The sequence below is a fragment of the Ptychodera flava genome, chromosome 5 (assembly GCF_041260155.1).
Source record: "Ptychodera flava strain L36383 chromosome 5, AS_Pfla_20210202, whole genome shotgun sequence".
In the NCBI taxonomy this organism is placed as follows: Eukaryota; Metazoa; Hemichordata; class Enteropneusta; family Ptychoderidae; genus Ptychodera; species Ptychodera flava.
The window spans coordinates 41884945-42029123 of NC_091932.1; the positions used below are offsets into that span (position 1 = coordinate 41884945).

The 144179-nt window shown below is 37.8% G+C and overlaps 6 protein-coding genes and 1 long non-coding RNA gene across 10 annotated transcripts; 6 read left to right on the forward strand and 1 right to left on the reverse strand.

The window, feature by feature from the left end:
- The first annotated feature begins 931 nt into the window (after positions 1 to 931).
- On the forward strand, positions 932 to 6274 carry LOC139134002 (zinc finger protein OZF-like). Its single transcript, XM_070700835.1, has 3 exons — positions 932 to 1211; positions 2855 to 2977; positions 4140 to 6274. Exons 1-3 carry the CDS (start codon positions 1076 to 1078, stop codon positions 5171 to 5173), a joined length of 1293 nt encoding a protein of 430 aa, XP_070556936.1. The 5' UTR covers positions 932 to 1075; the 3' UTR covers positions 5174 to 6274.
- A 16078-nt stretch (positions 6275 to 22352) lies between these two features.
- On the forward strand, positions 22353 to 26928 carry LOC139133738 (zinc finger and SCAN domain-containing protein 16-like). The gene is made up of 4 exons (XM_070700505.1): positions 22353 to 22413; positions 25483 to 25827; positions 26472 to 26605; positions 26896 to 26928. The coding sequence occupies exons 1-4, from the start codon at positions 22353 to 22355 to the stop codon at positions 26926 to 26928; spliced, it is 573 nt and encodes a 190-aa protein (XP_070556606.1).
- A 7391-nt stretch (positions 26929 to 34319) lies between these two features.
- On the forward strand, positions 34320 to 63845 carry LOC139134003 (zinc finger protein 493-like). The gene is made up of 4 exons (XM_070700836.1): positions 34320 to 34350; positions 34445 to 34575; positions 43162 to 43284; positions 58383 to 63845. Exons 2-4 carry the CDS (start codon positions 34464 to 34466, stop codon positions 60476 to 60478), a joined length of 2331 nt encoding a protein of 776 aa, XP_070556937.1. The 5' UTR covers positions 34320 to 34350; positions 34445 to 34463; the 3' UTR covers positions 60479 to 63845.
- Positions 63846 to 68599: 4754 nt separating this feature from the next.
- LOC139134006 (zinc finger protein 154-like) lies at positions 68600 to 84617 on the forward strand. 2 transcript variants are annotated; one of them, XM_070700838.1, is made up of 4 exons: positions 68601 to 68653; positions 68749 to 68900; positions 72607 to 72729; positions 81475 to 84617. In XM_070700838.1, exons 2-4 carry the CDS (start codon positions 68768 to 68770, stop codon positions 82551 to 82553), a joined length of 1335 nt encoding a protein of 444 aa, XP_070556939.1. In that variant the 5' UTR covers positions 68601 to 68653; positions 68749 to 68767; the 3' UTR covers positions 82554 to 84617. The 2 variants fall into 2 exon arrangements, with proteins under 2 accessions (XP_070556940.1, XP_070556939.1); XM_070700839.1 differs by lacking the exon at positions 72607 to 72729 and having other exon boundaries at positions 68600 to 68653.
- Positions 84618 to 84629: 12 nt separating this feature from the next.
- Positions 84630 to 88846, forward strand: LOC139134004 (uncharacterized). Its single transcript, XM_070700837.1, has 11 exons — positions 84630 to 85485; positions 85592 to 85695; positions 85986 to 86053; positions 86167 to 86279; positions 86443 to 86552; positions 86693 to 86794; positions 87161 to 87253; positions 87535 to 87677; positions 87847 to 88002; positions 88112 to 88231; positions 88576 to 88846. Exons 1-11 carry the CDS (start codon positions 84950 to 84952, stop codon positions 88630 to 88632), a joined length of 1602 nt encoding a protein of 533 aa, XP_070556938.1. The 5' UTR covers positions 84630 to 84949; the 3' UTR covers positions 88633 to 88846.
- A 7224-nt stretch (positions 88847 to 96070) lies between these two features.
- LOC139133983 (uncharacterized) lies at positions 96071 to 96690 on the reverse strand. Its single transcript, XR_011552689.1, has 2 exons — positions 96405 to 96690; positions 96071 to 96307 (listed from the first exon to the last, which is right to left on the reverse strand). It is a non-coding gene; the product is annotated as an uncharacterized lncRNA (long non-coding RNA).
- Positions 96691 to 113688: 16998 nt separating this feature from the next.
- LOC139133984 (tyrosine-protein kinase yes-like) lies at positions 113689 to 136078 on the forward strand. Of its 3 annotated transcripts, none has more exons than XM_070700812.1 (12): positions 113689 to 113855; positions 126865 to 127084; positions 127723 to 127816; positions 128145 to 128243; positions 129235 to 129338; positions 130332 to 130481; positions 130958 to 131113; positions 131582 to 131727; positions 132185 to 132298; positions 133069 to 133219; positions 133531 to 133662; positions 134044 to 136078. In XM_070700812.1, the coding sequence occupies exons 2-12, from the start codon at positions 126901 to 126903 to the stop codon at positions 134253 to 134255; spliced, it is 1542 nt and encodes a 513-aa protein (XP_070556913.1). In that variant the 5' UTR covers positions 113689 to 113855; positions 126865 to 126900; the 3' UTR covers positions 134256 to 136078. The 3 variants fall into 3 exon arrangements, with proteins under 3 accessions (XP_070556913.1, XP_070556914.1, XP_070556915.1); XM_070700813.1 differs by having other exon boundaries at positions 113707 to 113843; positions 134044 to 135347; XM_070700814.1 differs by lacking the exon at positions 113689 to 113855 and adding an exon at positions 123622 to 123736 and having other exon boundaries at positions 134044 to 135347.
- Positions 136079 to 144179: the final 8101 nt, after the last annotated feature.

Consider the following 144179-nt stretch of genomic DNA (forward strand, 5'->3'; position numbering starts at 1 on the left):
CATCATTAGCAAAATAAATACCATGGAGGAGACAACAGAATTGTCTTGAAAAGAGGAATGAGAACCATACTTTTTTAGTTATGGATGGCTGATAAACAATTTTTGATACCAATGGCAGATTGTAAATGTTTAGAAAACCAATCCAACAAATAAATTTGAATACTGCCTGAGTATTGCCTGGTAACTACCTGACAACAATTAAACATCTGTCAGATGAATGAATGTTAAAAAAATAATGTTAAAATGCCTTCAACTTATAAACACTGCCTGGGGATGATTATGCAGAAGTGTATTGACTGCGGTAGTCAATTTAAGTGTACATAACAAGTATGCAGGTTGCACTGGTAAGCTTAATGCTATATGCTTCAACGTGATAGGGGTGTGAAACAAGATTCGGGTAGATACATTACGACTCAAAAAATACTGAAAAAATCTCAAAATTTAATAGAGTTTTGTTAATTGTTTTTACACGCTTAGCCAAATGATGGCGGGTACTTGAACAATCTTGATCATAAAGAGGGGGATTTGAAATGTGTGAGGGTTGAGGTAGGGTTAAAAATTAAGATTTCAATCGCGATTGTTCAAGCCCCATGTCAAGTATTTGTTAGTAGGCCTACAGCCTTACAGCATACGCGGTATACGGTAATGTGAAGTAATCTGTTTTCCTGCCCCATTTTTATCGCTGGCTGCGCCTATTTCCGTGAGAATACAAGAGATAGAGGCAGTTCGCAACTTTTTTTTGAAAAATATAAATTTATTTCTATGGAAGACCGGTCACGACATGCGACATGCTCCATATATTTCAACAAAGTCGCAAATAAAACAAATCCACACTTCGCAAATTTAGAAGCAGTACTTCTGTGCAAAGCGCCTCCAACGGATGTTTTGAAAAAGTTGACAGGTCAAAGTTCATGATAATCACTTAGGCCAAAGGTGAATCAATATTCACGTCGTTGACGACAGACCCCTTTTTAACACAGCCGGGTTAAGCCGCTGTTTCGGTCGGACGTAATCTCTCAGAAGAGGATGCAATGGCCCTCTGAAATATTTGCACAGCGAATTTCTTTCTCTAAAGATGGAAACGGCGGAATTCATGAACAAGGACCGTCTTTCGGATTTGGAGGCCTGTGGGACAACAACCACAACAACCTGCAATGGCGGCTGTGTCAGTGCACTCAACATCAGCTGCGGTGTTCTATTAAGCCTACAAGGTATGATTCATGTGAAGCAGAGGTGAAACACCTGTAAGGTAAAACTTCGGGCTGTGAAAAATACGCTCGGGATTAGCCCTAGTCCCTACGAGTATGGCAACAGTGTCCGGCTTTGGCTACGCCGCCTCCCCCTGGGAGGCGGCGTAGCCAAAGCCGGACACTCTCGCCATACTCGTAGGGCTAGCTCGGGATACGACATTAGGGTGACCGGACGATTTTTAAAACTGAAATTTTTTGCCAAATCTTGATGGCACCTGTTGAAAGTGTTGGTACAAAGTCCAAATCTGAAAAAATAATTTGGCTAATTAGCATGATCATAATTTGGCAGCCTCTGGAAAATCAAAGTTTCCAAATTCTTTCCCTGAGAATATTGTAATGAGGAATAATGAGACAATATGACCAAAAATCGGATCAAATATTGTTGAAATGGCTCAAAGATGACTAACTGTACAATAATGAGTCTGGTGAAAGGTGCATTGATAGTTTCCAAATTATTTCTGTGAGAATATTGTATGGGTTGATGAGTCCCAGTGAAGGAAAATGGAAGATTGTCCTCACGCTGACCTTTGTGTTTACAGTATCATGGATACAAGCCATTGTTTCTAGTCAGAGACAGGTGCGCACCGGTGAAAAAGCACATTGTTCAAGTACGAGACTATTGCGAACTTTACTTCCTGCTTTGGAAAAACCGTGGGCGCTAATTTGCGCTGCATAGCTGAGCTGTTTTAGAGCACAAAACAAGTAGAAAAATATCTAAGGTACAATTTGCCCGCATGGCCATTCCTTCCCTCCTGGAAAATGATGCCAAAAGTCATAGCCGTTTCAAAGTAAAAATTTCGTCAGCAGTTTCTCGGAAGAAAAAAGACCTTTTTAGGAAATTTTTGCACTCATCTTGACTTCCTAGTCTTCACAACCTTCACTGTGAAATGCAAGTGTTTCCGTTCGCGCGATCTCTCATAGTGACCATTTGCGTGCGAGTAGACGACTTCCAAGATGGCGTCCCGTCTGACATTTGTTGACAAAATGTGTTCATAAACTTCAAGATTTTCACGTCATTACCTTGTTCATAGACATAAATGTGCAAAACTGTTGCATACTTAAGGTGAATTTGTACAATTTATCACTACCTGGGTCCCCCTTTATGCCTTCGATTTCGAGCATTCACTCTCAGAAAACTTGTGTCAGCCCCATTGTAGGGAATAGGAGGGCCTCTCGTCCGGTCACCCTACATATGGACGACATGCATTTATCGATATCTCGCGATCCACGCGCAGTCGCAACGTCAAATATCGACCGTTGGCATTAAAAAATGTGTTTTGAAAATGTTACCAAGTGGGAGTGCCTCTTTAAACTGTTGTATGTACAGTCACTCTGGTATGCAACATCGGACAAAATGTGAGCCAAGTGTTATTGACAATGTGTTTGTCATCTTTGGTCAAAATGTTTTTAACTTCTTCAAAACTGCTGGTCAGACTGCTTTGATATTTTGGCTTTAGGTCCTTAGCGATGACATATTTCAGATTTGTTTAAATTGTGCAGCAATATGCAAATTTGATGATAAGTTTCTTGTTTCAGGGATCTCATTGATTGGCTGTTAATGTTTACTGTATGGCTTCTTAACATTAAAATGTCTTTTCTTTCAGAGTGTTGTTCAATTTGCAAAGCTCTTAAAAATTTTGACAAAATGCATGACTTAGTGAAGCCGTTTCAGACACTGACTGAAATGTTGTGTCAACAATATCGAGACAATGCATTATCACTGCAAGGTAAGGTTTTGTGTGTACAGGGTTGATGTTGAGTTTTGTTAGGTATGGCACCAGTATGTACATACTGGTATGTCTGTGTTTGTTTGTGTGTATAGGGATCTAACACAAGAAAGTGCTACATAGCGCACATGTCTACATCATTTTGTTTTTCAATGCAATTTTATAATATGGCAGCCATTTTGTCATGCTCAGATCTGTTGCATAACTCGTTAGATTTCATTCCAACTTGACTATATGAGTCTGACGATATTTTGCCATAAGTGTCAATAATTCTGATGTCAAATGAATGGCCTTAGAAAGGATTCAATACCTTCTTCCAAAGTACAGCTGAACTAGTTGCATATACCAAAATTTTCACAGGTTGAAACTTGGAAGTTACAGGCTTACTGTGTGAGCTTTACTGGGGGTGTAACTATTCTTTTTAAGGATGGGCTTTGCTAGAGTGGTCTTGACTGTGATGCCTTAGCTAATTGACTGGGTGCTGTATGTTGTGAGTTTGAATCCCATCGAGAATTCATTGAATTGTTGTGTACTTGAAGTGGCCATTCTAAATCCCTGGTTTTTGGATTAGTTCTTGTTGACATTGACTGCTTACTTGGTGTTTGCCCTATGTTTTTTTATCAAGTTAGGTAATAGTTCTTTTCCAGAATAACAGGATGCGATGTGTTCCACTGCTTACAATGCCAAAAAGATGATGGAGTACAAACTAACCCATGAGTTCATTACCATGGAAATACATGTATTCTATGTGCATCTGCACACGTGGGTTTGTTTATACCATGGTCCGTTTAAATTCCAGGTCTAACCTATTTGCTCAATATAAAGCTGATCAATGTGAAGAATCAGCTTTTGGTTGTCAGTCAGCTTCATGTACATGTGCAATGATAAACTTATTATCAGACATGTTCATGTCATCTGCAAAGGTTTTGATCTCTGTGATCACCCATGGTTTTATAGCCATGCTAAGATGGTTCTTATTGCTGGTAATATTCTCTGAACTTATCTAATAAAATTCATTGCAAATGTCTAAGTTATGTCCGATGTAAAGTAAAGTCATTAGTAACATCAAAAGCTTACATCTCTCAATCCCAAGTGTGCTTTATGGAATCTTGTTACTACCATACTCTACTGAACTGTTTTGTACTAATCTCTCTACGAACAGATTCATCAGTAATTGTACGGAGCCTTGTGCAATGTGGGCTGATTACATTGGAATATGATGTGTCCGACCGAGAAATCAGCAATGAAGACGTGACTCAACAGCATGAGGGCGATCATATTGAATGCCGAACTACATCACACAAAGATTCCATGAGTTTGATGGAGTGTCATTCTTATGACGGGGAAAACAATGATGGCAAAATCAGCAATGACTGTGGTAAAATTTTTATGAACAACAGCAATGATGGAGCACATAGCTTAAACTATGCAGGTGCACAACAAAGAGAATGTGGAGAATGTGTTGAGACCTTCAAACACAGCAGGTATCTCAAGGGACTTGCATTGATTCATTCTTATCTCACACCATTCCAAGGCAGTGAGTGTGGTATAAGATTAAATAAGAATCATGAGACACCTTTGTTGACCAACTCAAATATCAAGCCATGTGAAAGCAAAGAGCATGGCCAAACATGTATACAGGAATGCGACCTTATCAATGCAAATGTTAGGCAACATTTATACAAAGATTTTAGTGGGAAATTTGCATATAAGGGCACTCTCAAAACACACATGTCAAACCACTTCAACAGCAGACCATATGAATGCAAGGAGTGTGGTAAAACATTTCCTTACAAATATAATCTTAAGAGACATATATTGATACATTCTGATATCAGACAACATGAATGTGGAGTGTGTGGAAGAAAATTTTCTAGAAAGAGTCCCTTAATTAGACATTTGCAAATTCATTCTGGTGACAGACCACATGAATGCAAAGTGTGTGGCAAAAGATTCATACAGAAGTATGATCTTAAAAACCATATGCTGTTACATCTTGGTATCAGACCATATGAATGTGAAGAATGTGGCAAAACATTCACACAGAAGTCGGGTCTTAAAAGCCACATGTTGACCCACTCAAATATCAGACCTCACGAATGCAAAGAGTGCGGTAAAGGATACAAACAGAAGCGTGATCTTTTCAGACATATGATGATCCATTCTGGTGTCAGACAGCATGAATGTAATAATTAGTGTAGTAAAACATTCATACAGAAGTACAATCTTAAAAAGCACATGCTGACCCATTCAGAGATCAGACCATATAAATGTTAAGATGCAGTAAAACGTTCACACAGAAGGGCGGTCTTTAAGGCACATATTGATCTGCTTAGAGATCAGACCACATAAATACAGAGTGTGGTATAACATTTAAAAGGAAGGATATGCTTATCAACCATATGTTGATCCATTCTGGTGTCAGACAGCATGAATGCGAAGAGTGTGGTGAAACATTCACACACAAGTGCAGTCTTAAAAGGCACATGTTGTCCCACTAAAAGATCAGACCACATAATAATAATAATAATAATAATAATAAATAAACATAAATGCAAAGAGTGTATACCAGTACATGTACAACCTCTGTGTATTGAACAAATCATCAATAGGTCTCAAAACTTTTGAGTGTCACTGTTGTCCATTATACCAGTTACATTCGGTAAAGCCTGCAAGTATTCATGTGAAATGATGAGAGACTTACTTTCAGGGCAGAATCTTGATAAATTGGTCTTTCATTGTCTGGTTAGTGAAAAAAATATCCCTGAACAAAAATCCATGAACTATCAGCCATTTTCACATTGGGATACCAACTTCACAAAATGGTAGCCCAAGTGGACTACCAGGAAGAAGTTATTTTAAGCCCTGCTTATGTTAAGTCTATGGTGGAATTCAGACAACAAAACCATCATGATATGCCTAGGTGTTTACACTCGAATATCTGACCTCATGGAATACAAATAGAACAAATGAACAATATCATACTTTTTTACAATATGTTCCTGACTTAATCTTCAGATTATTGTCATCTTTATGAGAGATGTGTCATGTTGGTGTTATACTCATAAAAATAATGGGAAATTGTGATGTAAAAATGCTGTCATTAGTTGATCTTAGAATATGGCTGACAATATCTGAATATCTACCCCAGCTTCATTTTGGTGAAATTAAAATTTGTGTGATAAATTTGCTCTATTGTATTCTTTTACAACATTGCAATGAAGGATGTGTGTTTTATGCTGCTGGTAGTATTACCAATAAATCACAGCACCTCATACGAGGGCGCTGTTAAAATTATTTTGCCTTGTGTTTCCATGTCACATGTGACAGGTGGTCACTATGGTTGATATGTCAGCACTAAGAGAGGTTGTTTTGCTGACTATAACCATGCTATGAATATGATATATTCCAACTGTTAAATTACAGTTTCAGATTATTTTGTGAAACTGAGTCAGAGGTCATCCGGGTGATGCAACATTTTGTCAAAAACTTTGGCTCCCATACTGATCCACGTCCACAAAAAATCGGACGTTTTTTCTGTGGTGTATACATATTACGAAGTTGTATTGGATTTCTTGGCATTTACAAATGGGTGCTGACCTTTTTAACTTCTAATTTATGCTGCAGCTTCTGCTGCCATGTTTTTCTTCAATTGTAATATTCACTTGTCTCTACTAACAAGACATTATGCTTAGAAATCACATTGTGTCTAATATAATTTCGAGTTTTTATGAAAACTGCACGGTTAAAACACTCCAAAATGGCCAAGAAATCACTTCCTTGTACCTCAAAATCAGTGGTACAATTTACCATATCAAAGTGAAGATATCCTCTTGTAATATTGTACTGCATGGAATTCATGTATTGACTTAGTATTATTGGATGATTCTGGATGGGTTATATTTATGATTGTGATTATTGTACACATCAAATACAAAAACATGAAATATGCCTCGGCACAAGGTTTTTGCAATTTGAGCTGGAATTCTTGAAGAAGATATGTGGCATTTTGTTTTGAGATCAAACACTCAAAAATCGTCCTTAAAATATTGCAAGTTTTTTAGTTCCCATATGGCCATGCACAGCGGTATATGTGCCAATGGGAGCTATTCTCATAGATTTGAAAAATTGCGTCTGTGAGTGTGTGTGCACATGTGCGTGTACTCTTCTGTTGACAGAAATTGGACTGGGTTACCATCAAGCAGTCAAGTGACTCGTCGGGAATACTCATAAAAAAGGCACTTGTCCCAAAAGTCTTCTGGATGTTTAAATGTATGGAATTAAAAAGTTCAAAAAGCTTTGCAAACACTTCATATAACACCATATTTTCAAAAATTGGAGCTAGTTTTCCCATTGTTATAAAAGTTATATCGTGAACATTGCCGTGACACTTATTTCTCTTGTTCAACTTGAAAACATTATTTTGTGCACAAAAGTGCTCTTTTATGCTGCCTGTTCAGACAGAGTAAAACCATGTTCGCATTCTGTTTTATATCCTTTGGGTCAACTCTGTTTTCTTGTCATAACTCAGTTTTTGCCTTAAAACATTTTCATGAAAGTCAACCCTCCTGATTTTCACCAACCTCCCGTAAAAAACCGACGTTCCCTTTGCTACTCGAAACATCCTTGTTCATCAGAGCCGTTCAAATTTTCATGTCAGCCACATCGTATCGTAGGCGAGAGAGGCAGCCATCGTTTACTCTGTTTACTATCAAATATTTGCAAATGTAGTTCGGGAACACACAAAAAAACTCATTATGCTTAGGCCAAAAAAAGAAAAAGAATGTTTCTGGTCAACGCGCGCGCCACTTGAACAACAGCGCGTCACCCTTTTTTTCTGTTTGTGGCCGGCGGCCGTGGCTGATACCTTAAACCAAAATGGCTGAAGAAAAAAGAAAAATTCTTTTGGGGGCATGATCAGTGACTGCATGAACAGTATATATGTGACTATATTGATAAAACTATAAAACTGACCCTCCTCCCTCCCTTGAGGGAAAAAAAAAATAAAAATAAAAAATAAATGCTCGTCGCCGCACCATTTTTTAAAGAGAGACCTGACCAGAAACATTTCTTTTTTTTTTGGCCTTATCGTACACATATCGACGTTTACTTTACAACATCATGGGTGATATTCTACGGTCAACGTCACCAAGATTGAGCGATATGGGTGGGTATATTATAAAAGATGATATAATACATATTGATTATGGTTCTCGGATTTCATTCAGAACAGTCAACAAAAAATTGTCATGACTGTGTGCATGATATCGCGCACGTTTATTTCATCAGTCGTCCGGTAAAGTCACCTGAGTAATATACACACCTGACACTGGAACAACAAAGTTGTAAGAATGAAAATTCACACAATATTTTTAAATATATTTTAAACCATATATTATTTTGAACAGCGAAATGGGAAAGTTATGAAGCAAGCATATTTGACTGAATCGATAAGTCAATCGACAGAAGTCAGCTGTAACTTTTGATACTATGATGATGTTCACTCACCGAGTGTGGTTCCTTCTTTTTTTTCTGAGGTTTATCAAAGTAAAAAAGCATCGGCTTTATCAATGTAAGTACAATAGACCACGTTATTATTGACAAATATATCATACCAGAATATTGATGATGTAATCAATACTGCGATCTGATGGTCGAGACGTGAAAATAACCGTGATATATCAGCAATTATAACGCGGTTGGCATATGCGCGAGCTCTCGGCAAGAGCAAAACAATCCTTTTGTGACATTAGACGCCAGAATTTCAATATACATACTGTTTATGATATAATAACAATAAACCACACCCTGTAACGGTATACCACTCGGTTTTGACCAGTCCACTTCATATGCAGTCGCTATCGCTCGTGCTCATATGTCGTGAACTGGTCAAAATCCCGTAGTATACCTTCGCTGTGTGGTTTATGCTTAGACGAAAATAGTGTTTGATGTTAAATGCTAACAAAATCTATTGACGTATCGGGATCAGAATTCTGCAAGCACAATATCTGGGAAAACATATCGAAAATTGCAGCTGATGAAACCTTTAATATTTTAAGTGTTTATCGGCATTTTTCAACCATTCACGCTTTTATCCGCTTTCATCTGCCGTAGACATTCTGTTAAATGATTTATAAAAGGAGCTAATTAAATTTGACTCGCAAAAACCCCAAAACATAACGAATAAAAGCTGTATCGGCTGCAGTGCATTTCATTTGCAACGTTTCAATTCAGCATATACCGGTACATGTTAAGTGTTCATTATTTTTTGTTGACAACTGATTTCTAGTTTGGATTAGAATTAATTCAATTCTCAAAAGTCGATGGCGTTGTATTTTGTTCACAATGTGTAGATCGACGTACTTTCTATTTCAAAATCTTGAGGTCTTGCGAAGTGAATCTCAGTAAAACAAAGCTAATAAGAACGTTTCTGAAACTTAAACCTTTTGGCCCTTGCATGGCAATTTTGGGAGGGTTGCTTATTTTATGGCAAACACTTTTAAATTTTTACCATTTTTCGCGCAGCATTATTTTGAAAAACAAAATCCATCCCCAGTAGTGAGTAATTTCTATCCAGTCCCTAAATAAAGCCATGCCTGTAGTGAAAATGGCGGAGAAGCAGTGTCTCCGGCAAAGCGCCCCCAACGGATGTTTCAATATTGCAGTTACTAGTATTTGTGGCATGCTTGAAGCCGGTAGACAACAATACTATACTATAGACAATGCCTGTTATGCAGAAAGTAATTCTATTTTGTTGAGATTAAAATGTGCAAACATGTCCTCCATACTAGAGTTTCTTTTTCTACATTGTAAAGGGAATACCAAGTATTCATTTCCAATATCAATACAAACTGTATTGATAAATTAACACCTGAATTGGATATAGACTAGTGTATATAGACTGTATATAATACAGGAAAAGAAAGAATACGCGAAAAGAAAGGTGTCAGAATATTATCATCAAAATTGTAGCTCCTGTCCCATTTGTTTGTCACCGATGCAAATAAACATATTGTACAGATTGTATTTGACATGGAGGGTACATTGAATTTCAGCATATTTGTTTGTTAAGTGCTTTTAAAGAACATGTTATTGTTAGGGCTACACAGACAAAACGTACATCCCCACTATTCGTCATCATCATCAGCAAAACAACAGAGAAAGCTACCATGGAGACGACAAAATATCTTGAAAAGAGATGAGAATCATACTTTCTGACTGATAAACAATTTTAGATACTGATTGTAGATTGACATTGTTATTGATTGGATAACCTAACAATCTGATAAAATCTGATAGAGAGATTTTAATGACCTGTGATTAGTAGAATTGGACACTGTTGGATACTTTTGAAAATTGTGCAATGAATAGTCGCACACAACCCGACAGCCCGAAGGATGATTATGAGGGGTTTCTTGAACAGTTTATATCAAGTAGAGGGTGATTTAAAAGGTTTTTGAGGTTTTGAGGATGGATTGAAAAAATTAAAATTTCAATCGGGATTACTCCAACCCATTTTCCAGTATTTTTTAATGCAGCCCGTGTCTTTGTGCAAAACGCCCCCAACGGCCCGGATGTTTCTAAGTTCAGTTGAGAGGTCACAAGTTCACCAAAGCTTGGCACATGGATCCCCGGTAGGTACCACAGGCGCTCCTTAGTTGGGTAGTCTGCTAAGTGGATCGATTTTCGGATCGATCTATTGATCCCGTAGTCGATATGCCGCCACTGCAACCTAAATACTCACAAGGTGTGCAACACAGTCACTCAAAAACACACCATCCGATTTGTAAACTGGCCGTGCGCTCGCAAAAAACATTCAGAACTACACTCCCATATACCTAGTTGGATCACAAATTTAACCATCTCCTCAAAAATCACGCCGATGAATGTGTCACTCGCATCATCTTGAAGAAATCGGCCGTGTTTTGTGACCAAGCGCGGTGAAATGCGGCCTGCAGAACGATTCTAACCATATGACGTCATTTTTCCACTGCTGATTGGTTCAGCTATACTACACCAGTGACGTTTTGCCATGACCTTTGTTTTGGCCGTTGATTAGCCAATCAAAAGTGTCATTCGACGTTACAAACTACTGCTCCACACGCACGCAACGTCTGGTTATCACATGACAACAGCGTGCGGAATTCACGCTAACCGATGGTCGGAGACCAGCAGTTTCCATGCCGGACGTACCAGTAACTCTTGAAATATGTCCTGCTGTTCCTAAAGACGGGCCAGTAGCTTTTCCTATTGTACAGAAGTTTACCACGATGTTTTGCTAAGCTAAATACCTGACAAAATTATTCAAAGATACGGTACTGCATCAAAGCGAAAGACGTTACATGTGTTAGGGTGGAGATCTCGTCTTGATCATAACAGAATAATTAGCGTATCGATCGAGTTGCATGTGTCGAGGTAAACTGGATTTCGATGACACTTCAACATTATATGATATCGGATATTTGCAGCTACTGGGCATCACAATATCGAAATTAGAATTGTTTGGTCAGATCATAGACCCTTGACTAAAACTAAGGTCAGATTTATAAGATGGTGAAACCTCCATATATATTGGATATTTACCCACCTTTTAGACAAGTCTAATAATCGTATAATTAAAGTCGGACTATCGAAGTCGGGCCTGGCTAGACCGCTGGGCCAAATCTGTAAGGTTTTGATCTCCCAGATATACATCGATTATTTACCCCGATTTGACAAGTATAGTATCGAAGTTGATGCCGCAATGATGAAGTCGGGCTTGGCAAGATCTGTGAGGTGGCAATGCAAATCTCCAACATATATATCGGACGTTTGTCCCGAAATCGCCGATAAACATCGGTGATTTTAAATAGACCACACGTGCCCGAGACACGAGATGAGTCATTCTGGTGACGATATTGGGGTCCCAATCGCCGATAAATATCGAGTAAACATCTTTGATTTCACAGTCATTCCAGAATTGCCTAGCTATAAAGAGTCCTAAAATCGCCGATATGTATCAGCCTGGGGTAAAATATAGGCAATTTCTCAAACCCGTCGTGCAGCGACAAGAGGCAAGTCATTCTTGTATTGTCTAGTATCGATTTTAGACCAGATATATAGATCGTTACGATGACGGATACATGTCGGACGTCAAACGCCGATAGTAAAAAGTAAATGTCCGATATTTAAACATTGTGCATGGTACCGTCTTCATTGACCTTGATGGCCATTTGCCTCAAGTTGGTCACTGTAAAGATTACGCTTACATTTTAAATTTGTGATTTGTCTTTTAACGTGGGTTTGGACATTTCAGTATTATTTCTCTTTATCAGTTGACCTAATTTTTTGTATTCCCTTCATTGACTTTAATGATGAGTCCCTCAAAAGGGAGAAGTCAGAATCGTGAGTCAAGTGTTGTATTGACTCCATTTGTGTGTGATCCGGCGTTTGTGCTGCCAAAACTTACCCATCCCTGATCGGAGTTCTGGATGCTTAACATTTCTGTGTTGGGACGTGTTTCAAGCCCACGCTTGTGCTCTTTTCTCAATGTTAGAAATATTTGTTGTGAAAGGCTATTTTAGGAAATGAAAACGTTTATGTGTAGTGCTTAACCTTTTACTGATTTCATGTTTTTCAACACTGAGATCAGTTGCCCCAACTTTCGGTTTTGATAGTCATCTTCATTTGAAGAATTAAAAAAGAATAAAGAATTAAAAGGCATAAAAAAACAGTTTGATGTTAGAATTTGAAGTGGTGTCTTTATTTATTTTTCAATCCCATCATATTCTTGGCCCCTAGACTGAGCGCAGGTATATATCTCCACTATATTTGGATTTGACCTGATGATCGGACCAGTTGATTTCCTTCAGGGCCAGTGATTTTTTAAAGTTACTGGCCGGCTGGGCCAGTAGAGATTTTGCATGAGTTTCGCACACTGCATGACAAAGACGTTACGGATACTGATCGAACGTAATTACGTGTAACTAAATCTCTCGAGTGTAGCACCCCCTGAAACGGATGACGTATCCCTTAAAAGTAACAACCAATCAGAACATTTCGTGATAGGTCAATGTGGGTCATGTATGATAACAGCGTTTCCTAGCTGACACTGCTCCGAAAACACAGCTTTTTCATGGACTTAACAGAGAGATTTTGGATATTGGTGTGATTTTTCATGAAGTTGATGAACTGGAGCATCGATCGACCCCAATAAGCAAGTTGTATTTGAGATAAAGAGGGCGAAACCGTCTGTTGAAATTTACTCGGGCTCCGTGCATGGCTGCCGCTGTTACACACCTTTTGATTTTTATTGTATCAGTGGCGGCTAGCGGTTCGCCTGCATTGACTCTATCAGTGGCGGCTAGCGGTTCGCCTGCATTGACTCTAGAGCCTGTGCCCTCCAGGCTCCGTATACATAGTCGTCGCCGTGCGGTTAGGCGCAAATTCAGTGAATTTTACGTCTTTCTGATATATTTTTCAGCAAAATTTGCATTACAAAGATGGAATCGGTGGAACTAATGAACAAGGATCATCTTCTTTCGGATGTGGAACCCTGTGAGAGAACAAACTTTAATGGCGGTGGTGCCAGGTCATTCAAGTTCAACAACAACTGCGGTGTTTTAAGTCAACAAGGTACGTATGGTCAAGTTGAACTGAAGCGGAGGTGAAACTAGCAGTAGGTCCGCAGCTGTGGTGTTTTCGGGCGGGACTTCTGCCTTTTATGGGCTGGTTTTGACCTCACGTTTTTAACCCCGCCATTCATTGCCCACGGGTTACCGGTAAAAACGTGAACGTCAAAACCAGCCAACAAACGGAAGAAATCCTGCCCGAAAACATCATGCACCACAGCAGCTGTGGTTCCACTTCTAAGGTGAAACACCCGTATATAAGTACTTGTGATCTGGTACACTCTGACGGCCTATGTGACCAAGAAAAAGATAATTTTTCAGGGTCAAAGGTGTAGGTTTTCCGGTGTGTATCTCAAAACACTGCAAATAACGCACAAAATACAATGTACCATAGAGATAGACACAAGGAACCTTATCAAATGCTGCGACAGAAATACCCAGCCGGCTGTATCATTATTTTGTAGGGGTAGCCGACAGTGTGAAGTAGTAAACTACCAAAAATGCGTATAGGTTTGCTCGCAGTGGTACTGTAGCGAGACCCTTGACCTGAGCGCCAGATGCCACTAGAACCACTGAAACATCACAGTTAACAGAAAATATGACTTACTGAACTAGGCAAATTGTCTTATGGCTATATTCAGTCCCTCATACCTTTTGGGCACCCCTAAAAATAATGGTTCACTGGTACTCCTGTGTCAGCATATTTGACAAGGTCCGACACAATTATTAAGTCCTGCGTATGGATCATGGTGTGTGTTCACGGCGTTGCACGGCCTCCACAACACTGGGAACACACAATCGTATGCAGGGCCAAGGGAGACACTAGGGAGCCATTGTTATTTACGGCTGGGGGATTGGAGGAATCTAAAGGGGGCACTCAAAAAATTGAAAACTACAACGTGGGTTGTTCCAAATGTGGAGATAAGGGGGTTACTCAGTTTGGGGTGCAATATGAATTGAAACGCCTCTCAGATTGCACCATTTCACAATTCAAATTCTCAAAATTTTCCATGCGAGAGGGCAGTACCCCCATCTCGTGCACTCCCGTGTGGGTGTTCTGACAGGTTTACTTTGTAAAATCACAGATTGAAAACGCCTCTATGATTGCACCAGGCTGCACAATTGCAGGAATCAATTACAACATTTTCCACGCAAGAGAGGATGCAACCCCCTCTGACACTTTCCCCCCTAAGCCTGCTGTGTGTTCTCCCCCCCCCCACTTTGAAATTCTGCCCTGTCAGATATCTTAGTGAAAACCCTGTCATGATCAGTGTTCCCTCTAAGGTTTTGAAATGGTGCGCAACTTGAGATACGCCTGATTGCCTCAGAGCTGGGTCCGTTCATGTATATGCTAATTTACAGAGGTACGTCACAACATACAATGAACTTGGTGGCAACTGCGCCACCAACGGGCGCTAAACCGAAACTTGGAATTTAAATCTACGCTGAGATCGCACAGTTTGCCCTGAGTTATCGTTTCCAAAACTACGATCGAAATGACTGAGACTAAAGTTGCGCAAAACATGAAATTTCACTGCGAGAGCAGTCGGAGACACTGCGCAATTAGTGCGCAAATAAGCCTTAGTGGGAACACTGGTCACGATACAAAGTAAACAATACTATATGATTGGATACTGGCTGTACCATGAGCTTTTATATCTACATTTTGTTGTGACTTAGACATTGATTTTGTTGATTTCACCTTTTTCAACCGTCATGAGATAACCAATGATAATCTAGCAGGGTATACCAGAATTTGAAAGGTCTTTACTATTGCTGTATTTTTGTAAATTTACTATTATATGTATTGTATTTAACTTTAATAGTGATGGGGGTTTCAGTCAAAATTTCTGACTTAGAGAAAGGGGTTACTCAAATTCATCATGGTTGCTGGGGGTTATTCAAAACTTAGGAGCTTCTGATGAAATTCCTCTGACCCCATCACACCCCCAGTCATAAATAACGATGGCTCCCAAAGCTCTGCGTGGCAGGGCTGTGTTGTTCCTGGGTTTAGGACTCTCACCAAATAAGGCCATAGCTACAGTTCTGTGGATCGAGGTTTGCCTTGGTACATGTATTTTGGTTAGATGGCGGTGCAGGTCAACCCAAATACCAAGGCAAACCTCGAGCTACATTACAGCAGCCAGTGAGGCAATTCAGAGCTCTGTCAGATACAAGTAAGGAATAAACAGGAATTTCTTAGGGGCTCTAAAGTGATCAGATGAGTGGACTTCCTAGGTCACTAACAATACTCAAACACAGTGATCAGATGAGTGGACTTCCTAGGTCACTAACAATACTCAAACACAGTGATCAGATGAGTGGACTTCCTAGGTCACTAACAATACTCAAACACAGTGATCAGATGAGTGGACTTCCTAGGTCACTAACAATACTCAAACACAGTGATCAGATGAGTGGACTTCCTAGGTCACTAACAATACTCAAACACAGTGATCAGATGAGTGGACTTCCTAGGTCACTAACAATACTCAAACACAGTGATCAGATGAGTGGACTTCCTAGGTCACTAACAATACTCAAACACAGTGATCAGATGAGTGGACTTCCTAGGTCACTAACAATACTCAAACACAGTGATCAGATGAGTGGACTTCCTAGGTCACTAACAATACTCAAACACAGTGATCAGATGATTGGACTTCCTAGGTCACTAACAATACTCAAACACAGTGATCAGATGAGTGGACTTCCTAGGTCACTAACAATACTCAAACACAGTGATCAGATGAGTGGACTTCCTAGGTCACTAACAATACTCAAACACAGTGATCAGATGAGTGGACTTCCTAGGTCACTAACAATACTCAAACACAGTGATCAGATGAGTGGACTTCCTAGGTCACTAACAATACTCAAACACAGTGATCAGATGAGTGGACTTCCTAGGTCACTAACAATACTCAAACACAGTGATCAGATGAGTGGACTTCCTAGGTCACTAACAATACTCAAACACAGTGATCAGATGAGTGGACTTCCTAGGTCACTAACAATACTCAAACACAGTGAGTCCACTTTTCTTCAGTCTTTCCTATACATTTATTTCCTGTATACATAAGTTTATGTGCCCGAGAACAGGTGACACTTTGCCAGACACCAGGAGGGCAAATTGTCTCCTGCTGCGAGGGCACAAAACCCACGTATTCAGGCAATAATATTTTTATTACATGCCTCTTCACTGTTAGTGCATATTGCATTTAATAGTTACATGCACGGCATTCTCAAACAATTTTACCGTTATTGAACAGCATTAAACAGATTGTAACGAAAGTCAAAATAGCAGTGCACACATGGATATTTTAAATCTAGCATTATATGTCAGTGTCTCCATTACTTGTTGTTGCAAAAGTGGAACGGCTTCACTAGACAGAGTAACTATAGAAACCAGTATGTCGTTCACACAGCCCGCTGACTCCCTGGATGTTCCTATTCAAATCAATGCACTGATTTGCACTCATATCGAGGCATGTAATAAGAATTAAGATATCACTTTTATCAACAATAGGGCAACATGACTTCCAGAGTTTTATCAGATGTTTAGAGCAGTATTTGTGTATTGGTTAAAGTCATAGAACCATGTCAAAAGTTTAAGGTTTACAATGAAGTGATGAAAGAGCTGTTCCCACAGTGTGGTGAAATTATGAATGTCCAGGTTGCTTAAGATTCCAGCAGTTTTTTGAAACTTAGTTGTGCTGGAGCACATTGTTATGGTGTTTATATTTCCAGTGAATATATCTGACCATTTTTCTTTTTTCAGTTAGGGAATATCATAGATTTGCTGTTAATGTTAGGCCAAAGAAAATAACGTGCCGTTCCTATAACTTGACTTACCCTATTTTTACCTGCCAACCCTAAACTTTTCAGAGTTTCGTAAACAACGGAAGTAAAAACAAGAAGAAAGAAAAAACCCATAAACATCACACATTTGTTACTTGGCATTTGATTTTTGCTTGAACGAGGAAGTCTTTTGTTTTTTTTCCTTTTATCTGTATGATACATTTTTCTGGAAATGTTGTGGCCTGTGTTGACTGCCCTGACCCCCTAAAAATGCATATTTAAAAATAAAAATACTTTGGGAAAAAATTCCTGCCGACCTACCTACCCGATTTTGAAAACCATGTTATGGGAACAGCACAATTTATTACCTTCTCGTGTCTATTTATAGACAGAGAAGGTATTAGAGTTGAAAACCAGTATGCTGCTGTCAAGTACTTCCGTCTGTCAAGACTTCCGTCTGTCAAGATCCGTTGACGTCATGCCATTGTGATGGGTCATATCATAAACTGGTGGGGGTGTTCATGGCTCAGGTTGAGGTGTGGGAGAACGATTTTGAGCTATGACAAAAATCAAAAGGGACTTAGCGGCATAGCCACAGTGTTAAGCCTTTCTCCAAGGTTTCTTAGTTGACTACAATCTATTACAGACTACTGAGCTGACGTTAGGGGTACTCACTTTGTGTTTGCTCACTCTGTGAGCGCTTGTGTTTGGTACTGAGTTGCGTGGATATCCCCTCATGGCCTCACGTGATCTTGGCCTGTTGCATAATCTGCAGATGATCATATGCCTCCGAGTCTGAAAACTGTCATTGTGTAAGCCTGTCGGCATTTTCCTTGCATTTTTTCTCGTTTAATTTTGCAAAATATCGGCGAGTACCTCAATATTTCAAGATAACCCTTTCTTCCCAATCGTTTCCTGGAGTTTCAGAGTCATATGAACGAAAATGAGTGAAAGTTTTAGACAGGAAAATCGGACGTCGGCCATGTTCAATGTTTACAGTACAATCAGAAGTTTAGGTGGAGGAATTAACCAACAAACACTATTCATGATGCCCGCCCTCTAGAGGCAGACCCTCCTATATGAAGTACCACATTTGATGCTTGTGGAAAGCTTGACCACACAATGGAGCATTTAAACTTTTAGAAAATGACAAACTGATTAAGAAGGTATTCAGAAAATGTCAAATACTGCGGAAAAATGCGCAAATATTCAATATAAACAGGTTAACTGACTGGTCAGCTATAAAAAACAATGAAAATGTTTATGATCAAAAGTTTTTGAGATGCGCACATTTTAACAAATACAGAAATTATTAACATTATAAATATAAGACCAAACTATTTTTTCAGGGATGGGACAGGTTGGAAATGAGGGGTGAGAGACAAAGGCACTCCTATTGCTGCATGTGGATGCAGCCACACCATTTCATTTACAGCATACTTATTCACTGTGTTGTGTTCAAGTTCCATATTGTACTGACTGTCATACAAGGATAACATAGCAAATCAAATCAAATTAGAAAAGGATCAATGCTGTTGTGTGGATTTTGCTGAACATAGCTGATTTTAATATTTCGCCCTATATATTTGGTATCCAGCAAAGGCATATTTTGATGTACGGTAAAGTCAAAATTAACACTACATTGCTGACAATATATATTTTACCGTTTCTGCATGAACTTTTCTTTTTTAAATTATAGTATATTAGTACTTCAAACAGATTAACAGTTATCGTGATGTCAACCCATAATTTTACATCACAAAGACTGTAATTCTGCCAATTTTTTTTGTTTTTCAGTCATTTTATAAATTTTGCACTGCACAAGATGATTGAACAAATTGCAATGTTTGAATTTGTAAACTCAAAGAATAAAAATCCTTTGGTCACAGATTAACTTATTTTTTAAAAAGAAATTTACTCTTAAACACTTTTAGCATATATTCTTTACACGGTCATGTATTTCAAGGAAAATATGCCTATTTAAAACAGTAATTTCTTCACTTTCAATTTTTTTTCAATACTATGACAATTATCAGCCATGAGGTTATACAAACACAAGACCAGATAAGCGTTTTCATCATTTTCACAGGACTCTTTGGAAAATCCATTAAAAACAGTTAAAGTGACTTAAAATGATCACTTGGTATACATTTAATTTACAGATGCCAGGTTGTGTATTTCACATGCACTCAGGTCAGTAAGGAAGTGCGTCATTACTATTTTGGACTGTGAATTCTTATTTCTGATTATTTAACTTTTTCCCACATTGAACTATCTTTAGGCAGTTTATACTGTAGCTTAGAATTTTTTTGATTGATGTATTTAATCATCTTTGGGTTCTTTGGGTCCATATCCCGCCTCATGCCCCTACATCATCAACTATTTACCAACAACTCCATGCCAACAACCAATTACCTGACCTGGCCACACATTAGAGAAGGTACAGCGTCATTGACGGTATTTTTATTTTTTGGCTAACTGTATAGCTTCTTGATATTGAAACATTTTTTATTTCTTTCAGAGTGTTGTGCAATTTTCAAAGGTCTAAAACATGTTTACAAAATGCATGAGCTAGTGAAACCATTAGAGACACTGACTGAAAAGATGTGTCAACAATATCAAGACAATACATATCAATGAAAGGTAAGGGTATACAGGGCAGATGGTGAGTGTTGTTTGGTATGGTGTGTTTATATGTGTCTGCTTGTGGATCTAACACAAGAATATGCTACATACATGTAGTGCACATGTCTACATCATTTTGCTTTTCAATGCAACATTGTAATATGGCAGCCATTTTGTCATGCTCAGGTCTGTTGCATGTACATACTGTAACTCAATAGATTTTCATTCCAACTTGACAATGAGTGTGACCATGTTTTGCGGTAAGTGTCAGTAAGTTTGATGTCAAATGAATGGCCTAAGAAAGGATTCACTACCTCCTAACACAGTACAGCTGAACTAGTCTCGTACCTAATTTTTAGCTACTATAGACTATAGTCTATAGAAGCTATTGGGATGGGTATCCGTCCGGCGTCCGTCGTCAGTCTGTATGTATGTATGTATGTATGTATGTATGTATGTATGTATGTCCGTTTGTGAGGCGTCCGTCCACTCAAATATCTTGAGAACTGCAGTACTTACTGATTTGATATTTGTTGTGTAGATGTAAAATATGATTTTTAGAAACTACTTTTTGTAATTTTTTGAAATTGTTGAAAATAGGCAAATTAATGCCAAAAAAGGCGTTTTTGGTAAAAAATCTTCTTCTTCATAACCGCTGGTCAGACAGCTTTTATTTGGTATACAGGTCCCTAGGTGCAACCCAACTTAGATTTGTTAAAATTGTGATGAAATATGCAAATGTGTATTTTTAAGGAATTTTTTTTGTCATTTTTGATCAAAACTTGACTTACATTGTATGTAATTCTTGTACTTATAAACCCTATCAATTCACCCAGAAAAAAATAATTAATATGATTTTAAATAATTGAATTAATTAGGAAATCATCAAAGCAAAATTAATTTTAGTGTAGAATTATCGGAAAGTTCAACTTTTTTTGACAGTTCATAGTGAAATACTTACCATCTTGGAGGATTAAAACATGTAAAGGCAACTTTCCTGAATCCCAACTTTGACATATTCTGAACCGTCATTTATTGTGCCCTGTATGTTATCTAAAAGAAATTGCTCAAAATAGTTTGTCATGATAGGGTGGTCAAATAAATAGAGATAGAGAAAGTTCTAATTTCCATTTATGGTTGACTTGGTAAGGATAAAATAAAATTACTTTTTGAGGAAAAAAATAGAGTGAGTGGTCAATTAAGAGAGTGGTCAAAGTGATAGGGTTTTTATGGTAAAGCTGGGCTGTAAGATTCCTCATGTGCTATTTATAGCAATTATGCAATCTGTGTAAACAGTGCAATGAAAGTGTTATATGATGCTTTTGATGACCTTGAACTTCTTAAGTTTCAAACATTTGTCTCTTCAGTGTGCTTTCTCTGAGTACGCACAGTCTCAACTTATTCAACGGAACTTACAATGTTAATTTGAAAGTTAAAATGTGCTTGGTTAATAGGACGAAAATACTAATAAAAAGATAACCAGCTTAAGATTCTTTATAACCTGACAGATATGCTGTTTTTTTATGATGAAAATCTTGATTTAAGCAAGTTTTGTTTACTTTAATTAGAATGTAATTAACTCTCGTTTATTAGCTACTATAGACTAATATAGTCTATAGAAGCTATTGGGATGGGTATCTGTCCGGCGTGCACTGTCAGTATGTATGTATGTATGTATGTATGTATGTATGTATGTATGTATGTATGTATGTCCGTTTGTGAGGCATCTGTCCTCTCAAATATCTTGAGAACTGCAGTACTTATTGATTTGATATTTGTTGTGTGGATAAAATATATGATTTTGAGAAACTCTTTTTATTAATTTTTGATATTGTTGAAAATAGGCAAATTAGCACCAAAAAAGGCGTTTTTGGTAAAAAATCTTCTTCTTTATAGCTGCCGCTCAGACAGCTTTGTTATTTGTTATACAGGTCCCTAGGGATAACCCAACTTAGATTTGTTAAAATTGTGATGAAATATGCAAATCTGTATTGTTACGGAATTTTTTTTTCCATTTTTGGTCAGGCCATCCTGAAATGAGCTATCAAAGATATCCACCTTCTTCATCAATACATGTGTCACAAAAGGTTATTCTCTACATAACACAGCAGAGCTCTGTCAACTGTTGAGTCGCTTGTTTTTTCAAAACCGCTGGTCAGACAGCTTTAATATTTGGTATACAGGTCCCTAAGATGACTTTAGTGAGATAATTTCATACAGTCAGGAAATACTTAATTTTGTATCCATGTCTATAGTAGCTTCAGGGACTTTGGCCCTATGTTTAAGGGTTGAAATTCTGAAGTCACAGGCCTTCTGTATGAGCTTTACTGGGGTGCTCAATGAATTACAATGAACTACAGTGTGTGGAGGAGGGGGTCACAGTCAGAGAAATTGGAAGAAGTATGTTATGATTACTTGAACCACACCACACTTTTTAAGGACGGGGATTTTTGTTAAGTCATGTTTGGACTGTGATGTCTTTGCTAGCTGACAGGGTGCCATACATTTGAATTCAAATCCCATCGAGAATTTATTGTTTATGGGTAGATCTCAATCCCTGGTTTTTAGATTACTTCTTGCAGACTTTGAGTACATACCGTACATTTTAGCCCTTTATTTTTGTTTGAAATTTTTATCAAGTCAGTCTATAGTTCTACTCTGGAATAAAATAGATGCAATGTGTTCTACAGACTCTAACAAAAATAATCATGTGATGGTGGTACAAACAAACCAATATGCACATGTTTTTGGAAATACATGTGTTTCTCTGTGTTTTGTGTGTAAGGCTGGTAAATGACCTGCGCCCTGTAGGAAATTGGCTGACTTTTCACTCATTTAACTTGAAGTTGTTTACTGAGAACTGTAACAGGAAAAATGTGTCCAGAAATGTATTTGTTGGCCGCCATTGTGTGAAGTATGAATGCCAGAATTGATTTACATAATTCATTGATGTTTAGCATCAGCTTCAGGTGATCAGTCAGCAATTTGTGCCAAGATGGCATCATTTTACAAGTGGTATGGCCACAAACTGATGACGTGAAATCGCAAAACCCAGAGGCTTGTAATTATGGCAATGTGTATTGTGTACGGTGATTTGATATCATCAGTTTGTGGCTATACCACTTGTAATTGTAAAATATTGCAGCCAATACAAACTGATTGTCAGACATTTTCATGTCATATGCTGAGGTTTTACTTGATATTGATCTCTCTGATCACTCATGGTTTTGATAGCTATGCTTTCATGTATACTCATATTGGACTGAAGTGTTAAAAATATATATTGCTTTCACAACTTTGACTTAAATATTTTACATATGTGCCCATACTTTTTTAGTCCCAGGACGAAGTCCAGGGGACTTATGGTTTAGGCTCCTTCCGTCGGTCCGTCATGCAGATATCTCAGATATGCCTGAGTCAATTCCTTTCAAACTTGGTACAAGGATAATACACTATGAGATACATGTGCACTCCCATTATTTTCAATGTGGCGTGTATAATTAGTACTATTTGCATAATTAGTTATTTTTGAAAAAGAGCTTTCTCAAGAGACTACCAGTACACAAAGTTTGATAAAGTTTGTACACATGTTGGTCACACAGAGCTCTGATAGAACACAAAGACATCTCTCAGTAGTGTGTCAATTAATTGCTAATTTGCATATTTTATGAATTTTCATAATTCCTGTAATACTTCAATAAATACTGACTCAAATTATATGAACCTTACAGATGTTTATGTACCAGAGCTGTAACTTTGTACAAAGCCATTTAGCAGGATTATGTCAATTAGAAGCTAATTTGCATATTTGAGACTTTGTAAATAGGGTGCTATATCAAGAAATACCGACTCATATTTGATGAAACTTGGTACAGATGGTGATATACAAGAGTGTAGCAGTATGCAAAGACATTTAGCAGAATCTATAGTGTAATTGTTAATTTGCAGATATAATGAATTTCATCATTGTATAATATGTCGAGAAATACTTACTCAAAATTGATGAAACGTGGTACAGATATTCATATACCAAAAGATATAACTGTGTACAAAGACATTTTGCAGGATCATGTCATTTAATCACTAATTTGAATATTTGATCTTTTCTGTAATTAAGGAAATATGTCTAGACATACTGCAGCAAATTTGATGAAACTCAGTACAGATGTTTTGCACACAGCGTTGTAATAGTGCAGAAAAAAATTAGTGATATCTTGTCAATGAATTAATTTTGCATATTTAATGAACATTCGTAATTAGTGTGCTATGTCCAGAAATACTGCACAACAATTGAAAAAACGTTGTACAGAGATGTTAATCTCGTTATTCTCTGATAGTGTGTGAAGACATTAGGCAGTATCATGTCAATTAATTGCCAATTTGCATATTAAATGAATTCTTGTAAGAAGGCTGATAAATCAAGAAATACTTCATCAGATTTGTTGAAACTTAGTAGAGATGTTGAGCTCTTGTTGCTTTACCTGTGTATAAGGACTTTTTCACTATCATGTTAATTAATTTGTATATTTAATGTATTTTCCTCATTAGTGTGATATGTCCAGATATACTGCATCAAATTTTATGGAACATGGTACTGATGTTGATCCTCTACTAGTAGTGTAAAATTGAACAGCAACAACCTGTTGATAAATTATTGCTTGACTTATTTAATGACCTTTTGTCATTAGCGTGGCAGCCCAGATTGGTTAAACAGGGAAACAATGTTTGTATTAGAGATCTATATTCTGAATGATGGCACTAAATCTGATGACACTTTCTGCCGATGTTGATCATACAAAGATTTACCAGTCAAGAAAGGCATTTTAAATTTAGCAGTACCGGTACATGTATCAATAGCTATTATACGAAGTCTCTTCTGTTTGGGGACATTTTTGGTTCACATCTGGTGTTCTGATTTTCTTATGTCAAGAGTCATTGCCTGGACTTGTTTCTTGTGGATTAGTTGAATTTTGACATTTCATGAGCCAGGGCATGACATACCTAATTCTGTCCAACTTGGTAAAAGGACATACAATGTCTACTTGTTTACAATCCAATCCAATATGAACATCTGTCAAAATCAGGTCTTTGCTACCTGCGGTTTCTTTTTTCATGCGCATTATATTGACTTCAATTTTTAGTCACTTCTAGTGACAAAGTCCACATTTCAAGGGAGACTATGTCATTGTCAATGACTTGTTCATAATCTGTCCCTTGCTGTGCAGTGCTATAGATATGACCTTTGACATATAAGGTTTGGATTGAAGATTGGTATGATGGCTATTGATGTGCTCTTAACTAATCCAATAAAATCCATGAAAAAGTCCATGTTTTGTCCAATATTACCGGTACATGAAGTCATCATTAACATCAAAAGCCTACCTCTCTCTGTACCAAGAGTGCTCTATGGAGCCATGGATGTTACTACCTTACTCTTTAACTGCTTGATATTTATCTCTTAACTAACAGATGTATCGATAATTGTACAAAGCCTTGTGCTACGTGGGCTGATTACATTGGAATATGATGTGTCCAAACCAGAGAACAGGGATGAAGACTCAACTCCACACCATGAGGGTGATCATATTGAAAACCAAACTACATTACACAAAGATTCCTTCAGTTTGGTGGAGTACCATTCTCATAATGGTGACGACAATGATGGTGAAATCAGCAATGAGTGTGGTGAAATTTATATGAACAGCAGTGATGATGGAGCACATGGCTTGAATTATTCAGGGGCACAAGAAAGTGAATGCGAGGGGCTTGCATTGATCCATTCTGAACTCAGGCCATTCCGACGCGTTGAGTGCAGTAAAACATTACCGGTAGTCTCAAATGGCAATCTTGAGACACATACTTTGACCCACTCAAATATCAGAGCACATAAATGTAAAGAGTGTGGTAAAACATTCAGCCATAAAAGCAGTCTTAAAAGGCATATGTTAAGCCGCTCAGAGATCAGACCGCATGAATGCAAAGAGTGTGGCAAAACATTCACGCAAAAGGGCAATCTTAAAACGCATATGATCACCCACTCAGAGATCAGACCACATGAATGTAAACAGTGTGGTAAAACATTCAGCCATAAAAGCAGTCTTAAAAGGCATATGTTGACCCACTCAGAGATCAGACAGCATAAATGCAAAGAGTGTGGCAAAACATGCACACTAAAGGGCAATATTAAAAGGCACATGGTGACCCACTCAAATATAAGACCACATAGTTGCAAAGAGTGTGGGAAAACATTCACATTGAAGGACAGTCTTAAAATGCATATGTTGACCCACTCAGATATCAGACCACATGAATGTAAAGAGTGTGGTAAACATTAAAATAAAGGACAGTCTTAAAGGCACATGTTGACCCACTCAAATATAAGACCACATAGTTGCAAGAGTGTGGGAAAACATTCACACTGAAGGTCAGTCTTAAAATGCATATGTTGACCCACTCAGAGATCAGACCATATGAATGTAAAGAGTGTGGTAAAACATTTAAAGTGAAGGACAGTCTTAAAATGCATATGTTGACCCACTCAGAGATCAGACCATATGAATGTAAAGAGTGTGGTAAAACATTTAAAGTGAAGGTTAGTCTTAAAAATCACATGTTGACCCACTCAAATATAAGACCACATACATGCAAAGAATGTGGCAAAACATTCACACAGAAGGTCAGTCTTAAAATGCATATGTTGACCCATTCTGGTGTCAGACCACATAAATGTGAAGAGTGTGGTAAAATGTTTCCGCAGAAAGGATGATGTTACAAGGCATATGGTGATCCATTCTGGTGCCAGACTGCGTGAATGTATAAATTGTGGTGAAAGATTCAGCCACATAAGCAGTCTTAAGAAGCACATGATGTTGACCCACACAGAGATCAGGCCACGTCAATGCAAAAGTGTGGTAAGACATTTAACAAAGAACAGGATCTTATTGGGCATATGTTGATCCATTCTGGTGTGAGGCAGCATGAATGTAAAGAGTGTGGTAAAACATTTACACTGAAGGATAGTCTTAAAAGCACATGTTGACCCACTCAGAGATCAGACCACATGAATGCAGAGAGTGTGGTAAAACATTTCGAAGAAATGGGGGTCTAATTGACCATATGTTGATCCATTCTGGTGCCAGACCTCATGAATGTAAAGAGTGTGGTAAAAGATTCAGTCATAAAAGCAATCAAAGAGGCATATGTTGACCCACTCAGAGATCAGACCACATGAATGCAGAGAGTGTGGTAAAACATTTGGAGAAATGGGGGTCTAATTGACCATATGTTGATCCATTCTGGTGCCAGACCTCATGAATGTAAAGAGTGTGGTAAAAGATTCAATCATAAAAGCAATCTAAAGAGGCATATGTTGACCCACTCAGAGATCATACCACATAAATGCAGAGAGTGTGGTAAAACATTTTGGAGAAATGGGGTCTAATTGACCATATGTTGATCCATTCTGGTGCCAGACCTCATGAATGTAAAGAGTGTGGTAAAAGATTCAATCATAAAAGCAATCTAAAGAGGCATATGTTGACCCACTCAGAGATCATACCACATAAATGCAAAGAGTGTGGTAAAACATTTTAAAGAGAAGATGGTCTTATTGGGCATATGTTGATCCACTTTGGTGTCAGACAGCATGAATGTAAAGAGTGTGGTATAACATTCACACAGAAGGGCCATCTAAACACGCATATGTTGACCCACTCAGAGATCAGACCACATATATGCAGAGTGTGGTAAAACATTTAAAAGAGAAGATGGTCTTATTATGCATATGTTCATCAATTCAGGTGTTTGACCGCATGAATGTATAGAGTGTGGTAAAACATTCACACAGAAGGGCAATCTGAAAATTCACATGTTGACCCATTCAAAAATCAGACCACATGAATGTAAAGAGTGGTTAAATATTTAAAAGAACACTGGGTCTTAATGGGCATTTGTTGATCAGTTCGGGTGTCACCCCACGAATGTAAAGAGTGTGTAAAACATTTACACACTAATCTTAGAAGGCACTTGTAGATCCATTCTGGGAATCAGACAGCATAAATATAAAGAGTGTGGTAAAACATTCACACTGAAGTGACATCTTAAAAGGCATATGTTCACCCACTCAAGATCACATGAACACAACAGCTCAGATATTAGACAGTACAAATACAAAGACCATGGTGATATTTTACCTTGAAATAATGATTCTATGAGACTTATATTGATGAAATCTGATGATGGGTCATAGCAATGAAATAAAGAGTCTGACACCAATTACACAGGATTGTCGAGTTTTGTTTGTTTTATTTATAGAATCCTAGGGCAGACATAAGAGACATGCGATGACCCTTTGAAGAACAGACCTCTTGAAGGCAAAGAATGATGTAAGACATGCATGCAAAAGCTTTTCACATGTAAACATCAATGTAAGCTGGTAAAAGATTTTCATTAGAGAAAAATCTTTGTGCATACAAATTGATCCAATAACATGTCAAACCTTGTGAATGCAAAGAGTGTAGGACTAAAGGGGGGAAACTTGTCTTAATATAAACATATTAACCTTAAAATACCAGGCCTTGCTGATGTTAACTAGGAAAAAAATCCAAACAACAAAACCATCCTTGATATACCTTGGTGTACACACTTACATATATGACTTCATGAAATACCAATAGAACAAATGAACTTGGGCATTCGATATCTAGATTGTTAACAATTTGTTCCTGACTGTATCTTCAGAATATTGATATCTTTGCTGTTACACTCATACGGCTGACAATATTTGCTTCATCTCATACAAAGTCTGTGTAATAAACTAGCTCTGCTAAATGTTTTGTAAAGTCTGGTCCTGAAATTAGGGATATTTTTGTATGCTGCTGTAAGTACTGCCAATAAATTACAGAAGCTCTTATGAGGGCACTGTTATTACAATATTATTGAAAAATATTTGTCTAGTGTTCCTCTGTGACAGGTTGGTCATTGTATGGCTGATCTTTCAGCACTGAGAGGGGTAATTTGGTGACTGTAACCATGCATGATGATTATGGTATTATTCAAATCATTGAATTACAGCTTCAGACTGTTTTTAGCTCACATTTGGTTATACCAATGTGAGATTATCATATAAGCTGAAGTCGGTGGTGTATGTATGTATGTATGTATGTATGTATGTATGTACGTACGTACAGTATGTCCGTCAACTTCAAAAACTCACGAACCGCTGCTCTTTTTAGTGCGGTATTTGGTCTGTGGATGCATCCTGGGCTGTAGATGCGATTTTGTTCAAATGAAGTTTGCAGTGCCCAAATTATGCAAATGAGCTTAAATAATGTGAAAATTGTCAAAAACCAATAACTCCGGAACCGCTGCTTTGATTGCTTTGAAAATTAGTATGCAAGTACCTTAGGTAGACCTTATACAGTTTTGTGTATGTCGTAAAGATATCTTGAATTTTAAATTTTTGCTGAATTTTTTTGGTTATTTCCTCATTTTAAGTAAACATTCTTCTTCTCTGAAACCGCCAGCCCAGTTTTCTCAAATTTGGGTTGGATGTTTGCAAGGGTGTTACCCTTCTAATTTGTTGAAATTACGACAGACTTTGAAAAATTACTGTTTTGGAGCAATTTTTGTCATTTTTGGTCAAAAAATCGTAAAGAATATTTTCTTTTTAAAGCCCCTGGACAGAAAGCTTTTATATTTGGTACACAGATGTCCGCGGATGACAATAGTTAGATATATGGAAGTTGTCCTGAAATATACAAATTTGTATTTTTAAACAATTTTGTCATTTTTGGTCAAGAAAACTTGTTCTCAAAATTGCTTATCTGATAGCTTTTTAATTTGGTGCAAAAGTCCTAAGGGATGTTATTAGATAAACTTTCTGCTGAAAGTGTTGGGAAGCCCCCAAATTTTTATATTTTAAGTAGTTTTCTCAGTTTGTGACCTTAAATGACCTACACCAACCCAGGATATGTTGTGAGACAGTTTCGAAGGCTGTGAACATAATTTTGTCATATTGTGCATCGATTTGTAGTAAAATTTGACCCAGATAAAGCTGAGGTAATTTTTTCATTACGGATCAATTTTTGCAATATTTCCATGTAAGACACATAAGAACTAATGAAAAATTTGGATCCAGGATAATTCCAGATGTCTTAATCACCCCTCCCCCCACAGTGGAAGGCATTTCACTATCTGTAACTAATTTAAGTGCTGTTTACATTCGAATGATAGCACTCATAGCGTTAATTAAAAATGCCTAAGGTTGTAAATATATTTCCTACCATCTGGCCTGATGTAAACATGATGTAAAAATTTGAGCTGGGAATTCTTGAAGAAGATATGTGGCATTTTGTTTTGGGATCAAACACTGCGAAAATCGTCCTAAAATATTGCAGGTTTTTTATTTCCCATATGGCCATACACAGTGGTATATGTGCCAATGGAAGCTATTCTTGCAGATTGGAAAAATTGCCTCTGTGTGTGTGTGTGTGTGCGCGTGTGCATGTACTCTTCTGTTGACAGAAATTGGACTGGGTTACCATCAAGCAGTCAAAGTGACTCGTCGGAATACTGATAAAAAAGGCATTTGTCCCAAAAGTCTTCTGGATGTTTAAATGTGTATGGAATTAAAAAGTTCAAAAAGCTTTGCAAACACTTCATATAACACCATATTTTCAAAAATTGAAGCTAGTTTTCCCATTGTTATAAAAGTTATATCGTGAACATTGCCATGACACTTATTTCTTTTGTTCAACTTGAAAACATTATTTTTGTGCACAAAAGTGCTCTTTTATGCTGCCTGTTCAGACAGAGTGAAACCATGTTCGCATTCTGTTTTATATCCTTTGGGTCAATTCTGTTGTCTTGTCATAACTCGGTTTTTGCCTTACCTCCTGATTTCCACCACCCCCCTCCCGTAAAAAACCAACGCTCCCTTCGCTACCCGAAACATCCTTGTTCATTAAAGCCGTTCAAATTTTCATGTCAGCCACATCGTATCGTAGGCGAGAGATGCAGCCATCTAGTTTGTTTACTCTGTTTAACACGATTGGAACTAATTTGGGAAAATTGGAGAAGAGTAATTATTAGGAAATGTAACGAAATCGAAATTTTTACAGCTGAAATTTTACAAAATGATAGAATAGTGTAAAATTTGAAATATTGTTCTCATCCGACAAAACAACGAAAACACAACATTTATTGCATACCTCTTTCATCGGATTCGTTTTTATGAAAATAAGTTCATTTTTGTGTAAATGTACTGAAGAAAGGAGATAAAATGCTTAAAAATTTCTCTAATTGACGAATTTTGAGTTGGGGCACTTTTGAAATGCCCCCTGACTTTTTCATGAATTTAAGGCTTCATAAACATTGAATTGAGTCAGGGCACATTTTAAAAGACCCTGACTGACTTAACTGTAAATCAATCGAAAAACTTCATTTTGGTCGAGAAAAATGACAAACTGAGATTATTACTAGTGTTTCAGTAAAGAAAAACTACAGGCAAACTGTCATATTTTCAATTCAAATATAAATATAGTTCATATGTTTTGAACAATATTGCATTAGATACTATCATGCACTGATTCTTACTCATAACATTTCAACAGCATCGTAAATTTTGAATAAAATATTAAAGATGGTAAGCTAATATGGAGTAAAATTAGAGAAATTTCTAAAATTCTTGTGAAATTCTGCCAATCCAATTATCCCAATTTAGTTCCAATCGTGTTGTTTACTATCTAATATTTGCAAATGTAGTTCGGGAACACACAAAAACTCATTACGTTTATCGTACACATATCGACGTTTACTTTACAACATCATGGGTGATATTCTACGGTCAACGTCACCAAGATTTAGCGATATGGGGTGGGTATATTATAAAGGACTATATAATACATTGATTATGGTTCTCGGATTTCATTCAGAACAGTCAACAAAAAATTGTCATGACTGTGTGCATGATATTGCGCACGTTCATTTCATCAGTCGTCCGGTAAAGCCACCTGAGTAATGTACACACCTGACACTGGAACAACAAAAGTTGTAAGAATGAAAATTCACACAATATTTTAAATATATTTTAAACCATATATTATTTTGAACTGAAAAATGGGAAAGTTATGAAGCAAGCATATTTGACTGAATCGATAAGTCAATCGACTGAAAGTCAAGCGTAACTTTTGATACTATGATGATGTTCACTCACCGAATGTGGTTCCTTCTTTTTTTTCTGAGGTCTATCAAAATAAAAAGCATCGGCTTTATCATGTAAGTACAATAGACCACGTTATTATTGACAAATATATCATACCAGAATATTGATGATGTAATCAATACTGCGATCTGATGGCCGAGACGTGAAAATAACCGTGATATATCAGCAATTATAACGCGGTTGGCATATGCGCGAGCTCTCGGCAAGAGCAAAAAATCCTTTTGTGACATTAGACGCCAGAATTTCAGTATACATACTGTTTATGATATAATAACAATAAACCACACCCTGTATCGGTATACCACTCGGTTTTGACCAGTCCACTTCATATATGCAGTCGCTATCGCTCGTGCTCATATGTCGTGAACTGGTCAAATCCTGTATACCTTCGCTGTGTGGTTTATGCTTAGACGAAAATAGTGTTTGATGTTAAATGCTAACAAAATGTATTGACGTATCGGGACCAGAATTCTGCAAGCACAATATCTGGGAAAACATATCGAAAATTACAGCTGATGAAACCTTTGATATTTTAAGTTTTTATCGGCATTTTTCAACCATTCACGCTTTTATCTGCTTTCATCCGCCGTAGACATTCTGTTAAATGATTTATAAAAGGAGCTAAGTAAATTTGAGTCGAAAAAAAAACCAAAACATAAAGAATAAAAGCTGTATCGGCTGCAGTGCCTCTTCACTTCTTCAACGTTTCAATTCAGCATATACATGTTTAATGTTCATTATTTTTTGTTGACAACTGATTCCTAGTTTGGATTAGAATTAATTCAATTCTCAATAGTCGATGGCGTTGTATTTTGTTCACAATGTGTAGATCGACGTACTTTCTATTTCAAAATCTTGAGGTCTTGCGAAGTGAATCTCAGTAAAACAAAGCTAATAAGAACGTTTCTGAAACTTAAACCTTTTGGCCCTTGCATGGCAATTTTGGGAGGGTTGCTTATTTTATGGCAAACACTTTTAAATTTTACCATTTTTCGCGCAGCATTATTTTGAAAAACAAATCCATCCCCAATAGTGAGTAATTTCTATCCAGTCCCTAAATAAAGCCATGCCTGTAGTGAAAATGGCGAAGAAGCAGTGTCTCCGGCAAAGCGCCCCGAACGGATGTTTCAATATTGCAGTTACTAGTATTTGTGGCGTGCTTGAAGCCGGTAGACAACAATACTATAGACAATGCCTGTTATGCAGAAAGTAATTCTATATTTGTTGAGATTAAAATGTGCAGACATGTCTTCCATACTAGAGTTTCTTTTTTCTACATTGTAAAGGGAATACCAAGTATTCACTTCCAATATCAATACAAACTGTATTGATATATTAACACCTGAATTGGATATAGACTAGTGTATATAGACTGTACATAATACAGGAAAAGAAAGAATACGCGAAAAGAAAGGTGTCAGAATATTATCATCAAATTGTAGCTCCTGTCCCATTTGTTTGTCACCGATGCAAATAAACATATTGTACAGATTGTATTTGACATGGAGGGTACATTGGAATTTCAGCATATTTGTTTGTTAAGTGCTTTTAAAGAACATGTTATTGTTAGGGCCTACACAGACAAAACGTACATCCCCACTATTCGTCATCATCATCAGCAAAACAACAGAGAAAGCTACCATGGAGACGACAAAATATCTTGAAAAGAGATGAGAATCATACTTTCTGACTGATAAACAATTTTAGATACTGATTGTAGATTGACATTGTTATTGATTGGAAAACCTAACAATCTGATAAAATCTGATAGAAAGTTTTTAATGACCTGTGATTAGTAGAATTGGACACTGTTGGATACTTTTGAAAATTGTGCAATGAATAGTCGCACACAACCCGACAGCCCGAAGGATGATTATGAGGGGTTTCTTGAACAGTTTCGATCAAGTAGAGGGTGATTTAAAAGGTTTTTGAGGTTTTGAGGATGGATTGAAAAAAATTAAAATTTCAATCGGGATTACTCCAACTAAACCCATTTTCCAGCATTTTTTAATGCAGTCCGTGTCTTTGTGCAAAACGCCCCCAACGGCCCGGATGTTTCTAAGTTCAGTTGAGAGGTCACAAGTTCATCCAAAGCTTGGCACATGGATCCCCGGGTACGTACTCCCTCCAGGCTCCGTATACATAGTCGTCGCCGTGCGGTTAGGCGCAAATTCAGTGAATTTTATGTATTTCTGATATATTTTTCAGCAAAATTTGCATTACAAAGATGGAATCGGTGGAACTAATGAACAAGGATCATCTTCTTTCGGATGTGGAACCCTGTGGTGGTGCCTGGTCATTTAAGTTCAACAACAACTGCGGTGTTTTAAGTCAACAAGGTACGTATGGTCAATTTGAACTGAAGCGGAGGTGAAACTCGCTGTAGGTCCGCAGCTGTGGTGTTTTCGGGCGGGATTTCTGCCTTTTATGGGCTGGTTTGACTTTCACGTTTTTAACCCCGCCATTCATTGCCCACGGGTTACCGGTAAAAACGTGAACGTCAAAACCAGCCAACAAACGGAAGAAATCCTGCCCGAAAACATCATGCACCACAGCAGCTGTGGTTCCACTTCTAAGGTGAAACACCAGTATATAAGTACTTGTGATCTGGTACACTCTGACGGCCTATGTGACCAAGAAAAAGATAATTTTTCAGGGTCAAAGGTGTAGGTTTTCCGGTGTGTATCTCAAAACACTGCAAATAACGCACAAAATACCATAGAGATAGACACAAGGAACCTTATCAAATGCTGCGACAGAAATACCCAGCCGGCTCTATCATTATTTTTTAGGGGTAGCCGACAGTGTGAAGTAGTAAACTACCGAAAACGCGAATAGGTTTGCTCGCAGTGGTACTGTAGCGAGACCCTTGACCTGAGCGCCAGATGCCACTAGAACCACTGAAGCATCACAGTTAACAGAACATATGACTTACTGAACTAGGCAAATTGTCTTATAGCTATATTCAGTCCCTCATACCTATTGGGCACCCCTAAAAATAATGGTTCACTAGGTACTCCTGTGTCAGCATATTTGACAAGGTCCGACACAATTATTAAGCCCTGCGTATGGATCATGGTGTGTGTTCACGGTGTTGCACGGCCTCCACAACACTGGGAACACACAGAATCTATGCAGGGCTAAGGGAGACACAGGGAGCCGTTGTTATTTATGGCTGGGGAATCGGAGGAATCTAAAGGGGCCACTCAAAAAATTGAAAACTACAAGATGGGTTGCTCCAAATGTGGAGATAAGGGGGTTACTCAGTTTGGGGTGCAATATGAATTGAAACGCCTCTCAGATTGCACCATTTCACAATTCAAATTCTCAAAATTTTCCATGCGAGAGGGCAACCCCCATCTCGTGCACTCCCGTGTGGGGTTCTGACAGGTTTACTTTGTAAAATCACAGATTGAAAACGCCTCTATGATTGCACCAGGCTGCACAATTGCAGGAATCAATTACAACATTTTCCACGCAAGAGAGGATGCAACCCCCTCTGACACTTTCCCCCTAAGCCTGCTGTTTGTTCTCCCCCCCCCCACTTTGAAATTCTGCCCTGTCAGATATCTTAGTGAAAACCCTGTCATGATCAGTGTTCCCTCTAAGGTTTTGAAAGGGTGCGCAACTTGAGATACGCCTGATTGCCTCACAGCTGGGTCCGTTCATGTATATGCTAATTTACTGAGGTACGTCACAACGTACAATGAACTTTGGTGGCAACTGCGCCACCAACGGGCGCTAAACCCGAAACTTGGAATTTAAATCTACGCTGAGATCGCACAGTTCGCCCTGAGTTATCGTTTCCAAAACTACCGATCGAAATGACTGAGACTAAAGTTGCGCAAAACATGAAATTTCACTGCGAGAGCAGTCGGAGACACTGTGCAATTAGTGCGCAAATAAGCCTTAGTGGGAACACTGGTCACGATACTCATACAAAGTAAACAATACTATATGATTGGATACTGGCTATACCATGAGCTTTTATATCTACATTTTGTTGTGACTTAGACATTGATTTTGTTGATTTCACCTTTTTCAACCGTCATGAGATAACCAATGATAATCTAGCAGGGTACACCAGAATTTGAAAGGTCTTTACTATTGCTGTATTTTTGTAAATTTTACTATTATATGTATTGGTATTTAACTTTAATAGTGATGGGGGTTTCAGTCAAAATTTCTGACTTAGAGAAAGGGGTTACTCAAATTCATCATGGTTGCTGGGGGTTATTCAAAACTTAGGAGCTTCTGATGAAATTCCTCTGACCCCATCACACCCCCAGTCATAAATAATGATGGCTCCCAAAGCTCGGCGTGGCAGGGCTGTGTTGTTCCTGGGTTTAGGATTCTCACCAAATAAGGCCATAGCTACAGTTCTGTGGATCGAGGTTTTGCCTTGGTACATGTATTTTGGTTAGATGGCGGTGCAGGTCAACCCAAATACCAAGGCAAAACCTCGAGCTACATTACAGCAGCCAGTGAGGCAATTCAGAGCTCTGTCAGATACAAGTAAGGAATAGTGGACACACCACTGATTGTGAACTAAACAGGAATTTCTTAGGGGCTCTAAAAAGTGATCAGATGAGTGGACTTCCAAGTCACTAACAATACTCAAACACAGTGATCAGATGAGTGGACTTCCTAGGTCACTAACAATACTCAAACACAGTGATCAGATGAGTGGACTTCCTAGGTCACTAACAATACTCAAACACAGTGATCAGATGAGTGGACTTCCTAGGTCACTAACAATACTCAAACACAGTGATCAGATGAGTGGACTTCCTAGGTCACTAACAATACTCAAACACAGTGATCAGATGAGTGGACTTCCTAGGTCACTAACAATACTCAAACACAGTGATCAGATGAGTGGACTTCCTAGGTCACTAACAATACTCAAACACAGTGATCAGAGTAGTGGACTTCCTAGGTCACTAACAATACTCAAACACAGTGATCAGAGTAGTGGACTTCCTAGGTCACTAACAATACTCAAACACAGTGATCAGAGTAGTGGACTTCCTAGGTCACTAACAATACTCAAACACAGTGATCAGATGAGTGGACTTCCTAGGTCACTAACAATACTCAAACACAGTGATCAGATGAGTGGACTTCCTAGGTCACTAACAATACTCAAACACAGTGATCAGATGAGTGGACTTCCTAGGTCACTAACAATACTCAAACACAGTGATCAGATGAGTGGACTTCCTAGGTCACTAACAATACTCAAACACAGTGATCAGATGAGTGGACTTCCTAGGTCACTAACAATACTCAAACACAGTGATCAGATGAGTGGACTTCCTAGGTCACTAACAATACTCAAACACAGTGATCAGATGAGTGGACTTCCTAGGTCACTAACAATACTCAAACACAGTGATCAGATGAGTGGACTTCCTAGGTCACTAACAATACTCAAACACAGTGATCAGATGAGTGGACTTCCTAGGTCACTAACAATACTCAAACACAGTGATCAGATGAGTGGACTTCCTAGGTCACTAACAATACTCAAACACAGTGATCAGATGAGTGGACTTCCTAGGTCACTAACAATACTCAAACACAGTGATCAGATGAGTGGACTTCCTAGGTCACTAACAATACTCAAACACAGTGATCAGATGAGTGGACTTCCTAGGTCACTAACAATACTCAAACACAGTGATCAGATGAGTGGACTTCCTAGGTCACTAACAATACTCAAACACAGTGATCAGATGAGTGGACTTCCTAGGTCACTAACAATACTCAAACACAGTGATCAGATGAGTGGACTTCCTAGGTCACTAACAATACTCAAACACAGTGATCAGATGAGTGGACTTCCTAGGTCACTAACAATACTCAAACACAGTGATCAGATGAGTGGACTTCCTAGGTCACTAACAATACTCAAACACAGTGATCAGATGAGTGGACTTCCTAGGTCACTAACAATACTCAAACACAGTGATCAGATGAGTGGACTTCCTAGGTCACTAACAATACTCAAACACAGTGATCAGATGAGTGGACTTCCTAGGTCACTAACAATACTCAAACACAGTGATCAGATGAGTGGACTTCCTAGGTCACTAACAATACTCAAACACAGTGATCAGATGAGTGGACTTCCTAGGTCACTAACAATACTCAAACACAGTGATCAGATGAGTGGACTTCCTAGGTCACTAACAATACTCAAACACAGTGATCAGATGAGTGGACTTCCTAGGTCACTAACAATACTCAAACACAGTGATCAGATGAGTGGACTTCCTAGGTCACTAACAATACTCAAACACAGTGATCAGATGAGTGGACTTCCTAGGTCACTAACAATACTCAAACACAGTGATCAGATGAGTGGACTTCCTAGGTCACTAACAATACTCAAACACAGTGATCAGATGAGTGGACTTCCTAGGTCACTAACAATACTCAAACACAGTGATCAGATGAGTGGACTTCCTAGGTCACTAACAATACTCAAACACAGTGATCAGATGAGTGGACTTCCTAGGTCACTAACAATACTCAAACACAGTGATCAGATGAGTGGACTTCCTAGGTCACTAACAATACTCAAACACAGTGATCAGATGAGTGGACTTCCTAGGTCACTAACAATACTCAAACACAGTGATCAGATGAGTGGACTTCCTAGGTCACTAACAATACTCAAACACAGTGATCAGATGAGTGGACTTCCTAGGTCACTAACAATACTCAAACACAGTGATCAGATGAGTGGACTTCCTAGGTCACTAACAATACTCAAACACAGTGATCAGATGAGTGGACTTCCTAGGTCACTAACAATACTCAAACACAGTGATCAGATGAGTGGACTTCCTAGGTCACTAACAATACTCAAACACAGTGATCAGATGAGTGGACTTCCTAGGTCACTAACAATACTCAAACACAGTGATCAGATGAGTGGACTTCCTAGGTCACTAACAATACTCAAACACAGTGATCAGATGAGTGGACTTCCTAGGTCACTAACAATACTCAAACACAGTGATCAGATTAGTGGACTTCCTAGGTCACTAATAATACTCAAACACAGTGATCAGATGAGTGGACTTCCTAGGTCACTAACAATACTCAAACACAGTGATCAGATGAGTGGACTTCCTAGGTCACTAACAATACTCAAACACAGTGATCAGATGAGTGGACTTCCTAGGTCACTAACAATACTCAAACACAGTGATCAGATTAGTGGACTTCCTAGGTCACTAACAATACTCAAACACAGTGATCAGATGAGTGGGACTTCCTAGGTCACTAACAATACTCAAACACAGTGATCAGATTAGTGGACTTCCTAGGTCACTAACAATACTCAAACACAGTTATCAGATTAGTGGACTTCCTAGGTCACTAACAATACTCAAACACAGTGATCAGATTAGTGGACTTCTAGGTCACTAACAATACTCAAACACAGTGATCAGATTAGTGGAGTTCCTAGGTCACTAACACATAATAATAATATAATAATAAAATTTATTTCTTATAAAAGAGCGCACTACACTGCGTCTCAGTGCGCTTTCCATAACAATACACAGAATTTATTTAAAAAGTACAATTGTTAAAGGAAGTTGTAAAAACAAAGCAAAACACACACACACACACAAACCCCGAAAAGTTTAATAAAAATGTTGTTTAAACAGGTTAGTTTTGAGTGCGGATTTAAAATTGACAATGGTCTTTGAATTTCTAATATCTAATGGAAGTGAATTCCAGAGAGAGGGTGCACAGACTGAAAATGCTCTCTGACCGTAAGTCTTATTGAAAATACCAGTGGGTCTGACTAAAAGCAGCTTTTCCGCTGAACGAAGATTTCTTGTAGGTACATATGGACTAATTATTTCTGATAAGTACAGTGGTGCCATATGATTAATTATCTTGAAAGTTATCAGCAGAGTTTTAAATTTAATTCTGGCATCAACTGGTAACCAATGTAAGTCATTCAGTACTGGAGTGATGTGGTCCGATTTACGTTTACAGCATACAAGACGAGCGGCGGCATTCTGAAGAGATACTCAAACACAGTGATCAGATTAGTGGACTTCCTAGGTCACTAACAATACTCAAACACAGTGATCAGATGAGTGGACTTCCTAGGTCACTAACAATACTCAAACACAGTGATCAGATGAGTGGACTTCCTAGGTCACTAACAATACTCAAACACAGTGATCAGAGTAGTGGACTTCCTAGGTCACTAACAATACTCAAACACAGTGATCAGAGTAGTGGACTTCCTAGGTCACTAACAATACTCAAACACAGTGATCAGAGTAGTGGACTTCCTAGGTCACTAACAATACTCAAACACAGTGATCAGATGAGTGGACTTCCTAGGTCACTAACAATACTCAAACACAGTGATCAGATGAGTGGACTTCCTAGGTCACTAACAATACTCAAACACAGTGATCAGATGAGTGGACTTCCTAGGTCACTAACAATACTCAAACACAGTGATCAGATGAGTGGACTTCCTAGGTCACTAACAATACTCAAACACAGTGATCAGATGAGTGGACTTCCTAGGTCACTAACAATACTCAAACACAGTGATCAGATGAGTGGACTTCCTAGGTCACTAACAATACTCAAACACAGTGATCAGATGAGTGGACTTCCTAGGTCACTAACAATACTCAAACACAGTGATCAGATTAGTGGACTTCCTAGGTCACTAACAATACTCAAACACAGTGATCAGATTAGTGGACTTCCTAGGTCACTAACAATACTCAAACACAGTGATCAGATTAGTGGACTTCCTAGGTCACTAACAATACTCAAACACAGTGATCAGATGAGTGGACTTCCTAGGTCACTAACAATACTCAAACACAGTGATCAGATGAGTGGACTTCGTAGGTCACTAACAATACTCAAACACAGTGATCAGATGAGTGGACTTCCTAGGTCACTAACAATACTCAAACACAGTGATCAGATGAGTGGACTTCCTAGGTCACTAACAATACTCAAACACAGTGATCAGATGAGTGGACTTCCTAGGTCACTAACAATACTCAAACACAGTGATCAGATTAGTGGACTTCCTAGGTCACTAACAATACTCAAACACAGTGATCAGATTAGTGGACTTCCTAGGTCACTAACAATACTCAAACACAGTGATCAGATGAGTGGACTTCCTAGGTCACTAACAATACTCAAACACAGTGATCAGATTAGTGGACTTCCTAGGTCACTAACAATACTCAAACACAGTGATCAGATTAGTGGACTTCCTAGGTCACTAACAATACTCAAACACAGTGATCAGATGAGTGGACTTCCTAGGTCACTAACAATACTCAAACACAGTGATCAGATTAGTGGACTTCCTAGGTCACTAACAATACTCAAACACAGTGATCAGATTAGTGGACTTCCTAGGTCACTAACAATACTCAAACACAGTGATCAGATGAGTGGACTTCGTAGGTCACTAACAATATTCAAACACAGTGATCAGATGAGTGGACTTCGTAGGTCACTAACAATACTCAAACACAGTGATCAGATTAGTGGACTTCGTAGGTCACTAACAATACTCAAACACAGTGATACTCAAACACAGTGATCAGATTAGTGGACTTCCTAGGTCACTAACAATACTCAAATACAGTGACAGATTAGTGGACTTCCTAGGTCACTAACAATACTCAAACACAGTGAGTCCCCTTTTCTTCAGTCTTTCCTATACATTTATTTCCTGTATACATAAGTTTATGTGCCTGAGAGCAGGTGACACTTTGCCAGACACCAGGAGGGCAAATTGTCTCCTGCTGCGAGGGCACATAACCATGTATTCAGGCAATAATATTTTTATTACATGCCTCTTCACTGTTAATGCTATATTGCATTTAATAGTTACATGCACGGCATTCTCAAACAATTTTACCATTATTGAACAGCATTAAACAGATTGTAACGAAAGTCAAAATAGCAGTGCACACATGGATATTTTAAATCTAGCATTACATGTCAGTGTCTCCATTACTTCTTGTTGCAAAAGTGGAACGGCTTCACTAGACAGAGTAACTATAGAAACCAGTATGTCGTTCACACAGCCCGCTGACTCCCTGGATGTTCCTATTCAAATCAATGCACTGATTTGCACTCATATCGAGGCATGTACCGTAATAAGATATCACTTTTATCAACAATAGGGCAACATGACTTCCAGAGTTTTATCAGATGTTTAGAGCAGTATTTGTGTATTGGTTAAAGTCATAGAACCATGTCAAAAGTTTTAGGTTTACAATGAAGTGATGAAAGAGCTGTTCCCACTGTGTGGTGAAATTATGAATGTCCAGGTTGCTTAAGATTCCAGCAGTTTTTTGAAACTTAGTTGTGCTGGAGCACATTGTTATGGTGTTTATATTTTCAGTGATCAAATATATTTTCAAATATCTGACCATTTTTCTTTTTTCAGTTAGGGAATGGTATCATAGATTTGCTGTTAATGTTAGGCCAAATAAAAAATAACGTGCCGTTCCTATAACTTGACTTACCCTATTTTTTACCTGCCAACCCTAAAGTTTTCAGAGTTTCGTAAACACGGAAGTAAAAACAATAAGAAAGAAAAAACCCATAAACATCACACATTTGTTACTTGGCATTTGATTTTTGCTTGAACGAGGAAGTCTTTTGTTTTTTTCCTTTTATCTGTATGATACATTTTTCTGGAAATGTTGTGGCCTGTGTTGACTGCCCTGACCCCCTAAAAATGCATATTTAAAAATAAAAATACTTTGCGAAGAAATTCCTGCCGACCTACCTACCCGATTTTGAAAAGCCATGTTATGGGAACAGCACAATTTATTAGTTTTTGGCTTAACTGTATAGCTTCTTGATATTGAAACATTTTTTATTTCTTTCAGAGTGTTGTGCAATTTTCAAAGGTCTAAAACATGTTTACAAAATGCATGAGCTAGTGAAACCATTAGAGACACTGACTGAAAAGATGTGTCAACAATATCAAGACAATACATTATCAATGAAAGGTAAGGGTATACAGGGCAGATGTTGAGTTTGTTTGGTATGGTGTGTTTATATGTATCTGCTTGTGGATCTAACACAAGAATATGCTACATACATGTAGTGCACATGTCTACATCATTTTGCTTTTCAATGCAACATTGTAATATGGCAGCCATTTTGTCATGCTCAGATCTGTTGCATGTACATACTGTAACTCAATAGATTTTCATTCCAACTTGACTATGAGTGTGACCATGTTTTGCGGTAAGTGTCAGTAAGTTTGATGTCAAATGAATGGCCTAAGGAAGGATTCACTACCTCCTAACACAGTACAGCTGAACTAGTCTCGTACCTATAATTTTTAGCGACGAAGTTACGTAACTGAGGAAGCTTATAGAGTTGGGAGAGGCAAAATTGACGTCATTTCCGTCAACAACTTCCGTAAAACTATTTTGTCACACCACGTGATCAGTGTTATTTAACGACTACACTAGCATACCTCCATGGCATACCATTCACGTTGCACACTCACTGTCAGCAAAAATACCAGATCGTGTTGAATTGACATTATAATTGAACTTAGAGCGTACGTGTGAGTGTATTGGCTTACATGAAAATGCGATAGACAATGATGCATTTACGTTAGAACGTCCATGCTCGATCAAATTGTTTTTGTTCTGTCAGTGTAAATTACGAGATTGGTGGATGTTGACGGACATCATGCGTGCGTTTGGTCCTGACATGCATGTCATTTCGATCTCCTTTTTACTGTGCAGGGGAGAATGAATAACATTCCTCGTGGGTTTCAAATATGTCAAAAAAATACAAAGTTTTGAGTGGATTTACGATTTCATTTGTAAAATTACGAGCGAAAATTTCAGCTTCCCATTTCATCAGCGCGACCGTGCAAGAAACCACCTCAGTCTCGACATCATGCGTGCGTTTGGTCCTGGACATGCATGTCGTTTCGATCTCCTTTTTACTGTGCAGGGGAGAATGAATTACGTCCCTCATGGGTTTCAAATATGTCAAAAAATAGGAAGTTTTGAGTGGATTTACGATTTCGTTTGTAAAATTACGAGCGAAAATTTCAGCTTCCCATTTCATCGGCGCGACCGTGCAAGAAACCTCAGTCTCTACTACCTCCACATGTAGTACCACACGAACATGAAAGGCCGGCCTCTGAAACAGTCAGTGTGTAAGCCTGTGGAAATTTGCGTAGTGTTTTTTCTCATTTAATTTGGCAAATTATCAGCAAAAACCTCAATAATTCAAGGTAACCCTTTCTTCTCAATCGCTTCCTGGAGTTTCAAAGTCATACCAACGAAAATGAGTGAAAAATTTCGATGCAAAAATCGTGCATCGGCGAGAGTAATATGCGTAAGCTTAAAGAGACTGAGAGTATTCATAGAGAAATAGCCCATGATTCGAGCTTGGTTTTCCTGTTTTTCGTTTGAATTTTGGCCAAATAGTCGCTTTTTAGCAGGTTTTGAAATTTTTAAAGCATCTAAAAATATTAAAATGACTTTTCATTAACAAACTAAAAAAAAAAGTAATAAATTCAATTATTTATCTACAAAAAAAAAAAATTTCGGCAGGCTGAATCATGCAGCTAAAAAGTGAACAATCAATGTTTTGGACGAGTGCATATGTGTGAGTGATTTTTCGCGGGGATTCCCCGACCGTTCATTGCTGTGGCGCTCGAATACGCAGTCAGTTTCTGTGAAACGGGATGAAATTTTCTTTCAGGCGAGGCGTTTCAAGTTACTCTTTAGAAAAGTTACTTATTTATCAGTTGTTGTTTTACTGTTTCATGACACATGTTTCTGATTCAATCACTTGTTGACCTGAAAAACAACGATATTTAGTACTTTTTCAACAGACTTTTAGTAAGTACCCGCGGTACAGCTGTCAAAACACTATCGTTTTCAAAGTACATTTTGAGTGAACTTTGTAAATGAACATTCTGAACCATTGTGTAATGTTATGCTTGGAATTTTGTTGCTTTTGAGGTTTATTCGTGGTTTTTTGTTTCTTTTATATCATCAAACATTGACAAGTAAGCTTGTAAAACTAGCCTTAAATCACTTAAATTAGAATTATGTGTTACTTTCTGGTTTTGTAACATGTAAAGAAATAAATAAGTTGATTTCTTTTGATCCTTTCCACTTATTGGTATTTTTTCCTGGTTTAAAGTTACTAATATCCTTAACCTTTAGTCTCTACAATCTTAGAAAAAATGAAACGATTGATTTAATAAAAGAAACTTATTGTGACACAGTTCAGTCATTTTCTCAACTCTGGTTCAAAATTCAGTGTGCTATACTCATATCTTGGCAGTGCTGAACTCTTCTATCATAGTATCTGCAATTGAAGAATTACTTCACATAGAATAATTTGTAAATGTAAATCAGTGCTGTTTAAGATTATTTAATTGTCAGGGTGTTGCCAAATCTTGTGTGTATATAAGTATGTCCGGTTCTGAGATGAGCTATATTGGCATACAAAAGGAATTTGTTGATAACTGACAATTTAATTAATACAGTCAATTTTGAAATTTACTCAAAACTTTTGAGACTGAATTTGAAACTTTACTAAGGATTTTTGGTAGCTAGAGGGGAAACAGACATACTAGTGTGATGGGCGGACCAGAAAGTCCATGGAAATCGAGCAGGTTGTTCTTACATGAACATTGCTGTTTGGTGTGTTGATTCAATGTAACACACTATGCTAACATGTTTCAACACCCAAGGAAACATTTGTAACTTTATAGTCAATGCGACATATTAATAAAATTATTTTAATTTTGTATTTGAATATCACAAAACAATGTTGTGATCATCGCAGTCCAGCTAGCTGTTATGAGTAAGCATGTGTACTTGGCTGGACCGATCAAGTTTCTGCAAAAAATCATTTCACCATCAATGACAAGCTAAAGTGACGTCTTTAATAAATGTGTCCATTCAATATCCAAAGACAATCAAGGCTATCAATGACACGAAGAAAGTTTGTTTAGAATTATATTTTCGTTTTAAACTACAGTTCTTTGATGCAGTGTGGTCGTCTGGCAATCCATCATCACGGCAGATGTAGTGCATGCAATACACAGTCCACACTGTCCAATCATGCGTGCTTATTTTCCTGTTATAATTCAATTGTGTCAGAATTTTGTAGCAAGGAACATACAAAATCTTGTAGATAAATCAATTTGGATGATCTATGTTGATCTATGCAAATTCCAAGTTTGGTGGACATGTGAAAATTATATTTTTTGCCTTCATGTACAAGATGGCATGTTTTATACCAAGCTGGACGCTCACTGCTAAAAAAACAATAGGTTTTATTACAGTTTGTCATTTCCACCCTTTCTTTGCATCTTTCTCAGCAACATTCCCCAAACCCCTCTCCTTGCATCCCTACCGCTAAATGCACGGAGGAGCACAGTGTCATATCATTGACGCTATTTTTAAGGGTTGAAATTCTGAAGTCACAGGCCTGTATGAGCTTTACTGGGGTGCTCCATGATTTAAATGAACTACAGAGTGGAGGAGGGAGTCACAGTCAGAGAAATTGGAAGAAGTATGTTATGATTACTTGAACCACACCACACTTTTTAAGGACGGGGATTTTTGTCAAGTCATATTTGGACTGTGATGTCTTTGCTAGTTGACAGGGTGCCATACATGTGAATTCGAATCCCATCAAGAATTTATTGTTTATGGGTAGATCTCAATCCATGGTTTTTAGATTACTTCTTGCAGACTTTGAGTACATACCGTACATTTTAGCCCTTTGTTTTTGTTTGAAATTTTTATCAAGTCAGTCTATAGTTCTACTCAGGAATAAAATAGATGCAATGTGTTCTACAGACTCTAACAAAAATAATCATGTGATGGTGGTACAAACAAACCAATATGCACATGTTTTTGGAAATAAATGTGTTTCTCTGTGTGTTGTGTGTAAGGCTGGTAAATGACCTGCGCCCTGAAGGAAATTGGCTGACTTTGCACTCATTTAACTTGAAGTTGTTTACTAAGAACTGTAACAGGAAAAATGTGCCCAGAAATGTATATGTTTGCCGCCATTGTGTGAAGTATGAATGCCAGAATTGATTTACATAATTCATTGATGTTTAGCATCAGCTTCAGGTGATCAGTCAGCTAAGTGTGCCAAAATGGCATCATTTTACAAGTGGTATAGCCACAAACGGATGACGTTAAATCGCTGTACACAAAACCCAGAGGCTTGTAATTATGGCAATGTGTATTGTGTACGGTGATGTGATATCATCAGTTTGTGGCTATACCACTTGTAAAATATTGCAGCCAATACAAATTGATTGTCAGACATTTTCATGTCATTTGCTGAGGTTTTACTTGATATTCAGGGTTCTCAAAAATTTTGAAGTAGGCGGAAAATTCAGAAAAGTAGGCGGTTAGCTTCTGTGTGCAACCAGAATCCCTGGGCGGGCGGAGGGTTCTGAGCAATTTCATGCATTCTTATACAGTGTATAAAAGGCTATTCCAACATACACACAGGGGGAGGGTTTCAGGGAGGGGTCCCCTCCCTGTGTGCAAGAAATTTTTAAAATTTGAAGACATTTTGGAGTAATTTCATGCATTATTGAACTGTATGAAAGACCATTTCAGCATGAGAGTGTTAAGGATTATTTTTAAATTTGAAGACATTTCTGAGCAATTTCATGCATTCTTATACAGTGTAGAAAAGGCTATTTCAACATACACAAAGGGGGAGGGTTTCAGGGACAGGGTCCCCCGTCCCTGTGGGCAAGAAATTTTTAAATTTTGAAGACATTTTGGAGTAATTTTATGCATTCTTGTACAGTATTAAAGACCATTTCAGAATACAGAATAATCATTATCATTGCCAATTACAACATGTTTTCAAGGGATAAAGTTTAAAAAAGTCAGAAAAATTAATTTGATATCACTCGGGCCTGTCAACTGCATTCAGTTGACAAGGATAATAGCAAAATTTTACCAGACTGTTGTGTAGAATTATGTTTAGCTCATGACTTGAACAAACATTTTGAAATACATCATAGAATGGGCCTAGGGTTTCACAACCCAGGTAACGATCCGCTAGAATCCTGACCAGCCTGGCTGTACAAAGTGTTTTACTGATTTAAATAAACTTGATTGAAGATACAGTAAAATCAAAGAGTTTATTCAATTCAATGAATTAGGGACGATTCAGAATTACTTCCGGGGGGGGGGGGGGGGGGGGGGGGGGGAGGATTTTCAGGGGGGGGCCACCCATTTTTCCCAAGAAAATTTAGGGGGGGCCAGACAAAAGTACCACAATCTTTTAGGGGGGGCCAAGAAAAAAACACCAATTAAATATTTGCCCAGAATTTCTGATCTCTACAAAAGAGGACCATAGACGCTACCTGGGTGACAGATAAACTCAACATGTTTAGTTAAACTCCTTTAGCTGCCAAATTCGGTAATAATCACAGTGGTTTGTTTTATGCATCTACTGAAGTATCTTGTTCTCCTCCCTGAAGCGTTATGAAATGTCCAGTATTTAGCATGTCAATACAAACCATACCGGTACAGTGAACAGTCAGGATTGTTTTTGTTGTAAAGAGATCTCAGATCAAGTCCAGATTAGACTTCATTTATCAACAATAACAATGGTCAACACTGGTATGTTGCTAAATACAGCATTGGGTGGTCTATGTAGTGATAGAATAACAAACAAATGCTGATACACAGAGATGAACATTGAACAAATGCTAAAATTACAGCAAATGTCTTTTTAAGGTTGGGTTTACCTTGTTGCTTGTAAAGCAGTTGAAAGTTGCATGATAAAGAAGTGTTAATTTATGCAAATGTTGCAAATCACCCGATTTCTTGGCTTCTTTTGCCTCCCAATTTCAAAATTTCCAAAGAATTTAACTCCACTCCGGCTGGGTCAAATTTTCTGAAATTTCACATTATGTTTTTTTATTTAGCAATAAAGCTGTTACATTTTTAATAAGAGGCATTTTGAATAAGAGGCATTTTGATTTTGCTGATCATGATTTTAATAAATTATTAGTGTCAGTCTTTAGACCCCTACAATTTTAAAATGAGGATGGATATTGCCAAATAAAATAGTTGTTTTTTCTACATGAATACTCTCCTTTCAAGTGAAATATTACATTTCAGAAAATACTGTCTAGTTTTGACTTAAATTAATTTTTATCATTAATACAAAAATTGAGGTTTTTTACCCCAAATATACACCCACTTCATCCTTTGAGTAAACTACTGCTACTGCTACTCTTCTTTTCTGCTCCTTTTTTCTATGTTTCATTCGCATCAATTTTACCCTTTCTAAATTTTTTAAATGTTCTACATAACTTTTTACAGTGCTTACATCTACTGTAAACTTTTTTGAAAATAAATTTATGGCCGTCTCATTTTCAAGGTGCTTTTCAGCGAATAGTTTTTTAATGTTGAAAATAAAAATATTATGTATTACTGTCAAAAATATATGGTGAAAATTTACAAAAGGGTTGATTTTCCAATAATCCTGTATGTGCATCCAGAAGATTTAGTGGCACTGCACCAATGCTATGGTGTCGGATTGTTGAAATATTGTGTACACAAGATATTTGCTGTAGTCCAAGAAGTGATCTCAGTGTGTATGAGGCTAGGAGAAATGTGGATAGGCTTACACATTGTGTATTGATGCTAATACTTTTGTGTCCCATTCATTCTGATATGTATAATCAAAGATTTCACAGTGGCGGCTGGCAGAAAAGGCAAAAAAAACCAAATTAACATGTATAATTGTTTCGTGTCATCGGAAAACATGCGCATCATGACTATTTTAAAATTAAAGTTTGTTAAAAAATTTGAAATATGAATGCCCTGTCAATTTTGAAAAATACTGCCGACAAAATGTGAATTTTGACTTACACAGGGTTGTCTGCATTTTAATATGAACATTGGATTGTGAATGGAATGAGCAGATAACATGTGAATTCATGTTTTGGATAAGGTGTTTTGTCCAAATGTTCTAAAATATTCCTCAGCACTGTTGCTTTCAGTGGCAGCTACTTGGTTTTATGACAACCAAATTAGAAAAAAAGAGAAAATTAAAAACAAAGTTGGCTTTCACCAATTTTAATTCCTAATGTTTAAAACTTTCACCGTGAGTCTGCAAATATTCAGCATCATCAAATGAAAATGTATGCTGAACGTGTGCACGTACATGTACATCTCACTTTCCAGAAATATCTGGATATCTGCAAATGATGTACCATTAAACTTCAAGATATATATCACTTTGCCAATTATCTGCTCCTCTGATTTTCTGTTCACCATTTCTAACTGACATCTTTGCTTGTCTTTGTGTGCATCATATGTATCAGTGAGACATAACGAAAAAAGTATTCATATTTAGTAATTAACTTTTCTTCAGAAATTTACAACCAGATATGTTTATTGCTACCCTTTCCAAAAGTGTGCCACTTGCAGTCCCTGCAAATCATTCTTTTTATACTCACATAACCCTGAAATGATTTGTTATATCATCGATTAAATGTTCACTACAGTTCCTGCAACTTGTTAGACTGGATATGTCTATAATGTATAAGCATGCATGTATATATTAGGGGGGGGGGCATGGAAAAAAAACAGGAAAGATGAGGGGGGGGCCATAGATTTTTTCTATAATTTACTAGGGGGGGCCATGGAAAAAAAATCACCGAGAAAATAGAAAATCCTCCACCCTCCCCCTGGAAGTAAATTCTGAATCGTCCCTTATAGGAACACAATTTTCAGTGATTTTAATTCACTGTACTAACTTCACAATAAAACGAATCCGCGAGCTGATTATTGATTTTTTACTGATGTTGAATATAATTGAAAAAGAGAGCTAAATTCAGTGTTCAGTTTGATAAAACCTCAAACTTACGACACTGAACGCCAGCCTGTACTACACCGTGTGTGTACAAAGCACTGGTAGTCAATTTTAACACAGTACACACAACGCGATATCGGTCGACCTGAAATTTGACACTGTGATCGACATAGCGTTTCAAAAGTACGAAAAGTGAGACCAAGTAATTTTTTGTTTATTTAGATTTGATCTAAACCTCCCAAAACCAACAGACAAAGTCAGAAAATCAAAATTTTCAAGCGTCGACTTTCTCTTCCGCGATGCACACAACCACGGCCCCTCCACAAAACGCGATGTCGATCGACTTGAGTTGACATCGTGATCGACCATGGATAGATTGACGTGGCGTTTCGAAAGTATGAAAAATGAGACTCAGTAACTTGTGGTCACTTTAGATTTGATCAAAAACCTACCAAACCCATCAGATTAGGCCCTACTCTTACGTAGAAAACCAAAGCTCTCAAGCGTCGACTTTCTCTTCCGCGTTTGAGCGAAACAAAAGTCGGCTTCATTCGGAAATGGTCGGCTATTCGCAGGCATAACGTAATTGTATGTTAGTCCAATTTTCGGCTATACCCGATGTGAACGTCGGAATAATTCGGGCTGTGATCGGGAGAGCGAGGTTGACCTCGAGAGCGATTCCCAGTCACGGTGTACAGTACAACACGTTCGCTGATCGCGGTACTACAGTGATAGCAACAAGTTCACCGCGTAAATTGCTAGACTACATATAGCCACTACGGCACTTCTGAAATATTATCTGCGGCTTGCAAGACCACCAAAAACATCTAATTATTGTTATCAAAACCAGAATTTCCGGGCCAGAGAGCGAAACAGTGCTGAAAAGTAGCCGGCCAAATACGAAAGTAGCCGGTCAATTTGGCCGGCATCCGGCTAAAAATAAAACGCTGATATTGATCTCTCTGATTACTCATGGTTTTGATAGCTATGCTTTCATGTATACTCATATTGGACTGAAGAGTTAAAATATATATTGCTTTCACAACTTTGACTTAAATATTTTACATATGTGCCCATACTTTTTTAGTCCCAGGACGAAGTCCAGGGGACTTATGGTTTAGGCTCCTTCCGTCGGTCTGTCCATGCAGATATCTCAGATATGCCTGAGTCAATTCCTTTCAAACTTGGTACAAGGATAATACACTATGACATACATGTGCACGCCCATTATTTTCAATGTGGCGTGTATAATTAGTACTGATTTGCATAATTAGTTATTTTTGAAAAAGAGCTTTCTCAAGAGACTACCGGTACACAAAGTTTGATAAAGTTTGTACACATGTTGGTCACACAGAGCTCTGATAGAACACAAAGACATCTCTCAGTATTGTGTCAATTAATTGCTAATTTGCATATTTTATGAATTTTCATAATTCCTCTAATACTTCAATAAATACTGACTCAAATTATATGAACCTTACAGATGTTTATGTACCAGAGCTGTAACTTTGTACAAAGCCATTAAGCAGGATCACGTCAATTAGAAGCTAATTTGCACATTTGAGAATTTGTAATTAGGATGCTGTATCAAGAAATACCAACTCATATTTGATGAAACTTGGTACAGATGGTGATATACAAGAGCTGTAGCAGTATGCAAAGACAATTTAGCAGAATCATGTCGTGTAATTGCTAATTTGCAGATATAATGAATTTCATCATTGTATAATATGTCGAGAAATACTTACTCAAAATTGATGAAACGTGGTACAGATATTCATATACCAAAAGATATAACTGTGTACAAAGACATTTTGCAGGATCATGTCATTTAATCACTAATTTGAATATTTGATCCTTTTCTGTAATTAAGGAAATATGTCTAGACATACTGCAGCAAATTTGATGAAACTCAGTACAGATGTTTTGCACACACGCGTTGTAATAGTGCAGAAAAAAATTAGTGATATCTTGCCAGTGAATTAATTTTGCATATTTAATGAACATTCGTAATTAGTGCGCTATGTCCAGAAATACTGCACAACAATTGAAAAAAACGTTGTGCAGAGATGTTAATCTCTTTATTCTCTGATAGTGTGTGAAGACATTAGGCAGTATCATGTCAATTAATTGCCAATTTGCATATTAAATGAATTCTTGTAAGAAGGCTGATAAATCAAAAAATACTTCATCAGATTTGTTGAAACTTAGTAGAGATGTTGAGCTCTTGTTGCTTTACCTGTGTATAAGGACTTTTATCACTATCATGTTAATTAATTTGTATATTTAATGTACTTTCCTCATTAGTGTGATATGTCCAGATATACTGCTTCAAATTTTATGGAACATGGTACTGATGTTGATCCTCTACTAGTAGTGTAAAAGTGAACAGCAACAACCTGTTGATAAATTATTGCTTGACTTATTTAATGACCTTTTGTCATTAGGGTGGCAGCCCAGATTGGTTAAACAGGGAAACAATGTTTGTATTAGAGATCTATATTCTGAATGATGGCACTAAATCTGATGACACTTTCTGCTGATGTTGATCATACAAAGATTTATCAGTCAAGAAAGGCATTTTAAATTTAGCAGTACATGTATCAATAGCTATTATAGGAAGTCTCTTCTGTATGGGGACATTTTTGGTTCACATCTGGTGTTCTGATTTTCTTATGTCAAGAGCCATTGCCTCGACTGTTTTCTTGTGGATTAGTTGAATTTTGACATTTCATGAGCCAGGGCATGACATACCTAATTCTGTCCAACTTGGTAAAAGGTCATACATTTAGTTTATTACTAATAGGCGAGCGGCAGGCTCACCTATTTTTCACACTTAATGTACCCACCTTACATACGGCCACATCATACATCATTTGAAAGCTTATTATCTCTACTTCAAGAAAATTGACGATGTGGAGCTGCCAAGTAGGGCCATAACCCCCTAATTTGCATAATTCACATGGGTACCCAATTTGCATAAATGTGATATAAAATTAGGAAATTCATTGTTAACTACTCTAAACACACTTTTAAACTATGATGTGATTTATCAAATGAAAGGTATTTGCATGTAGAATACAAAATTGATATTCGAAAAGATATTTAAAATGGTTTTACTGAAATATTTTCATATTAATACTGAAAAAAATATTTTACCCTTTTGAATAACAATATTTTAAAAATTTGAACACATACAGCCACATCATACAGCCACATTATACATCATTTGAAAGCCTACTGTCTCAACTTGAAGAAAATAGACAACATTTAGCTGTCAAGTTGGGCCTTAGCCCCTAATTTGCATAAGTCCCACGGGTATCCAATTTGCAGAAATGCGATTAATATTCTATATTTATTATTCAGCACTCAAAACATACTTTTAAACTATCGAGTGATATATAAAAGGAAAGGTATTTGCATGCAGAATACTAAAAAGACATCCTAAAAGATATTTAAATTCATTTTACTGAAATATTGTCTTATCTATATTGAAAAAATATTTTCCCCTTTTCAATAACAATATTTAAAAAATTTAATACAAAAAGCCAAGTCGTACAGCATCATCATACGTTATTTGAAGCTTACTATCTCTTCTTCAAGAAAATTGACAATGTGGAGCTGTCAAGTACGGACGTGGCCCTTACTTTGCATAATTTACATGGATACCCTATTTGCATAAATGCGATATAAAATTAGAAATTTATTAACTACTATAAACATACTTTAAACTATCGAGTGATATATCAAATGAAAGGTATTTGCATGGAGAATACAAAATGGATATCCAAAGAGATATTAACCCTTTCACCCCCAGTTCCCTGTATACAGGTCCAACTTTACCATAGAAAACAATGGATTTGGGACAAACCATGGTGGTGAAAGGGTTAAAAATGATTTTACTAAAATGTTTTCGTACTAATGTAGAACAATATACTTTCCCCTTTTGAATAACGATATTTCAATAATTTTAACACATAGAACCGCATCACACAACCACATCAAACGTTATTTGAAAGCCTATTATCTCTGCCTCATGAAAAATGACGATATGCAGCTGACAAATAGGGCTTTAATGATTTAATTTGCATAATGCACACGTGTACCTAATTTGCATGAATACGATATAAAATTACTAAAATCCATTGTTAAGTACTCTAAACTTACTTTTCAACTATCAAGTGATATATCAAATGATAGGTATTTGCATGTAGAATAGAATCATGAACTCCAAACGTGTATTCAAAATATTCTTATCGAATATTTTCAATTAAATCGTAAACATCTTGACTAGTTTTTAATATTCAAAATATTGTGTACTAAATACAAATAATGCTAACGTTATGGGGATAAATATCTGAATTTGTTTTGCAATTGATTTTTTGTTTATTAAGGATATTCAATCTGGAACTTTTCCCGTCTAATTCCCATATAGCTGAACAACAAGAATACATAAAACCAATTGGAACTAATTCGGATAATTTGGTCTTCATATTTTGCAAATTTTCTAAAACGTTTAGTGCTCTATAGTTGAGTGTTGAAGTATAACAAGCAGATGAGCTTAAATTTGCAAATTAAACCGACATTACTTCACCATCCAATTATCCCAAATTAGTTCCAATTATAAATAGCTGTGTGTTGAATGGCCCTTTTGTATTATTGATGTCATTTTTGTTTCAATTTCTCTAGAAATCTTGTTTTGATGGAGACATCATTGGTTACTACATCTGTGTTACATCTGTATTTTCAGTTCAGTTATGTGGAATATGTAGACGGAAGGCACCATATTTCATTTATCGTATTTATTGTTATATAATGAAGGAAAAGCAACTCAACACACCGTTCATATCTTCGTTGTTTGCATTTTGTGTATGATATTGTGTATATTGTCAGTGTATATTATGTTTGGCTGTTTTATATAAAGTGTTAATTAGCCATGGCGATTATTCCAGTTAACAGTAAATACTAGCATCACTTACAAGTTGGGACGCCCACGAGGAAAGTTCGTGGGCCGCCCAATTATAAGTGGATGATGCAGTCCAACCTTTCACAGATCAAAATTCATTACTATTTTCTCAAATAAATTGTGAAAAAATAAACAACATACATCAAAGATACGACAGATTTTACACGGAAAATTGAGACAATAAAAGTTCCGGCCAATGCAACATTGGTAACACTAGACATTGTTTCAATGTACACTAATGCAACGCACAATGAAGCAATGGAATCAGTCGACAGAGCATTAAATCAGGAAAGATCATCAAATGATTGCATAATCAAACAACCAACAACAAAATACATGATAGCTATGCTGAAAATGATCTTGAAAAACAACACTTTCAAGTCAACAGTGAATTTTATCGTCATGTATTTGGGTGCGGTACGAGATCTCCAGTTTTACCAGAAATTCCCGACATTACATTTCAAAAGACGAAATGAGAATAATTCAGCAACACACTGAACAAATATCGCTCTGACTGAGATTCATACTTTCAAATTTTTGAAAGCTCTTCTCAAGAAATCATATCGTTAGACCTCATTATCTATAAAGGTCATCGGTGGAACAAAGAGAACATTCTTGACTGCAAAACACACACAAAACCAACAGATACATTGCGGTTCATGAAACCAAACGGCAACATTCAAGGGCCTTGTTAAACGCGAAACATTACGATACACTAGAACAATCATGCAACAACAAGGCAATAGAGAATACAAGATATTTTCGAGATAAAAGTAATGAAATGCGACCAAACGATTCTAAATCTTGTTTAATTATTACTAACTTTAGAAAATCGGATGACATTTAAATGTTATTAAATTTTCATTAAATTAATTTCAAAACCTTTGAATCGTAAAAAGTAAAAGGGAACCAAAACATTTTCAGGTCCCCTATATGCAGATCAAAATCTCTTTATGGACATAAAGGGGTACGGCCTTCCTTGATAGCTCCACATTGTCAATTTTCTTCAAGTAGATATAATAAGCTTTCAAATGACGTGTGATGTTGCTGTATGATAGGACTGTATGTGTTAAAATTTTTAAAATATTGTTATTCTAAAGGGGAAAATATTTTTTCCATATAAATATTAAAATATTTCAGTGAAATCAATTTCAATATCTCTTTGAATATTCATTTTGTATTCTACATGCAACTACCTTTCATTTGATATATCACTCAATAGTTTAAACGTATGTTTAGAAAAGTTAACTATAAATTTATAATACTATATCACATTTATGCAAATTGGGTATGCGTGTTTATTATGCACATTAGGGGGTTATGGCCTGATTTGGTAGCTCCAAATTGTCAATTATTTTGAAGTAGAGATAATAAGCTTTCAAATGATGTATGATGTGGCTGTGTGTTGTGGCTGTATGTGTTAAATTTTTTAAAATATTGTTATTCAAAAGGGGAAAATATTGTTTTCCTTATAAACATGAAAATATTTCAGTACAATCAATTTCAATATCTCTTTGAATATCCATTTTGTATTCTACATGGAAAGACCTTTCATTTGCTATATCACTCGATAGTTTAAACGTATCGTTAGAGAAGTTAACAATAAATTTCAAATGTTATATCGCATTTATGTAATTTGGGTACCCTTGTTAATTATGCAAATTAGCAGGTCATGGCCCTACTTGGCAGCTCCACATCGTCAATTTTCTTAAAGTAGAGATAATAAGCTTTGAAATGACGTATGATGTGGCCGTATGTAAGGTGGGTACATTAAACTCCTAAAATAAGGCCCTTTTTGGGGATTCGTCGCTCGCCTATAATGTCTACTTGTTTACAATCCAATCCAATTTGAACATCTGTCAAAATCAGGGCTTTGGTACCTGCGTTTCTTTTTTCATGCGCATTATATTGACTTCAATTTTTAGTCACTTCTAGTGACAAAGTCCAAATTACAAGGGAGACTATGTCATTGTCAATGACTTGTTCATATCATAATCTGTCCCTTGCTGTGCTGTGCTATGGATGTGACCTAAGGTTTGGATTGAAGATTGGTATGATGGCTATTGCTGTGCTCTTAACTAATCCAATAAAATCCATGAAAAAGTTCAAGTTTCGTCCAATATTACATGAAGTCATCAGTAACATCAAAAGCCTACCTCTCTCTGTCCCAAGAGTGCTCTATGGAGCCATGGATGTACAAAATTTGTACATCCATATGGAGCCATGGATGTTACTACCTTACTCTACTTAACTGTTTGATATTTATCTCTTCACTAACAGATGTATCAATAATTGTACAAAGCCTTGTGCTACGTGGGCTGATTACATTGGAATATGATGTGTCCAAACCAGAGAACAGGGATGAAGACCCAACTCCACACCATGAGGGTGATCATATTGAAAACCAAACTACATTACACAAAGATTCCTTCAGTTTGGTGGAGTGCCATTCTCATAATGGTGACGACAATGATGGTGAAATCAGCAATGAGTGTGGTGAAATTTATATGAACAGCAGTGATGATGGAGCACATGGCTTGAATTATTCAGGGGCACAAGAAAGTGAATGCGAGGGGCTTGCATTGATCCATTCTGAACTCAGGCCATTCCGACGCATTGAGTGCAGTAAAACATTAGTCTCAAATGGCAATCTTGAGACACATACTTTGACCCACTCAAATATCAGAGCACATACATGTAAAAGGTGTGGTAAAACATTCAGCCATAAAAGCAGTCTTAAAAGGCATATGTTAACCCACTCAGAGATCAGACCGCATGAATGCAAAGAGTGTGGCAAAACATTCACGCAAAAGGGCAATCTTAAAAGGCATATGTTGATGCATTACGATGCCAGACACCATGAGGGTAAAGAGTGTTATAAAACATTTGCAAGGAAGCGTAGTCTTAAAAAGGGTATGTTGACCCCCTCAAGTATCAGACCACATGAATGTAAAGACTGTGGTAAAACATTCAGCCATAAAAGCAGTCTTAAAAGGCATATGTTGACCCACTCAGAGATCAGACCGCATAAATGCAAAGAGTGTGGCAAAACATGCACACTAAAGGGCAATCTTAAAAGGCACATGTTGACCCACTCAAATATAAGACCACATAGTTGCAAAGAGTGTGGGAAAACATTCACACTGAAGGACAGTCTTAAAATGCATATGTTGACCCACTCAGAGATCAGACCACATGAATGTAAAGAGTGTGGTAAAACATTCACACTGAAGAACAGTCTTAAAATGCATATATTGACCCACTCAGAGATCAGACCACATGAATGCAAAGAGTGTGGCAAAACATGCACACTAAAGGGCAATCTTAAAAAGCACATGGTGACCCACTCAAATATAAGACCACATAGTTGCAAAGAGTGTGGGAAAACATTCACACTGAAGGTCAGTCTTAAAATGCATATGTTGACCCACTCAGAGATCAGACCACATGAATGTAAAGAGTGTGGTAAAACATTTAAAGTGAAGGACAGTCTTAAAATGCATATGTTGACCCACTCAGAGATCAGACCACATGAATGTAAAGAGTGTGGTAAAACATTTAAAGTGAAGGTTAGTCTTAAAAATCACATGTTGACCCACTCAAATATAAGACCACATAGTTGCAAAGAGTGTGGGAAAACGTTCACACAGAAGGTCAGTCTTAAAATGCATATGTTGACCCACTCAGAGATCAGACCACATAAATGTAAAGAGTGTGGTAAAACATTTAAAGTGAAGGACAGTCTGAAAAAGCACATGTTGATCCACTCAAATATAAGACCACATAAATGCAAAGAATGTGGCAAAACATTCAAACAGAAGGGCAGTCTTAAAATGCATATGTTGACCCATTCTGGTGTCAGACCACATAAATGTGAAGAGTGTGGTAAAATGTTTCGCAGAAAGGATGATGTTACAAGGCATATGGTGATCCATTCTGGTGCCAGACTGCGTGAATGTATAAATTGTGGTGAAAGATTCAGCCACATAAGCAGTCTTAAGAAGCACATGATGTTGACCCACACAGAGATCAGGCCACATCAATGCGAAAAGTGTGGTAAGACATTTAACAAAGAACAGGATCTTATTGGGCATATGTTGATCCATTCTGGTGAGAGGCAGCATGAATGTAAAGAGTGTGGTAAAACATTTACACTGAAGGATAGTCTTAAAAAGCACATGTTGACCCACTCAGAGATCAGACCACATGAATGCAGAGAGTGTGGTAAAACATTTCGAAGAAATGGGGGTCTAATTGACCATATGTTGATCCATTCTGGTGCCAGACCTCATGAATGTAAAGAGTGTGGTAAAAGATTCATCATAAAGCATTCTAAACAGGCATATGATGACCCACTCAGAGATCATACCACATAAATGCAAAGAGTGTGGTAAAACATTTAAAAGAGAAGATGGTCTTATTGGGCATATGTTGATCCATTTTGGTGTCAGACAGCATGAATGTAAAGAGTGTGGTGAAACATTCACACAGAAGGGCAGTCTGAAAATTCACATGTTGATCCATTCTACTGTCAGGCCACATAAATGTAAAGTGTGTGGTCAAACCTTCACAGAGAAGTGCACTCTTAAAAATCACATGTTGACCCATTCAAAGATGGGACCACATGAATGTAAAGATTGTGGTAAAATTTTAACTCAGAAGGGTAGTCTTATAAAGCATATGTTGATCCATTTAAGTGTCAGACAGCATGAATGTAAAGAGTGTGGTATAACATTCACAGAGCAGGGCAGTCTCAAAAAGCACATGCTGGACCCTTTTGATATCAGCCCACATGAATGTAAAGAGTGGTAAAATATTCAAAAGAAAACTGGGTCTTCATGCCACATGGGCATATGTTGATCCATTTTGGTGTCAAACCCCATGAATGAGTGTGTAAAACATTTACACACTAATCTTAGAAGGCACTTGTAGACCCATTCTGGCATCAGACAGCATGAATGTAAAGAGTGTGGTAAAACATTCACACTGAAGTGACATCTTAACCCTTTCACCCCCAGTTCCCTGTATACAGGTCCAACTTTACCATAGAAAACAATGGATTGGGACAAACCATGGACGTGAAAGGGTTATTAGGCATATGTTCACCCACTCAAAAATCACATGAACACAACAGCTCAGATATTAGACATTACAAGACCATGGTAATATTTTACCTTGAAATAATGATTCTATGAGACTTATATTGATGAAACCCGGATGGGTCATAGCAATCAAATAAAGAATCTGACACCAATTACACAGGATTGTCGAGTTTTGTTTGTTTTATTTATAGAATCCTAGGGCAGACATAAGAGACATGTGATGCCCCTTTGAAGAACAGACCTCTTGAAGGCAAAGAATGATGTAAGACATGCATGCAAAAGCTTTCACATGTAAACATCAACGTAAGCTGGTAAAAGATTTTCATTAGAGAAAAATCTTGGTGCATACAAATTGATCCAATAACATATCAAACCTTGTGAATGCAAAGAGTGTGAGACAGAGGGAGTAAACTTGTCTTAATATAAACATGTTAACCCTTTAAATACCAGGCCTTGCCTAATGTTAACTAAGAAAATAATTCAAACAATAAAACCATCCTTGATATACCTTGGTGAACGCACTTAAATACATGACTTCATGAAATACCAATAGAACATATGAACTTGGGCTTTCGATATCTAGATTGTTAACAATTTGTTCCTGACTGTATCTTGAAATTATTGATATCTTTGGTTTTACACTCATACGGCTGACAATGTTTTTCTTCATCTCATGCAAAGTCTGTGTAATAAACTAGCTCTGCTAAATTTTTTCGTAAAATCTGGTCCTGAAATTAGGGACATTTTTGTATGCTGCTGTAAGTACTACCAATAAAATTACAGTAGCTCTTATGAGGGCACTGTTAGAATAATATTATTGAAAAATATTATGTCTAGTGTTCCTCTGTGACAGGTTGGTCATTGTATGGCTGATCTTTCAGCACTGAGAGGGGTAATTTTCATGACTGTAACCATGCTATGATTATGGTATTATTCAAATCATTGAATTACAGCTACAGACTGTTTTTAGCTCACATTTGATTAAATCATTGTGAGATTATCATATAAGCTGAAGTCGGTGGTGTCTGTATGTATGTATGTATGTATGTATGTATGTATGTATGTAAGTATGTACGTATGTACAGTATGGCCGTCAACTTCAAAAACTCACAAACCGCTGCTCTTTTTAGTGCGGTATTTAATCTGTGGATGATTCCTGGGCTGTAGATGCGATTTTGTTCAAATGAAGTTTGCAGTGCCCAAATTATGCAAATGAGCTTAACTAATGTGAAAATTGTCAAAAACCAATAACTCCAGAACCGCTGGTTTGATTGCTTTGAAAATTGGTATGCAAGTACCTTAGGTAGACCTTATACAGTTTTGTGTATGTTGTGAAGATATCTTGAATTTTAAATTTTTGCTGAATTTTTTGGTTATTTCCTCATTTTAAGTAAACATTCTTCTTCTCTGAAACCGCCAGCCCAGTTTCTCTCAAATTTGGGTTGGATGTTTGCAAGGGTGTTACCCTTCTGATTTGTTGAAATTACGACAGACTTTGAAAAATTACTGTTTTGGAGCAATTTTTGTCATTTTTGGTCAAAAAATCGTAAAGAATATTTTCTTTTTAAAGCCCCTGGACAGAAAGCTTTTATATTTGGTACACAGATGTCCGGGGATGACAATAGTTAGATATATGGAAGTTGTCCTGAAATATACAAATTTGTATTTTTAAGACAATTTTGTCATTTTTGGTCAAGAAAGCTTGTTCTCAAAATTGCTTATCTGATAGCTTTGTAATTTGGTACAAAAGTCCTGAGGGATGTTATTAGATAAATTTTCTGCTCAAAGTGTTGGGAAGCCCCCAAATTTTATATTTTAAGTAGTTTTCTCAGTTTGTGACCTTAAATGACCTACACCAACCCAGGATATGTTGTGAGACAGTTTCGAAGGCTGTGAACATAATTTTGTCATATTTGGCATCGATTTGTAGTAAAATTTGACCCAGATAAAGCTGAGGTAATTTTTTTCATTACGGATCAATTTTTGCAATATTTCCATGTAAGACACATAAGAACTAATGAAAAATTTGGATCCAGGATAATTTCAGATGTCCTAATCACCCCCCCCCCCCACAGTGGAAGGCATTTCACTATCTGTAACTAATTTAAGTGCTGTTTACATTCGAATGATAGCACTCATAGCATTAATTAAAAAATCCCCAAGGTTGTAAATATATTTCCTACCATCTGGCCTTATGTAAACATGATAAACAAAGGGATGGAACATTTGATGTTCAGGAGGGGGTAGGGTCTAGGAGATTGATGAGGTAGCATTACTTTTTACCAGATCCCTTGTACAATTTTCCCGCTCTTTTTTTCCTCACTCTTTCAACCTTTTCTTTGTGTCAAGCCTTCTGTGGTTAATTTTTTTGTTGACATTTGCTTATGTATGTAGGATGTGCTTGTCATTTTACCAATAAACCTGTAAGCCCATCTGTCTATTCGAAATATATAGGCGGTCTTTAAAGCACATATTGATCCACTTAGAGATCAGACCACATAAAAGCAGAGTGTGGTATAACATTTAAAAGGAAGGATGAGCTTATCAACCATATGTTGATCCATTCTGGTGTCAGACAGCATGAATGCAAAGAGCGTGGTAAAACATTCACACACAAGTGCAGTCTTAAAAGGCACATGTTGTCCCACTAAAAAAATCATAATATAATAATAATAATAATAATAAGTAAACATAAATGCAAAGAGTGTATACCGGTACATGTACAACCTCTGTGTATTGAACAAATCATCGATAGGTCTCTAAACTTTTGAGTGTCACTGTTGTCCATTATACCAGTTACATTTGGTAAAGCCTGCAAGTATTCTTGTCAAATGATGAGAAACTTACTTTCTGGGCAGAATCTTGATAAATTGGTCTTTCATTGTCTGGTTGGTGAAAAAATATCCCTAAACCAAAATCCATGAACTATCAGCCATTTTCACATTGGGATACCAACTTCACAAAATGGTAGCCCAAGTGGACTACCAGGAAAAAAATTATTTTAAGCCCTGCTTAATGTTAAACATTCATGATATATCAAGGTGTTTACACTAGAGTATCTGACCTCATGGAAAACAAATAGAACAAATGAACAATATCATGCTTTTTACAATATGTTCCCGACTTAATCTTCAGATTATTGTCATCTTTATGAGAGATGTGTCATGTTGGTGTTATACTCATAAAAATAATGGGAGATTGTGATGTAAAAATGCTGTCATTAGTTGCATCTTAGAATATGGCTGACAATATCTAGCTGCATTTTGGTGAAATTACAAGTTGTGTTATAAATTTGCTCTATTGTATTCTTTTACAACATTGCAATGAAGGATATGTGTTTTATGCTGCTGGTAGTATTACCAATAAAATCACAGCACCTCATATGAGGGCGCTGTTAAAATAACAGGTTTGAAAATTATTTTGCCTTGCATGTTTCCATGTCACATGTGACAGGTGGTCACTATATGGTTGATATGTCAGCACTAAGAGAGGTTGTTTTGCTGACTATAACCATGCTATGAATATGATATATTCCAACTGTTAAATTACAGTTTCAGATTATTTTGTGAAAGTGAGTCAAAGGTCATCTTGGTGATGCAACATTGTGTCAAAAACTTTGGCTCCCATACTTATCCACGTCCACAAAAAATCGGACGTCTTTTTCTGTGGTGTATACATATTACGAAGTTGTATTGGATTTCTTGGCATTTACAAATGGGTGCTGACCTTTTTAACTTCTAATTTATGCTGCAGCTTCTGCTGCCATGTTTTTCTTCAATTGTGATATTCACTTGTCTCTATAACCTAACAAGACATTATGCTTGGAAATCATTTTGTGTCTAATATAATTTTGTGTTTTTATGAAAACTGCACGGTTAAAACACTCCAAAATGGCCAAGAAATCACTTCCTTGTACTCAAAATCAGTGGTACAATTTATCATATCAAAGTGAAGATGTCCTCTTGTAATGTTGTACTGCATGGAATTAATGTAATTGACTTAGTATTATTGGATGATTCTGGATAGGTTATAATGATTGTGATTATTGTACACATCAAATACAAAGATGAAATATGCCTCGGCACAAGGTTTTGCAATTTGAGCTGGGAATTCTTGAAGAAGATATGTGGCATTTTGTTTTGGGATCAAACACTGCAAAAATCGTCCTAAAATATTGCAGGTTTTTTATTTTCCACATGGCCATACACAGTGGTATATGTGCCAATGGCAGCTATTCTTACAGATTGGAAAAACTGCCTCTGTGTGTGTGTGTGTGTGTGTGCGCGCGTGTGCGTGTACTCCTCTGTTGACAGAAATTGGACTGGGTTACCATCAAGCAGTCAAAGTGTCTCGTCGGGAATACTGATAAAAAAGGCACTTGTCCCAAAAGTCTTCTGGATGTTTAAATGTACCGGTATGGAATTAAAAAGTTCAAAAAGCTTTGCAAACACTTCATATAACACCATATTTTCAAAAATTGGAGCTAGTTTTCCCATTGTTATAAAAGTTATATCGTGAACATTGCCGTGACACTTATTTCTCTTGTTCAACTTGAAAAATTATTTTTGTGCACAAAAGTGCTCTTTTATGCTGCCTGCTCAGACAGAGTGAAACCATGTTCGCATTCTGTTTTATGTCCTTTAGGTCAATTCTGTTTTCTTGTCATAACTCAGTTTTTGCCTTAAAACGGTTTCATGAAAGTTAAACCTCCTGATTTTCACCACCCCCCCCCCCCCGTAAAAAACCGACTCCCTTTGCTACCCAAAACATCCTTGTTCATCAGAGCCGTTCAAATTTTCATGGCAGCAACATTGTATCGTAGGCGAGAGAGCATGGATGTAAAAAATGGAGAGAGGCAGCCATCTTCTTTGTTTACTTTGTTGACAATCAAATTGCAAATGTAGTTCGGGAACACACAAAAACTCATTACGTTTATCGCACATTATCGACGTTTACTTTACAACATCACAGGTGATATTCTACGGTCAACGTCACCAAGATTGATCCATATGGAGGTGGGTATATGATAACAGATGATGTAATACATTGATCATGGTTCCCAGATTCCATTCAGAACCGTCAACAAAAAAGTGTCATGACTGTGTGCATGATATCGCGCACGTTTATATCATCAGTCGTCCGGTAAAGCCACCTGAGTAATGTACACACCCGACACTGGAACAACAAAAGTTGTGAGAATGAAAATTCACACAATATTTTCAATATATTTTAAACCATATATTATTTTGAACAGCGAAATGGGAAAGTTGTGAAGCAAGCATATTTGACTGAATCGACAAGTCAATCGACAGAAAGTCAAGCGTAACTTTTGATACTATGATGATGTTCACTCACCGAGTGCGGTTCCTTCTTCTTTTTTTTTTTGAGGTCTATCAAAATAAAAAGCATCGGCTTTATCAATGTAAGTACGATAGACCACGTTATTATTGACAAATATATCATACCAGAATATTGATGATGTAATCAATACTGCGATCTGATGGTCGGGACGTGAAAATAACCGTGATATATCAGCAATATAGCGCGGTTGGCATATGCGCGAGATCTCGGCATAAGCAAAAATCCTTTTGTGACATTAGACGCCAGAATTTCAATATGCATGCTGTTTATGATATAATAACAATAACCTACACCCTGTAACGGTATACCACTCGGTTTTGACCAGTCCACTTCATATATGCAGTCGCTATCGCTCGTGCTCATATGTCGTGAACTGGTCAAAATCCAGTTTTATACATGTTTATGCTTAGACGAAACTTCGGGATTAAAATTGAGTTGTCAAGCAAAATGTATTGACGTATCGGGATCAGAATTCTGCAAGCACAATATCTGGGAAAACATATCGAAAATTACAGCTGATGAAACCTTTGATATTTTAAGTTATTATTAGCATTTTTCAACCATTCACGCTTTTATCTGCTTTCATCCGCCGTAGACATTCTGTTAAATGATTTACAAAAGGAGGTAATTAAATTTGACTCGCAAAAAAACCCCCAAAACATAACGAATAAAAGCTGTATCGGCTGCAGTGCATTTCATTTCTTCAACGTATCAATTCAGCATATACATGTTTAATATTCATTGGGTTTTTTTGTTGACAACTGATTTCTAGTTTGGATTAGAATTAATTCAATTCTCAATAGTCGATGGCGTTGTATTTTGTTCACAATGTGTAGATCGACATACTTTCAATTTTAAAATCTTGAGGTCTTGAGAAGTGAATCTTCTCTAATAAAACAAAGCTACTGAGAACGTTTCTGAAATTTAAACCTATTGGCCATTGCATGGCAATTTTGGGAGGGTTGTTTATTTTATGGCAAACACTTTAATTTTACCATTTTTCGTGCAGCATTATTTTGAAAAACAAATCCATCCCCAATAGTGAGTAATTTCTATCCAGTCCCTAAATAAAGCCATGCCTGTAGTGAAAAATGAGTGTCTCCGGCAAAGCGCCCCCAACGGATGTTTCAATATTGCAGTTACTAGTATTTGTGGCGTGCTTGTAGAAGCCGAGACAACAAATTATAGACAATGTCTGTTATGCAGAAAGTAATTCTACATTTGTTGAGATTAAAATATGCAGACATGTCCTTCATACTAGAGTTTCTTTTTCTACTTTGTAAAGTATTCACTTCCAATATCAATACAAACTGTGTTAACACCTGAATTGGATATAGACTAGTGTATATAGACTGTATATAATACAGGAAAAGAAAGAATACGCGAAAAGAAAGGTGTCAGAATATTATCATCAAAATTGTAGCTCCTGTCCCATTTGTTTGTCACCGATGCAAATAAACATATTGTACAGATTGTATTTGACATGGTGGGTACATTTGAATTTCAGCATATTTGTTTGTAAAGTGCTTTTAAAGAACATGTTATTGTTAAACAGAAAAAACGTACATCCCTTCGTCATGCATCATCAGCAAAACAACAGAGAAAGCTACCATGGAGACGACAAATATCTTGAAAAGAGATGAGAATCATACTTCCTAAACTGTTGATGACTGATAAACAATTTTAGATACTGATTGTAGATTGACATTGTTATTGATTGGAAAACCTAACAATCTGATAAAATCTGATAGAGAGATTTTAATGACCTGTGATTAGTAGAATTGGACACTGTTGGATACTTTTGAAAATTGTGCAATGAATAGTCGCACACAACCCGACAGCCCGAAGGATGATTATGAGGGGTTTCTTGAACAGTTTATATCAAGTAGAGGGTGATTTAAAAGGTTTTTGAGGTTTTGAGGATGGATTGAAAAAATTAAAATTTCAATCGGGATTACTCCAACCCATTTTCCAGTATTTTTTAATGCAGCCCGTGTCTTTGTGCAAAACGCCCCCAACGGCCCGGATGTTTCTAAGTTCAGTTGAGAGGTCACAAGTTCATCCAAAGCGTGGTACATGGATCCCCGGGTACGTACTCCCTCCAGGCTCCGTATTACATAGCCGTCGCCGCGCGGTGAGGCGCAAATTCAGTGAATTTTACGTCTTTCTGATATATTTTTCAGCAAAATTTGAAATATAAAGATGGAATCGGTGGAACTAATGAACAAGGATCATCTTCTTTCGGATGTGGAACCCTGTGAGAGAACAAACTTTAATGGCGGTGGTGCCAGGTCATTCAAGTTCAACAACGACTGGGGTGTTTTAAGTCAACAGGGTACGTATGGTCAAGTTGAACTGAAGCGGAGGTGAAACTAGCAGTAGGTCCGCAGCTGTGGTGTTTTCGGGCGGGACTTCTGCCTTTTATGGGCTGGTTTTGACCTTCAGGTTTTAACCCCGCCATTGCCCTACGGCCCACGGGTTACCGGTAAAAACGTGAACGTCAAAACCAGCCAACAAACGGAAGAAATCCTGCCCGAAAACATCATGCACCACAGCAGCTGTGGTTCCACTTCTAAGGTGAAACACCCGTATATAAGAACTTGTGATCTGGTACACTCTGATGGCCCATGTGACCAAGAAAAAGATGTTTTTTCAGGGTCAAAGGTGTTGGTTTTCCGGCGTGTATCTCAAAACACTGCAAATAACGCACAACATACAATGTACCATAGAGATAGACACAAGGAACCTTATCAAATGCTGCGACAGAAATACCCAGCCGGCTCTATCATTATTTTTTAGGGGTAGCCGACAGTGTGAAGTAGTAAACTACCGAAAACGCGAATAGGTTTGCTCGCAGTGGTACTGTAGCGAGACCCTTGACCTGAGCGCCAGATGCCACTAGAACCACTGAAACATCACAGTTAACAGAACAGGTCCTACTAATTACTGCCCGTGACTGCCCGTAGCTGCCCAGGACTGCCCGAGGACTGCCCGAGGAGCAAGTAGGCAAATTTTCGCCCATTTTAACACTTAGCCAATGGGTTGAACTTGTATCATGCCCAGTCAACCAAAAATATTATGATTTGGTGTTTTCTGTAGCGGTTTTAGAACCAGAAAGATGCCAGGCTTTCGACTAGAAAGACGTCCCCATCTTGATTGTGAGATTATACCATTCAGTAAAAGGGGTGGTAGGCTGTCAGGCTGTACGCCCTCAGTGAGGTTATTGTGCCACCTCTCGGACTGAATGGTATCTCACTATCAAGCCCGCGACGTCCTTCAAGCTCAGCGTCTTCAGTGTTCCAAAACTGCCGGAGAAAACATCAGGTTAATGCCAAATCAATGATATTTTTGGTTGGCTGGGCATGACATGAACTGAACCTATTGGCATAGTGTTATGGGCGAAATTTGGCCCATTTTTTCCTCGGGCAGTGCTCGGGCAGTTCTCGGGCAGTCCTCAGGCAGTCGGGCAGTCACGGGCAGTAATTAGTAGGACCGAACAGAACATATGACTTACTGAGCTAGGCAAATTGTCTTATGGCTATTATCAGTCCCTCATACCTTTTGGGCACCCCTAAAATAATGGTTCACTGGGTACTCCTGTGTCAGCATATTTGACAAGGTCCAACACAATTATTAAGTCCTGCGTATGGATCATGGTGTGTGTTCACGGCGTTGCATGGCCTCAACAACACTGGGAACACACAGAATCGTGTGCAGGGCTAAGGGAGACACTTGGAAGCCGTTGTTATTTAGGGCTGGGAGATCGGAGGAATCTAAAGGGGCCACTCAAAAAATTGAAAACTACAAGGTGGGTTGCTCCAAATGTGGAGATAAGGGGGTTACTCAGTTTGGGGTGCAATATGAATTGAAACACCTCTAAGACTGCACCATTTCACACATCAAATTCTCAAAATTTTCCATGCGAGAGGGCACCCCCGTCTCGTGCACTCCCGTGTGGGTGTTCTGACAGGTTTACTTTGTAAAATCACCGATTGAAAATGCCTCTATGATTGCACCAGGCTGCACAATTGCAGGAATCAATTACAACATTTTACACGCAAGAGAGGATGCAACCCCCTCTGACACTTTCCCCCCTAAGCCTGCTGTGTGTTCTCCCCCCCACTTTGAAATTCTGCCCTGTCAGATATCTTAGTGAAAACCCTGTCACGATACTCATACAAAGTAAACAATACTATATGATTGGATACTGGTTATACCATGAGCTTTTATATGTACATTTTGTTGTGACTTAGACATTGATTTTGTTGATTTCACCCTTTTCAACCGTCATGAGATAACCAATGATAATCTAGCAGGGTATACCAGAATTTGAAAGGTCTTTACTATTGCTGTATTTTTGTAAATTTTACTATTATATGTATTGGGGGTTTCAGTCAAAATTTCTGTCTTAGAGAAAGGGGTTACTCAAACTCATCATGGTTGCCAGGGGTTATTCACAAACTTAGGAGCTTCTGATGAAATTCCTCTGACCCCATCACACCCCAGTCATAAATAATGATAGCTCCCCAAGCTCTGCCTGGCAGGGCTGTGTTGTTCCTGGGTTTAGGACTCTCACCAAATAAGGCCATAGCTACAGTTCTGTGGATTGAGATTTTGCCTTGGTACATGTATTTTAGTTAGATGGCGGTGCAGGTCAACCCAAATACCAAGGCAAAACCTCGAGCTACATTACAGCAGCCAGTGAGGCAATTCAGAGCTCTGTCAGATACAAGTAAAGAATAGTGGACACACCACTGATTGCGAACTAAACAGGAATTTCTTAGGGGCTCTAAAGTAATCAGATGAGTGGACTTCGTAGGTCACTAACAAAAATCAAACACACTGAGTCCACCATTCTGCAGTCTTTCCCATACATTTACAGTATTTCCTGTATACTGTACATAAGTTTATGTGCCCGAGAACAGGTGACACTTTGCCGGACACCAGGAGGGCACATTGTCTCCTGCTGACGGGGACACATAAACCCATGTATTCAGGCAATAATATTTTCATTACATGCCTCTTACACTGTTAATGCCATATTGCATTTAATAGTTACATGCACGGCATTCTCAAACAATTTTACCATTATTGAACAGCATTAAACAGATTGTAACGAAAGTCAAAATAGCAGTGCACACATGGATATTTTAAATCTAGCATTACATGTAAGTGTCTCGTTTACCTTGATGTTGCAAAAGTGGAACGGCTTATAGACAGAGTAACTGTAAAACCAGTACGTCATTCACACAGCCCGCTGACTCCCAAGATGTTCCTATTCAAATCAATGCACTGATTTGCACTCATATCGAGGCATGTAATAAGATATCACTTTTATCAACAATAGGACAACGTGACTTCCAGAGTTTTATCAGATGTTTAGAGCAGTATTTGTGTATTGGTTAAAGTCATAGAACTATGTTAAAAGTTTAAGGTTTACAATGAAGTGATGAAAGAGCTGTTCCCACAGTGTGGTGAAATTATGAATGTCCAGGTTGCTTAAGATTCCAGCAATTTTTTGAAACTTAGTTGTGCTGGAGCACATTGTTATGGTGTTTATATTTTCAGTGAATATATCTGACCATTTTTCTTCTTTCAGTTAGGGAATATCATAGATTTGCTGTTAATGTTAGGCCAAAGAAAACAACGTGCTGTTCCTATAACTTGATTTACCCTATTTTTTACCTGTCAACCCTAAACTTTTCAGAGTTTCGTAAACGTGGAAGTAAAAATTATAAGAAAGAAAAAACCATAAACATCACACATTTGTTACTTGGCATTTGATTTTTGCTTGAACGAGGAAGTCTTTTGTTTTTTTCCTTTTATCTGTATGATACATTTTTCTGGAAATGTTGTGGCCTGTGTTCACTGCCCTTACCCCCTAAAAATGCATATTTTTAAAATAAAAAGACTTTGGGAAAAAATTCCTGCCGACCTACCTACCCTATTTTGAAAACCATGTTATGGAAACAGCACAATTTATCTTTTTTTGGCTTAACTGTATAGCTTCTTGACATTGAAACATTTTTTATTTCTTTCAGAGTGTTGTGCAATTTTCAAAGGTCTAAAACATGTTTACAAAATGCATGAGCTAGTGAAACCATTAGAGACACTGACTGAAAAGATGTGTCAACAATATCAAGACAATACATTATCAATGAAAGGTAAGGATATACAGGGCAGATGTTGAGTTTTGTTTGGTATTATGTGTTTATATGTGTCTGCTTGTATAAGTGGATCTAACACAAGAATATGCTACATACATATAGTGCACATGTCTACATCATTTTGCTTTTCAATGCAACATTGTAATATGGCAGCCATTTTGTCATGCTCAGATCTGTTGCATGATGTACATGCTGTAACTCAATAGATTTTCATTCCAACTTGACTATGAGTTTGACCATGTTTTGCGGTAAATGTCAGTAAGTTTGATGTCAAATGAATGGCCTAAGAAAGGATTCACCACCTCCTAACACAGTACAGCTGAACTAGTCTCATACCTAATTTTTAAGGGTTAAAATTCTGAAGTCACAGGCCTTCTGTATGAGCTTTACTGGGGTGCTGCATGAATTACAATGAACTACAGTGTGGAGGAGGGGGTCACAGTCAGAGAAAATGGAAGAAGTATGTTATGATTACTTGAACCACACCACACTTTTTAAGGACGGGGATTTTTGTCAAGTCATTTTTGGACTGTGATGTCTTTGCTAGTTGACAGGGTGCCATACATGTGAATTCGAATCCCATCGAGAATTTATTGTTTATGGGTAGATCTCAATCCCTGGTTTTTAGATTACTTCTTGCAGACTTTGAGTATGTACATTTTAGCCCTTTGTTTTTGTTTGAAATTTTTATCAAGTCAGTCTATAGTTCTACTCTGGAATAAAAAGGATGCATTGTGTTCTACAGACTCTAACAAAAATAATTATGTGATGGTGGTACAAACAAACCATTGTGCACATGTGTTTCTCTGTGTGTTGTGTGTAAGGCTGATAAATGACCTGCGCCTTGAAGGAAATTGGCTGACTTTGCACTCACTTAACTTCATGTTGTTTACTAAGAACTGTAACAGGAAAAATGTGTCCAGAAATGTATTTGTTGGCTGCTATTGTGTGAAGTATGAATGCCAGAATTGATTTAATGTTTAGAATCAGCTTCAGGTGATCAGTCAGCTAAGTGTGCCAAAATGGCATCATTTTACAAGTGGTATAGCCACAAACTGATGACGTTAAATCGCTGTACACAAAACCCAGAGGCTTGTAATTATGGCAATGTGTATTGTGTATGGTGATTTGACATCATCAGTTTGTGGCTATACCACTTGTAAAATATTGCAGCCAATACAAACTGATTGTCAGACATTTTCATGTCATTTGCTGAGGTTTTACTTGATATCGATCTCTCTGATCACTCATGGTTTTGATAGCCATGGTTTCATGTACTCATATTGGACTGAAGAGTTTAAAAAATATATTGCTTTCACAACTTTGACTTAAATATTTTACATATGTGCCTGTACTTTTTTAATCCCCGGACTAAGTCCAGGGGACTAACAGTGTTGCGGCCAGGAATTTTACATCAGGGGACACTGTGTCCCAATACCATTTATTTTGGGGGACATTTTGTACATTTTGGGGACAACAAGCAGTTGTCAATCAAATTTTGCATTATTTCATAACACATTAGTTGCACTGAACAAAATTCAAGCTAACGGGACCGCGTCGCTATGCTTGAATTTCAGGCAATTAAATCAGTACCATATCTGCCGCAAATCAGAGCTCAGGCGGACTACCGTCAAGCAAATATCAAGTGCAGCGTTTTAATTACTTTTATAATCATATAGCTAGCTCCAAAAGTACGCAAGTGTAAGCCTCAAAATAATTATGCAAAACAAAGATCATTGTCAGTAACAGATATTATTTGTAGACTACATTCACAGTCGACTCACGAGTGCGCCCGAGGTGACCCGCAGTACAGAAGAGTGCGGGACAAAGGCTTCCGTTTTGGGGACATTGTCGCAAGGGCGCGTCCTGGCGGCAACACTGGACTAATGGTTAGGGCTCCGTCCATCCGTCCGTCCGTCCATGCAGATATCTCAGACATGCCAGAGTCAATTCCTTTAAAAGTTGGTACAAGGATAATACACTATGGCACATGTGCACACACCGTTGTTTTTTTTTGGTGTGGCGTGCATAGTTAGTGCTAATTTGCATAATAATGATTTTTGAAATAGAGTTCTGTTTCTTAAAAGACTGCACCAAGTTTGATGAAATTTTGTACACATGTTGGTCACACAGAGCTCTAATAGCACACAAAGACATTTGTCAGTATTTTGTCAATTAATTGCTAATTTGCATATTTTATGAATTTTCATAATTCCTCTAATACTTCAATAAATACTGACTCAAATTATATGAAACTTCTTACAGATGTTTATATACCAGAGCTGTAACTTTGTACAAAGCCATTTAGCAGGATCATGTCAATTAGAAGCTAATTTGCGCATTTGAGAATTTTTGTAATTAAGGTGATGTCAAGAAATGCCAACTCATATTTGATGACACTTGGTACAGATGGTGATATACCAGAGCTGTAGCAGTATGCAAAGACATTTAGCAGAATCATGTCATGTAATTGACATGCTACTGCTTAATGTCTTCACACACTGTCAGAGAATAAAGAGATTGACATCTGTACTACGAAATAGCGCACTAATTAGGGAATTAAATATACAAATTAGCAATTAATTGACAAGATATCACTAAATGTTTTTCTGCACTATTACAACCCTGTGTGTCAAAGAATTGTACCGAGTTTCATCAAATTTGCTGCAGTATGTCTGGACATATTTCCTAATTACAAAAAAGTACTGTGGCCAAAACTACCTGTTCTCCGCATTCAAAGTCTGCGTCGCATTCAATTGTATTTCTCTCACATATGTCGCCGCATTCAAAGTCTGCGTCGCATTCAATTGTTTTTTTCTCACATATGTCTCCGCATTCAAAGTCTGCGTCGCATCAAATGTTTTTCTCTAAAGAGTCAAGAGGCTACGTTAGGCTATAAAGTAATTTCTTTTTATTTCCTACGACCAGTCAGAGCGTGAAGAAAGGGAGAAGAACTGATAGAGAAAACTGAGAAAAACTCAATAATAAGCTTATTAATAGTGTTTGGGCCGCCTGTGGCCCATCTAGGAGAGGAACAATTAGCTGCGACGCAGACTTTGAATGCGGGGACATATGTGAGAGAAAAACAATGAATGCGACGCAGACTTTGAATGCGGAGACATATGTGAGAGAAAAACATTTGATTGCGACGCAGACTTTGAATGCGGAGACATATGTGAGAGAAAAACATTTGATTGCGACGCAGACTTTGAATGCGGAGACATATGTGAGAGAAAAACATTTGATTGCGACGCAGACTTTGAATGCGGAGACATATGTGAGAGAAAAACATTTGATTGCGACGCAGACTTTGAATGCGGAGACATATGTGAGAGAAAAACATTTGATTGCGACGCAGACTTTGAATGCGGAGACATATGTGAGAGAAAAAAATTTGATTGCGACGCAGACTTTGAATGCGGAGACATATGTGAGAGAAAAAAATATGAATGCGACGCAGACTTTGAATGCGGAGACATATGTGAGAGAAAAAAAATTGAATGCGACGCAGACTTTGAATGCGGAGAACAGGTAGTTTTGGGCCACCGTAAAAAAGCATCAAATATGCAAATTAGCAATAAAATGACATGGTCCTGCAAAATGTCTTTGTACACACTTACCGGTATGTCTTTGGTATAATATGAATATCTGCACCAAGTTTCATCAATTTTGAGTCAGTATTTCTCGACATATTATAGGAATTATGAAATTCATTATATTTGCAAATTAGCAATTACATGACATGATTCTGCTAAATGTCTTTGCATACTTACTGCTACAGCTCTGGTGTATATCACCATCTGTACCAAGTGTCATCAAATATGAATTAATTGCCAATTTGCATATTAAATGAATTTTTGTAAGAAGGCTGATAAATCAAGAAATACTTCATCAGATTTGTTGAAACTTTAGTAGAGATGTTGAGCTCTTGTTGCTTTACCTACCGGGGGTATGTATAAGGACGTTTATCACTATCATGTTAATTAATTTTTAATTTGTATATTTAATGTATTTTCCTCATTAGTGTGATATGTCCAGATATAGTGCATCAAATTTTATGAAACATGGTACAGATCATCAGTGTTGATCTTCCAGTACTGTAAAAGTGAACAGCAACAACCTGTTGATAAATTATTAATTGACTTATTTAATGACCTTTTGTCATTAGGGTGGCAGCCAAGATTGGCTAAACAGGGAAACAATGTTTGTAATTAGAGATCTATATTCTGAATGATGGCACTAAATCTGATGACACTTTCTGCCGATGTTGATCATACAAAGATTTACCAGTCAAGAAAGGCATTTTAAATTTAGCAGTACATGTATCAATAGCTATTATAGGAAGTCTATTCTGTACTGAACATGGGGACATTTTTTGCTCACGTTGTCACACACGTGAGCATATGTCGTAGCGATGTCTGTCTGTCTGTCTGTCTGTCTGTCTGTCTGTCCGTCTGTCTGTCTGTGTGTCTGTCTGTCTGTCTGTTGGTCCATTTTTCTCAAAAACGGCTGAACGTATTTCAGTCAAATTTGGTAGACATCTTCAGAATTCAAATGGCTAGAACTGAAAAGGTTTTGGTGGGCGTGGCTTGCATATTAATGAAGTTATCACAGTTTTAATTTTTCTGATACATGGTAGTCTATGGGAAGCCGGTATCTGTGGTTTGAGGGCGCTATCCCACGTTACACTCTGGCTAGACGATGCTGAAATTAGACTCGGTTTCGGATTCGGTTTCGGATTCGGTTTCGGATTCTAGAGACTGAAAGAAATTTTATATTTTCAGCCAATTGTTACACTGTGGAATACTGGATTTTCCTTACTTTCCCTGGACCCTTTTTTCAGCTAAAATAATATCTAATCACACTAAACAAAGTGAAATCAGTATATAGGGATAACTTAGCAATACAAATTTTTTGACAAAATGTCATGTGATCTCGATGACCTTTGACCTTAAATATGAGTATATGTCCATAACTCAGTAACCACAAGTGCTACACCCTTCATATTTGGTATGATGGGAGACCTTATGACATCACATCCTGTACCTTATTAATTATGTGCATATCTAATTCTGAGCCAGCAAATAGAGCTAGAGGTCTGATTTTTGGTATATAGGTATAACTTAGCAATACAATTTTTTTGACAAAATGTCATGTGACCCCAATGACCTTTGACCTCAAATATACATATATGGCCATAACTAAGTAACCCCAAGTGCTACACCCTTCATATTTGGTATGATGGGAGACCTTATGACACCACATCCTGTACCTCATTAATTATGCGCATATCTAATTCTGAGCCAGCCAATAGAGCTAGAGGTCTGATTTTTGGGTATAGGGATAACTTAGCAATACAATTTTTTTGACAAAATGTCACGTGACCTCGGTGACCTTTGACCTCAAATATACATATTTGTCCATAACTCAGTAACCACAAGTGCTACAGCCTTCATGTATGGTATGATGAAACACCTTATGACGCCACATATTGTACCTCATTAATTATGCGCATATCTAATTTTGAGCGAGCCAATAGAGCTAGAGGTCTGATTTTTGGTATATAGGGATAACTTAGCAATACAATTTTTTTGACAAAATGTCACGTGACCTCGGTGACCTTTGACCTCAAATATACATATTTGTCCATAACTCAGTAACCACAAGTGCTACAGCCTTCATGTATGGTATGATGAAACACCTTATGACGCCATATTGTACCTCATTAATTATGCGCATATCTCATTCTGAGCGAGCCAATAGAGCTAGAGTCTGATTTTTGTATATAGGGATAACTTAGCAATACAATTTTTTTGACAAAATGTCACGTGACCTCGGTGACCTTTGACCTCAAATATACATATTTGTCCTAACTCAGTAACCACAAGTGCTACAGCCTTCATGTATGGTATGATGAAACACCTTATGACGCCACATATTGTACCTCATTAATTATGCGCATATCAAATTTTGAGCGAGCCAATAGAGCTAGAGGTCTGATTTTTGGTATATAGGGATAACTTAGCAATACAATTTTTTTGACAAAATGTCACGTGACCTCGGTGACCTTTGACCTCCATATACATATTCTTCCATAACTCGGTAACCACAAGTGCTACACCCTTCATATTTGGTATGATTGGACACCGTATGACACCACATACTGTACCTCAACAATTATGCACATATCTCATTCTGAGCAAGCCAATAGAGCTGGATGTTTGATTTTTGGTATATAGGGATAACTATAGGAGAGAAATTTTTTGACCAAATGTCATGTGACCTCGATGACCTTTTACCTAAAATATATGTTTATGTCAATAAATAAGTAACCACAAGTGCTATGTCCTTTGTATTTAGTAGGATGGGAGAGACCTTATGACAACACACGCTTTACCTCATTAATTATGTACACATCTAATTCTGGGCAAGCGAATAGAGCTAGAGATCTGATTTTTGGCATATAGGGATTAATTAGGAATATAATTTTTTTTTTGAAAATGTCATGTGACCTTGATGACCTTTGACCTTGATTATACATATATATGCATATTTCAGTAACCACAAGTTCTATACCCTCCAATTTTGATAGGATATTAGACCTTAAGATGTCACATCTGTACCTCATTTATAATGCGCATATGTATTTCTTGGCTGGCCAATACTGCTAGAGGTCTGATCTTTTTTCCCAATTTAGAACCGTAACTCAGACATGCCTCATGTGTTTCAAATTGGGAACAACGACATAGACCTATGTGCCCATAGATCTCAACATATACACTCCAATGATACTTCTTAATGACCACATTTCCGGCTGACTCGCAACGTGTTTGCAAGGTTATATCTGATTGGTCGATTGTCACTATTCACAGCAACTTAGGGAGTTTATTTGTATTATTTAATTGTAACTGTAAGATTCTGCCAACCAATTGGATAACAGCTTCGAAATCACTGCAAGTCGCCCCCACATTTTCCTGCCCCATCAAGACTAGTACTCCTATTACAAGTGGGGACTATGTCATTGTAAATGACTTGTTGAGTTAATGGTTGTATCACAGTATTCGATATATCTAATTCTGTATTTTTTTCCATTTTATATTCTGAATAATTACATTAAACATATTTCACTGTCTCCAGTACATTTCATTTAAGTATTTTCACTTCATGCACTTTATCCCTTTCACACATGTTCAAATATCTGACCAGAGAACAAACACTAAATAGTCCAGGATGGGAGCTACAGTGTCATTGACGCTATTTTTACTTCAGCCAATTCCTAATTTGCATATTAAATGAATTTTCATACTTAGGGATATTCATCTGAATTGACTTGATCAAAATTGATGTAACTTGCTATGTACATTTCAGACACTGTAATACAATATTATTGAAAGTCATTAATCATTTTCTCTTCAGCAAATTCCTAATTTGCATGTTTAATGAACTTTCCTAATTAGAGATATATATCTGAATTGACTTGACCAAAGTTGACAAAACTTGCTACATATATTGCAGATACCATGATACAACATTATTGACAATCATTAAGCATTTTTACTTAAGTCAATTCCTAATTTACATATTAATGAACTTTGCTTATTAGGGATATATACTGGGATTTACTTGATCAAAGTTGGCAAAACATGACAACATTGATGATTATACCTGGTTAAAACAATATCGAAAGTCATTTCACATTTTCATGTCAGCTAATTTACAATTTGCATATCTAATGAGCTTTCACAGCTCGGCATATATGGCTTGAAGGACTTGGCCAACGGTAATTACACTTGCTATATAAATGACAGCAGTCAAAGAACTTTAATATTTTTATTTCAGCTAATTACATATTTGTATACTTCATGACCTTTGAGAATTAATCAGTGGTGATTATTGTTCATTATGTTGATCATAATACTTTCAATGAAGTTGCAAACATGTGGCAAAGGTTCAAATTTACACATAACTGTATGAAAACACGTGAGCATTTTCAGTTCATATCTGGTTGGTTTCACATCTGGCTTTCTGACTTTCTAATGTCAAAGCCATTACTCAGACAGGCCTGGACTGGTTTCTTGTGGATTAGTTGAATTTTGACATTTCACGAGCCAGGGCATGACATACCTAATTCTGTCCAACTTGGTTAAAGGACATACATTTAGTTTATTACTAATGTCTACTTGTTTACAATCCAATCCAACATTTACATCTGTCAAAATCAGGGCTTTGGTACCTGCGTTTCTTTTTTCATGTGCATTATATTGACTTCAATTTTTAGTCACTTCTAGTGACAAAGTCCAAATTTCAAGGGAGACTGTGTCATTGTCAATGACTTGTTCATAATCTGTCCCTTGCTGTGCTGTGCTATGGATGTGACCTTTGACCTATAAGTTTTGGATTGAAGATTGGTATGATAGCTATTGCTGTGCTCTTAACTAATCTAATAAAATCCATGAAAAAGTCCATGTTTTGTCCAATACTACATGAAGTCATCATTAACATCAAAAGCCTACCTCTCTCTGTACCAAGAGTGCTCTATGGAGCCATGGATGTACAAAATTTGTACATCCATATGGAGCCATGGATGTACAAAATTTGTACATCCATATGGAGCCATGGATGTACAAAATTTGTACATCCATATGGAGCCATGGATGTACAAAATTTGTACATCTATATGGAGCCGTGGATGTTACTACCTAACTCTACTGAACTGTTTGATATTTATCTCTTCACTAACAGATGCATCAATAATTGTACAGAGTGTTATGCAACATTGCCTGATAACATTGGAATATTGCATGTCCAAACCTGAGAAAAGAGATGAAGACCCAACTCCACACCATGAGGGTGATCATATTGAAAACCAAACTACATTACACAAAGATTCCTTCAGTTTGGTGGAGTGCCATTCTCATAATGGTGACGACAATGATGGTGAAATCAGCAATGAGTGTGGTGAAATTTATATGATCAGCAGCTATGATGGAGCACATGGCTTAATGAATTATTCAGGGCCACAAGAAAGTGAATGCGAGGGGCTTGCATTGATCCATTCTGAACTCAGGCCATTCCAACGCATTGAGTGCAGTAAAACATTAATCTCAAATGGCAATTTTGAGACTCATACTTTGACCAACTCAAGTATTAGACCACATGAATGTAAAGAGTGTGGTAAAACATACAGCCATAAACGCAGTCTTAAAATGCATATGTTGATCCATTCTGGTGTCAGACCACATTGCAAAGAGTGCGGTAAAACATTTACACAGAAGGGCAGTCTTAAAAAGCATATGTTGATCCACTCAAATATAAGACCACATAGTTGCAAAGAGTGTGGCAAAACATTCACACTAAAGAGCAGTCTTAAAACGCATATGATCACCCACTCAGAGATCAGACCACATGAATGTAAAGAGTGTGGCAAAACATTCACACTAAAGGGCAGTCTTAAAACGCATATGATCACCCACTCAGAGATCAGACCACATGAATGTAAAGAGTGTGGTAAAACATACAGCCATAAAAGCAGTCTTAAAATGCATATGTTGATCCATTCTGGTGTCAGACCACAATGCAAAGAGTGCGGTAAAACATTTACAGAGAAGGGCAGTCTTAAAAAGCATATGTTGATCCACTCAAATATTAGACCACATAGTTGCAAAGAGTGTGGCAAAACATTCACACTAAAGAGCAATCTTAAAACGCATATGATCACCCACACAGAGATCAGACCACATGAATGTAAAGAGTGTGGCAAAACATTCACACTAAAGGGCAGTCTTAAAGACGCCCATTGTTATAAATGCCGGATTACGTGAAGGGACGCTCATTATGCAAAGGGACGCCGTGCGAGTAACTTGAACTGAGAGCTCCAGAGTTTGCGCTGTTTTGCGTGTTTTTTAAGGCAAATTATGAAATGGGAATGTTCTACAGCAGGGTAAATACCTTATCAAAGCATAACGACTCCACCTTTTTCAAACCGATATGTTTTCGGGACAATTTTAGTGAGTAATTGTGCGTGGCCAGTGAGAACTTCGACCCAGGGGACGCCGATGGTGATTTGAATATCGCTGTCAATCAAACCTTGTGCAAAGTAAGGCACGAGTCAGCTGGATGTGTACCTAATGAACATTAGCGTTCGCCTTATCTGCTAACGGTGACTATTAAAACATAAATAAAAAAACGTGTCAAGATTTCTATGTTGAAAGACGTGCGCAATAGTTTGTTTACGGTTCATCTATATACTCCAACTTTTGAACCTACCTGCCGTATTTGAGCTGAAAAAAACCTTGATCACATTTTACAGTCAAGTCGACAACATCTTAGTAACCGTGAAGAAATGTATTACTGGGTATTCTCTTTTTGGAAAATTTGGTGGCCCTGAAAAGGGCCGTTTGGTTTGGTTTGGTGGTTCCGACCCTACACCCAACGATGGCCAACGTACGGTACGCCGGGCAAATTTGGGTATAAGGCCCGGACGAGAGAAGTCACGCAAAATGGCATCACTTCTCTTCGTGTGACGACTACGTCATCAGCCTGCATCAATTGCAGTTTTCGGGCCAAATAGCGCTCATCACGCCAAGCGTGTATCCGGTCCAGCATATTCCAATACCTCCGATAGAGTCTGAGTCGGACAGATGCGTTGTCATTGCCAGGCTCTTGACCAACGCCAAGCCACTCCTGCCTATGCGTTGTCACACAGGGGTGGCAGAGACAATACTGACATTCGCTTTCGTCGGTGTTTGGATCAGGTGGCGTATTGGGCCATTGTCTGCCATTTCGGATGTTGTCTTCGCTTGCCTTGGCAATACTTCGTCTACCACGACGTGATTTCGCTGATTTCGGAATGTAGGTGACTTGCCACCCATGGCAATCGAAAAGTGCTTCGATGGCCTTCAGCTGCTCTTGAGAGACGGCAATTCCGACCTTGTCCATGCTGATGATAGACTCAGAGTGACGAATCAAGAAATATTCAAATTCAACTTCAATAAAGCTGTTCACACTTGACGTTATTGTTCTGTCATTACTATGCAAAAATAAATGTTTATTCGCATTTTTACATCACGCTTTTGAAAATTACGCATGCAAGAACGACGAAAACACATCCAATAGCACTGATCACAAATGACGTCACTGTTCTCTCTCATAAATATGCAAAAATAAATATTAGTCTGCATTTTCAGCATGAACGACGAAAATAAAACCTGCTAGCGCTACAACGGTTACTAAAAGTCACGCTTGTTCGTGGTATTTTATGGCTCAGACTGCAAGCTGCAACAACAGCGGCACATACAACAACGTTTGTTTGAATGTAGGCAGCCCTGTCCGAAAGTTGCGCGCGTACAGCTATATTTACAGTAGTAACAGCCCTAAAATCACGATCAACGCTATAAGAGACTGCTAATGTGATGAATACTCAAAGACATATTCACGAATCAGAGTACAGGGTGCAAAAATCAGCCATGAATTCAACATTGATAAAATTTGTCCGAATTTCAAGCAACAGTAACTGTTCGATGTCGCACGTGAACAGCTATATTTACCGGTAGTAAAAAAAAAAACCTGCAACCGTGAACTGCGCTATACCCCGTCACAGAGGTGTGAAGCGGTACGGTATCAGAGTTTAGTTTCCCACGGAGTGTCGCTTGGACCTCCAGGCTTCTTGAGTATCCTAATCAGACAAGGACTTGTCCGTGCCCTAATCAACCGAATGTTTATTTGACTTCCTCTGTTTTGTTCTATCGTACCATCGTCACTTCCCTGGGCCCAGGGTCCATGATAACACTGGCGCCAGACTGAACGAAAGGCATACTTTTTGTTAGTCACGTGAGAGAAATTTAGAACATAAAACAAGGTTTGCGTCATACTCATCCGTGATCTCGAAGCGTTTTGTTACTACTTCACCCTGCATCGCTGTACGCTTATTTTGCTACAAGGTAAATTTATCGTAAAACGCTCTTGTTGTCAGATATACTTTTGAAAGTTGAAGTTAGTTAGTACTTTTGTGATTTTTTTTACCGATAGTTTATTTACTTGCTTTGCGATTTTTTCATTGTAGTTTAGTCTTATTTGGCAGTTTTTTAAATTACGCAGTTTCCTTTTTCAGCATTTTAATATTTTTATCGCTATCACAGTTTCTTTGATTTTGAGCCTAAAGTTTATTTTATAGCAGTTTTTAAAGATAGATTTTAAAATTTAGATTGAAACTTTGAAAATGGAACAGGGAGATCAGAATAGGCAGGTTTTTCCATCAATGACTAGGGAAGCGATCAGGGTTCGTAACTTACGTCGAGAGAGGGATAATACTGTACGAGGCACTATAGACTTCGTGGCCCCTACTGCTGATGAGAAGAGAAACCTGCAGAAGAAGATAGCAAAATTACGATCACAACTGAAAGAAGGCCGTGCCACAAACTTCGAAGTGTTATCAGAAGCCCTGGACTTCTTCTTTTCCCAGCACGCTACTGCAGATCCTGGCAACTCTACAGGTGTGTTCGACGGCCCTATATACCAAAGCTGTCCGCAGGATAACACAGAAGACAAAATGTATCTTTCGACAACACATTCGATTCAGAACTTGGTTTCGACGGTAGAAGCACACGCCGGATCGTGTCGCAGTCAACTTACATCGACACGAACTATCTGGTTGGGGCATGCCGGAAGAGTAAGCTTTTCTTGTTTGGAAGGCCATGCGTTCAACTGGAACTCCTCTCCGTATCTGCCAAACGGAAGGTTACTCGTAAACTACAGGTATGTATGACGTACTTCATTCAATCATTCGATTTATGTCTGTTAAGTGGGTGAATTATTACATTTTATGAGAGCCCATTTCTCACACAATTTTTTATTCCTTTAGGCTACTGCACGGCTTTTACGCGTCCGGGACACGAGAGGAGACATATGAAGTCATCACCAGCGGAGCCAAAATGGGAACAGTAAAACAGGCATACAGGAAGACATGTAAGTTTGCTATTTCCTTTCACTGTCTTCCTTTTCTTCTTACACATTACAGTGTGAATTCTTGACAGGCTGACTGAGGAAGCATGTTTATGTTCCTCCAACATAACATTACAATAAATAGAATTGGTTTGACTATCAGAGCATAGGTCACAAAATAATATCTTGTATTTTGAAAACAGAGTCGCTACGAGCTGTGTAACGCCTATATATAATGACCAAAGCCAAGTCAAAAGTGTGGAATATACTGTATTTTAACCTGCAGACTAATTCAATATTTTTACGTTTAACAGTTTTTGACAAGTATCGACAATCAGTTCATGAAGAAACAGTCAAATCGTTGGAAGATGCATTGCATGTGGTGAGTATTGGTCTTTATACAGGATACAGTTTATTTGCAACGATCTAGAAGCTTATAAATGTAAGCATAAATGCTTTACACATTTCACAATATCATTATCCTTTCAAATCCAGGAAATTGCATCAGAAGACAGGGCATCCAATCCCGGCATTGACATCATGAGCGATGCACGCCATGGAACACGAAAAAACTCAAAAAACACTGATGTGGTTATCCTCGGTGACATGTAAGTTTTCCAACATCTATCAACATTAGAGACATGACTTACGTAATCAATTTTACTCATTTTGACGACAAACCGCACTCGCTTTGAATGTGCGACTTTGAATTTACTACTTGGCCGTCTTCGTAATAAATGCCCATTTTTGTAACTGGTTTATTCCTCATAGATCTCACAAATGCATTCATAAAGAGGTGATAACAAAAGAGGATGACAGCTGTACACAACGGCATGAAATGGTGGGCATGCGAAAGTTTTACAACTGGGCAGACGAGAAAGGTAAATGTATATTAATTGAAAAATGTTTTATCTGTGCATGGATGTGTATGTAGTGATTGTACTTGTATGCTGAAACTGTCGATATGCCAAAATTTCCTAATATTTCCATGTTACAAAAGGAACATTGTGATCATTTATAGGTGTACCAATAATAGTCCATGGGCATGACAACAACGCTTCTGTGAATAAATTCTTGAGGGAAGAGCGACCAGACACTGTGAGCAGCAACGACACCTGGCATGGTGAGTATGCAAGTCAAGACACACACACACACACACATATATACACACATATATACATATATATATATATATATATATATATATATATATATATATATATATATATATATATATATATATATATATATATATATATATATATATGTGTGTGTGTGTGTGTGTGTGTGAGTGTGTGTGAGAGAGAGAGAGAGAGAGAGAGAGAGAGAGAGAGATATGTGCACATATCATTGTGTATCAGCTGCTGGTTTATTTAGTAATGTCAATTATTCTGAACAAATCATATTTGCTGAGAATGAAGGTCTGTTGAGATTGATTATATTAACATTTCCCCGAAAGAATAAATGTATCTATTTAATTTTTTTTCAGTGACTAAGGCAGTTGGAAAGGAGATGAAGAAGATATCGATGGGCTCAAACCGCAACCAAAATGTAACCTGGCATCCACAACTCTCAGATAAAGGTAATGTCATAAAAAGTATAATTCCATTGAGAGGAAAATTGCAGCAAAAGTTATTGAAATTTTAATCATCGATATGTAATAATGATACGAGTATTCCAACAGATAGTCGAAAAATTTGTTGTACTCTTTACAATGCAAGGTGTTTCTGTCAAGGATGTTGTAAGGTAAAACTCTTTTCACGAATTTCTGCTACAACTACATGTGTCTACTATGTAAGAGTAAATCCATAGTCGAGAATATTCATATCAAATGTAGATGTTTGTATGTGTATATTATGACAGGATCCGGCATAAAGACGCACTGTTATTGGTCCATGAAACGTGCGAAGCAATATCTTCAAGTCAATGGAAACACGCCCGAGGTACGGGCAGAGGCATCGCGTCAATTACGTCAAGACCTGGACAATGTTGTGGCACACTATCAAGTAAGTACTGTGAATTTAAAAAAAATACCACCCATTGAAAGTGTCTTATATAGTATGATAGTTAATGTCATATACCGCAGTCAACGAACTGTGCTTACAGCATACACAGAGCTTGAATAAATAGTTGAACATGTTTTCAAAAACATTTTCTCTTAAATATTTTTTCAAGGACAACCACACATATTGTGACCAATCATCCAGGTGTCGTCGCCAAGAAAATTACCAACCGTCCTACCGGGCCATAAGAAGTCCAACAGCGGCTGAAATGCTGAGGAAGGCATTACAAAAATCAGCGATCTACAAACATCCTGAAAACTACATCGACGTGAGTTGTCTTTCCTCTTCTTTTATTCATATTCATATTGTGCATTGTAACATCTTTCTTACTCAGCAGATCTAGTAAATATTTTTCTTTACTTTTTTTCCATTCACAGTGTAAGGATACCCATTATGTCGAAAGTTTCAATAATGTGGCCCTCTTGTACCACGACAAGCGAATAGCTTTTGGCAAGACCGGGTATAAGTTTCGAAGTGACCTCACCTGCTTGGATTGGGTAATGTTCATTATTGATTGTTTCTTTTATCATAGGGTGTCCTTCCTGATCAGCACTTAGGCATGACATGACAATTGAGAACTAAGGTCAGGAAAAATTTTAAGATGACAAAATTTCACAGGCATGAAACATACACATTCGAAAAGATTGTAGTTGGAAAGCGGTATGTGTTTGTTTCTCTCTTACTGCAGTAGCATTTATCATTGTAAAATTTATGAGCGTATTTTACTGAGTAGTGCAACAAAACAACTCGCTGCCCCTTTCATCTATCAAGCCAAATATTGCAAGCACAATGTTTCTATCTGTGGTCTCACAATATACTCTTTACAATGTCCATGTTTCAGAATGAGAATGTTGATCGGCCATGCAGTACACCAACAGTCTTGGAGCTACCCCTCTAATTTGCATAATATCCTTTGCGAATCGACCCCCCGCAAAGGTCAAATCATCAATGGCGGTCCACACAAACATGCGAATCCCGGAAGCATCGTTTTTTCCGCTTGCACTGCTAAATTATTGCTGTTCGGGGCAAAATACCAAGGTAAATATTCACTGTTGATGTTTAGCTCTCTCATGGTTTTTGAAATATGTGAAAATAAAGCGAAGAAAATCCAATATGCACGCTGTCTTATTTACGGTGTGGATGTTCTGATCGAAGGTCACATCCGACACATGATATGCGGAGGACCAAAATGACAACTTACTGACCTTGAACGGAATTGCCGATTTAACATTTTTTAGTTACATCGTTTTGACAGCACTGTGCGAAATTTTAAGATTTTTCGTCGGTGGCCTTGCATTTGGGGCAGTGTTGAAATGCACCTGTCATTGTATTGTGGGATCGACCATAGGCGTATATGAACACCACAGTACACACGCGTACGATGTAATACTGTGAATCATGGGGGGTTTGTATCATACTATGCCACTGTAACGTAGAAGCATACGTGTAAATTCTTTGCAAACGTTGCAAATTAGAACCATGAGGACAAATTATGCCATGAATACGTAGATGAGAGAATAAATTGAAAGTAGCAGCCAGTGACAGCCAGATATCTAATCATCGTCACAATCAGAGTTGTACGTTGTTTCAATGTGACCTTCATCATTCCCACCAGATAATTCAATTACATCATTTTCTGTAAGATCGTACTCCACCTCTTCTTCCTCGATTTCTACTTCATAGTCCTCAATTACAGACACATTCATTTCTTCAAACTCTAGAATATCATCAGGTACAGTGCGGACATTGTAAATTCCTGCTGTATTTGTGCAGTTTTTACACCTGCAACCAGGGCCACACTGTTTGTCCCTTTTGAAGCACCTGCAAATACGACGGTTGCAGCCAGTCGTGCATCCGCACCCTGTTGTGTATTCGTATACAGTTTGTTGTACTCGATCAATATTTTCAGGGCTATCCCAAACAATTTCTACAGCATTATTTGAGACAATTTTAAAACCATATTCATTATAGTCAGGAAGTGATATGTGTGATTTATGTGACTGGTTCCAAATTTTTGAAACAAACCGAGATCTCAGCCAATGTAAAGAGAGTGCTGTAGGATTCGGTAAGCACTCATTTTCCCCGAGTGTTCTACCCTGAACTGTATTTCTAATTTTTTCAATCCAAAGAGTGTGCATGTCTAGGTCATTTTGACAACCAGTCTTGTGCTTCATTTCTTTAAACATATCCTCAGGGCTTGAAAATTCCTGAGAAAATTCACTATAGTATCGTTTGAAATACAGAGTTCCAATTAAACGATAGAAAGCTAAGATGCTGTCATCAGAATCAGTTTGTGCAATACTTCCCACAGCATCAACTGATTTACCAGTGATAAAACTTGCATGTTGAAAGAATGTATTCATAAACCCAGCCTTTCCAAATCCCACAAAAAATGACACATAATCACACCCTGAAGTGATAAATAAAGATTGGAGGCTCATTGTACGCTCATTATGTGGAATATCAGCCAAATCAGGATCTCTAATAATTGCTTCATGCAATTTGTTCAAACTTAAATATGACAAATTTGAAAAATTAGCATTAAGTTGAATAATGATGTCTTTTGTTTTCTGTTGATTCCCATCAAAGTAGTCAAAGTAACCAGAAGACATATAGGGCAAACCTACATGATAGACATCTGTATCCGGTGAAAATATCATGATTTTTGAATGGCTTGCTTTTATCGCATGAAGCCACACCCTTGTATCCGTTTCTTCATGATTACCATTGAAAACCGTACATTCTAACAAATCTGTCTCTTGTGTGATGATGTATGCCTTTCCTTGCCTTTCTCCACTGAAACCACCAACAACTAAAAAGTCATTGTTAGGGCCAAGGTAAGACTTCACCATCGTTGGCAAATGGTTGCAAAGCAGATTAATTAATGCACGCTTATTTTTCCGTTCAGCTATGAAATTCGCCCAACTTTCTTTTGGCAAGGGTGAGTTTATATCCATATTTTCATAGATTTTACTCTTAGCATTTTTCTTTACATCCCTCCGTGCCCTTTCAATTGTCTTTGGACTTGGTTTGTCAAATGATAAGGCATTAGGGTCATCAAAAATTAAATGGACACTATTGGTATTGTTTCTAAAATGGGCAAGATCCATCGCTTTATCAAATATTGGAAGTAATCTTTTAATGTTTTGTGATGACTCCTTATAGGTGCCCCTTGAATTACAAACATTCCTTCCAAATTACAAGATTAGGGGTCCATCCATTTGGCAGATTTTCAAAATTGATATTTTCATTTGCATATCTACTTTTGAAAACTTTTGTGGCATTTGATTTAGTTGACTGGTGATACATTGTACCATCAGCATTACAGATTGCCCTTGGGAGGGGGATAAACTGTTTGAATGACTCTATTGGTCTACCAGTTTTAATCGAATGAGCAATCTGTTTTTTGAGACAAAAATCAACAATTTTTTATCTTGTTCACTGGTTCGCACTCTTTCTGTTTTTGCTTTATAGATGAGAAAGTTCGCAGCCTTTTTCTTCTAACAGGTACATTTGTGCTGGGAATATGAAGTAGTCTTGTTTTTATGTAGTTATCCAAACCATTTTTCCCAATTTCATAAAAATTTGTAAGGTCTTCATACAGAGATCCATCAGCAGTATCACCACTGAATAACCTTACCAAACCTTTATTACTCTCAGAATGACAAAATACCATAGAATCACATACTTTTGATAAAACTTTACACAAATTTCTTCATCAGTCTGTTTTGCTTTAATTTGCTCATCTCTACACACATATTTTTGTTTTCTTTTTGATCCTGGCTGTAACTGTTTCTGTAAATTTTCTTGACACTTAGCTCTATAAGGCAAACAAACTGCCAAGTTATCCAAGAGCTCTGGGGATGGTTTATGTACTGAAGTTTTGACATTGAGGTTTATTAAAGACTCGTGTGCTTCGTCTAAGGCTAGTTCTCTCCATGTTTGTCCTGTAATTGACACAGAAAAACCACCATCCTTCAAATGACTTAGTATGCTTTCTGGCATCAAAAGCAAGTCCATTAGGTGTTGTGGAAGCAATCGTAAATATGTTGGACGATCATATGCATGGAACAAAGGAGCTAACATTTTCAGTGAAGCAACGCGAAGAGTCCAGTTTGAACTTCGGAAGGCAAGATATAGAGAAATATAGGCAAAACAGTCCCGATGAAGGAAATTTGACCAAAACTTAAAAGTGTCATCTTTCTGACTTCTTTCTCTGATAAAAGCAAAAAAGTCATCCTCCAAGCCAACAATTGTTTCCTTAAATTCTTGCATCAATTGAGAAATTCTTGGCAATCCCTCATAGAGGTCATTGACCTCCACAGCTGTTTTTAATGCCTCTTTAAAAATATCCTCACTCTTGATTTGACATTTTAACAAGATGTCATTGGTTTCTCTGTATTTGAGAAATTCCTTTAACTGGTGTCTATAGAAAGCCTCCCATACCTGGAGTAGGAATTTGTGACATCTTTTAAAATTATGACACTGGATAAGAGATGTTAGAAGACCTTCCTCTTTAAATGTCTGTTTAGCAATGTCCTTTAGACCAGCTTCCATGTAAACTTTGAACAAGACGGGTTGTGTATTTTTTAGTATATGCCAATCCCCTGGGAATATAATCAACCAGTCCAATTCTTCACTGTATTCTCTTTTAACCTTGCTCAACAAATCATATGTTTTACCATCTCCTACAAGTATCAGGTATTTCAACCTTTTCCCTATTTCAAAGATAAGATGTAACTTTTCAATCACATGTTGAAGTGTGTCAATATTGTCACATGGCTCATTTAAAACACCAAGATAGATTACTTTAGCTTTTTCTGTGTGTGGTGAACTTTGCTGACAAAGAAAACTTCTCAAGTTTGACAAAGCTGCTTCAGGTTTTAGTGTGTGAGCTGAAAACTTCTGTAAACAGTATAATAACATATTAGACTTCATATTGTTCAAAGATTGCTCTTCAATTTCTGTGATTGAAAATTGTTCTATTTTTAAGTTATTTGAAGGAGAGGCAGAGTAAACACTCATCTGCGGTAAAACATGATGACTCTTGTCAATTTGAGATTTAATTTCCTCAAGATCATGTACAGTTTTTCTTTTTTTTGTCATGGATGATCTACTAGTGTCATGAATGTTTGATGCAGCTTTTAATATTTGCGGCTGGTATATTTCACACATATTTTTTTCAATGAGCTCCACATCAATTAATCTCAAATTTATGACATACCAGGGATAAAATGTATTTTCTGCAGTCCTTGACATGTCAAATAAGTCAATTTTGTCAAACAACCTGTCTTTTGAGACTAGTAGATCAAAATTACATTCAGATTGTTCACACAAAAATATTGGCTCAACTGTTTTGAAAATGCTGCCAAATTCATGCAAAAGCATTCCACAACTGTTGAAAACTTTCACTGGACATTTCAACAAATAAGAGATGCAAATCAAGTCTGAATAATTGCCAGGAATAGGCTTGTTTGTGAGGGCATCAGCTCTCGCAGTGAAAGTAGGAAATTGCCCTCCAGACAGTAAATATCGTTGATCATTGGTTTGGATTGTTTCTTCAAAGTATTCATGAGCTTCATCAGTGCCTAGGACATTAGCAACAACTTTCCTCACCCTTTGTGACAAAGTCCACTCTAAGTCACATAGATCATCATCAATAGGCAAACAGTCATCTGTTCTTTGACAGGCAAGTAACTTTTCAGATGCACAGGTAGCTATACAACGGAATAAACTATTTGTATCTGCCTTAATCTTAATTAAAGTCAACTCTGAAAATAGCCTTTTCCTAGTACTACCAGAAACAAAATCACTCGATGAATATTTGATAGAGGTTGGTTTGGGTTCTACTGCCTGATAGGATGTTCCATGAATCCCTCTGTTCATAAAATTGGGTGTTACTGAAGCATAGGGCTGACCAATATCTATATTGTCAACAGAAACTATGGCAAATGCATCAGGCGTGAAAGAAGAAGAAAACTGTTCTTCTAACATTTTTGATACAACTTCATTCATGTGATCCCTCGTAATACATTTGGAACATGTGATACCAAAGGAATTGAAAATAGTTGACAATTTTACTGAGCCACTGTAGGTATCAATACTGTCACTTAATAATAAATGAAGGGGATAGTTACATTCATTGTTTGTCAAAAACAGCAGATGACATATATTATAAATATTCCAAGGTATTTTCTATGTTTGAAGTTAGATCCATCTTTGTGAAACCCTATGTACTGTTCTTCCCAGCTGAATTTTTTTCTAAAGATTTCCATTCTGTCTGCTTTACTAGCAGTGATCAAAAAAATGAAATTCCATAGAACTGGATCAATATCTTTCACAACATCCTGTAATTGCAGGTCTGACAAGTTTGTCTGTAATTTGTGTTTCATAATAAACTTTTGTGCTTGACAGTGAAGTCTATCACACATTTCATCAGCAACAGTAGCTAAAGTGCAAAGCATGCTGGGAGATTTTGACTTGGCTTCAGAAAGCAGTTGTGTTTGCAATTGACAACATGTTGACTGCAGTTTATCAATTTTGTGTTTTGTATCATAGTACAATTTATGCAGTACTTCCCCTTGTATTTACTCCAAATCTCATCATAAGCGTTCCATATCCTTTAGAAATATTTCCACCAGATCTGACTGTAGAATATGTTATATGATGACCAAATATCCGATTCATCTCAAGTTTAAGAAATGCAGATGATTTACTTGTGTAGTGGTTTAATGGTTTCCCAAGACTTTCAAAGTTGCCAAATATTTCACATAATATTGTGTCATATCTTTCCTTTGTCTCCTTCAGCAGGAAGGGTTCTTTATTCAAGAGTTTCTCTGCCACATGGCAAGCTATTTTACTGAGAGCCACCTCCTCAACGTTGCTTTGGGAACTAAATTCATTTATTTTTTCCTTTAAATCACTGTGCACCTTTTTCAGGGAGGCATTATCAGAAACTGTACCATTGTCCTGTCTGACAACATCAAGGGTTCTGTACAATCTCATATAACATGCCATACAAACTGGGCTGTCTGCTCTCAATGTACAATAAGTCCCCTCTTCCTGAAATAGTCAAGCAGAACTTCTGGATTAGGTGGGTGTCTTACTTCTCCCTGTATAATTTTCCGACAATCTGAAATGGCACAGTGCACCCTGTTTCTCTTCCTCCAAATATTACAGTGTGCATCACAAAGTGAAACAGTGTCAGGGATATTTGACAGTTCTGTGTGTACATGCAACTGGAAAGTAGCCTTAAATAGTGTCAAATCATCAATTTTTACCAATGTGCTTGATGTATCACTACAAATAAAGCAAGTCAATTTTTTCGTTTTCTAGAGGAAGACTCACAATGGGCGATTTGTGCGGAACTACTACAATTTTTGAATGATTTCTCTATAATTTTTTCACATGCTGTGCATATACAGTCTCTATCAGACAATCTATATTCTTCAAGGAGCCAACCTTTGAAAAAACATCTTTATTAATTTTATGATACCATCTAGAGGTTGATTCACAACTACATCGTGCACATGGACCACATACTTCTTTTTCTGGATGACATTTCTCAGCCAATGATTTGACACCTCCAAAACCTGAAATGTTCACAGTAATTAGCTGTGGAAGTGGTAATGGAATTACATTGAACAACGGTTTTCCTTCAGATAACAACTTAAACTTGTCTTTGTGCAAACCAGTCATCTTAGATATACTTTCCTGTAGATCTTTTACCTGGCATGATCTTATTGACACTGTAAAGACTTTTCCAGTAAACAACACTGGAACAACACCAAATTTGCCAAATTTTCTAGTACAAGAACAAAGCCCATTAATTTTTTTTATTCGTACTTGAATATCACCAAGTAGAACATTTTCCACTTTATTTCTATTTACACATTTTTGTTTAAGTTGCCTGAACTGTAGTAGTCTCTTTTTGATCATGTTTATTTCCTTGAAAACTCCAGGACATTGAAATCCAACTCTAAATTTCTTCTGAATAGTTGCAAACTGTTTCATATGAGATTTCAGCTTTTTATGCTGTTTCCTATCAAATCTGCTGTCATTATGTTCATGACAGAAATCGTCTTTTCTATATTTTTCACCAAGTTTGTCAACAAGCATCTGAAACTGTTTCAAATGCCTCAAATTGCATTTCAATGTGAATCTATCTGATACACCTTGAGACACTTTTTTTATAGCCCACCATTGTGGCAAGACTAATCTTCTTATTGCTTTGTCAGTATTTGTTGTCAAAGGTACAGTACCTAGCATACATGCAGAATACAAATTACTAAGCTCTAACAAAGTTTGCTTTGAGGACAACGTAAGACAAAGACTCCTTTTGATTCTCTTATCAAATGATGGTTTATTTTGCATGTTCATTGTCTCTAACACTGATACAGCACAGCGATATTTAAAGGATCATGTAGAGTCCAAACTCAAAATCTGTTTAAGGCTTCTGTTCAAAATGAAAATACGGTGAACCAGTTAAAAGCCTTCCGCTGGCCACACATCTGAATACGGACACCAGAGCGTCGCCACAGCAAACCTACCAGAACTGGAATCTTCTATGGTCCCTGTTGATACGAAAAATGGAACTCGATTAGACAAGGGCCAGTCGAGTACTGAGTAGTGCATACAATTTGATAACGCACAGGGCAAGCGAGTACGCACTTTGATAATGCCTTCCGGCCTATGATGTCGGCGTGTTGTCTTCGGTATGCACGCTGTGTGAACTGGCGTGAACTCTGGCATGAGGCCCACCTTACTAAAAATATAAGGCTTCGAAACAGTAATTGATGAATGAAACTGCAATCAAATGTATCCCGACTGGATATAACATAAACCACAGCTACGTTGTTCGCCTAATCCAATAGATCCCGGCAATAGATCGGCTATCGACCTTGAAGACGGACAGCGGGAGGTCCTATGTTACTCTCTCGCTGTCAGATTACACAGTGGAGAGCGCGCGTGATTTTTACACTACAAAAGCGTGAACGGAAATAAAAACAAACTTAGGGACTAAAAGAGAAGTTGGTCCACTTAACTAGGTATATTTTGTTCACATACACGCCTGGCCTTGAAAATGGGGCAGTGTTGAAGATGGGCCATTGCGGCTCCGGCAAAAAACGGTATTTTCCTTCTCGACCATCAGAAAATGCCAATTAGTGTACAAAAAATTGTGTGGTGAAACTTACCTCGCCAAGGAGACCGGTAATGCCACTTTTAGGAATAAAAGACCTCCAAATTCGACAAAATTTATGAAAGAAAATTTCATGAAAAATGAATCAACGGTCGCTCTCAGCTAGGTGGGGGCGCTCTTCATTCGAAATGATTTCTTTATTTAAATATGCTAATAAGGGGGTCCACTGCCAGACTGCCAAGGCCAAGGCAAAACAGGCCTCGACGATGGCAAGATCGGGAGAATGGCAGGCATTACCGACGAAGATCGACACGACACCATTTGAAGAAGAAAACTTACCATTGGCGAGCGGCTGTTTGGAAGCGGCTAATGCAAGAATGCTATAGCCAAGCGTGAACGGGAATGTCACTGTGTGCTATGCACACGCATGCCAAAAGGCCCTTTTCAGGGCCACCACATCCTCCAAAAAGAGAACTACCGATACTTTAATGTATTCCGTTCATACTCGTGGTTAATAATTGAAGATTTCCACGAGTGATTGACATTAATTTAATAATAAAGATTATAAATCAGTACAGAAAAAAAATACAGAACGCACAAACATACATACGTGCATACACACCTACAACCAACAATCAAGACTGTGAAAGAATACACGTCATAAACCATTTTATTGTTTTCTGTGAAAATCACCATATGTCCATTCATCTAGCATGTCGACATGGTTTTGTGAATACTGAAAAAGTTGTTGAATAAGTTTCACACTTTGCAGTTCCTTTCCCTGTAGTCGACCACGTAATAAGCTTACAATTGACATTTGTAACAGTATGAACGAACGTCAAAAGATTACATTTTGTGTGGGGTGGGCATTCCCTCTAAAACTTCGTTTGCCTTTAGAACGCAGCAATAACAGAGGCGTTTGGCATTGTAGGAATATTTTATTTTGCAACAGTGACCGTAGTGAAGAGACCTTGATCTTTCTATCTCCATGATCTGACGATTACCTTAGCAGCCTGGTCACTATCCGGAGTGGTTATTATTTCGGACCCGGCATACTTCCGATGTGATCTGTGCATGACCTGTCAAACAGGTGGCCCATGTCTATCTTTACAATTGGCAATATGTTCATTTATAGCATTTGCATAATTATCGCAAAATCATCCTATCGTTTTATGTTTGAACCCATGATGCTAGTCGTCTTATTCTATGGAAGAGTTCACACTTCAGTAGATTCCGGAAACACGGACGCACATGTGATGCAGTTTTTTGTTTCAACACGTTTTTGTTCCCAAATCTCACAGCACAAGTCCCACATATGCAATCAACATCAGTGTCCCCGAAACACAATTTTCCAAGCTTATCTCAAGATTTAAGTTGATAAAATTGATGCTAAAAAGTAGCTGCAATCATTGCTTTGGCGGGTCGTTTGGATATTGACGATGTCAGCGACCAGCTATCTTACCTATTCCAATCCATTTGTGCCGATGCAGATCGATCTGCATATACCGGGTCAAAGTTCACATGTTGGACAGTGAATTCACGCCTACGTTTGCGAAATAGAAGCCTTGTCTTGTCCAAGTTTGGGAAATGCATCTGATTTTTTTTACTTTTTCGGTTCCGATCAAAACGAAGTCTCGAAACACAATATTGGCTTGTTTTCTACCTTTCGACCGCCATCTTTGCCCCATAATTTACGTTGACTGGTTGAATACGTTAGGGTCACAGTTCAATCTTCAGAAATTAGTCGTTTTAATGTTATTTCGACATCAACGTTTCCAAATTGAATGAAAACAGACGATAGTTCCAAGAATTTGAGCGATTAGAGCGATGCGGATTGTGTTTATAGCATACCGGTATATTGTAGTGGTCAGTTTGTACTTCGCGGAAACTGTCCGGCTCTAGCGACACACTCTAGCCATGCGTACCCTGCTGTGTGTTCCCGGCGTTTTGGCTTGTGGGACGCGTATAACACCGGAAACACACGGCACAGTACGAAGGGCTAGTGAAATCTGTAACTCGAACGCACCACGTACGGTGAAAACACCTCATGCCAAAATGTATGTATTCCAACGCGTTCATATCGACGATCTAGGTGAACATTTACACGACTATCTCGTGGCTTCTTAGTTTATGTTTCCCCATGGAGGTAGCGTGGTTTCCCACAGAACACCGCTGTAGTCAGCGTCCGACAGAATAGCTTGCCACGTACGCGTGTCTTTGAAGACGTCGGACTTGTTTGGCTTCAAGTACAGTTGCAGCGACCGTGATCTCTAAAATCCTTATCAATCGATACAAACAGTTTCAAGGCAGGTGACAATCTATGTTTATAATTCTGCTAATATAGCGGCGTTTGACGCACAACAGTGAAAACGATACTATGTTGACAGGGTGGAGTACCCGCTAATGCGCGATCCTGGGATTGAGAGCGGCGGCTTTAAAACGCATATGATCACCCACTCAGAGATCAGACCACATGAATGTAAAGAGTGTGGTAAAACATTCAGCCATAAAAGCAGTCTTAAAAAGCATATGTTGATCCATTCTGGTGTCAGACCACAATGCAAAGAGTGTCGGTAAAACATTCACAGAGAAGGGCAGTCTTAAAAAGCATATGTTGACCCACTCAGAGATCAGACCACATGATTGCAAAGAGTGTGGCAAAACATTCACACTAAAGGCAGTCTTAAAACGCATATGGTGACCCACTCAGAGTCAGACCACATGAATGTAAAGAGTGTGGTAAAACATTCACACTAAGAAGCAGTCTTAATAAGCATATGTTGACTCCATTCTGGTGTCAGACCACAATGCAAAGAGTGTCGGTAAAACATTTACAGTGAAGGGCAGTCTTAAAATGCATATGTTGATCCACTCAGAGATCAAGACCACATAGTTGCAAAGAGTGTGGCAAAACATTCACACTAAAGAGCAGTCTTAAAACGCATATGATCACCCACTCAGAGATCAGACCACATGAATGCAAAGAGTGTGGCAAAACATTCAGCCATAAAAGCAGTCTTGATAAGCATATGTTGATCCATTCTGGTGTCAGACCACAATGCAAAGAGTGTAGTAAAACATTTACAGAGAAGGGCAGTCTTAAAAAGCATATGTTGATCCATTCTGGTGTCAGACCATATAGTTGCAAAGAGTGTGGTAAAACATTCCCACTAAAGGACAGTCTTAAAAAGCACATGTTGACCCATTCTGGTGTCAGACCACATAAATGTGAAGAGTGTGGTAAAATGTTTCACAGAAAGAATGATCTTACAAGGCATATGTTGATCCATTCTGGTGCCAGACTGCGTGAATGTATAGAGTGTAGTAAACATTTACACGAAAGACTGTCTTAAAAGCCACATGTTGACCCACTCAGGATCAGGCCACATGAATGCAGAGAGTGTGAGAAATCATGTAAAAGAAAACAGGATCTTATTGGGCATATGTTGATCCATTCTGGTGCCAGACCGCATGAATGTAAGGATTGTGGTAAAACATTCAGCCACAGAAGCAGTCTTAAAAAGCACAATGTTGACCCACTCAGAGATCAGACCATTTCAATGCAGAGAGTGTGGCAAGACATTTAACAGAGAACAGGATCTAATGGCCATATGTTGATCCATTCTGGTGTGAGGCAGCATGAATGTAAAGAGTGTGGTAAAACATTTACACTGAAGGATAGTCTTAAAATGCACATATTGACCCATTCAGAGATCATACCACATAGAATGCAGAGAGTGTGGTAAAACATTTAAAAGTGGGAAGGGTCTTATTGAGCATATATTGATCCATTCTGGTGCCAGACCCATGAATGTAAAGAGTGTGGTAAAAGATTCAAGTCATAAAGCAATCTAAGAGGCATATGTTGACCCACTCAGAGATCAGACCATATAAGTGTAAAGAGTGTGGTAAAACATTCACACAGAAGGGCCATCTTAAACACGCATATGTTGACCCACTCAGAGATCAGACCACATGAAGTGCAAAGATTGTGGTAAAACATTTAAATCAGAAGGATGGTCTTATAAAGCATATGTTGATCCATTCAGTGTCAGACAGCATGAATGTATAAGTGTGGTAAAACATTCACAGAGAAGGGCAGTCTCAAAAGCACATGTTGATCCATTCAGGTGTTTGACCCATGAATGTAAAGAGTGTTGTAAAAATTCAAAGAGAAGGGTCATCTGAAAATTCATATGTTGATCCATTCGGTGTCAAACCCATGAATGTAAAGAGTGTGTATAACAGTTACACACTAATCTTAGAAGGCACTTGTAGACCCATTCTGGCATCAGACAGCATGAATGTAAAGAGTGTGGTAAAACATTCACACTGAAGTGACATCTTAACCCTTTCACCCCCAGTTCCCTGTATACAGGTCCAACTTTACCATGGAAAACAATGGATTTGGGACAAACCATGGTGGTGAAAGGGTTAAAAGGCATATGTTCACCCACTCAAAAATCACATGAACACAACAGCTCAGATATTAGACATTACAAGACCATGGTGATATTTTACCTTGAAATAATGATTCTATGAGACTTATATTGATGAAATCTGATGATGGGTCATAGCAATGAAATAAAGAGTCTGACCCAATTACACTGGATTGTCGAGTTTTGTTTGTTTTATTTATAGAATCCTAGGGCAGACATAAGAGACATGTGATGCCCCTTTGAAGAACAGACCTCTTGAAGGCAAAGAATGATGTAAGACATGCATGCAAAAGCTTTCACATGTAAACATCAACGTAAGCCGGTAAAAGATTTTCATTAGAGAAAAATCTTGGTGCATACAAATTGATCCAATAACATATCAAACCTTGTGAATGCAAAGAGTGTGAGACAGAGGGGAGTAAACTTGTCTTAATATAAACATGTTAACCCTTTAAATACCAGGCCTTGCCTAATGTTAACTAGGAAAATAATCCAAACAACGAAACCATTCTTGATATACCTTGGTGTGCACACTTAAATATCTGACTTCATGAAATACTAATAGAACATATGAACTTAGACATTCAATGTCTAGATTGTTAACAATTTGTTCCTGACTGTATCTTCAGAATATTGATATCTTTGCTGTTACACTCATACGGCTTGCCTCATCTCATACAAAGTCTGTGTAATAAACTAGCTCTGCTAAATTTTTTGTAAAATCTGGTCCTGAAATTAGGGATATTTTTGTATGCTGCTGTAAGTACTACTAATAAAATTACAGTAACTTTTATGAGGGCACTGTTAGAATAATATTTTTGAAAAATATTATGTCTAGTGTTCCTCTGTGACAGGTTGGTCATTGTATGGCTGATCTTTCAGCACTGAGAGGGGTAATTTGCTCACGTGTGAACACGTGAGCATATGTCGCAGCGATGTCTGTCTGTCTGTCTGTCTGTCTGTCTGTCTGTTGGTCCATTTTCTCAAAAACGGCTGAACGTATTTCAGTCAAATTTGGTAGACATCTTCAGAATTCAAATGGCTAGAACTGAAAAGGTTTTGGTGGGCGTGGCTTGGATATTAATGAAGTTATGAAAGTTTTAATTTTTCTGTTACGCCGCGTATGACAAGTGAAAACAATCGACTGTTTGAGGGCGCTGTGAAATGTGCTTGTCCAGGTTGGCTACAGCTGGATAGCACTGGTTTCAACCCCCGGGGGGGGGGGGGGGGTACCTGTTCAGAGAAGTGGTAGGGGTGTGCGGCCGCAGGTTTAAAACCCAGGGCCCATTTTAGACCTAAAATCCCGTTATTTTAGGACCCCATTTTAGACCTTTATGACCTTTAACCCAGGTCAAAAGTCAAAGCGTCAAAATTTTTAAAACGGAAAAAGCAAGTATTTGCCCCGGTAAAGTCTACCACTGTACCGCGTTTTGGGCTATGTTGTTGCTGGCCAAGCCATGATTTCCAAAGGAAATACCAAAAAAATTTGATTAAAGAAAATTTTGTCTTTCACCCTCACCGAATTTTGGTCCACTTCTACAAATTATCAACTATCTGCAGTTACAGTCTGACTGGTGGTTTTTTTGGAAATTGCAATTCACAACAAACCTCGCTGTTCATCTGTAAAGCAACACTACTTCATGTAGCCATGGTTGACCTATCTGTCATAATCAATACTAGGAGCCACTTTGTTTGGGTATTTTCTATTGGGCAAAAATCTTCCATATATGGAGTTCTGACCAATCAGTGACGGTGTTTTACAATCCAAGTCGATCTTTACTTTGGCGTAAGCCAGGGGGTCTCTTTAATGGTTCCCCTGCCACAGAAAAAGATATTGATGCTTATAAAGTGCAGCTCAGAACACTGCGAGGAGACGGGAACAGACGGTTGAAATTTTTCTTATGTGGCACTCAAAAACAACCCCATTTTAGACCTTGGTTTACAGTGGAATTGATACCCCCATTTTAGACCAAGTTGCTGAAATACCCACCCCATTGGGCGGCCGTATACATATAGGCAAGTAATGGAAGTGACCCCCCAGGTTTCAACCACGTCCCTTCGTGTTTCAACCTCGTATTGAACATTAAAAATATGATATTTTATTATTCATTCAACTCACTATTCAAGATAAAATATCGTTTAGCAAATTAGCTTTATCCTTGGTAATTGATTGTTTCCCTCGCTGCTGATCGCCAGAAATGAGTACATACGTTCTCTACCTAGCCTCATGGCATGGAAGTGCTGATGAATAATAACTTTGGGTCAAAGGTATTGAAGTGTCCAATCAGGTTCGTGCACAGAGTCCAAGGCCATGACCTACTTCATGTACTTCTGCACTGTTTTGATTTTGCTTCGCCAAGAAACGTGTTCGTCATTGTCCATAGAAGTATGTTTGCTCTCCTTTGAGGTTGTTTGTGAAACAAATTCCGGGATAGGCCTTGGAATGCATACGATCGGCATCGCGGCAGTGCATGTAGCTAGCCCTACGAGTATGACGAGAGTGTCCGGCTTTGGCTACGCCGCCTCCCACCTCCGGTAGGCGGCGTAGCCAAAGCCGGACACTGTCGCCATACTCGTAGGGCTATGCATGTAGCGTACCATGCTTGTGTAACTGCCGAGCTCAACGTGCATTCACGGTTGATACTCGTGTACAATCATGATGTGTTCAATTCTGATGAAGATTCATAAGTCTTACTTTTGCAGTCTTTTTTCCGTACGATAATCCCGACAATACGTGTTACTGTTAGACGAGGTGGCCATTTTATGATAAGTTTCAATACTGCACAGCTACATAGCGTCACTATCGTGTGATACAGGTACAGCGTTGTTGAACGGGATACAGAAACTCTGCAGAGGGAGAAACGATCGTTGACATGAACAGTCAATGTACTTCAGCACGTAGTCCGCAGATAGCGGATCGAGAAAATAAACGTGTCCCAGTAAATAACGGAATATTTATGTACATTAACTCGATATTAATCAAATTTCCAGCTCATCGCAAAAAAATGTATTGCAAAGATTAATTTGTCACTGACAAATACTGCACTGTATGGAAAAAACAGTCTGTAGAATAGTTCAACTTCAAGTGGTATTACCACAGTCGTTTGGAGAGCTATTCAGCGCTGGGACTATTCGCCCCATAGACGAGTGTGCAGAAGCGAGAAATACCCCAAGTCTGGAAACAGAATGGCTATAAAAACCACGCCATGTCACATTCCGTGTCCGATTTCACTGTGAAAATTAACAAGTTCATCTATCATGCAACCGTCGATCGCTCCCTATCATTCTAAAATTTCATACCTGATACTTTATCTGATTCAAAAACGCTCGTTTCGTGTAATTTTCGGCCGAATTCGACGGACACCTCGCCAAAACCTGGGGGTGAGCAACATTCCGGTCACCTCTTGGGTCCCTCCACTTTACTGACGTTGGCGCCGCCTACCCATGAGGGATGACTGGAATGTTGCTCACGCTTATGTTTTGGCCAGGTTTATCTCGAACTCAGCCGAAAATCACAGGAAATGAGCATTTTGTAAGCAGATGAAGTATCAGGTATGAATTTTGTGTGATTTTCGGCCGAGTTCAGAAGACACGTCGCCAAAACATAAGGCATGAACAACCTTCCAGTCACCCCTCATGGGTACGCGGCGCTAACGTCAGTAAAGTGGAGGTGCCCAACGTCCACTGTGAGGTGACCGGAATGTTGCTCACGCTTATGTTTTAGCGACGTGTCCGTCGAATTCGGCCGAAAATCACATGAACGAGCGTTTGTGAAGCAAATCAAGTACCAGGTATGAATTTTGAGAATGCTAGGGAACGGTCGACGGTTACATGATAGATGAACTTGCTACTTTTCACGGTAAAATCGAACGTCGAAGATGACGTGGTGGCACAATCCCTATACGAAATAGCCATTTCATTTCCAGACTTGGGGTATTTCTCGCTTCTGCACACTCGTCTATGGGGCGAATAGTCCCAGCGCTGAATAGCTCTCCAAACGACTGTGGTATTACCCGAGACAAACACTTGTGTTGTCAATTTTGATTTCATTTCATAAACTTCATACTTCATCGAGTATCGTGTATTTCAGCCTTTGTGAAGCCATTTTATTGATATTTTCAATTTTTGTCTTGGCTTTGTTGTGGAACATGTTGAATCGTCTCCGTGGACATGTAGGCAAAAGTGTGACGGGGTCGAAGTGACTTGGGTACCTGGGGCCGACCAAAACCAGTGTGAATTACTGGGGTCAAAGCGGACAGCGGCCGGGATGACGTGTTCCCCAAGCGAGCTACCTTCAGAAGTCTGTTTCATCGCAAAAAACGTCAACTTTTAAAACCCGTCATTTATTTACTGATGTTATTCTCAGCATCACAAACATATACGCCTCTGCTATGTATCACAGCAAATAGTTATATTTGAGCGCCCCGTAAATGGGATCCTCGTTTTTTTGCGAACCCGGAAGTGTGTCTTGCTCAATGCATTTCCTACCCATAGCGAGGGAAACTGCCCGCGTTCCCATGCTTCCATGCACCCTTTTTCAATGCCAGTGCAACGCCATCTGTGCAAAATTTGTGGTGGTATGCTCCCGTGTGATGGAAAACCTCTCTTATTCTAACAATGACGTAGTTGACTTTGGACTTCGATTTCGTAAATGTGATGTCCATGCAGTGAGTTTGGGTTGGCGCGCTTATAATGCAATCTTCGCCCGCCTGCGGTCCGATATCCCGCATTTATTAGCGATATTTATCTGTTTTGACTTGACCAAAGTTGGCAAAACTTGCTATGTACATTAAAGATACTATGATACAAGATTATTGAAAGTCATTTGACATTTTTTTCAGCCAATTCCCAATATGCATATTTAATGAACCTTCCAAATTAGGGATATATACTGGCATTTACTTGATAAAATTTGGCGAAACATGCTGTGTACATTGATCATTATACCAGGTTATAACAGTATTGAAAGTCATTTTGCATTTTCATGTCAGCTAATTCATAATTTGCATAAATAGCTAACAAGCTTTCACGGTTTGGCATATAGAGCTTGAAGGACTTGACCAAAGGTAATTACACATGCTATATTGTGATACAATGACAGTACTCAAAGAAATTAATTATTTTTATTTCAGCTAATTACATATTTGAATACTTAATGACCTTTAGAATTGATCTGTGGTGAAATTCATTGTGTTGATCATAACACTTTAAATGTAGCAAAGCATGTAGCAAAGGTTCAAACTTGCACATAAATGCAATATATAATGAAACACGTGAGCATTTTCAGTTCATATCTGGTTTTCATGATTGTAACCATGCTATGATTATGGTATTATTCAAATCATTGAATTACAGCTACAGACTGTTTTTAGCTCACATTTGATTAAACCATTGTGAGATTATCATGTAAGCTGAAGTCGGTGGTGTCTGTATGTATGTATGTATGTATGTAAGTATGTACGTATGTACAGTATGTCCGTCAACTTCAAAAACTCACAAACCGCTGCTCTTTTTAGTGCGGTATTTAGTCTGTGGATGAATCCTGGGCTGTAGATGCGATTTTGTTCAAATGAAGTTTGCAGTGCCCAAATTATGCAAATGAGCTTAAATAATGTGAAAATTGTCAAAAACCAATAACTCCAGAACCGCTGGTTTGATTGCTTTGAAAATTAGTATGCAAGTACCGGTACCTTAGGTAGACCTTATACAGTTTTGTGTATGTCGTGAAGATATCTTGAATTTTGAATTTTTGCTAAATTTTTTGGTTATTTCCTCATTTTAAGTAAACATTCTTCTTCTCTGAAACCGCCAGCCCAGTTTTTCTCAAATTTGGGTTGGATGTTTGCAAGGGTGTTACCCTTCTAATTTGTTGAAATTACGACAGACTTTGAAAAATTACTGTTTTGGGGCAATTTTTGTCATTTTTGGTCAAAAAATCGTAAAGAATATTTTCTTTTTAAAGCCCCTGGACAGAAAGCTTTTATATTTGGTACATAGATGTCCGAGGATGACAATAGTTAGATATATGGAAGTTGTCCTGAAATATACAAATTTGTATTTTTAAGACAATTTTGTCATTTTTGGTCAAGAAAACTTGTTCTCAAAATTGCTTATCTGATAGCTTTGTAATTTGGTACAAAAGTCCTGAGGGATGTTATTAGATAAAGTGTCTGCTGAAAGTGTTGGGAAGCCCCCAAATTTTTATATTTTAAGTAGTTTTCTCAGTTTGTGACCTTAAATGACCTACACCAACCCAGGATATGTTGTGAGACAGTTTCGAAGGCTGTGAACATAATTTTGTCATATTTGGTATTGATTTTTAGCAAAATTTGATCCAGATAAAGCTGAGGTAATTTTTTTTCATTACGGATCAATTTTTGCAATATTTCCATGTAAGACACATAAGAACTAATGAAAATTTGGATCCAGGATAATTCCAGATGTCTTAATCACCCCCCCCCCCCCCCTCAGTGGAAGGCATTTCACTATCTGTAACTAATTTAAGTGCTGTTTACATTCGAATGATAGCACTCATAGCGTTAATTAAAAAATTCCCAAGGTTGTAAATATATTTCCTACCATCTGGCCTTATGTAAACATGATAAACAAAGGGATGGAACATTTGATGTTCAGGAGGGGGTAGGGTCTAGGAGATTGATGAGGTAGCATTACTTTTTACCAGATCCCTTGTACAATTTTCCTGCTCTTTTTTTCCCCCCACTCTTTCAACCTTTTTTTTTGTCAAGCCTTCTGTGGCTAATTTTTGTGTGAGGCCTAGCAGCTAGGCGATGTTGCCGTGAGTGTGTGGGGGTTCGAATCCCGTTTGGGTTATAGTAAAATTTATATTTTGTTGGCATTTGCTTATGTATGTAGGATGTGCTTGTCATTTTAGCAATAAACCTGTAAGTCCATCTGTCTATTCCAAATATATTGATTGACCGTTAGATATCATGGATTATATACAAATAATTTTTTTACTATAACCCAAACGGGATTATAGATGAGATCAAACAGTAAGTTTGATGCTCATTGTGTTTCATGCGCATACACACATACATAAAAACATATATATATATATATATATATATATATATATATATATATATATATATATATATATATATATATATATATATATATATATATATATATATATATATATGTATATATATATATGATTTCATTACTTTGACTTGAAGTAATGTTTATTTATAACACTCTGCTTTAGCATTGACTGTAACTTCCCATGAGTACATCTGTATACTTCGAGATAGATATATATATATATATATATATATATATATATATATATATATATATATATATATATATATATATATATATATATATATATATATATATATATATATATATATATGTGTGTGTGTGTGTGTGTGCGATACCAATGGTGATGGTGGCAACGATGGCCCGATGATTATGATGGCGATGAATATATGATGAATAGTGTATAAGAGAAGCCTTCCTTGCATAAAAATTAAAGTTTTTGTTTGGCTACGAGCGAGACAGAGACACCTTACGCCCTTTTTAATACACAATTTCTTATGTCTTGATCCAAATATTTCAATAATTTTTGAACAGAACAAATCAGTTCAAAAACGATAGTCCCGTTTATCTGAGCAGCTTCGTCATAAAGTACGACTGCTCCAGGATTCTTCTACGCGACTACCCTTGTAGAGTTCAAGGTCCATTATCACTATCATCGTCATCATCTTCATTGTCTTCGCCATACGTCAAAGAGACTGTCATTACCTAACAGCTTTACAAATTGTTACTTCTTCTGGTTCTAAGTATTTTTGTTATCTTTGTAAATTATATTTTCTTTTAGATCTCAAATTATCACATGTCTCAATGCCGCCTTATGTATTCAACATGTAATCACCGCCTAGCCTGTGTGTACGAACATTGTCCATTAAAAAGGGTCAAAGGCTGTAATTTTTATGATTTTTTTCATAATTTTTGTTTTTAAGGTAGAATGCGCCTCGAAAGTGAAAGACGTAAACTTTTAAAAAACTTTCCTCAGGAATTTCTTAACAATTCCCTTTCAAAATAAAGAATAAAAATTGGGTTCACCGCACAAATTTTAGCACTTAATACACAAATACCGATATTTGAAATTCAAAATGGCGCCGTCCCTATATATGTTAACGCTATGGAGACACTGAGGCGCATTCTACCTTAAGAGTAAAATACAGTTTCTTGTAGTAAAGTCTCAACATCTTGAATAGCCTATTATATAGTTTGTTACCATGATGACAATACGAAATTCAGTGTCTCTGTTTACAGTTTGAGTGAATCCAGGCCATAATTTACTTGTAACAATAACAATGCAGTCTACGCATATACGGACTGGGTTGACAGGCGGAACACTGTGTATCTGAATGTGCTTTGGAGAATACGGAGAATACAGCAGAATTCCGAAATCTACTTGAAATTTCAACAAAAGATAGTGAAAACAAGACATCGAAAGTTATACTTACTGGCCCTTTAAAAACCATTTGACAACACTGCAATTAAATAAAATTTTAATACTTTGTTAGCAAAGGTAATAATGTAAGTTTCAAAATAATTTCGATAGAAGAATGAGAAAGGTATTCTAGTAATAAAATGGTGAAAAATGATCGAAAGTTAGAGTTATTGCCCCTTTAAAAGCATGTCGACTTTTTGCAGTTTTAGAAGGCAGACAACCGTAAAAAGCGGTTTCTCGGTGGGTTGTTTGGCACTTTTCTCGTGTCAGTGGCCATGATAAAAGGGAGGCGGGTTAATTTTACCACAAAATTTCGGCTATGCTATTCTTATCATGGGAAAACTCGAAAACGGCCAGAGAGCGAGAGATCAGAGGTAGGATTCGTCTGGTTTTTTGTTTTACCGATTTGAAAATCAAAATTATATTCCAGGAAGAAGGCAGCTTTGCGCTTGTGCAATTTGGAAATTTGCGAAGTATAAAATGAAAGCTGTATACTAAAAATAACACAAGAATATTTGAAAATTCGTAATTCAAAGCGAACGGAGTTTTAAAGTCAGACATGTGAGATCTTTTGCTATTTAAGGCAAGCAGTGTCTGTTTCTAATTTGAAGAAGAATATAGCATGAACGCACCGCTTGATTATAATGAATAAACACAGCTCAATCACCCAAATTTGTTTCATTTACCAAAATATTCTCCCTTTACCCCTTGCCATTAATTTTGCTATCTTTGAACTGGCCATACAGATATGGGACGAAGTGTCTTACGCAGCACAAATAACACGAATGTTGGTACGACGCAACGAGCAGGCGGTATTGGGAAACACATTTACCCACGCCCAGAATTTTACAAATGATTGTTAAAACCTTAAATTTTGAGGCTTTATTTTTATAATTCCGCCTTACGTATAAATATCGAAATATTTGTGAAAAAACAGGCTTTATTCATGAAACTATACAAAGATGTCACGTCAACGCCACCCGCGACAAATCCTCCTCATTGAAATCTCTATAGCCCAATCTTTAAATACAATTGGGTCGAAGGTCAATCCCAAAAGTGTCTCCAAATGAAAGGTTATCATACTTTGTAAGTCTTTAGTTGAGGATGAATGTCACTTTGTTACAGAATACAACACTTATAGAGTCATTTTATTTTCATGTACGAGTTTGTATAATCCTGGCTTTCCTGGTTGAATGAAAGAAAACTTTCATGTATACCTTTACTCACAAAGATGAACTACAATCCTTTTGTGAAGTTATTTTCTCTTACTTAGATTCCTTCTCCATTAGCAGCTTTATCCAGTGTTTGTTGATGATCGCAATTTTGTTTTTGTAACTTTACATTACCGCACTCCCTGAGTGTGTTCTTGAGCAATAAAAGTCATGATCATTATAATGAACACCACACCGTTATTCAAGAATAGCTTTGTAAGGTACAATGTGTTATTATAGGCGTTATCTATCAAAAACTGTCTCTGCATTAAATATCTCGTGATTTCGATTGCGCGCCATGCATCTTCGTACGGAGCCGAAAGAAGCGGTCATTTTGTCTGTTTGCACTATTGCCATTGATGTGCCGCATGCGCGACATTCTGCTGTCACGCCACACGGTCTGCAAGAAGTTTAGCCGTACTGTACGGAGGGTGAAATATTTGCTAGAAATTATTTAAAATAAAAAAAGAAACTTAAAAGAATAACTACAGGATAACATTACATTATCCAGCATTTTATTCCCGTATTTAGCTACCCGAAATATCCTTGTCTCAAAGCCGTTCAATTTTTATGTCAGCAACATCGTATCTTATAGGCGGAGAGTGCCAGCCATTTTGTTTGTTTACTTTGTTTACTATTAAATTGCAAATGTAGTTCGGAACACTTCAAAAACGATGACGTTAATCGTGTATTTCTTGACGTTAACTTTAAAATATCACGGATTCACTGGTGATATTTTACGCCAAATGTCACTTGGATGATGCTATACGGTATGAGGATGGGTATATGATATATGTACACACTTCCCTGCAGGAATATCGAAAGTTGATAAGAATAAAAATGTACACAATATCCTAATTATATTTTTAGACAATATATTACTATGAACAGTGAAAGGGGAACTACTTTGTGAAGCAATCATGCTTGACTGATTCGACAAGTTAGTCAACTGACGGAAAGTTAGCCGTAGCTTTTGATACTATTTATGTTCACTCAAAGAATATGTTTCCATCTTCTTTTTTTCTGAAGTTTATCAAAATTAAAAGCAGCGCCCTTTTCAATCTGAGTACAATAGGCCACGTTATTGTTGACTTTTGACAATTATATCATACCAGTATATTGATGATGCAAATACTGCGATCTGATTGGTCGAGACGTGGAAATAGTAACCGTGATATAGTAGCGATATAGCACGTTTGGCACATGGGTGAGTATTGGCAATATCCTTTTTGACGTTTCACGCCAGAATCTCAATATGCTGTTATGATATAGGCCTAATGGCAATAAACCACACCAAGTAACGGTATACCACTCGGTTTTGACCACTTCACTGGTCGAAATCTCGTGATATACCATCGCTGGGTGTAATTTGTTGCTTATGGTAGTAGGCCTATGCTCCTCGAAAGTGAAAAACTTAAACTTTTAATCAAACTTACCTAAATGAAGCTTTCAATACTTCTCTTACCAAATGAACAATAAAAATCGGGGGGGGGGGGTCACCATGCAAAGGTTTGAACTAGCTAAACAAATGGCCCAACATTTTGCGATATTTGAAAACACAAAATAGCCGCCATCCCTGTATCAACTATATTGAGGAAATCTTAAATTTCGGATTTTCTAAAAATACGGTATATAAAGGGTTTTTCTTCCTCCAAGAGCTTTCAAATAAGCCCCACAAGTAGTAGATCAGAAAAGAATTGTAGCAATATGAGAGTCCAAATATCTGTCCCCGCGGCATGAAAATTGAGTAGTTGTCAAGATAACGTTTAACACGGAATACTAATAAAATGCATGACGTATCGGGAGCAGGATTTTGCAAAGACATAAACAGAAAAATCTAAGAAAGCAAATCCAAAGTTACAGCTGATGAAACCTTACATGAAGTTTTTATTGACATTTTTCGATGTGTTTATCATTCATGGTCCGCCGTAGACATGCATTCCAGTATAAAGAGAGATTAGTGAATTTGAGTCGGAAACAAAGCATAAAGAATAAAAGCTGTATATCGGCCTCAGTAAATTTCACTTCTTAAACGTTTCAATTCAACTTATTCACGTTTCATGTTCATTTTTTTGTTGACAACTGAATTCTAGTACTGGTTTGGATTAGAATTCAATTCTCAAAAGTCAATGACGTTGTATTCAATTCCTCCAATACGTACTTTCTATTTTAAAATCTTGAGGCAGTGGGAAAATAAATGTTCTATTGTAAAATAAAAATAAAGTAAATGTTTCTAAAATATATATACCCATTGTCCCTTTACAGGATCGGTACCTATAATTTTTGATGAGTTTTTTTCACTATTTTTGTTTGTCAATCGCAAGTTGCTGTTCCACTCCCGAAAGCATATTGACACAACAACTATTTAGTTTGCCAACACAGCATGTATACATGTAAAATGCACCGTTTTGTTTACGTTTGAATTCTATTGCAAACCAGAATTCATTTGTCAAATAAACACAATGCAGTCCCACACGTGACAAGAACTTGGATTTGACTTATAAAACAAAGAAAGTGCAAAAAAAATCATCAGGTCTAGATAATTTAATAAACTTTCGTGAGGTCAATCCCATCAAACATGCACCGATTGCGTTCCACTTATCCGTAACGCAAACCCAGCAATCTGCACGACGCCCCCCTTTCATGAACTTTGCCCTTCGAACCAGGAAATGACCCCTGTAAAATATCTGTATGTGTCGTGGGATCGAGGGCAAGAAGGAAGGGCGCACCGAACATAATGGCAGAGCTGAACTCAGTCTGAAAACACTACGAATTTGGAGAGTTTTGAAGTGAAGACAGTGTACCAGACTATAGTATTGGAGTCATAGACTTCAGGTCAGTACTAAGGTATGTAAAACCTACTGCGTTCTGCCAAACATACATGGTCGTATCGAAAGTTTTGAGAGCATAGCTGAATGTTGTTGGCTTACAGTGCATCTATAGTCGGAGTGTGTCGTGACAATTTACGGCAAAACTTCCCTATGTGTAGTTTTCGATTCGGAATAACTATCAAACACAGTATCCGAGGCCATTATTGTTTGATTTAGCAGTCTCTCTCAGATCATGAAGAGAGCTTGTTTATCGAAAGTGAATGGTATTTAAAGCTTGACGTAGGCGACTTGTTGCAGACTATGTTAACGTATTTCCGTGTACTGTGGCCTGTCCTGGGAAATAACCGAACATAGGACAATAGTGTACTTAAAATCCATGGGCGACCTGATAGCAAGGCTAAAGTCACTCACAAACAGTAGGCGTGCACTCCCTGTTAACGATAAAAACAAAGCGATGACATGTTTAAAGCTAAAAGTTAAAACGCCCCTCATGTGGACAGAGTCTATTCGTTATATAACTGGAACTGGACTTTGTATATGGCTCAGACAAGCAACTTCGGTATAATATAATGGCTTGCAAATCGACTGTTTGAACGTGGCCACTTCGTACTTTGTACACTGCGCTGCCGACACAGCTATTATGAAGGCATAACTTCTCTTTTGGATAAAATGTCGCTAAATATTTAATCACAACAGTTCTCCTACTCTCGTTGGGGTCCCATTACTGCTAAACCATGGCGGTAACCTTCAGGGTCAAACTGAGCAAATAGAGAGACCATGGAGGGTTCAATTGCACCTCCATGGAGAGACCAACCTTGCCTGGAGCACAGTCCCTCCACCATGAATGTACGTGGAGTACAAGCGGCATGCGTTATATGTCAACCTTCGTCACACAGGCGATTGCCATTAGAATCACCTTGCCCGTCACCGACACTGTAATCTGTTAATTAGCATTCTGTGCAGTGACTAACACATTGTAGCGGTACATTCAAACAAAGATTATCCGCCATTAACTGTGAATGGTCCAGTAGGTGTACGCGTAGACAAAGTGCCCAGTGCATTCAAACCAGCCCCTATGATTTGCACCCAGGCCCCACATGGACGATCTGCCCAGGCCCCGTATAACAAGAGTTAGGGCATAGCTCAACAGACTACATTAAGACCTGGGTATCACTATACATGTCTGCCTATGGATTCTAAGCAAGTTTCAACAACCTTTACATTAAAGAAACGGCTGGTACTATGGGGGTTTCTTTGAATAGAACTCCAAATCGATTTATTTTGTAGGACGAGTGTGTCACCAGCCATTGCTGTTACATGTAATCGTGTTTACTTGGCGCTATTACTGTGCGCCATGGGCTTCCACGACTTTCGATCTCTTTATGCCGTAGGAAACTTGACACTTGACAAAATTCTAGTAATATCTCTCCTCAATTGCCAGAAATCCGTTTAAAGATGTATTTACAACATTAAAGTCAGTTCTCTGTATTATGGCGGTGTTTTGTGAGCATTCTGTCGGCCAAGGTTTTTAAAAAACAACATATCAAATACGAAAGGCAATTATAGAATATAGCGTGTTTCAGTAGTATGGAAATTAACTGTGCACCGCATATATATCTAGTAATATGAGAAGGATATGTATGTAGAGAGGGATTGAGCATACGTTAAGTAGGTATGGATGCATTCATTAATTGATATATGCATCCATCAATGTATGTCTTTAATTTGTATTTGTCCATTTATTTGGGTTATGTTTATTTTTCAATATCTGTCAAGGAATTAAGCACATGTTCACGAAGAACGCGCCTCGGGGACAGATATTCAGACTCTAAAATTTCTACAATTCCTTTCTGATCTACCACTTTTTAAAGCTCTTGGAGAAAGAAAAACTTTCATCGTCTCTCATCTAACATTCAATTTGTCCCGTAGAGTTAACACAGGAATGGCGGCCATTTTAAATTTAAAATATCGCAATATGTTGGGCACTTTGTTTCGCTAGTTTCAAACTTTTCACGTTGATCCCCGATTTTCGTTGTTGATTTGGTAAGAGAATGGCTGAAAGTTTCATTCAGGAAAGTTTGAACAAAAGTTACTTCAAGGCGCATACTACCTAAAACAAGAAAATGCTTCCCCTAGCTCCTCTGGTTCGGTTTTTCCGGTTGCTCGATGTGAACGACCAACACTTGTACAGAAGTTTTCAGCATTTTTATCGCAATACACAGTCCTCTGTGTTTCTTCCTGATAATTTCCAGACCTATCCGTATATTTACAACTCTGAATGAAGGTTCCCAGACAATGTTCCTTTTGAGGTCGAGGATGCGTAGTTCCGTCGTTTCGACGATCGGGAAAAAATCCTCAAATTAACTTGCAATTTTGTTCGATGTTTATCACAGCAAGGTTCATATAAATTATGTCAACGCTCTTGTAAAGCATTCAGTTAATCCACTTTACGTCCATTTTTGTGTGAACTGTCAAAACACCTTCACTAGCTTTTCAAGCCAGACCAGGATTTCCAGAAAGCTTCAAAACGGATTTCCTACAGTGTAATTTTCGTATTCATCGGGAGTTGAGTTTAAATTCCTTGTTTTCGACTACTAGACTGCGACTGCGATTGTGTCTGCCCGTTTCAATAAGACGTTAGACAAACAATGTTCTGTTATAGACTTATACAGCGATATGCAGCCAACTTGCCCTGTAACTTCTTAGCTGCATGGGAATGTTTCCTCTGCGTAATAAAGTATATGGTCTCGACTGGTGGTAATTTTCATCGTTGGACCGGTCTCTGTTCCTCTGGTACCAGTCACAGGCAGACATTGTCAGCTTTCACAGTTCAGTGAATGCCCTCTAGTAATTTTAAAACCATGGAGGAAAGCCATAGGATTTAGTCGTTAAATGTGGCTACTGAAATTACTGTAGTTTGCTGTCATAACTTTGAATATAGATTGTGGAACGATTGCATTTTAAGGGCAAGGGTGTGTGACCTTGCGGTGATGCCTCACTTAACAACATTGTTGCGTCTCATCGGGTAAAATTATATGATCAACATTCAGAGGGGGAAAATTAAAATATTTCATCCCACACTATTGGATGTGATCTCACGTGCATATACATACTTGCACATTTAAGCATGTGATATTTTTTTAGCTCACATTTGGTTTTTGTGACGTCGGCGTCATTATGTGGGGACGTTTACAGTACTTTGAAAGGGACCAAAGGGCGACAAACAATCATGCACGTGTGATCATGTATGTCATGGATGACTGGGCACGGCAATACATTGCATTGCGAGACGAGTCGCCTAGAATACAAATCAACTACTTAGCTTGTTCTAATGGGAACAACTTTAACGCAAAATGTTGGAAATCATTAACTTATTTATAAACGTTTTTGTATCATTATTGTCACAACTACCATTCATGCGTATTCAACTGTAGTCACCATCAAACCTGTCATTATTCGGATATTGTTACTATGTCTACCGGGACCATCGTCTTCTTTCTCAGCAATGACGATTTAAGTCTTCGCATTCCTGTTTTAACTTTACCGTTGCCAAGTGGATAATCGACATTCTGTTTTCTAATCCAAATAAAGTCTAGTATTAAAAACTTACGAATGTTAATTTTACTCTAGAGATTTGTGCCCCAGTTTGTGACCAAGGCCTTGCCTTTCGTATACAACTTGTGTGTTACCCATCAGCGTTTTGGCAAGACAAAATGGTATTGACGATATAAAACTATTTAAATCTCGAAATCTCTACAAGTTCGCTTCATGCTGTATAGCGAAGATTACAGATGAATCAAATGTCTATTTCCTTAGTTACAAGATAACCTTAGGCTCTGATTTAATGCGGCGATGACCCGAGACTGATCGTGTTGAGTACTGTCGTATCAATTCTGGGATAATGGCATTTCTCAGTTCACAAGCCCTCTTTTACATGCAGCAGTACTTTCTCGGTACGTACACAGTCGTTTGGAGAGCTATTCAGCGCTGGGACTATTCGCCCCATAGACGAGTGTGCAGAAGCGAGAAATACCCGTCTATGGGGCGAATAGTCCCAGCGCTGAATAGCTCTCCAAACGACTGTGGTACGTATGTTCACTGGAAGGGGAAATTTCTGCCCCATTCATCAAAATTAGGGGGCAGACTTGACATTTTAGGGGCAGAAACAACAGCAAATTCACAGGTCACTACACTATGAGCTTGGGTCACCATCATATGGGCGTATTAGCCCTGCGTACAGGTCTGTGTGTTCCCGGCGTTACACGGCCTCCACCACAGCCTGCAAGGGTCCATAGAGATAACTGGCGAGATTCAAAATGGCGGTCTCCATGGGTAAACAACTTGTCGAGTACGTTATGTTTCAGAAAACGAGCGGTTTTGGACGTTAGGAGAAGTTAATCGCATCTTTTCTGGGGTCGATTAGAAGGTAAAGGTAGGCAGGGAAAGGATTTTGCCCCGATAGAGCAGAATTTTGGCCAAGAGACCGTGTTTTCGTTGCGGTCGGGATCTGGACCGCAGGGTCGCCAGTCATCTCCATAGACCGTTGCATGGCTGTGGTGGAGGCCGTGTAATGCCGGGAACACACAGACCTGTACGCAGGGCTAATGGGCGTATTTGCTTGCTGTGTTTTGTGCGCTATTTTTGCGCTGACAGTAACTTTTAAAGGGCAGAAAATGGCTCGAAATGCGCACTTTGCGCAATTGCGCAGTCGAGAGAAAACCCTGATGCAGTACATTTTGTTTTGAGCTCTACTTCTCTTGTATGAAAGTTTGTAAGATTCGCATTTCCGAAATGACAGCTTTAATCCATTCCTCATACCTTGCTCCAGGATACGTTGAACGTTTAATCCTGTTTATAGAAAATAAGGTTCTCTGCCATTGTTTGATTAAAGAACCAGGCTGTCAAAATCGCCAAATGCATTTAAAATGGACGCCATGGTTCAGTGTGTTATTAAACTCCGTGTACAATACTAATATTTTTCGGAAACAAATTGTTGAAATCTTTGTTTTCCTGTCATTTTATGAAATAAGTCTCGTCACTATTTAGTGAGACAAAAGGGGAGTTTTCGGTATGATAAGCTCGTAATACGTTTGTTTTTCAGAATAATCCTTTAGCCTGTCTGCACACGTCTATCCAATGTAATACACCCATGTGATTTAGGTAGCTCCTCACATTTTTCAAGGCTGATCTGAGGAATCGATCGGGTGAACTTGTTCATCATACTAGTATTGGGTACTCAAATTTGCACAATTGAAATCGGACAAGTGATCCGTTGATTTAATAAAAAGAATAAATGTAGGTATTTATCTCTAGAATACAGCTCTAATATCCAACTTTTTAAGGTTTTAGTAACACTTTTGTGTTATTCAGTGGATGAATTACATAGAGTTTATTCTGTTAGAACATTAGTGGGTGTTGACATTGCAGACATGCATGTATCAGCTAAATAGTCACACATCAAAACAGCTGTAACTTTTGATGTGCTTAAAAGTATACTTTTTTGTTTCGATATTGGTTTCTTGTCTTACTGTCATAGTCTTGCTGAAATTCGTAGTGTCAACAACGGAATCAAAGCCATGGCTAGAATTTATTTGAAGGACAATTGATTTGCAATTCGCCGCACTCAAGTGCGAAGAAAAAGTAAATAGTATTGTTTTATGGAACATCAATGATGACAGCCATAAATAGTGAAAATATTTGTCAACAGTCATTCGGGTGATAGGGTCGTCAGTTACCATATTAACACCGTCACGGCAATTTGATGGTTCAAGGCAAACAAAATCTTAACCGTGTTCTTTATCACTTTCATGCTTGCCTCCATAGTGAAAACGTGATTTTCGAATAGCATTGCTAAAAGACTTGACGCAAGAAAGCTTTTAAGAAAAACGAGAATCAACTCACTTTTTCAAATAATTTGGCGGTTGAGTGTCAGTACGAACATTGCACTGTGTTTGATAATTTATGCGATATGGTCGATGACAATATATGTACAAGATTGGCATGCTCAAGACTGTATGGGACCCCGTCTCAGACCACGCCTATCCTTGTATACATATTTTCCAATGGAAATCGTGTCTAAAGAGCGTCATGCCTACACTTCTGGGAATTGCCGGAAATTCAGCAACTCTACGACCCAAACTATGTACATTCAACACGCCTAACAATAACCTTTTACTTGAGTATCTTCACAAAAAGGTAAGAGAGGCACTGTTCAATTGTGAAATCACAGACTATTACGTACGAAATATCGCAGGCTTTTTAGATACTTCGGAATGTGTTCGGTCGACCAGTCCAGTCAGGTCATTTGGGTTTACGGCTTCAAGTCATATCAATTAATCAACAAAAAGTAATAAACGTTGGAGATCGAAAACTGTTATTTTCACATTAGCGTAAACATAAACGTAAACATAACATCACTTCCCATCAATTCCGACTTTCATGGCCATGAAAAAATTCTTGGAATTCACGAAAATTCACTCTTTGGCTGTCTTGACTTGTCAAAACGTGAGATCTAAACCCCTAATGTAATGTTAATGATAATTCTAAAATTTCGGTGAAGTCTGATATCGTAGAGTTATTTATGTTGTAATATAATTATTTAAATTTGTCAGCATTGATTCCTTAACAAGTATTTGCATACACTGGGTGATCATGAGCAGTGCTCCAAATATTTCTTTTTTTTGAAAATATGTTTAGAAAAGCTGCGTTTTATGAAGCTAGCTCAGAATAAACTTGGTATAAGGTTACAGGAAGCAAAGTTGGCCATTTTCTCGAACCGGGAAACTTCCGCTTATTTGGAACGTAATATATATAGTTTTGGCATGCCACCGGCACTCACTTTAATTTAAATTTCAAATATTTCACGAGCACGCCTTTCAGGAAAAGCAGGGACGGAAAAAAACGATTATGTATATTCATTTTAACAATAAAAGTGAAAAAAGTCTCATTCGAAATTTCTGCAATGCAACATATGGAATATTTGTGAAGAAAATCAAGGTTATGAAAAACACCAATGTGCACAAACATAATTGTGTCTCCCAGGCAATCTTAAACAGCGTTCCCAATATCAGCGTTGCTCTGCGTACTAAATCATGTCACATCGAATTGTTTGCTATTGTTTGCTATTGGCTCAGGCTATTTTAAACTCTACAACATACTTAAACGTTGACGTGTATCATTGTTCTCGACAAGGAAGTAGCCTTCATATTCCATTGTGCGATTTACTGAAAAGATGTTTAGTTTGCAGAACTTTTCAGTAACAGTGGAAACTGTGATAACATCTTTCGTCACGTGACAATTCTTTTAACAACTGTTTATGTAGAAGAACCTGCACCCTCGGAAATTGTTCAATATATGAAATACTTGCCGAACAAAGTGTTAGTGTATCAAACCGCGTTGTATGTCTATGGCGATACAGAAGATGCCTTGAATTTAAAGTATGTCTCATCGAAAAAGTCGGTAACTTTTCTTATGTAGGCGGATTACTGTATTTCGAAGGATGCAAAACCATAGCTGTTGATATTATTTTGAGCTTCTCTGTACCGCCTATTGCCTGACCCCGGCGTTTCCAGGGCCTCACATGGTATGTGCATGTGTCGAGGAAATCATGGTATTGGAACAATACAACACTGTAAGAAGAATGAACTCAAATCGATTCCAGAGCTTTTCAGTGTAATCTTGTCCATGCTATTAAATGTTAACGAAGTGACCCATCGATTTAACCTCAGAATACAACAGTGATGGAGGGCATGTGACGTTTCCTTGTCACGTGACTTCATGTCGAGAGCAGTAACAGTGTCGGCAGTGTATTGTATGTTCATCCACGGTCTATAGAGGGACCGTGGTTCATCGCTTTAATCAACACCTTTTGTTGGTTCGAACAGACGGTGTGCCACCTGTCAGTCGTTCATATATTTACTCAAAGCGAATACGTTACGCCAACGGCACCAAATCCAGGGACGACAGACGAATTGTTTGTCTGGAAGGATTGTTAACAGGATGTATTGCGTGAAACAGATTTCTACATGTATTGTGAAGCCGTTTTCCTGACCTTTGGTGACAAATATTCACCAGAAGTTAATTCTAAGAATGTGTCGGTTTGAACACACAATCCCATTCTGAATGCAGCTTTACCCGTCTATGCACGGTATTATATATATATATATATATATATATATATATATATATATATATATATATATATATATATATATATATATATATATATATATATATATATATATATATATATATATCCCCACACATGTTTTAATGGTAAGTTTTAATTTGGAAGTTAATAGTTTGACTCTGCAGGGTTTTCTATGGAGGTCAACACAAAAATTTGTTCAACAAATAAGCTCGTCTTCCGCAAAGGGGGGGAGAGAGAGAGAGAGAGAGAGAGAGAGAGAGAGAGAGAGAGAGAGAGAGAGAGAGAGAGAGAGAGAGAGAGAGAGAGAGAGAGAGAGCGCGAGAGCGTGTGTGTGTGTGTGTCAGGTTGCTTACCTTAGTTGAAATTTGAATCGAAGTAAAATGCAGAAATTTGACAGTGTCCATACCAATTCATTGCACAGAAGTTATAATAATGGCTAATCTCCTTTGTCAATCTATGTGAGAATTACATCTTTTGACCGAGTAGTCGCCTGCTAACAAAATTGCTGAGTAAACTTACGTACTTGGCAAGACCGCAAAGTACTTATATCACGGTACCCTATATTACAATTCATCACTATTCTAGAGTGTATTTGTGACCATGAAAGGCACCCTCAGACATTCATTAATTAATACCACAAGGAAGATGTACTGAGCTCGTGTTCTTTGATTTGCCAATGCACAACACTCGCCCGTATATTTAGGATAGCCTTCCAAGATCTGCGAGATGAATTGGACATTTTTGTGATTGCAAGTCGAGTAGACTGGTTCAGATCTTAGTGTGGACTTTGCAATACCTTCAACCTGCGTTGACAGAGTAAGTATAGAGTGGGTTTAATTCTTACTTCTGACACGCCAAAACGTGAAACTTACTTACCTGCAAAGAAAAACAATCAAGGAGTACACTTTCCCTGACTCTAAATATGCAGCTATTATAAAATTGAGTACGTTCACCTCGGTGAAAAGGCCCTAATAAGTGTAGACTTTTATCAATGCCGACGATTAATCAGTGATGTTGATTTAAAAGTTTGTATGAAAGTTCTCTGATTCAACTGTGACATCGTATGGTGTCCATCCTTAATCCCAAGCAATCAGTGTGTGGTTTCTACGTCCAGTCAGTAGGTTGTGTGACAAGGCTTTCGAGGCGAGGTGGTGCGTGGATGCACAAACTCGCGTCGTGTAAGTGATAGCTGGATGATGCATGGTCAGAAAACTACTGTGGGAAAGTTTCAATGAAACTCGAGTGAAAACACAGTCTGTGAGCACGCGTGCCGATTACCACACATTACGTTGTGTGTGTCGACATCTGAAACACTAAATGAACGAATAGGTTGGCATATTCAAAGTTTCGGTACAGAAGAAGAAGGGTCTGGGAACATGAATATAGACACGTATAATTTTTATCACGTTGATTCAATCCCATAAGTCAGGAAATAAGTTACGGGAACTGAGTGTAGGCGGAACAGATGCGTCGTCATTCAGAACTTTCAGAGAATGTGGGCGAGCTAGCTGCTTAGTCAAACACCTCAAGGAGTATAGGCGAACCAGAGACGCGGCTTAAGAATCCATAAGGAGAGTGGGCGAACTAGATGCTCTGTGAAGATCTTCAGTGCAAAGCGAACAATCTACCTTATCAAAGTGCAATCCAATGGGTGTAGCCATCTCTAAAGATTCTGTTGAATAGTTCGCTGTATCATGAAACCGGGGTCGCAGATATGTGTATTCATTCCGTTGTAAAACCTTGCTCAAGTAAGTTATTGCACATCAATGCATGAAAATGTTGTTCATGGTCTAAAGGTTAATGTAGCGTTCTACAAATAAGGCGTAATTTCTTGTGGAGTTGACAGTGGTGCAGTCATTCTCGAGTGACAACTATTCTAAATAACCACTTGGCAATGAAGACTCGAAAACGAGGGGCTCATGACAACGTCTGCGAAAATAAAAAAGCGCTTTTCAGATAACCATTCACAGTGGTTACACAACAAGGTGCAACCCTGACTAACTCAGTGCTGGTAGTATGTCTCCCATGTTTACGACAGTCTAAGACTCATTTTGATATCTATTTCCTGGGTCAAAAACCGATGAGATATATAAAGCGCTTTCGTGAAATTCCGAAGTTCTTACGCGTAAGCTGTGTACAGCCTGGTGTGGCATCAGTAAGGGCCAAAGATCACACGTATTGGCCATGGCTTTTAAAGTCAAGGAAACAAGTATTCAAAGATTTCGGTTTTGGGAACTTGCTGCTCACAATAGCACACTTTCTTTTGAAAGTTCTTTAGGCCTGTGGTATTGCAATATTCAAATTTTCTGACGTATCAGAATAGGGGTCTGTCTCTAACTTGAAAGTTTTGTCATATTGTTATATTGTTATTTTGGTTTGTATTTCTCACCAATCAACATTATTCAAAAACAGTAATAAAGAAAGAGTGACTCTCGTAACCAAATGAGATAGGGTATGGCCAATCTAGCATATGATTTGAATAGTCACTACGATATCGTTATGATCCGATCACTCAGACGTCACTATTCAAAAACTCTCCAAAAGTCACGTGTAGTAACATATTAGTATTTGGCGCCGCTGAATGTAATCATTGTTGTTTCTCGCTGTCCACAAAGTGTTTGGGAAAATACTGTATTAAACAGCGCTCTGTGATACTACACATTGCATTTGTTGGTATGAGTACAGTCACCGTTTTGCCGCAATTCGACCTTACCAGCATTTTTGTGTCACATTGCGCAGGCGTAAAAATGTCACGACGTGTATAGATATTCAGAGAGAGGTTGTCAACTTCATGTTTGTTTCAAGGAAATGCAGTGAAAGTTGTCCGACCAATGAACGAGGAAATCTTTCTTTGGGTGGATTTCATGGAATCGTGACTTATATAGGTCATTAAGGGGAAAATAAATTTGTTGACCTGTCGACGTCGGGATAGGCGACAGGGTAAGGTACGCGAAATGGGAATTGCCTTGAAACGAATAAGTTCTCCATGCATAATTCGATGTCTGCCTTGTACATAGCGTCACAAAACCGATGTCTAGCGATGGCATCCAGGTGTTTATTGACTCTCAATCATTTTACACCCCTTGTTACTTCAAGTGCGGCCGAATATCTTTGTTTTTTGAGCCAGGTATGTTGGGAGTTTTAACTCTTTCAGCCCCCCTTTCCTCGTATAGAGATTTAACTTTGTTATACAAGATGCCGGGCTTTGCCAAATTTGATGCAGGCAGGGTTAAAGGTTACAGTGTACATCTCATACATGATAACTCGATCACCGAAATTTCCGTTTTGCTTAAAAGTGTGTTATGAGTGACGTAAAGAATGATTCAATATCCGTCTTCAGCAAATGTATTGCGTCATGAGTTTCCGTTCACTGTGATTTCAAGCTTTGTGGCTAGAATCGTGCAGTGTTATATTACATATCAAGGTCGAGAAATCAGAATAGTCGGCCACAGTCTGTAAACAGTCTCGCTAAAGTTTATGACTAATATCCCATAATGCCTGTTTTATGATGTTTACGCATGACTTGGTCATCAAGTGTTGATGACGTTTTACTCATTGAACGGCCATCTCCCATTGATGACGTTTACACAAGATTCCATAATTATTGCGTAGTGATGATATCTGCACATGAGTTCATCGTGATCCGATGAAATTATCACTTAGCTCTTGCAATGTTTATGTTCACAAACTACAAGGTGTCCAAAACAGACAATATTTTAAGCTTGGATGATCAAATAGTTAATTTGTGCAAGATTGTATCTACCGGACTTTGTGTTTAAAGACGACTACGTCCCTTGGCCGAAAGGAATGTACTTTTGTTAGTTCACAACGCTTTATTCCTGTCTATAATTGACTACCGTTGTATTGTTTAGACCAATACGTGTAAGAGTAATCTCCAAAGATTGTGTAAACCATAAACAGTAGAGTACAGTATAAACAGCACTGAGAAAAAGGCCGAGAGGGTAATACTCGGAGTTGACATGACCTTTCTCTCTCGACCAATTTTTAGTGAGTTTGCATTGGTTGCCCATTGATTTTGTATATTCCACTGCAGTTATGACTTTCAAAGCTTTAAATGACTTCGCACTAAGTTACGTGTGAACGATTTCGACCTCTCTCAGAAATGAATCGTTTAAATTCTCCCAGCGCTAATAATGGTAACCTTTACCCACCAACATTTAGGACGGCCATGGGTCAAAGATCATTTGCTTATCATGCTATAAAATTTGGAAGTTCATTCCCCCATCTATTGGAAACTGCGATGATTTGTCGACGTTCAGAATTACATAATTATCCTTTCATGGAACATTATAATGAAGGCCTTATATTAATCGTGATTAGCCTGTTATTGTCTTCGACATTATTTCACCCATTTCATACCTTAATTGTTTATCTTATGATTTGTTAGTGTATATTTCTTTTATATGCTTCTTTACTGTGCTTTTGTGTATTTCTTAAGGCTCTGATGGAAATTATGATTTCTATATATTGTAACAAGGTCACCCCTATAAATCAATACACATATTAATAAATAAATAAATAAATAATAATAATAATAATAATAATAATATTAATAATAATAATAATAATAATAATAATAATAATAATAATAATGATGATGATGATGATGATGATGATGGTGATGATGATGACAATGAAGAAGAAGATGTCGGATTTGACATTATTTAGCCATTCAAGTTTATTTGACGTATCCGAAGAGTCAACATTGCCGATGCATTTTTACCATTATCGGAAGCAGTTAGCAAAGCTGCGTTAAAGTCGGTGCAGAAAGTGTCGTGTGCTAATTGTACATGTCTGGTTTTCTCGATGACGCCTGATAAAATGTAATATTACATTTTCCCATTTTTGTATGCAGATATTTTCCAGCGGGTAATCAGTTTTACTTTTGAAGATGGGTGGTAGTCATAGTAAGGCTGAGAAAAAAGAAGCGAAAAAACGGAAAAAGGAGGAGAAGAAGAAGCGAAAGAGCAAGAACGTAGATGATGTTGACGGTGGAAAACCCAGGAATTCTTACACTTCAGAACCTTCCAACCTAGGCACACAACCGCCCTCACCGACCAAGTCAGAACCGGAAGGTGAGAAGTTCTCAAGATTTTTGCATTCGTTTTAATTTCTTTTCGGTCATTATCTTCAAAGCTATTTAAAGTTAATCATATGTCGGACATGCCGTTCAAGTCTATTGCATGTAACAATGAGTGTTGTGCCTTCGTGGGTTATCGAGATGCTGAATGAATCAGACGTCTAAAAATGATTTTCTCGCCAAGTAGTAATCAGTAAACGATATAATCACCTATGCAAAGATACTTGGAAGTTGACATTCCATACTGAAACAGAGAAGAGCCCGGTTTTATGAGTGAACGAAACTAGATCAGGGGCGAGTAACTTCCGCGCTAGATCGCTGTGGTGTTTGGCATCGAATAACACGCAATATACTCAATCATGTTCAACACGAAGCGATCAAAAGCTCGCGGACGGGGGGATCGCCACCCGTCGAAAAACCAGCAATGTACTCCAGCAGGTAAGATTACATTAGTGACAATTTTGATTCGCATCATAGCCTTTCGGCAGACAACGTTTTGGATTATCAGTTCAGAGCATGTCCAATACCTCGGAAACGTTGTCCCGCGTGAGCTCCTCTACTGTACATATCACGCAGGCAATAACGTTAACAATTTTGGCGGGAAAATAACGTTCGTTCCACCTTCTCTTTCAGCTACGATATATGTCGGCCTGTACGATTACGAAGCGAGGTCGACCGATGACGTCGCCTTTATGAAGGGAGACCGACTTCTCGTCACGGACAAGAGGTCAGATGTCTTTTCAATGAAATCATTACTAAGGTTTTTTAACATGCATTTTTTACTGGATGGACTTTGTTAAGTTTCACAAAATCGGGAACTGAGAGACCAGTTTTGAAACTTTATCGTTGCAGAGTACGTGATATACGGCTCAACGGGTCTTCGTTATCGTGCGATTGTTTACTTCAAGAAGCGGCAACAACAACTAAACAAGTGATAACCAAAACAAAATACAAATACCAAAACAGTAATAGTGATAGTTATCACGCCTTCCTCATATTTGATAGATATCGAATAATTATGAAAATTACCTCTTCTTTTTCTGATCATGATACAGCGCTGGTGATTGGTGGATGGCCCGTCACCTGACCACAAATCATGAAGGTTACGTGCCCAGCAACTACATTGCAGAAGAAGTCAGCATAGAATCTATGGAGTAAGATGCATTCCGTTTGTAATACACATTTTAATTAAAATAACTAAAAGTAGATTTGATGACATGAAGCTTCGGTTTCTAATTTGCCGAGTGACAGATCTGTCGCACACTTCATGGGTGATTAACCACTCACCATTTAGCTGGTTCAACTTAAGCACTGAAAGCCTTAGGTAGAAACGACAAGATTTCAGGGCTTGAAATGCTTTGACGGGGATTACTGGACGAATAAATCCGTTCGCAGGAGTTTAATGATAAATTGAATTCAACTTTCACGATTTGGTTTTTGAGATTTATTTGAGCACGGTAGGCAGAAGAATTGAGACTGTTTGCCATACCATTTTGGAATAAGGAAACGAATACAAATGTGATTGATAATTCTGTCAAATTTTCAAGAGAGTTCTGGTGCTTGAATCTGTATAAAATGAACTGAAACCATTTGCTGGGTATTGTTTGAAGAGATTTGTATATTCTGTTTGCGTAAGTAGCAATTGAACCCCAGGTACATTGGCATAACACTTCTCTCTGAACAATAATCTCCACGAAGTTGCGCTTCTCTCCGAACAATGATCCCCATTAAGTTAGAGGGTCTTTTATACCTGATATATGCACAATTATCTCATGTTGTGTTATCATTTTTCAAATATTGTATAAGATTTTGAAATTACTAAAGATAAATGAGTTCTCGGGTCACAAAATATAATACAATTGATGGCGGCCATATTTGTTACTTATCACTCTTATGCGCAGGGGAAATGCCCGGATTACTTTTCAAAGGTTTATTGCAGTATTGCAGGCGATAGTTTACTAGGGTTTCAGAGACCAATGTTTCAGATAAATTGATTTGTTGGGTGACAATTTCAAGTGTCCGACTTATCAATATTGGTCGCAGGTTTCCATGGGAAGTGAAATACCATCGTTTGTCATTTAGTTTCGAGAATTTCTCTACAGATAAACTGACAATCAGAATGTGATCTCTCTTGTGTTTCTTCAGCTGGTTCTATGGAAACATTCCTCGAAGAGATGCAGAAAAGAAACTGAAGGCAACAGGAGGCATGGCGGGAATGTTTTTAATAAGGGAAGCAGAAACCGCTAAAGGTACGTGAAAACAGCAGTGGTGACGTCATGAGCTGTCTTGTATGCTGATACTATAATGCAATTATGACCATGAAATGTGTACATTTTGATTCACAATTGTCAAAGCCATTGTAGCTGTTCTTTGACAGGGATCCGTTTATTTTGCATCGATTCTATTATCGTAGTTTTGCGAGAAGTGAAAGAAAAATGACAAAAGTTATCAAACGATGGCATCTGCTCCTTGAATACCCCATAAAGCACTTTTTCGTAGGCGATTGCTTTTCCATATCCGATTCAACTTAAATTCCAGATAACATTCCGGTGTAAATAAATCGAAACCTGATAAAAAGAGAGAAGTTGTACTTGGTTAGTTTGCAATTTAGTTGCATAAACACATACTTATAAGTAGTCTCCGATGTGCAACTTAGTTTTGACAAATGTTATTTTAATATTATCCATACGTTGGTTGTCACAATACCATCACTGTAAACACTCGAGCTAAGATATGATTGCACAAGAATGGCGTTAATTATGGGGAAGAGATCAGTTTATGCATGTTTACGTGATGTTTTTGCATCCAGTTTTAATTGAGAACTCATTCCCTATGAAATGTGTAACGATTACTTAGAGTTTAGGACTTTTTACACTGATTGAACGAATTTGTGCGCTAGTAAGTTAGAATTCACCTCGGGGACAGATATTCGTACTCCCAATTTCTTACAATTCTTTTGTTCTACAACGTATGGGGCTCATGTTTAGGCTCGTGGAGTAGAAATATTTTTCGAGATTTGAAAATTTTATTTTTCACATTTAACACAGCAATGGAAGAAATCTTGAGCAAAAGTTTAAGTCGTTTACTTTCCAGACACTCACTACTTTTAGAAATGTGATCCGCTGCGACATCACAGGTGGAAACATCACCTGGATGATTCGGTCATAACTGACTGCGATTAACGGTATCTTGTGGACGTATTTGAAAACTCATTACAATGGAAACAATCTGTTCTTTGACAGGTGCCTACTCTATGTCAGTGCTCGACTATGACGTCACCAAAGGTCACAGTGTCAAACATTACAGAATCCGAACTATGGACAATGGTGGATTTTTCATCGCTGCTAGAGCTGTCTTTCCAACACTCGCTGACCTTGTCAAGCACTACCAAGGTACAACTTACTGTAGCAGCGCTATTTATTGGGAAATCCAAAAACATTTTGTATCACTCTAACATGCTGATGGTACTCTGTATAGTTGGCTATTAAAATGGTATTGATTCATCTGCGTGTTTGATTGGCCAAGCTCTCTAAACGAATGCAATTTTACCCTATTACACGAGTCTTTCCTGCAATGTTAAGTACTACCCTTAGTATTACCCTTTTTTAGATAAGACGGCATATACGGGCGAAAATAGTGTCTAAAATGTTCTGTGAGAACAACGGGAGTGTACAATTCAGGCCACAACACACGAGGCAATATCTCGGCATTTTATCTACTGTGAACCCTGATCATCAGATGGCCTATGACGTAATACGAGATTGACCTCAGAATAAGGTTCAAAGGTTTTGACCTAAAAATGACCCGTTGACTTAAACAGATTCATGATAACAAAAACACGAATCTATGATATATCTTTATCTGACAGCGAGTGCGGATGGTCTGTGCACACGACTAACCGAAGCTTGTCCCAAGGACAATCCGAACACACCAGGTCTTGGCTATGATAAATGGGAAATACCACGAGAATCACTCACTTTGGTTAAAAAGCTTGGTGCAGGACAGTTTGGCGAAGTCTGGCAAGGTACAGTAGTACTAGCTCTCATATTTTCATCTACAATTCGTCAATAAACTAGTTTTGAATCCAGATAAAAAGTTCTTCACTTTTTTAGTTTCGTGAGTCATAATGGTAAATAACTTAACTGATATTGGACAGGTCTGATGACGTCATGATATGTGGAGACGCGCATATCCAATGCAAAATCCATATCTCTATGATATCATCAATATACGACAGCATGTATTTATTTAATGTTGGAAAATTTATGAAAACTTGTGTGAAGATCATTTTTTGCTGCAAAGTGCAATAATAACCGTGTGTAACTAGGTTGTTGTTTTCATTGTCGTTGACGTTGTGTCGTCGTCGTCGTTGTTGTTGTTGTTGTTGTTGTTGTTGTTGCTGCTGCTGCTGCTGCTGCTGACGGTTGTGTCCCAGACACGCTTATTGCTTCTAGTTGTTCAATCCAATGTTTTGCTTTCTATTCCATGTCAGGTATGTGGAACAACGTGACCAAAGTGGCGGTGAAGACACTGAAACCGGGCAGTATGTCGCCGGAGGCATTTCTTCAGGAGGCTAATGTCATGAAACGATTACGTCACGATAACCTTGTAAATCTATTGGCTGTCTGCTCAGACGCGGTATGTGTAGAAATCGAATCACGTGATGATACTTCAGAAAATGCCAAATATTATATACCTTTATTTTGTACCTTATTTAAATAACATCTCGTGTGACAATAGAACATTTCCTATACTCTAAGTGGTAACTCGATCTCCGTATATCTGAAGACATCAAGTTTTATGTCAGTGGTTGTTGACGGTGGCTCTTCACACTTACTGTGCATTAGTTCTGAACTCCTCTTCTTTATAGCTGTCACGTGTTCCAGTTGTAATTTACAATCCAGGAAAAAAGTTGATACTAGTCGTTTAATGAGTTTTGAAGAAGAGAAATCTTTTACCCATTTCTGAACATTGTTTTATATCTTTTGACAAAATATTCCACGACCGCAATGCTCTTTAGTTTTCTCATCGTTCTAAATATTGATCGGATGTATGAAAATTCCTAATGCCATGGAATTCTGTCAATTTTTGACAGGAACCTATTTACATTGTCACGGAATTGATGGTGAACGGCAGTTTACTGGATTACCTGAGGGACGGCCAGGGTCAACATGCTAAACTACCAGATATGATAGAAATGTCCGCACAGGTGAGACTATTTCGTGTACATTCGTTAGCCAAGCAGTTCCAGCTTGGCATGGGTCTTCAGCTGCGCATTTCCCGGTGATATTTTTAAACAAAGCTGTTTTACGCACACCCACAGGTCATATGGTTTTTACACAGCGTTGTTGCAATGGCCTGTCTTCATCTCAGCGCGATCGAAGTTTCACTGATCACTGTTTTATAGAAATGTTGAAAAGCCAGCTCCTGCAACCTAAAGGAAATGTGTGTCAAAAACTGAAGGCAATATGCGTTTCTGAGCATGTCATCGTCCTCTCGATATGACTTGTTGGTCAGTTATTTCAGAGACCATAGAGACTGCACCCAAGGTTAAGGCTGTTTGTTGTATCCGATTGAATCGAACTGTGATCTTGCTCGTTTTCAATGCGAACGTTTCGGAAAACACCCGTCGATATATTTTACCCATTGTGTAAAACTAAATATTGATGTCAGTGTGAAAATAGTTTAATCGGCTCTGATCCAGGACATGCTCACGTGACGATCTATTCCCTGCAACGTCACCTGCTATATAATCAGCGGTTCCGATTTATTACACAAGCATTATCGACCAAGGGTATGTATGTTATCAGTCCTGACAAAGTTAGAATCTTCCTCCAAGCCTGACTCATTTGTTTTGCCAGTGTTCATGTGTGATGAAAGAGAATGTATAGTAGTGAAATGGAGGCGTTTTGTCATCTCCACAACTTTTTACACGGACCATGGCATTAATGACAACTGATTCAATTTTCTGTTTGCAAGATTGCCGCCGGAATGGCGTACTTGGAGAGGGAAAATTTCATTCATCGTGATCTTGCCGCCAGGAATATATTGGTCGGTGACAAAGTGGACTACAAAGTCGCTGATTTCGGTTTATCGAGATTGATTGAAGACGAGTACATAGCCAGAGAAGGTGAGAACATTCCATCCATCCATTTTGTGCTGCTGTTTTACCATTCTTTGTGAAACAGAACATGTAGGATGAATAGCAAAATAATGTTATACTAGCATTTGAAGTATGGTCTGACTTAGAGGGCGTACACTAATTCAACGTTGCAACATAATGAAATGTAACAAAGAATATATGTGTATATATATATATATATATATATATATATATATATATATATATATATATATATTATCACTTCTAATAATTAATGAAGTGAAGTTGTTAGCACTGGACGTTTGTGTACTAAATTTTTCTTATATTGTGTCTCCAAGGTGCTAAATTTCCGATAAAATGGACGGCTCCAGAAGCGGCGCTCTTTAACCGTTTCACTATCAAGTCCGATGTTTGGAGTTACGGAATCCTACTCACAGAAATCGTCACTAAGGGAAGGATGCCTTATGCGGGTAAGACTTTGTTTGTTTGGCCTATTCTCAGACTGGACGTGGGATTAGAAAAGTTAGTAACAAACCAAACTATGGTGTCGTGGAGGTGATCACCAATAATGTTGAGACCATTTGTTGGTTCATCTGACCAAAGCTTGCAACTAGCTATATTTATAAACGAAGTCTGTCGACTGCATAATTTAAATAACAAAGTAAAGGACTTTTTGAGTTGAAAGTGAGTATTATTACATATTTCAGATTAATCCAGTAATAATAAAATTAATTTGCATTTTTTTATTGCACGTGTTCTCTACGTCATCATGAGTCAACTAAATATCATTTTCTCACAAACCAGCAGTTTCAGAAATCTAACCATTAAAACATCCTTTTTACCAACTTCAGGCATGAACGGTAGGGAGGTACTGGAACAGATCGAACGCGGTTACAGAATGCCAAAACCAATGCACTGTCCTGACAGTTTGTACGAGATGATGGAGAAGTGCTGGGCCAAGGAACCCTTTGATAGGCCAACTTTTGAATTCCTGCACGGCTACCTGGATGACTACTTTGTTGCTACGGAGCCAGGATATCGAGAGGCGGACGACTTGATTTAAAGTAATTAAAACGTCCTCGTCTCCATGGAGATTTGGAATTGCAAGAGCAATCTTGCCTGGCTTACCATTTTCATCGATAACGTATGACTACATTCACAACATCTATGTAGACACTAAAATAATGTTCTGATTCCAGAACCAATCTCAACTTACAACAGATATATTTTAAGTTAGCAAGTATTTAGACAATATGGTACTGTATTTACTTATCACTTGTCATCCATCAATAATTTATGTGGGATCAATCTACAAAAGAAGTTTTCAAATAGGTCAGATCTGTTCAAAAGTGAGCTCCTCTCTGATTTTTTTACGATATTGAAAGTGTAATTATAAAGTATAGTCGGCAATTTGTATGTATATGTTCAAGCTTGATCGAAAAAAGTTCGAAATTTATGTCTTTTAAGGACTTTCGAATTCTTCTTTTTATGAATTTGTTATCGTTTTATGCAGATGAGCTCAATAAGCCGTTAATAAGAAGACAAGATAGAGTTTGAATCCTGAAACCGATCAAGTAGCTATTTCTTAAAAATGTATTACTTTTACCCACACCTTTCTCTGTGCCAGTTACTCCAGTTAACCAAGGTTGAGATACAACACATTCATTCAGTGTCGCCAGGACAGATAAAGATACACGTTGTGGCATAGAATTTGTAGCAAGTATACTGTCTACATTTGTCCAGATCTTACCTACCAGTAATTAAGAATGGTTGATGTGAGGGGCGATAGCTGTAACTGTACATTAGATATTATCGTCTTTCAAGATTTCATCTTCTACCCAAATTATAGTGAAATGAAAAGTATTACCTTCATAAAATACGCATTGCGTATACTCTACAAAGTTGTGATGATAAATGAATTATCGTGTAGACAAAAATTCACCCGTCAACGTGTGACGTTAGAAACGTATAGATCGTCGTAATTGGTTTAATACAAGTCATGTCAATATGATTTTGGAGATGAACAAGATGCTTGTTACAGTTTTGTAAACGGTTATGACTTAAAACAAACTTTTTATTGGGAGGAGGGGGGCGATTTTAAAAAAAAATAACATGATAGTGTTTTTTATAAAAATATACAGCTTGTATTCATTTTCACTCAACGTTACATTAATTTTAATTATGATCCGTTTGATGGTTTTAATGTGTATCTGATGGATTTTAAAGTTTACTATCATGGCTATTGAGACATTATCGGCTAGACCACAGAGTAGAAACCGACCGTCTGACCACCATCCTAACGGCATAATAGTACATTGTATTTGTTTATGCTGGCCATGGTAATGTCTCAAGTATGTTCATTTATTATAGGAAAATAATTGTTTGTACCGTGTAATCGTTAAACACCAATTTTATGACTTTTCAACAACTCTATTCTTGATTGCAATCTATGATTTAGACAGCCCATAGATTTTTCATGCACGTTTTACTACTAAATCACTACGTAGTCTTGTATCTTATCTGACATTTACGAGCATAGTTTTTAAATTTTTAACCGCAAACGCTGCCAATCGAGAGTTTTGTGTCCATGTTTAGGTTACAAACTTGGAAATAATCACAATAAGGGAGAGCTATGTCTTCAGAAACAAAGGGATTTATGGGTTTAGCATTTTATACCCAAGCATTGATATTAAAAGGCGTGTCGTATCTCTTCTCAATTTTCAAGCAAGCATTGTAATTAAACGATGATAATATTTACAACAGACAACTCTTCGAAACAATAGTTATTAATTATACACACGTTTAATTGAAATCGCTATTTCTGTAATTACATGCCATATCTATCAGTTGAATCGTTTTTTGTAAAATACAATGTTAAAAAATGTGTTTTCTTTATCTTTTTACCTCTTTTTGTACTCAATAGAAGTAAATACTGTCACTGTCTACCTCAGAATGATAACAAACAATTCTGAGAAGTTATTAATAGAGTTCAAAATTGCAGTGATTTTAGTTTTCGAAATGTAATATTGAAATGCTAGCAAACATCTATCAGTACAGCATAGTGACCAAATATCCAGCTATCGACATCTATGTAGCTAGATTTGTTAATGACAATGACAACGCTACTTTTTATCCGTTCTTCAATTTTAGTTAACTTGACAGACTCTTCCAGAACTCACTTCTTCTTTTCATTTTGTTGTAATCATCAGTATTTATCAAACGGCGGTAATGCGGCGCAGTCGTTCAAGAACCCTAGGATGTGATCTGCCGTTAAGTATCCTGTGTTTCGTTACGGTTCTGTTGTTTTATCGCCACCATACATTTCGTGCGTATTTATCGCATCGATAGATGTAGCATCATCAGTCAATAAGTTTTCCTTGTTCGGTGACTGTGCTTTTGATTGCTCAGTTTAGGTTCGTGGAAAGGCTCAATGCCAGTTGAGATAGTCCTGGATTTTGTCTTGAGATTCCTTTCAGTGCGACAAGTTCGGAACTTTGACTTTACAGTTGGTTGACACGAGAACAAACTGGTGATGTCAAAGTTGATAACATGAACTTAATTGAATAAGAAATCGATGGCACACAGGAAACTCTGAAAAATAAATCGACTATAGAAGTTCACGTGCAGCTAAAGACTTTAACAGCAATTGTGAACATTTTTGTCTCCATAGTTACCATCTGCTCCTAGTTTTATGTCTGCTGTTTTGAATGTAACACGATCCCTACTCTACTAGCATACTGGGTCAGATATAGGTAGATTTGCTTCGGGTGCCTACATATAAGTGTCATGTTGGGTCAAAGCATTTTTGGTGATTGGTTGGATGGAAATTGGACAGGTAAAATTTGTTTTCGTGTCGGCACTTCGAAAGCAACTCAGAACGAAGCTTCTTTAAAAGGTTGGACTTACCTGTATTTATCATGAATAGTGTCTTTAGATGATTGCATTTCTTAGACACATTTGAGTAACTGCTTCCTGTTGACAGGATTGACCGTGATATCTTGAATGGTCTGTCCTCAGACAGACATACCAGATATACTTTGATAATTCTGTGCTGTTAGCATATGACTTGCTTCGGAAAGGTTTGGCATGATTTGCATAGCGTGTTTTAGATGTGATGTCGGTTAGGCCGATGTTTCGTCACATGGCATCGCTTGTAACAGTAGCCTTATAGATTATGCATTCAAACGTGTAAGTAACTTTGTTTTCATCATTGTTAACCCCGTTTATTTTATAATTGCAACGCATTTGCGTTGATAACTTTGTGTAATTTAGAATCTTTCGGATCTGTTTCTCAAGTATACGGAAGAGTTCCTTTCCAACATTGGTCTTGCTGAATGGTGGGTTGAACCATTTAATTGTACGCTATCTCTTTCCTTCGCCGGCTAGACACAGACACAGATACATGTATATTATATATATATATATATATAATATATTATATATATATATATATATATATATATATATAATATATATATATATATATATATATATATATTATATATATATATACCTTTTGCTTGTAGTGTAACCATATTGAAATATCTAAGTTAAGCAGGTTTAATGGAGCATTGGTTAAGTTGCGTGTTCCTGGCTAATTGTAATATACAATAAATTACAACGGAGGGTGTTTTTTGTACTTTTGTCGCGTTAAACAGATGTAATATAAGCACACTACTATACAAAGGAGTGTATTCCCTTCTTGATTTTATACTTCAAGGTAAACTCAGTTTTCTAATGGAGTCTACCTGGTTTTCGAAATTGTCATGTACTCAATTTTAAATCTTATTGCATACCTTTGTACACAAGATTTAATATTTCGTCTTTTTTCAACATGGAGATGTAAAATCGAAAAGTTGAAATAAAAACATGATGAATCGAACATTGCTGACTATAGAGTACGACTTATTCAGTAATTTCACTCACAGTGTATTCATCATTCGATCATTCGATGCTTATGAGTAAAGTCTCACGTGATCTGAAATTTCGATCCAAATCTTAGCCATAGTCTTTTCGTAGAGTCTGGCAAACAAAGGCAAAATACAGTTTTAAAATTCACGGAATGATATTCCGCCCTCAGCGTAGACAGATGTGATTGTAAAATTCTAACGTTCTCTTATTCATGGCCGTTAATTATCAATATTGTGCATGTATCAAGTATATGAGTCAGTCCCTAACTAACAACACCGTAGCATTTTTGTTGTACTACTCGCTTTCATCCTTCAACATCGGAATAGCAGCCTTGCCGGCCCCGACACGCTACCAAGGGATTGTCAACGCCATCATAAACCAGGTCATGTAAAAATTGAATTTTAGATGATAATTGAGTGATGAAATGAAATAAATTCACAACGAGAGGGCGTTTGTGCTAAACAACATTTCCTACATCTATAGATCGATCAGACTTGGTCGACTGACTGTCCATCCTGTTCGAGTAACTCATTCTACTGTAATGGCGCCCTCTTTCAAGGTTCAATGTCTATCTCCTTCCATTCTTCAAGCAATTCCAGACAATGTTGTTAATGACAAAATTAATGGCATAATATATGAAAAAACAAAAGTTAGTCGGAACGGCAATAGGTTTGCTGTGCCCTGATGTTCCACACTGACAAACTGGAGACCGGCAAGGTTGCCGGCTTGCTGCATGCATGTTATGATGTGTAGATGACTGGTCAGCTTGCTTTAATAAGTCAGCATGTATATGTTCAAAGAATGTCGACGTGTTTTGACCCAGTCCATAATTCTGGCCAGGGTTGCTGAGTAGAGGACTGTGTATACAGCCTATCGTAGCCTCGGGGCCCAGTCCTTTCCCTTCTCATACATTTCCAACACTCCTGTCTTCGTCAGTTCAGGTGCAGCCAACGGAGCTATTCATCGAAAAAGCTATTCCAGGAGCAATTTTTGAGGGCAGGGGAAATTTTAATTTTGCTAGGGCAGGGGACATGTTTTTAGGTGGTAGGGGAGCAAATTTTAGTTTGTTTTGTAGGGCAGGGCGGATATCGGTTGATTGTCCTGGGGACAGGGCTTGGCGAAAAACTTTTTGAGGGGAATTGTTCTCAGGGCAGGGGAAATTGGCAATTTTTTTTTCGCCACAGGGCGAGGGAGCTTCAAAAATTCACAGTGGGGAGGGGAAACAGGCAAAAATAAGTGGGGAGTGGGTAAAAATGAAGTTTGAGAGTGGGAGAGTAAGTCGAAAAATTTTCTGTGGGAGGGCAAATTATGAACAGCTAATTAATTACCCTCTTGACTTAAATTTAGTCAGTTCACATTATTTGTCATGCACAATGTATCTTATCATAGTAAGGACCTTTTTAAAAGTGCATTGTTCGTTGGCTGCACCTGTCAGTTTGCCTGCTGGTTTAACCGCCGTAACTACTCATTCTTCTGAGAGAACGTTACGTGGCCTCATCGTATTAAATGCTTCCTCTCTCTCTCTCTCTCTCTCTCTCTCTCTCTCTCTCTCTCTCTCTCTCTCTCTCTCTCTCTCTCTCTCTCTCTCTCTCTCTCTCTCTCTCTCTCTCTCTCTCTCCATTTTTAGTTTGTCGTCAAATATGCAGTTTTTTCTCAATCATCAGTAACTGCGTTTGTTTCGGCCGGTGTCGAAAGGAGTTATTTTGGCTCTTCTGTTCATATCGGTGTGTCCCAACAATCATATGTTCTGTGACGTAACGAAACTTTATCACAACGCAGAAGTGTCTTTGTCAGTAATACTGTAAATCTGTGTTTCGTAAATATCTCATCATCTACATCGGCATTTAAGTCAGAAATTAATCAGCGAGACAACAAACATTTCATATCATAAAAGAGCCTTATTTGCACAAGTGACTTCAGAAAGACTCAGTGAAATATTAAGTGCAGATTACAATTAATTTGACAGTTTATGAGCAACGCTGTACTGTTACTCTAACAATTATAGGTAGGCCCTAACCCGAATCAAAATATTCTTGCGTAAGATAGAATTCCAATCGTCATTTGACTATTCCATTGCGGGGATACTAGCTGTAACTTTTGACATAATTTTATCGGTTTTGTTCCAGAACACAAAATCATGTTCTTACTGTTCTTCCGAAAAAAAGAATATAAAAACCCATAGTATTAGACTTGCAAACACGACGTCTTCTGTAAAATCATTCGTTTTGTTAACAACATCATTGGCCCTTAGATCACAAATATCGCCCGCGTTGCCGAGTTGAACATTAAGCATTTCAACATAATGTTTCAGGACTTGAATAAATAACTTCATTTAACAAAGAAAAGGAGAACCGATGAATATACTGGAAAATACATCACAAGTCACAGGTGTATGGAGCGTGACAACCGTCAAGAATTTCCCATCACACGTGATATACTAATCTGACTACAATGATATAGGAGATCCATCGACCTCGGTGGTGACACTCCCAGGGAAAAGGGGAAGGTATACCCATGTACATGTTCTCGAACAAGGAAAAGAGAGGGTTTTGTTCATCATCTAGGTCCGTGAAAACACGAAAAAGAGGTCAAAAACTTATCCTTGAGAAGATTAGAATGCCCCTTTAAAATTGGTAAATAATTTTCTTAAGATATACATTCATGTAAGCGCTAAGTTGAAAATTATTTTCTTAATAAGAACGTCATCGTGTACACTCTTTTTCAAAAAGCTAAAATGTTGCAGGGTAAATTAATACAGACAACGGACAATAGACTACACTGATGTGTCAAGACTATCTAAGTGCTCTACACATCATCGACATGGCTGTAAATATCTAGCCCACTCCTAAATGTTAGAAATTAGAGGATGTTTTCAGGTTTATTTTTCTCCTGTATTGCTCATAATAAGAGTGTCTTTTAGGCTGAGAAATCACAGATAAGGGATGTTTTTGAAATTTTGTGGAACAAGCATTGGCTCCTAACCTTTCCTTTGAGTGTCGCCAGCGGGCCTACGACATGACGCGCCAAATCTGTTGAACGTAACAACGCTAAGTGAAATCAAACGAAAGGCATCATAAGTGAGGACTGGTGAATGTAAAGGCATTTTGCATAAATCATTAGCAACCTAGGGAGTCGTGTATTTGTGAGCCCAAGGAAACATACTACGTTTTGTGTCGGTAGTTTGTGTTCACTAACCTAAGTATACATGTGTAATGGCCAATCGTTTTCCTGGAGTTAACTTATACGTCTTCCATTTCGTATTGCTTCTATGATACCGAGGTCTTTCTGTATTTTATGCTGTATTATCTCCGTTTTATGAGTTTCTCAACATACAGCCCTGACATTAGAGTGGAACCTACAAAGTTGTAGAATATAATATGGCCGTTTATTTTATCTTATGTTGTAAAAATTGTAGCACGTTAAATTTTGTTATATCAGAGTTAGTTTACATTGGTTGCCATAGTGAATTGGTGAATTTACATAAAGGAAACAGCCATAACCTCTCTATCGTTTCCTTTCCAGTTACGTGAAGTCACGTCATCAGAAACTAGAGTAATTTTTTATTCTCCGAAACTAACTTAGCAACAATAGAATCGAATTTACTGAACAAAAATTATCTTACAGAAACATGGAATAATGTGTGTTTTATATCCTTATACATTTATATAGGGTATGTATGCATTTCAATATTTAGATGTCATGAACCTCCAGAGGAAGTGAAAATACTGTTTATATAAGGAACCAAACATCATGTTTTTATCTTTTCAACAGTTTATATTTGTTGGGGAGAAAGGTTATTTATTGACCCTTCAAAACGATCACTGTGTATTCTCTGGTTACTCCTTGTGTCCGTACTGATTCAAATTTCACTTAATGCGCCTCGGAGGTATTTAAAAACGAGTAGAGTCAAGCAATAACATTTCTGGCAAGGTCACCCTAAAATATCAAGCATGAATCCTCCATAGAAAGCACAAGAGTGAGAGGTGGAAAATACGAAGTGACGCTACTAGCTGCATAATGGGCAACAAACTGGCCATGGCAATGATTTGTCGAACTTTGATATTGTTAGAATCTTAAATTGGCAGGTTCAGTCTACCGAGATGGCAATTAAAAGTACAAATTCCCTGCAGATTTGGCGATTTCTGTATCTATGTCCGGCTCTATAATTCCCCTCCCGAGGAGCATTTTACGTACCTTTCGTTGTTATGGTCTTCACACTCAGGCTGATGGTGATGACCATAGCAACGAAAAGAATTGTCGTACAGAAACATTGGATAATGCTTGACACTGTTTTTATAATCTTTTTTAAATTTATGTTGGGTTTATATATTTATTTCAATATTTGGATGTTATGACCTTCGCGAGGAAGTGAAATCACTGACATAACGCCCTCAGTGCATGGATCAGATGAGTCAAGACTGGATCTTTAAGGTAGTATGCGCCTCGAAAGTAAAAGACTGAAACTATTCCTCAAAATTTTCCGCAAGGAATATTTCAACCATTCCTCTGTCAAAATCAAGAATAAAAATCGGGTGTCGTCGTGCAAATTTCGGTACTAGAGAAACAGATTACCAAATATTTTACCAGTATTTGCAATTCAAAATGCCCGCCATCCCTGTGTTAACTCTATGGAAAAAATTAAGAATTTCGATTTCTGACAAACTAAGACGGTAAAAAGTTTTCTTTGACCAAGAGCTTTAAAATGAACCCCCACAAGTGGTAGATCAGAAAAGAATGTAAAAGTTTGAGAGTCGAAACACCTGTCCCCGGGGCGCGTTCTACCTTAGTGGTAAAATAATGTTAAAGAACGTAAAATAAATATGTTTTTTTATCTTTTCATCTGTATTTCTGATATCGTTGAGCAATTCACGACACAAACGGCATGTCATCTACAGGGAAGAACTACACAAAATCACAATTTCAGTAAAAATTCACACTTTCCTCGGAAAGCTTGCCTTGTTTCGCATAATTTGCAACCGATTGAATCATCAAACGTCAGCTTAGTCTAGCAACTGACGGGAACTTATAAATTTTCAAAATAGTCTGATTTCAAAATTATGTTTCCGGCTAAAAAGTTGCTCGGCTATCTGCATTTTGGACGACATCTTCGATCCCTTCTTGCCCTATTTTTCTTCAGGTTGTATTCGAAGTAGATGACTCAGTGTTCTGAACCCGCCCGGGAACTTCTTATTGATATTGCCATCATTTGTTTTGCAATTTAATCACCGATAATTGCGTCAATTCATTTCTTTAAGATGATGTCTATGTTTAATACATCTTCAATCGTACAGACGCTGAGGTTATGATCAGCGTGCCGTTTCTGAGAAGCAATTCTTAACTGTCAACGACAAAGTCAGCTCTGCAGTCATGGTCAGACGGACACAGAAACAGAGAAAATAGACAGACAAAATACATGTACTGCAGGTGGACATATATTAGAGCGAGAAGATGGGAGAGTAAAGTTTCGGGAATTTCAGTGAACCAGTCGGCAAGCAAATTTCGTATGTGTCAGATTTATGGATTTTTTTCTTCAAAAGAAGACTTCTGATTTTGCATGTTTGGTTCATGTGCAATCAAGAGAATGTTGAGTCATTGCATCAAGTATGGAATAAATCTACATAAATGACAGCTGATACTATGGTCACCTTGATTTTGAGGCTGAACTTCAGTGTTGGAATTGTCATAATATTATTACAGGATCTTACGATACGTTGACATAAACGGTTCACTGTTGATGTCAAAGAAAACGGCGTTTGTGAGAAACTTCACTTGATATAAAGAAGATTTAGCGACAACAAACTTCCCGTTATTTATCAACAATAAGAGATCATGCAAGTCATGAATCATTTCATTTCACATCATTTATTCTCCTGGAAATCACGTGACCATATTCAGCAAAGAGAGAGCACAGTTAGGTCATGCTTGTATAACTTTCAGTAACTTCATCCTCCTATTTTCTGATGCAATCGGTTGCTTTGGTGCGATGTCTTGTAATCAGCTTGACTCACATCATACCTGGTCCATCAAAGACAGGATTACACAAACAAACAAACAATCAAACAAACAAACTGTTCAG

Coding starts and splice junctions, on each gene's coding strand:
- LOC139134002 (XM_070700835.1), top strand. CDS start 1,076: ATGGAAACGGCGGAATTCATGAACAAGGACCGTCTTTCGGATTTGGAG. Junction 1,212..2,854: donor TGTTCTATTAAGCCTACAAG/GTATGATTCATG, acceptor CTTTTCTTTCAG/AGTGTTGTTCAATTTGCAAA. Junction 2,978..4,139: donor CAATGCATTATCACTGCAAG/GTAAGGTTTTGT, acceptor CTCTACGAACAG/ATTCATCAGTAATTGTACGG.
- LOC139133984 (XM_070700812.1), top strand. CDS start 126,901: ATGGGTGGTAGTCATAGTAAGGCTGAGAAAAAAGAAGCGAAAAAACGG. Junction 128,244..129,234: donor GTCAGCATAGAATCTATGGA/GTAAGATGCATT, acceptor GTGTTTCTTCAG/CTGGTTCTATGGAAACATTC. Junction 133,663..134,043: donor GGGAAGGATGCCTTATGCGG/GTAAGACTTTGT, acceptor TACCAACTTCAG/GCATGAACGGTAGGGAGGTA.
- LOC139134003 (XM_070700836.1), top strand. CDS start 34,464: ATGGAATCGGTGGAACTAATGAACAAGGATCATCTTCTTTCGGATGTG. Junction 34,576..43,161: donor CGGTGTTTTAAGTCAACAAG/GTACGTATGGTC, acceptor TATTTCTTTCAG/AGTGTTGTGCAATTTTCAAA. Junction 43,285..58,382: donor CAATACATTATCAATGAAAG/GTAAGGGTATAC, acceptor CTTCACTAACAG/ATGTATCAATAATTGTACAA.
- LOC139134006 (XM_070700838.1), top strand. CDS start 68,768: ATGGAATCGGTGGAACTAATGAACAAGGATCATCTTCTTTCGGATGTG. Junction 68,901..72,606: donor GGGTGTTTTAAGTCAACAGG/GTACGTATGGTC, acceptor TATTTCTTTCAG/AGTGTTGTGCAATTTTCAAA. Junction 72,730..81,474: donor CAATACATTATCAATGAAAG/GTAAGGATATAC, acceptor CTTCACTAACAG/ATGCATCAATAATTGTACAG.
- LOC139133738 (XM_070700505.1), top strand. CDS start 22,353: ATGAATTACAATGAACTACAGTGTGTGGAGGAGGGGGTCACAGTCAGA. Junction 22,414..25,482: donor AGTCAGAGAAATTGGAAGAA/GTATGTTATGAT, acceptor CTTAACTAACAG/ATGTATCGATAATTGTACAA. Junction 25,828..26,471: donor ATTCCGACGCGTTGAGTGCA/GTAAAACATTAC, acceptor TGACCCACTCAG/AGATCAGACCATATGAATGT.
- LOC139134004 (XM_070700837.1), top strand. CDS start 84,950: ATGGAACAGGGAGATCAGAATAGGCAGGTTTTTCCATCAATGACTAGG. Junction 87,254..87,534: donor TCCACAACTCTCAGATAAAG/GTAATGTCATAA, acceptor ATATTATGACAG/GATCCGGCATAAAGACGCAC. Junction 88,232..88,575: donor ACCTCACCTGCTTGGATTGG/GTAATGTTCATT, acceptor TCCATGTTTCAG/AATGAGAATGTTGATCGGCC.